At 41.8% G+C, this 121,896-nt stretch overlaps 5 protein-coding genes across 14 annotated transcripts; 4 read left to right on the forward strand and 1 right to left on the reverse strand.

The window, feature by feature from the left end:
• The first annotated feature begins 30,145 nt into the window (after window positions 1–30,145).
• On the forward strand, window positions 30,146–80,681 carry LOC309693510 (disabled homolog 1-like). 5 transcript variants are annotated; one of them, XM_082512790.1, is made up of 15 exons: window positions 30,147–30,567; window positions 51,513–52,135; window positions 61,280–61,419; window positions 65,101–65,199; window positions 66,977–67,108; window positions 68,562–68,681; window positions 69,200–69,238; window positions 71,845–71,910; window positions 73,082–73,141; window positions 75,107–75,154; window positions 75,366–75,474; window positions 76,418–77,056; window positions 78,012–78,139; window positions 78,563–78,647; window positions 78,998–80,681. In XM_082512790.1, exons 2-14 carry the CDS (start codon window positions 52,066–52,068, stop codon window positions 78,632–78,634), a joined length of 1,722 nt encoding a protein of 573 aa, XP_082368916.1. In that variant the 5' UTR covers window positions 30,147–30,567; window positions 51,513–52,065; the 3' UTR covers window positions 78,635–78,647; window positions 78,998–80,681. The 5 variants fall into 5 exon arrangements, with proteins under 5 accessions (XP_082368920.1, XP_082368916.1, XP_082368917.1 ...); XM_082512791.1 differs by lacking the exon at window positions 30,147–30,567 and adding an exon at window positions 31,201–31,475; XM_082512792.1 differs by lacking the exon at window positions 30,147–30,567 and adding an exon at window positions 31,201–31,424.
• Window positions 80,682–82,343: 1,662 nt separating this feature from the next.
• Window positions 82,344–89,655, forward strand: c8b (complement component 8, beta polypeptide). The gene is made up of 12 exons (XM_082514806.1): window positions 82,344–82,427; window positions 82,707–82,854; window positions 83,935–84,082; window positions 85,111–85,252; window positions 85,614–85,746; window positions 86,833–87,030; window positions 87,193–87,433; window positions 87,623–87,751; window positions 87,837–88,000; window positions 88,676–88,829; window positions 89,147–89,218; window positions 89,348–89,655. Exons 1-12 carry the CDS (start codon window positions 82,345–82,347, stop codon window positions 89,500–89,502), a joined length of 1,767 nt encoding a protein of 588 aa, XP_082370932.1. The 5' UTR covers window position 82,344; the 3' UTR covers window positions 89,503–89,655.
• A 1,127-nt stretch (window positions 89,656–90,782) lies between these two features.
• c8a (complement component 8, alpha polypeptide) lies at window positions 90,783–99,588 on the reverse strand. Its single transcript, XM_082513792.1, has 13 exons — window positions 99,571–99,588; window positions 98,773–98,789; window positions 98,355–98,562; window positions 98,138–98,231; window positions 97,657–97,804; window positions 97,362–97,509; window positions 95,206–95,395; window positions 94,951–95,133; window positions 93,227–93,467; window positions 92,998–93,129; window positions 92,718–92,875; window positions 92,319–92,544; window positions 90,783–91,062 (listed from the first exon to the last, which is right to left on the reverse strand). Exons 3-13 carry the CDS (start codon window positions 98,462–98,464, stop codon window positions 90,911–90,913), a joined length of 1,782 nt encoding a protein of 593 aa, XP_082369918.1. The 5' UTR covers window positions 98,465–98,562; window positions 98,773–98,789; window positions 99,571–99,588; the 3' UTR covers window positions 90,783–90,910.
• LOC309694064 (uncharacterized protein) lies at window positions 98,964–108,489 on the forward strand. 4 transcript variants are annotated; one of them, XM_082513788.1, is made up of 19 exons: window positions 98,964–99,149; window positions 100,271–101,180; window positions 101,304–101,495; window positions 102,108–102,591; window positions 102,671–102,786; window positions 102,880–102,905; window positions 102,986–103,047; window positions 103,167–103,211; window positions 103,297–103,426; window positions 104,408–104,567; window positions 104,719–104,842; window positions 104,934–104,965; window positions 105,149–105,212; window positions 105,312–105,349; window positions 105,606–105,669; window positions 106,839–106,961; window positions 107,078–107,091; window positions 107,872–107,905; window positions 108,068–108,489. In XM_082513788.1, exons 1-19 carry the CDS (start codon window positions 99,141–99,143, stop codon window positions 108,132–108,134), a joined length of 2,694 nt encoding a protein of 897 aa, XP_082369914.1. In that variant the 5' UTR covers window positions 98,964–99,140; the 3' UTR covers window positions 108,135–108,489. The 4 variants fall into 4 exon arrangements, with proteins under 4 accessions (XP_082369914.1, XP_082369915.1, XP_082369916.1 ...); XM_082513789.1 differs by having other exon boundaries at window positions 105,315–105,349; XM_082513790.1 differs by having other exon boundaries at window positions 98,965–99,149; window positions 103,016–103,047.
• An 847-nt stretch (window positions 108,490–109,336) lies between these two features.
• Window positions 109,337–121,684, forward strand: LOC309694151 (phospholipid phosphatase 3-like). 3 transcript variants are annotated; one of them, XM_082513964.1, is made up of 6 exons: window positions 109,337–109,820; window positions 114,512–114,666; window positions 118,418–118,698; window positions 118,809–118,866; window positions 118,959–119,135; window positions 119,971–121,684. In XM_082513964.1, exons 1-6 carry the CDS (start codon window positions 109,682–109,684, stop codon window positions 120,097–120,099), a joined length of 939 nt encoding a protein of 312 aa, XP_082370090.1. In that variant the 5' UTR covers window positions 109,337–109,681; the 3' UTR covers window positions 120,100–121,684. The 3 variants fall into 3 exon arrangements, with proteins under 3 accessions (XP_082370090.1, XP_082370091.1, XP_082370089.1); XM_082513963.1 differs by lacking the exon at window positions 114,512–114,666 and adding an exon at window positions 115,502–115,659 and having other exon boundaries at window positions 109,349–109,820; XM_082513965.1 differs by lacking the exons at window positions 114,512–114,666; window positions 118,959–119,135 and adding an exon at window positions 115,502–115,659.
• The last annotated feature ends 212 nt before the right edge of the window (window positions 121,685–121,896 follow it).

Here is a 121,896-nt window from a genome sequence, read left to right on the forward strand (position 1 = left end):
CACCCTGTCTTTGCTTTCCCTGCTGTCTGAGTTAAGTGTCAGTTCTTAGTTTTGCCTCTGTGCTTTCTGTTGTTTGCCACGTTAATCAGCCCAAACAAAGGCTCGCTTTCGTTTCAAGTTCAGTACTGTCTCCTCGTCTATGTCTGCACCTGGAACCTCACACTCCCACTCACGGTCCGCCCACCACAGACCGTGACAACCATGGCAAACCTGGAAGAAATGATTGTCCTGCAAATTGGAACTAAAAAGGTAAGACCACAAGGTATTTGTGCAGCTTGGCTTTAATATTAAAATGAACACCTGAAATGTTACATCAGTAGCACATTGCATTTTAATTCACAAACACATTGAATGCTATTCTTTCTATTTGATAATTGAGTAGTCTGTGTCTGGTGTTGAGTTTAAAAGTTTTTTTTCCCATTAAAAATAAAATGGCACTAAATTTTGTTTCATCAATGCTAATATACTTTTTTGAGAAGGTTTTTAAGCTCAGAGCTTCTAATTTGTCCGAGGGGTGTTTTGTTGCTTTACACCAAAAACAAACAACGAAAAGGAAAAAAAAAAATTAAAAACCACCAGCCTAATACTGTTCAGGTTCTTATAGTAACTCAGCACCAAACACTGATCCTTTCAGTTCTGTGGTTTGCAAGGTGGGGCATTGTAGGTAGGGTATTTGCAAAAAGTACATAGTAATTATAAGAAACACTTTTGGTTCAGATGACTGTCATGGTGTAAACATGTTTGTTTACACCATGAAAAAATGGTGAAGCAAACATCGCCATTATCAGTGTTGGGTGTTGTTAAAACAAATAATGTAATCAGTAGTTGTTTTGTTTACTTTTGCAAATCTGCATGACCACAGTTTGTAGTAAATATGAACCCTACCCCTCATTAAATCCAGGTTTTAAAACATCCATGAAGAAACGCTAATGTCATTCATACTTAATCTGTCCGATGATTCTTTCTGAATGTATTTACCTCCACCAAGGCGGTAATGTTTTTGGTAGTATTTGGGTCCGTGAATTTCATTCTGTCTGTCAGTAAATACAACAGCTCAAAAAGTTGTGAATGAATTTTGATAAGACTCTGTAGGGGTGTAGAGTTGGGTCATGCTAACAATCCATTAAAATCTGATTTACATCCACCAAGGTTTTCAAGGTCAACTCAATGATTTATTGGTAGAAAATTGACAGAAAGCCTTATAACTTAGAAACTATGATTCTTACAAATGTGGTGTGTATTGAAAGATTTAATCTATCGTGTTGCATTTGACATAGAAAGTAGTAAAAATTAATTATTCTTAAAATGATATCAAGTATACTGAAATGTGTTTTAAAAGTCCGAATAAAAAGTAACTACTTGTTTTTAGAAACTTCTTAAAAACTTCTTAGTTACAGTTAAAAAGAACAAAAGGAACAAAATGAAAATATATAAAACACAGAACTCTTTCCTTAAAAGTGGGGGGAAAAAAGCGAGTTAGCTGCCTTGGCTGCGCTCTCAGTGCTTCTTGTTATGAATGTAACTGATTCTGTGTTAATATTCTTGAAGTAGTCAGGCAGTTCATCAGCTGACAGGCCAGTATGTCACTTCCTTCAGGCCAGCCAGCAGATGTAAAAAAACAAACAAACAAAAAAGCAAAAACCCAAAACGACAACAAAAAACCCCAAAAAAACAGGGCTCATCGTGTCGTGGCACAATTTTATAATCCCTAAATGAATTCAAGTATTTCAGCTCTAAACTGAACCATATTATTCCAGTAACTCTCATCGTATTAACTTGGCAGAGAAAACATGCCAAATGGCACGGGCCACTCAGTCTCCTGTTTGACCTTCTACACCCACACTCCCTGCATATGCTGCTTCACTCTCTCTCTCTCTCCCCTCCATCCCCAAGCCCTTGCCTCTATCTCGCCATCTCCCCTCTCTCTCCCCCGTTGCTACAGTAGTGTTAGAGGGAAATGGGGCTTAACAAAAATATTGTCAAACTGCCTGGAAAGCCGAGGGGAGGAAGCTGGGCGAGCATATCCAAATAGCCTTCATTTGAATTGCTAATTTGAGCTCCAAAACATTAAAAAAAAGTGTTGACAGAGAGAGCAGAGCAGAGGAGAGTAGGTCCTTAATCAAGCAACAGTTTTAACTCTTGGGTGAGCAGCTTCAGAGTGATCAAAGCATTTTAAAACAGGGCAGACTTAAGCTTCTTCAAGGGACCTTTCTCACACATAGGCACCTCTCTCTCAGTTTCCCACTAATTCTGTCCCTTAACAATCCCCTTTTTTCACAGCTTGGGCTTTTGGATGAGAACTGCTTCTTCCTCAAAGAGCATGCAAATGTGCAAATGTATGTGCAACAGAGACAGAGAGTGCTGCAGAGAGGAGAGGGAGGAAGAAGGTGAGCTTTGTTAGAAATGTATAAATTTGGTTGCCTTTGTGCAAATCCACTGATCTCTTTCAAATGAAAAGCAAAGAGCACTTTTGTCCCACTAATAGGCTGTCCACATACCATGAAAACGCTTGCGCTGTGTCTGCACGCACACGTGTGTGTGTGTGTGTGTGTGTGTGTGTGTGTGTGTGTGTGTGTGTGTGTGTCAGTGACGAGGACTGTACACGTGGGTTTACATGTGCAGCCCAGTCTGCGGTCTGCAGATGCATGCAGGTCAGACAGGAGGGAGCTGCACATCAAATCACATAGTTACTCATGTGTAAGAGGATTCAGTCACTAGAGGAGACACACAAACGCAACCGATTTTAAAAACACACCTTTAACACACGTCTTTAACTTGAGGTTTCTTGCTCAAAGAAATTGATGTTAAGTGAGCAGTTGTGGATTCTGTTTCATGTTAAACATGTTTCATGTTTTCTTCGGTTACTCTGGTTTCCTCCCACAGCCCAAAAAATGCATGTTGGGTTAATTGGTGATTGTAAACTGGCCATGGTTGTGAATGTGAACATGACATCAATCGGTACGTGTTTCTCTGTTAGCTCTGTTCTGAGCTGACAACCTGTCCAGGCTGTGCCCTTCCTCTCCCAGTGCCACTTGAGATTAGGTAGGTATAGCTAAATGGATGGATAGCTGGAGGGTCCATTCTTCACCAGAAAAGTGGGGATAGTGTAAGAGTATGCTTACACCATGCCAATGTAAGCACGGATAAAAAAATAAGCAGTGTTGAGTGTCTCATGTCACTGTAATCACGTTCCATTTTTCAGTAACGCAGTTCAGTAATTACTGTACCTTATTGTTACATTTATGTTGTGACTCACGCTACAATGGCTCTTCAGTCATCTGCACGCTTGGTAGATGAGTGATGAGTGCAGATATGGACATAAGTAATTTTCATATCAACAGTAAAGTGCAAACTGCATCCAGAATAGGAAGATCACATTATACTGCTAACTTTGTGAGCATCTGCACAGACAGCATGGTAACACAAAGCTAGCCAAGAACCCAGTGTGATGATAAAGTTGAGTGCATGCTGACCCGAGCACAGCAGCCAGAGTCTGAAGTTGGTGATGAGCCATCAGGTATGCAGCCTCTGTTTCTATCTATTCATGTTTCTGTCGTGTCTTTTTGGGCTGGTTTTCAACTTTGCAGTGTGCTGTTGGCTTTGTGCTCATATGTAAACACTAACAGAAAGATTGTACATCATTGGGATGGGGGTCTGTGTCAGGGTGTGGGACTCTAGCCTCAGGATTATATTCTTAAATGGTCATTATGTGACAATGTGGTTCAGATCATTTTATGGAATAACAAGAAAAATGGGAATAAAGAGCAGTGTAACAAATGACTTTCTCTGGCAAGTAATTACATAGCGTACTACATTACTTTTCTTAAAAGTAATGTAGTAATTTAATGCATTACCTTTTTAAAAATACAAGCCCTCAAACATACTTTATTGGTTGGTTATCTTAATGACCTTGTAGTACCATATCACCCTATTAGAGCACTTCACTCTCGCTCTGCAGGCCTACTTGTTGTTCCTAGAGTATTTAAAAGTAGAATGGGAGGCAGAGCCTTCAGTTTTCAGGCCCCTCTTCTGTGGAACCAGCTTCCAGTTTGGATTCGGGAGACAGACACTATCCCTACTTTCAAGATTAGGCTTAAAACTTTCCTTTTTGCTAAAGCATATAGTTAGGGCTGGACCAGGTGACCCTGAATCCTCCCTTAGTTATGCTGCAATAGACGTAGGCTGCCGGGGGATTCCCATGATTCATTTAGTTTTTCCTTTCCAATCACCTTTCTCACTCACTATGTGTTAATAGACCTCTCCGCGTTGACTCATATCTGTTATTAACCTCTGTCTCTCTTCCACAGCATGTCTTTTATCCTGTTTTCCTTCTCTCACCCCAACTGGTCGCAGCAGGTGGCCCCGCCCCTCCCTGAGCCTGGTTCTGCTGGAGGTTTCTTCCTGTTAAAAGGGAGTTTTTCCTTCCCACTGTCGCCAAAGTGCTTGCTCATAGGGGGTCATATGATTGTTGGGTTTTTCTCTGTATCTACTGTACAATATAAAGCGCCTTGAGGCGACTGCTGTTGTGATTTGGCGCTATATAAATAAAATTGAATTGAATATTTTTCATATTAATTTCAAGTCAGTTTGAGTAATTGGAAACTGCTGTATAATAAACCTTGCACACTTATTTAGGACAACTACGATTAAGATGGACAACCAACTAAAACTAGCAACAGTGGATGTGATGTCAGTTTCACATAAGCTTTATCATACAGGGAGTGCAGAATTATTAGGCAAGTTGTATTTTTGAGGAATAATTTTATTATTGAACAACAACCATGTTCTCAATGAACCCAAAAAACTCATTAATATCAAAGCTGAATGTTTTTGGAAGTAGTTTTTAGTTTGTTTTTAGTTTTAGCTATTTTAGGGGGATATCTGTGTGTGCAGGTGACTATTACTGTGCATAATTATTAGGCAACTTAACAAAAAACAAATATATACCCATTTCAATTATTTATTTTTACCAGTGAAACCAATATAACATCTCCACATTCACAAATATACATTTCTGACATTCAAAAACAAAACAAAAGCAAATCAGCGACCAATATAGCCACCTTTCTTTGCAAGGACACTCAAAAGCCTGCCATCCATGGATTCTGTCAGTGTTTTGATCTGTTCACCATCAACATTGCGTGCAGCAGCAACCACAGCCTCCCAGACACTGTTCAGAGAGGTGTACTGTTTTCCCTCCTTGTAAATCTCACATTTGATGATGGACCACAGGTTCTCAATGGGGTTCAGATCAGGTGAACAAGGTGGCCATGTCATTAGTTTTTCTTCTTTTATACCCTTTCTTGCCAGCCACGCTGTGGAGTACTTGGACGCGTGTGATGGAGCATTGTCCTGCATGAAAATCATGTTTTTCTTGAAGGATGCAGACTTCTTCCTGTACCACTGCTTGAAGAAGGTGTCTTCCAGAAACTGGCAGTAGGACTGGGAGTTGAGCTTGACTCCATCCTCAACCCGAAAAGGCCCCACAAGCTCATCTTTGATGATACCAGCCCAAACCAGTACTCCACCTCCACCTTGCTGGCGTCTGAGTCGGACTGGAGCTCTCTGCCCTTTACCAATCCAGCCACGGGCCCATCCATCTGGCCCATCAAGACTCACTCTCATTTCATCAGTCCATAAAACCTTAGAAAAATCAGTCTTGAGATATTTCTTGGCCCAGTCTTGACGTTTCAGCTTGTGTGTCTTGTTCAGTGGTGGTCGTCTTTCAGCCTTTCTTACCTTGGCCATGTCTCTGAGTATTGCACACCTTGTGCTTTTAGGCACTCCAGTGATGTTGCAGCTCTGAAATATGGCCAAACTGGTGGCAAGTGGCATCTTGGCAGCTGCACGCTTGACTTTTCTCAGTTCATGGGCAGTTATTTTGCGCCTTGGTTTTTCCACACGCTTCTTGCGACCCTGTTGACTATTTTGAATGAAACGCTTGATTGTTCGATGATCACGCTTCAGAAGCTTTGCAATTTTGAGACTGCTGCATCCCTCTGCAAGATATCTCACTATTTTTGACTTTTCTGAGCCTGTCAAGTCCTTCTTTTAACCCATTTTGCCAAAGGAAAGGACGTTGCCTAATAATTATGCACACCTGGTATAGGGTGTTGATGTCATTAGACCACACCCCTTCTCATTACATAGATGCACATCACCTAATATGCTTAATTGGTAGTAGGCTTTCGAGCCTATACAGCTTGGAGTAAGACAACATGCATGAAGAGGATGATGTGGACAAAATACTCATTTGCCTAATAATTCTGCACTCCCTGTACATTTAGCGAGTTGCTGGACGGCGTGTATAATGGGGTCCTCACCTTCTCTCTATCTCTATTGGCTTACCTCCTCATTCCACTTTTTCCAGTGCATCCTACAATTTAGTCTTTTGTACTAACTGTGACACCAGCCTTAGATATTTTAGGTAGGAGCAGATGCCAGTTTTATTTAGATCTGTCATGTATGGAGGCCCTACAAGAGCAGAATGAGATATCTGAAGGTTAACTTTGTGTTATCTCTCAAAAACATCGACAAAACTTCACAATACTTCTGCTACTAAATCTGTTAAAGGTGTCAATGTCTCTACTATTGAAATTACAAAAGGAATGACACACACACATGCACACACACCCCTCTCTCTTCTGGAGGCATCAAACTGAATGAACACTGTATTTCATTTTCAACAATGTCATAAAAGTTTGTGCAGTTGACTATATAAAATGTGTAAATAAAGGTGTTAATTTAAAGGAATAGGAATATATGTCTGCAATATCTCCTTGTTTCACACATCTCGACCGACATGAGCCAAATATTCCACACATGATCCATCCATCCGTCTTTTTCCACTTATCCAATTCAGGGTCACTGGGAATAATTCAACCGTGCATATTTCTTTCTGTTGTAACAAACTGAAACCCGCAACCATTTCTTCACTCTGTCTTCCCCCTTTCAGAGCCACATGTTACAACCAAAAGGAACTGCTGTCGGATCAAAAAGAATACACTGTGTTTAACCACAACACGACTTGAGATTAGACCGATCTTTGCTCTATGAATAAGTAAGGCTGCTCACATTTCACTCTGCGGCTGTAGGAAACCCATGAGTTTGGATCGTGTCCATGGCAAGGATGAAAATATTTTATAGGGTTCAGTCAGAGAAAGAACAAAGAGGCCTGTGACGTTTTCTTTTTTGGAAATGTATTATTTTTATAAAGTGAATGAAAGTCCCCCACCTCTTCCACTTGAGTAGTAGTTTTGTGATCCCAAGCACAGCAGCAGAATGTCTGAAAAAGAAAAGAATCGAGGTGTTGCAATGACCCAGTCTGTGTTCACACCTCAACTGGACTGAAATGCTGTGACTGTGCATAAATGAATGGCTGCAAACCTCAATAGACTGAAGCAATGTTACAAAGAAGAATGGAATTAAGTTGCTCCACAATAAAATCATAAAGAAAATGCTTACTTCAAGTTATTGTTGGTAGATATATCTACAAGCTACAGAATTATGGGGTGTACCTTCTTTTCCACATGACTGTGTTCACTTTATCCACACCTTTTTCTGGCATTTATCTTGATCCGTGTTGTGGGTACAGCAGTCGTAGCGGACCTCTGCGACCTCTGTCTCTCCAGCCACCTGCCCCAGCTCCTACCGGGGGATAGAGTCATTCCCAAGCCAGCCAAGAGACATAATCTCTCCCTCATGTCCTAGGTGTGCTATGACATTTCCTCCCAGTTGGACATGCCCAAAGTCGAGTCCAAAACAAAATGGTCTCAAAAGACACAGGAGCACAGAGAATAGTCTAAAGCAAGACAGGTGTCAGGAGTCCAAAACATATGGCCAACGGCTCAATAGTCCATCACAGAGCACCGGAGCCCAGAGAACAGGCCAAAACAGAACAGGTGTCATGAGCGCAGCAAGTCCAAGAATCGGCCACACGGAAGGCAGCGGCGGTGTGGAAGCAGGTCCAGAGGCCGGCCACGCGGAAGGCAGCGACAGAGCAGATCAGGATCCGACCGCGATGTCAGCGGTGGCAACGGGGTTCAGAAAGCCGTCCACGACAACAGAGAAGTCCAGCCAAGGGCCTGTAAAGTGGCCGGCGAAAGCAAGGTGGTTCAGGCCGAGCTGGATCAGATGGTGGTGTACCAACAGCAGGCAGCAGAGCAGGTGGTGGCACTGCAGGCAACGGCGTGGAAGCCGCTAATGGTGGCTGAACAGACTCACCAGAACCCCCAGTTGACGTGGCGTGATGGTGGCTGGGTTCTCCTGAACCCCCAGCTGGAACAGATGCAAGGCCAGATGGTACAGAAACCCCTGGCTGAGGTGAAGCTAGCTTGAGCTGCGTGAGACAGACAGCCAGTTCGGGTTGACTTTCAGGCTGCACCAACACATAGTCCATGGTGGGCTGGATGAGCTTGCCTGAGCCCTCGGTGAAGGCTGCTGCAGACTGTGGGGACAGCTCGCACGAGCTCTCAGCAGAGACAGGAGGCTGAGACAACCCGGCAGAGCTCTCAGTGGAAGCTGCTGTGGACCACTGAGAAGGGTTGCACAGGCTCTCTGCAGAGACAGAACACTGAGATGGAAGAGCTCCCATGGGAAGCAGCTGAGAGAGTTCAAACCTCTCAGCTGATGAACACAGTGACAGAACAGGTGGTTGAGCAAAAGACGGAGACAAAACAGTAGCCTGAACTGAAGACTGAGCTAACAGCTGAGCTGATGTTTAAGTTAATAGCTGAACTATTAATTGCATCCTTCCCTGACCTTGGGGAGAAGGCTGCACTGCAACCTGAGCAGGTGACTGGCTGCTGGGCGGCTAACTGGGCTACAGGCCGGGTGGTTAAGAAATTAGAAAATTAGACCTAACGAGACAGAGGAAGTGAAACTAGAAACATTGACACAAGACATAAACCTTCAAAATAAAACAGGAAACAATTCACAAAGACGCAGACTTGACACTGAACTAAACACAAGAGCACAAGAACTAAACCTAAGAACTAAACCCTTAACCAGAATAAACTGAAATATAGATTTATAATCAGTGTTGGTCAAGTTACTTGAAAAAAGTAATCAGAAACTAATTACTGATTACTTCCCCCAAAAAGTAATCACATTACTTTACTGATTACTTATTTTCAAAAGTAATTAATTACTTAGTTACTTTTTAAAAACACGATTTACAACCTGAATAGGTGATAAAGCAATAAATCTTTCAGCCCAATTCTACTTTTTCTACATAATCCATCATACAAAATGTAATCAAATGAGAAAGTCTCTTTTTTTTAAACTTGTTTTATTAGTTTTAATCTTTTAACTTTATGCATCAAGCAAACATTAAATTATATGCAACATTCTCTGACTTGAAGAAATTAGTTTAACATTTAAACCTATTTTCTGCACATTCCAGCACATAAAATATATTTTTTTGTGTGTGTTTACACTCACTCTTTCAAATAGATGCAAGTAAAACACAGCAGAAAATAAATAAAATCAAAGACTAGCGGTCCTTTTGCTCTATTTTCACCTGTAAGGCAGGAGTGGGGTAGGCGGAGGTGTGCTCTGGTGCAGGTGTGCCGCAGTGGTCAGTGGAAGAATCCGCGAGTGAATTTCCCATTACGTCGTTGTGCACTCAGTGCTTGTTTAGGGTTTTTTTTCACTGTAAAAAGTTTTCTTCCCACGCACAACGGACACTAATGTTTTTGTCACTTTTTATGGAATCAAACTCAAAGTAAGGTCAGTACTTCCACGCTTTAAACGCTGCACGCTCATACTCTCTCCCGCACTCGATATATTATCCATTGTTGATCTGCACACAGCTGTTGTCACGAATGTCGCACTCGCTTACGTCACTGTCATGAGACATTCTCGCAAAAAAATCACGGTTTTAGTAACGGAGTGTTCCTACAGGAAAGTAACGGTAATCTAATTACCGTTTTTGCAATAGTAATCCCTTACTTTACTCGTTACTTGAAAAAGGTAATCAGATTACAGTAACACGTTACTGCCCATCTCTGTTTATAATAATGATCAACATAGCAGAACAAGGGAATCAGAATATAACCCATAAACCAAAACATAAGAACTCAAAATGCTGGGTCAAAATGACCCAGAACTGTGGCCGTATTTATGATAAAGTAAGAAGAATTAATGGGATTACATGAAATCTTATTAGAAGTATTTGTTACTGAAATTGTGATATACAAGTTCTTATTTCTGTACACAAATTTAAAAGATACAGGTGCATTAAATGTGCATTTAAACTACAAAAAGAAGAGAAAAGAAGCTCAGATTTGTATTTTTTTTCACTAGTGATAAGTGCATTACCAAAAGAAGTCAGCATACCTCATCCGTTATTTGGAGTACAAGAGTGCTGCAGCTTATTGATGTGCTTTTTAAAACTCTGTCTAGAGACTGCTGTGTACTGAAGTGCAGCTCATCCCGGCTATGTGGAGTATAATGTAGGTCAGATGTGTGAGCTGCAGTGCCAGTTCACAGCGATGACCCAGTAACGAGCCCTCTGTCCTGCTTGCTGTCAGCCCACCTTACCTGGCACAGAAGGTTAGGCTAGTCCGTCTGTGTCATGCAGGAACATCCAGCTGTCTGATCATCTGCTGGATCAGCAGATGAAGGCATCCAGGATGTCATCGTGTTGACAGCTGGTTTACCAGTATAAGGTCCAAAAGGAGGGGGAGAACAGCAGCCGTTGATGATTTTCATTAAATTAAATAATTATTCATTAAAGACTTTTTTAAGGGTTAAGGCTGTGTCTGTGGTGATATTTTACCCAACATAAGCAAGTCGGTGGAGCTTTTAATTATTCTGATAAAGTCATTTTGCACCAGTTAGCTCAACTTGTCTCTTTGCAATAGAGAACTTGACTTAACTGGTTGTCAGCTGGTTGTATTCTGGTTATATTAGTAAATAAAAGCAAGCTTGCAGAGCGCTCATGGAGTTAAATCACAACTATGCCAATATGTGTGGAGGAATTTCTGAATTTCTGTTACAGGTCTATGAAGTCTGTAGATGTAGATAGCAGCAGATTTGCAGTTCACCAGTTTATCATAAGATCCGCTCTTGCCTTTTTATCGCCGTCTTGACATGCTAAAATCGCTTTGAATACAGCAGTATTTCTGTCCCCGAGTTCGAAGCAAAGACTGTCACATGACTACAATAATTTTAGTCATGCTGCGGCCTCCAACCAAAGACAATAATTATTTAATTATTTTCCCAAAGCCAATCAGAGGCTTCCTTTAGCAATAGAAGTGTAGAAAGTTGTGGTTCAGTTCAGTTGAAAAAAAAATGAAACCCCTATCAAGAGAAAAATCCACTGACTGATTTCTCACAAAGGCTGAAAACAGCTTGGTCCTTTAATTAATTAAAGCTGCAGCTACAACAGTGTAATATAACCGCTCCAATCAAACTATTTGAGCCAGGGTTGCACTAATCAAACCTGTCCCAATTTTCAGAAGCAACATAAAAAAGAGAGGCTTCTTCTGTCGCACACATATCTGCTGCTTTGATTTCACAGGAGGACCTTAGTCGCTTTAATTAAGTGCAAGAATAAACAAATTCATACGTAGACCAGTTCATAAGGTTTACATATGAATTTGTGTATGATATAAGGTCTACAGTGTAACTTAAGCTGGTGACTCAGATGAATTTATCCTCAGCGGCACAGAAATCCAGGGCCGATATGCGCAAACCTAATGTCTCGAAAAAGGTCATCCTCTGAACATTGCAGTAAAAAGCGTAGATGTGGGGGTCTGTGTGTCCTTTTCGTCACACCTGTTTTTTCTCCTGTGATAAATTGAATTAGCAGGTGGTACATTAAGCATCTTATGTTTAGTTTATGATGATAACACTCCCCCCCAAACCTTTTACACCTCAGTTCCTCAGTCCCACTTTTTCTGGCGGATGTTTAGTCTCTTCCCTTTGCTCCACCTTACTCCTGTACCTGCCTGCAAGGCTCCACGGTGGCTCTGTGTGTCTGTCGACTTAACGCTGAAGCAAGGCTCTAATCTGCCATTAAAACGGGGGTGGTGGGGCGGGGGGGGGCTTACTGGTGTTTCTCTTACAAATCCACTTCCAGAAAACCCTGGCAGAAATGCTGCACCACATCCCAATAGATTAGCAGTGGGGCTACTGCGAGAGACAGAGGAGAGGGGACAGGATATAAGAGAGAGGGAGAGAGAGGAAGGAAGACAGAAGAGGTGTGGAAAGAAGAAGAAGAAGGAAAGAGAGGAGAGGAAATGGGTTGAGAGGAGGAACTTAGAGGACAGGAAAACGAGGGGATGGGAGAATAAAGGAGGAACAAAGGTCAAAATAAAATGATGTGATGGAGGAAAGGTGAAAATAAAAAGACAAGTGGACAGGTAGACAGCTGCAAGGACAGCCGAAAGACAGACGGAGGACCAGAAGAACCTGAGTGAGAAAATGAAAGTGTGGGGTTTTTTTGTTTTTTGTCCAAACACATCATTTGTGTGCGTGCTTACGTGGGAATGCTCAAGAGGGAGAAGTGAAAAGGAAAATGACACAGAAGGGGAAGGGTGTAAGAGCACAACAAGGAGGACAAAAGGTAGAACAGGGAGTGAGAGAGATGGTGGTGCTGCGTGGGTGTGCTGGTTGTACAATGACAGTTTTGAGCTGTAACGTTTAATATCTGCTATCCACACAGCGTTTACTTAATGTTGTGGGCAAATATCAGTTACCGACAGGTCCCTGCTCTGCGTCTTAACCCCTCTCAACCTGTTCAAATATAAAACACATTTACTCTTGCGTTACTCCTCCACTCTACCTTTTTTCTTCACTCTGCTTTTGGTTTAGCGACAATCAGGCTGCCCGGCCCTCCCGGTGTCACAGCCTAGGCATGGGTGACACCTTTCTGAAGGCTGTCCATCTGTGGTGGGAACACCGGAGAGCCAGAGCAGGGGGCTGAAATGAAGCGCTCCTGACAGGCAGATGGCTCAGCTCCTCTGTGCCAGGACTGTGCCCAGTTTCCTCCAACCTCACCCCACCCCACTCCCATAAGTCACCCTCTCTTGACTCAGCCCATCTGTGGATTGGAGTTGAGGGGGCAGGAAGGTGTCCTTCCCTGGACTGACCACCCAATATGCACGATGCTCATTTTGTTCTGGTTCTTTTTAATATGTTAGAGGTCGGTTGCAGCCTAAATCACACGCAAAACCACCCACGCACATCCAAGTAGCTGCCCTTCTAAAGGTAAGCGAAAGGTCTTTCTTTCTTTTTTTTTCTTTTTCTTTTCTGCCCAACACTCTTGGCTTTCCGTGGGCAGTTGCCATGGCTACGGCAAAGTAAGCGACCACCTGTGGGCTCGCTTCTGATGTAAAACGACGGGAAAAAAAGGCGAAAAGAGACAAATCACCAGACTGCAGACTGATTGACCGAGAGTACCCTGGAATGAATCCAACATTTCGTCTTCTCTGATGTTTCAGTACATTCAAGCAGGCAGGTTAAAAAAAAACCAAAAAACCCCCAAAACATCTTGATTCAGCAGACAGCAGAGTCCGCTGATCAATCAGATAGGAGCTCAGACACAGTGGGCACGGCCAGCAGATTTTTCAGCCCGGGTCAAAGCAGCCCAAACCCCCCAGAGCAACTCACTCCACAGATTCTTCTCCTGCTGGACATCAATCTTCAGAGCTGCTGTCTTGGCAAAGAGCAGATTTGATTTCTCCACTGAACAGTACTCAACCCTTGACCTCCCTCCCCCCAAAGGCATGGTACTTCCAAGTAGTTGCTATGGTTACTGTAAATCGGGTGGTGGTAACGGTTGCAGCCCTGCAGGATGCAGAGCCACTGTGAACATTACAGGAATGGATATAAATTTGTACAAACCCCTTGCGAAGTGTAATTGAATGTAGTCGGTGAACCCACCCCCTGCCAATAAATTACCTGTTTATTTCTGGCCTTGAACAAGGTGACTGCCTGCAATATGTGCCAGTGTTCTGTGCAGCACGATGCTCCCAGCCTGGTCAGGGGTTGGATCCTGTTTAAAAACTCAGTCATGTCTGAGTGCTCTGCAGTCCCGTGCAGACGCAGCGTGTTTTTCTGTGCACGCGTGTCCACGGGAGCGTGTGCTCTGTGTGTACGTACATGTGTCCAGGCGTGCGAGTATGTGTTGACTTGGTGCCAGTGGGTTCCTCGTGCCAGCACCGCAGTCTGGTGAGGCAGAGTGGCATGTCGGCTGCACAGCTGCGCGCGGCCAGCTCCCATTGGCTGAGGTTAACGAGGTAGAGAGCACATCTGCATCGGAGCAGGCCACGGATGGGTGAGAATGCAGCGAAGGCTGTTTTAGTCTCTCGCTCTAACTAGACTGTGTGTCTGTGGTAGACTGTGTGTTTTTCTCATGTGCGTGAGAACGTGCATGACTGTGGATTTATTTTTATACCAGGAAGGGTGGAAATGTGTGAATGGAGTGAAAATATAGTTTATTCCAGTACAGGATTCAAAACATTCACTGCATGTACAAACAGATATTCTGTAACAGCGTAAAGACCTTATAGCAGGAATAGATCAAAAGTTTCCATCATATAAAAACTTGAATTAGTTTGGCTGATACACGTTGAATGTGTGTACACTTTCCTTACAGGATGGGAACTTGCAGCGAGTTGGATCACTGCACCATTTAAAGACGTTTACGATCATTTTCTGTGATCTGTGGCGCTGCATCGTCTGGTTAGGTTATACACCAATAATGCATAACATTATGGTGGGTGTTCATGGATCGGACTTGATTGTCAAGCACATCTTGTTGCTGTGCTCCTCAAACCATTCCTGAACCACTTTTGCTTTGTGGCAGGGAGCGTTATCCTGCTGAAAGAGGCCAGCAACAATGCTTAAGCACATGGTACGTGTCAAAGTAACATCCACCAAATTGTAAAAGAAAAGGAGCTTCATCAGATCAGGCCACCTTTGCGTATTGCTCATCGGTCCAGATCTCATCCCGAAATTCTCATTGTTTATGCTTTGGTAGTGCACAGGGGTCAGCATAAGGACCCTGACTAGTTTGCAGCCATGCAGCCCTATTAGCAGCAAACTGTGATGCTCTGTGCATTCTGACATCCTATCAGATCCAACCACACAGGCCAGCCTTCCCTCCCCATGTGCATTAGAGGGCCTGGGTGCCATTGACTCTGTCCTTGGTTCACCACTGTTCCTTCCTTGGCCCATTTTTCATAGATACTGACTGCTGCAGATGGGGAACACCCCACAACTGCTGCAATTTTGGACATGCTCTGACCCAGTTGTCTAGCCATCACAGCGTGGCTCTTGTTAAACGTGCTCAAATCTTTATGCCCATTTTTCCTGCTTGAAAAAAGTCAACTTTGAAGACAAATGTTCACTTGCTCTCTAATGTTTCCCACCGACTAACAGGGGCAACAATGAAGAGATAACCAGTGTTACTCACTCATAATGTTATGCCTGATCAGTATATATCAGCAGTTTTTAAAAAGTCACTTGCAATATGAGTTGCAATCAAAAAGTTCAGGGGCTTACTAGTAAAAATCAAAAACCTTACCTTATTTAAATTTCCTTATACCTTCTCTTGTACCTCTTGTGTTTTTTTTTGGCCTGGTTTTGCTTATATTTCTTCATGAAAGTCCTCTTCTGATCAGTAGTGCATATCCAATTTCACCCAGGAACTCAAAGTTCAGCAGAGAACAAGCAACCTCTGTCTCAATGTGACCCAGGTTTCACCTGCAGGATCGTCAGCATAGTTCAGCTGCTGTTAGGTGTTCTTCTGCAACCCAGCAGGTGTCATTAGATTTCAGTTTGAGACTGAAAGTGGCCCAGCCCTTTTTTACCTGGAGTGGCACATCAGGTCAGAAACATTGTTCTTTTCCAACATGATGGTTGTCCATCCATCCATCCATTCACTTCCGCTTATCCTTTTCAGGGTCGCGGGGGGCGCTGGAGCCTATCCCAGCTGTCATAGGGCGAGAGGCGGGGTACACCCTGGACAGGTCGCCAGTCTGTCGCAGGGCCAACACACAGGGACAGACAACCATTCACACTCACATTCACTCGCACATTCACACCTAGTGGCAATTTGGATTATCCAATTAACCTATCCCCACAAGCTGCATGTCTTTGGACGGTGGGAGGAAGCCGGAGTACCCGGAGAGAACCCACGCAAACACGGGGAGAACATGCAAACTCCACACAGAAAGACCCCGGCCTGATGGTAGAATTGAACTCAGGACCTTCTTGCTATGCGGCAACAGTGCGAACCACCGTGCCACAGTGCTGCCTGGTTGTATACTGTGAATTTGTCACCCAAGGTCAGACTAAGTTCTAGTTTAATGCCCCCAAGGCATACAAGCGAGTACATTCATCAAAACAAGCTGAACTGTGGTATTATCATGTGTTGGTACACTATATAATTTTGAGGTCAAACCAACAAAATCATGAAAGGAGATCCAGCACACATCACAGAAGCACAACGATACAAATGAGGACTTTCACAGTCACTCCTGGAATTACATGTGCATCAGACAACTCAGCTTATCACAGCAAGAGGTGCAGTCATGCAAAGGGAATCATTTAAGTGAGCAATGACGAAGAACTCCTTGCATTGTTACATACATACAAGGTCTTAAATAATCAGGCCCCATCTTATCTTAATGACCTTGTAGTACCATATCACCCTATTAGAGCACTTCGCTCTCGCTCTGCAGGCCTACTTGTTGTTCCTAGAGTATTTAAAAGTAGAATGGGAGGCAGAGCCTTCAGTTTTCAGGCCCCTCTTCTGTGGAACCAGCTTCCAGTTTGGATTCGGGAGACAGACACTATCTCTACTTTCAAGATTAGGCTTAAAACTTTCCTTTTTGCTAAAGCATATAGTTAGGGCTGGACCAGGTGTCCCTGAATCCTCCCTTAGTTATGCTGCAATAGACGTAGGCTGCTGGGGGATTCCCATGATGCATTGAGTTTTTCCTTTCCAGTCACCTTTCTCACTCACTATGTATTAATAGACCTCTCTGCATTGAATCATGTCTTTTATCCTGTCTTCCTTCTCTCACCCCAACCGGTCGCAGCAGATGGCCGCCCCTCCCTGAGCCTGGTTCTGCCGGAGGTTTCTTCCTGTTAAAAGGGAGTTTTTCCTTCCCACTGTCGCCAAAGTGCTTGCTCATAGGGGGTCATATGATTGTTGGGTTTTTCTCTGTATCTATGAAGCGCCTTGAGGCGACTTTTGTTGTGATTTGGCGCTATATAAATAAAATTGAATTGAATTGAATTGTTACTGAACATTTTTGGGAAGCTTCAGCTTAAAGATGAAACTTTTGCAGAGCCATTGCCCCATATCCCGCAACTATTGACCCAAAAAACAGTGGGTTGAATGACTGTACTCTGGCGTCCCCCTCCTCATCTGTGAACTGATCTGCATGAGAGTTCACGCTAGTTTCTGCATGTGCTGTCCTGTGTACTCACTACTACGTCCAAGCATGATTGTGAGTGCACTCGGTCATGAATAAATATGCTTTTGTGCTTAATGGTGCTGCAGCACACAGTAGTATCTATCTAGGACAGTAGCATGTCGTGATTGTTGTTTACACAGCCTATTTACATTAGAAAGCCCCGTAACAATAAGCAGTCTCACCATGTAGAGCCGATAGCCGGGGGTTTTCACGTTGAAGCCCATCGTCCTTATTGTCTGCCTCACCCGGGGAGTGTAGAATTAACAGATTAGCCAACTGGAGGGGTGGGGTGGGGGGCCTGGTGGAGGAGAAGAAAATGCCTGCATCTACTGTTTGATTTCGAAAAGGAAAAGCAGCCGTGATTGTTTGAGCGAGCATGTATGAATTCATATGTCTATTTGAGGATAATGACTGAAATCGTATGCGCACGGCACCTGATGAATGTAAGCAGGCCTTGATAATGTGCTAAGCCAAGTGTCTTCCGATCTGTCTTGACTATTTGGGATTTATTTTTCAGTCTGCGTGTGCGTTTGTGAACTGACACACTATGAAGTGACGTGCGTGCGTGTGTGTGAGATAGGAAATCAGACGGAGAGAGCAAGCATTGAGATGTGAAGAGAGAGGGCAAACATATTCCTCTTTACCTTGGATCCACTGGCTGAGTCACTGCAGATGGAGGGCATTTTTCATGCTGCATTGCTACACAGTTCCCTTTACTGCGTTATTTTTTATGACACTCCTCCCCAAGGATGCTGGAGTCTTAAGGAGGCCTCTGACTGTGATTAATATAACAGCCTTCGATGCTGCCTGACATTTGAGATCTTCTCCTACATCAATGCACATCTGTCTCATTCTTCACCAGGCGGGTGATGGCGGCAGCCTCGCGTCATGCTAGGGGAGGCATGGTGGTTAGCAGAATATTCAAACCTCCATCTGGCTCTTTTTGTCTTTCTTTCATTTTACCCCCACTGTCTTCTTCTTTTGCCTCTCTTCCTGTCATTCACTGCTTCCCTCAGATTCGGTTTATCTCACTTCCTTTAAACACACAGGTAGTGTCTCTCCCGCTCCTGCTGATTTTTCACGTGCCTCTGATGCTTCTGTTCCCAGTGGGTTCTAGGTATCACTCTTGGTTGGCCGGCTTAAATAAAACTCAGCCATCAATTATCAAACAACACTTGTTTGTCCCGGGAAACTTGCTGGCGTAATTATACAGCAGGCGTTGGAATCCAAGGGGTATTTTACTGCAATGTATCACAGGAACACCCCCCACCCCCCCGTAGAAGAAATCAAAACTGGGTCAGAGCTTCAAAATATCAAAAGAGGAGCCTTATTATCATTTCTGTGTATTGTTAAGCTTCGTATTCTGCCAGAGAAGAACTCTCTAAACAATAGGATAGCACATCTAGGATGGAAATTAGGATACAGTGGGAGGAGAGGGATACCAAGACTCCAGATGTCAGGGAAGAAGGCTCTGTCGTGGTGTGTGTGCTTGTGTCCAAAGCAGCCTATCGCTTTTAACACATATTCAACGTTTCAGTGGCTCCTGCATGGCGTTTAAAGCCTTCAAATCTCGGTCCCTGCACCATTTACCTCCAGAATCTTCAGGGAATATCTTGGACCTGTGTACGTGCAACAGATCTAAGAGGGTAACACATATCTCTTTGTGTATATGTGTATCATGTAAAGTACACGTGGGTGGTTAAATATATATGTCAGTTAGACACAAGCAATGTGCAGCAGCTGCACCCATCTGACTGCTTGTGCTGAGGAGTGTGATGATGCAAAGATGTGTATAGTGCCTGTGAGTGCAGTGAAAGGGAGGTCTGAAGGCATTTGGATTGTCTTGTTGGAAAATCAAATGTTCCCCCGTTTCTCTCCTCCTTCACCTCTACTTTCTGCAGTTTTCTTAAAAGGCAGGAAAATTGACCAATCCCAGGGACTCGCTTATCTGGTATCGAGTCTTTGTAAGTTTGATGTTTAGTCAAAAACAATGTATATAAAATATGGACTACAGTGACTAACTTATTTATTAGACAGTAAAAAAACATGGATGTAGCTTCCAGGTTCCATAAATGAAGCCAATCCACAAGTTACTTACAGCTGCATTCTATTTGAAGGCCAGGAGGTGGCAACACCTGTGGTTGCAAAAAGACCTCTGGTCCTAAAGAGTCTATGGAAAAACAGCTTTCTGTCTTGACCTGTGTACACACTTTCCTTTTGAGTTTATAGGCTCAGTCACTCACTTTAGGACATACTGAACAAAAATTAAGCCTATTTTGAAAATTTCGGTCATGCTGCGTTTCAGAATGTATAATTGTCCTTGGTATGAAACCACAAGCTCACTGGCTAGTAATCACAAGTCAGTAGCCAATGAGTGTGTGGTTTCACAATCAGACTATATCTTTTTTGCAATCAAGATGGCAGAAATGCCCATCTCAAGTAGGGCTGAACGATTATGGAAAATAATCTAATTGCGATTTTTTGCCCCAATATTGCGATTGCGATGCGATATGCGATTATTTTTTAAGGTCTTTGTCTTCTGTATTATTAAACAAAGACAAGCAATACATCATATAGTATGGCCAATACTATATTACATTAATTTTAAACTGTTCTTTCCTGGAAGACAGACCTCTGTTATGATGACATGAGGTGATGCATGAATTGATGACTGACATTTTTATTTAACTTCTTCAATCACAACAGTATATTTGAACATACACAATAGTTTATTTTTAGCTTACAAACATCTGAGCATAAAGTGCTGACAAGGAACCCTGGTGTAAACATTAAAATGAAAGTCAGTACAATGTGCAGATTGCAGAAATATAAATAAAATAAATCAGTGGCTTTACCACACTCAGTTTTTCGACATCTGTGAACTACTAGACAGTCATTCAATTAAAAAATAATATTAAATAAATAAAACTAATAAATAAAAAATACACACATCTTACTGATCTCTGCAGTCAGTAACATTACACATAAAGTGCAAACATAATAGCAATTGTATAAACACACACACAAACACGCCTTTAAAGTTTAAAGGCGTGAAATTGGACGGTCTAGCCTTCTGATTAGCTAATCAGAAGGCTAGTTCTGATTAGCGTCACCGCTGTCTCGGTGGAGTTTAATAAACTCGGCCGTCTGCTTCTTGCTATCTAAAATATAACCAGACACTGGTGTAAATTCTCGACTGTCTCATACTTCTGTTTAATAAGTTTTCTGTTTGACGTTTAGTCAGCTGTGTGAAAACCAAGGAGGAACCCACCCGGGGGATTAATAAAGTTTTATTTTATCTAATCTAATAACTTTAATCTCAGCCAAACCGATTTACTCACGAACAAACAAAACACTGAAAAAAGCCCAACAATAACATTTTTAGGTTGTCTAAGTGACTTATATATTACGTTTAACCCGAGCAGTGAAACTCCGCGGTGATCTGAAAATGATGTGCCGGGAGTTGTGCCGTTCTCGGCCGCATCAGTAATCCTCGAGCTCCCGGCTAGCTGTCGAGCTGGTGGGTAGCAGACGCCTCTGAAAACGTCGAAGCACTTTTGCAAATATGGGATATCTTGATAAACCGAGCGGATATTTGATGTTTACACAACTACTTTCTCGCCTGAAAATATGTTAAAAGTTTATTTTGTGACCCAGAAAGATTAGTATGAGTAATTTTAAAACTTAGTAGCGGCCGTCATTGCTGGAAACTGGAGTTTGGCTGGGCCGCGCTATGAATTCTGGGATATGGTAGTAATTTGGACAGCTTTATAATCGCAGTATAATCGCAGCCTTTGCGGTTAGAAAATTGCACTTGATCATGTCGCGATATTATCGCAAATGCGATATATCGTTCAGCCCTAATCTCAAGGCTTCAAAACAGAACTTCAGAAACCAGTGGGTGATGTCGCCATAGCTACATCCATCTTTTACACTGTCTGTGATGCTGAGTCATTGGCTACACTAACAGGCTTGACTGGCAGAGTGCATCCCTAGACTGTATGGAGGAAAGGGAGAGACACAGATACCTGTAAATTGCTGATAAACTACACATGAGTATTAAATTACTACAATATGGAGATCACACTTCTCAGCACAGATGCTAACAGACCAATTATACAGGAAGACATGAGTGAGGTATAATTATTAATAATGCTCTAAAAAGTACCAAAACCACAAACAAGATTGAAGCTGTCAATCAATGCATCCATGCTGCTAATAGTGCATAAACTATGGCCTTACTAGAAGTCTACTGCACCACCAGGTTAGCACTGTTGCCCCACAGCAAGAAGGTTGGAATCCATTGGCCAGCTCGGACCTTCCTGTGTGGTGTTTGCATGTTTTCTCCAGAAACTCTGCCTTCCTCCCAAGAACCCGCATTTTAACCAGTGTTGGGGAGTAACAGAATACAAGTATCGGCATTACATATTTAACCTCCTAGGACCTGGCGTCCACATATGTGGACATCACAGTTTGGGTTGTCTAGACCAAAATACTACATTTTGCTCTACAAGGGCCTGATATCCACTTATGCGGACATTATATTGCCACTGTTCTATTGAAATTTTAAACAAATATCCTCATATGTGAATATCATTTTTCTCAGAAACAAAGATTAGGTCAAATAAAATCTGTTAGTTCTTTGTTTTTACATTCATCAGGTGCCAATCAGCCCAAATATCAAAGAGAAATTTAAAATGCATACCATGGAAGAGTTCAGGTCTTAAGGTTAAAATACAAAATATGAGTAACTGTTACTGTTACAGTTACTGTTTAAAACAGTGATAATTAGAATACAGTTACTTTCTTGGAATTATTGGATTATACTGCGGTCTTTCCGTTTCATATGTTAGGCTATCCCCTCTCTAATTTTGGTAATTCCACGCATTATCAGAAACCCAAACAAAACACAAAATAAGAGGCTTTAATGTAAGTGTCCTGTTAATGTTGGTGGCGTCAGTTACACAATGAACCCGGAAACGGCACAAAAGTTTCAGCAGTGCACGGGCAGGAATGCATTCCTTGGAAATTCCGACACCACTTCACATTGAAAGAAAGGGATGGGCAAAATCTGACCGTGCAATGCAAACTGTTTCCCAGCAACCAAGTTGCTCTCAGTGTCAAAAGACTCCACCTCCAACCTAAAGAAACATCTGGATCAGTAGTTTAAAACTACTGATCCAGATGTTTCTTTAGGTTAGTCAAGTCACAAGTCTTAGAACATTTTTTCAAGTCAAGTCTAAAGTCATAAAATTAATGACTCGAGTCTGACTCGAGTCCAAGTCATGTGACTCGAGTCCACACCTCTGGTACATTCATGTAGTTGTAAAAAGCATGACAATATAGTAAGTGATCCAAAGTATTTAGAATACGTTACAAATTAAATTTTGGGGCATGTATTCTGTAATCTGTATTGGAATACATTTTAAAAGGTTACTTTTAAAATGTCGACACTAGCTTAGTCTTAATTTTTCAGCCAAAATTTCATGTCATGAACCAAATCACATTTAAGACAAAAAAGGAACATCATACAGGGAATTGTATTGTGAGGTTAACTATTCAGATTTAATTCTGTTTGAACACCTATATCAGTATTGCAGTGAGAGTGTGGATGCAGATAAGTGGAAATGCCTGCCAAAAAAAGGTCAATCAAAGAAAACAAAAGCCAAACTACACACCAATCAAACACCTGCCTGCTGGGGAGGATGGAGTGAGTCATATTTTGTTAGCAATATTTCATCTTTTAAGTATCATTGTGATCACTGTGGAATCCATGTCCCGAACAAGGATTGTCTGAATCAAAAAAAAAAGGTCAAATCTCCAAACTACAGACACTTTTTTCCCTTCCCACTGGCTTCAAAGACCAAAGGTCTCATCAAGGTGGACATTTTTGCTGTGAAGTAATGGCACGCGCAGCAGGCAGTGTGGGAGGTTTATTTCCAAAAGGGGAAAGGCACAAGTTTATCTGCGGTTCCCTTTCGTCCTGTATTTGCTGTCTGCAGTTAGTCCTTCTCTGATGCATTGCTTTAAAAGGCATCAGGGAAACCCGTCTCTCTCTCTCTCTCTCTCTCTCTCTCTCTCTCTCTCTGTGGATTCAATTGACACTAGTTTGTGTGTCTTGGGATTTTCGGCATGTGCAATACACACACACCCACACACACACGACCTAAAAAAGCGTATCCGCGCACACTCTGAGCCACACGAGGTGAAACACACATACACAAACACACCCCCTCTATGCAGCACAGTAAACACAGTGATTTTGGCTCCATTTTCTCCAGGGTGGTGACAAGTCCCCCCCTCTCACATGGTTGAAATGAAATCCAATTATATCCGTAATGCCTCTTCAACTGTTCTTCTGCTTTGAAGGAGTCAGCTTCCTTGAGTCACCACTGCTGGACCCGAATGTGCTCGGCAAACCAGTGATGCGCAGTGGTGCAAATGTGCAGTGGAGACAGATGTATTGCGTGTGTGTGTGTGTGTGTGTGTGTGTGTGTGTGGGTGTGAAACAGCGGCAGAATTTTTCTGTCTAAGTCAACTAAGTGACTTAACTCCCCGTCAAACTTTGTTACTCTGGTAAGTGTGTCGCGTTGTTAGTGGGAATGGCTGTCTATTTGCATATTTTAATTAAATAGCAGAAATTTAGAATTAATCACTTTCTAAATTTATGGGCTAATTATATGGTTTTTGTCCTTGACATGTCAGCGTCACCCACCCGTGAATAAATTCATCACGGCCAAAGTTACGCTGACACCTGCAAACTTTGCTTCCTTCACTTACCCCTCAATTAGCCTCTTTTATGCTCTCTTCTGACACAATAAATCACATACTGTCACATTGTCTCTGTCATAGCGCCCCTGTGACAGCCCGATCGCGGAGATGAGTGGGCGGAAAATGCACGTACGGTGTGTGCGCACGTGCCCCTGCACGTGCACGTAAAGCGACTTCTGCACACCCAGTGCACTCGCTAAAACAAAAGTAAATAAATTAAATCAAATACAGGCCCTCTTTGATAAACTGGACATGGACGAGGTCTCGCGTGTTCCCATGCCCCCCTCCCCGAAGGAGATGCTGTGTGTTTGGGGTTGCCGATTGAGCAAAGAGCGCGTCGTGTTACCTTTTCACGAATAGCGCTTAAAATGACATGAAAGGGAGATCACCCTTTTTGTCAGTTTAGTTCAGTTTGAAGAGAAAAGTGATCAAACTTGTGCAGATGAGGCTATTAAACGTGCACAGCTTAGTTTGTATGTAAACACGTGACATCTGCAGTGTCTGCGCTTCATTTACACATCATTTGCACACGGCAAACAACCAAATTGGTGCTTGGTGTGCACGTCTCCCCGCGCTGTATAATGTCGTGAAACAACAAGAACTCGGCGGGGGATGCAGAAGCAAGAAAAAGGAATGCAAATGGCCCAGAGTGGAGCCAAATTTCTGCTACAGTCAAGATGTTCACCGCAAATAACTGACATAAGATGTTTCTGCACGCTAGCCTGTATCCGAGCAGTGTACAGAGGCAATGTATCCACATTGCGCTTTTAATTAAGAATGCGAGTTTGGCAGATGGGTGTGAATCCAAGTTCCTTTTCCAACCCAAAATGCAAACTGGCACTTGTCATTGTCCATCTGCTTTATTTCCTGTTCTTGGGATTTAATATCAGCGGCTAATAAACCCTCACACCTTGAGCTTGAGCTCCCACCATGTGTATCCTCCACGCTGAAGCTAGACTAACTGCTTCCATGCTGCCACTTGTTATTCTGCATACAGTATGCTCCAGTGTGGTTCAAGTGATGGCTGGATATAAATTCCAGCAGCATCACAAAAATCCTCAAATCCCCCCTACCACCCCACCCATCCACTTCATTGCTGATAGTTTAAAATTCAATATTCATGCACGGTGGGAAAAAAAATAAAAAATCCAAGGTTAGTTAGAAAACACAGACGCCTTGTTACACTGACACTAATATAAAGCTGCGGTATGTAGAGCTTCTTTCGACCTAGATAGAAATCGAAGACGGGGTTTCATCTACACAAATTAGTGCGTGCATCTGGATTTGCATGGTCTGATTATTTCAAGATTTATCAGCAAGATTTTCTCCAGACCTCTTTGACCTTGAAAAGACAGCTGCTCTGACTGCACGAGATTAACAAGCCGGTGTTGTGGTGTTCTTGGTTGAGAAACAAAAATGGCTTATAGCAAGACAACAAGGGTAAAGGTGTGGCACGATACTGAAACAAAGTTAAAACCCCCCTGAGCATCGGCACTGCATCTGTTCAGTTGCATGAATTCTAATGCTGATTCACTACCTTTTTGTGGTTTTTCATTTCTTGACTGCTGCTTCAAGGTCACAACACTTAATCCTTTGACACTGAAGGATCCAGTAATACTTAAGCAGTATTAACTGATTTTTTTCCCTGTTTGTTTTGAGCAATATAGGGCAGTGGAGCAAGCTGTTTTCAGCAATGACATAAAACGTGGATATGTCACAGATGTTAGCAAACAGCTGCCTTTTGAAAGCACACAAAATTTAATTTGGAGACATGCTGGCATGCAAATGTTTCCGCTCAAGCCAAAGAAGAAGTGCTTAAAGAGCGTTTCCTGCCTCCCATTTCCCGCTGTGGTCTCAGTATGATCGTGTTGAATAGGACCATACTCAGACCACACTGACTCCGTATGATCTCAGTCAATAAGTTATGATTTTTTTTTAAGTTTCTGGGTCTACATTGATGGACAGTTGTGGACTTTAACAAATAGTTGACTTGCATACATTTCCATACTATACTTCCCAACAGAAGCACTACTTCCAAAGACATGCTAACTACCACAAAACAGAAAAAACAAAACAAAACACTACTATAAAATGATATTGGAGGATGGATGAGTCCATTAACTGTTTAGGAAATACAGCCATTTGTATGCACACTTTCTCATGTCTTAATGCATTCAGTCTTGTATTTAATAACTCTATCGGGTTGAGATCCAGTGACTGACTTGGCCATTGAAGAATATCCCACGTCCCTCCTTTGAGAAACTCCTGGGTTGCTTTTTTCCATATGCTTTGGCTCATTATCCACTTTTGTGACATGCTGTCTGATCACTTTTGAATCTGAGCAGAGAGTGCAGCACTGTACACTTCACAATTCATCCCGCTACTTCTATCATCAATCACATCATTAGCAGCCATATATTCCCATGCCATATTACTGCCTCCACCATGTTTGACAGATGACGCGCTATACTTAAAATCACAAGTTGTTTCTCACCGTCTCCATGCTTTTGTCTTCCTATCATTTTGGTTATGCATAAATAAAAGTATGGTTTCATCTTTCCACAACTGTGTCAGCTCTTTGGATGTTTCTTTTAGATTTTGCTTTTCATTTCAAAAATGTACCAAATTCTTGATTTGACAGTCTGTGTATAAAAAAAGCTGTAATTTTTATAAACCCACTTCAATTAAAGTTCAAAGTCTCGCCTTCAATCCCACCATGGTTTTATGATTCAAAATCCACCATGAAAGCGTGCAGAGGCAAAACTAGAAAAAAAGGTGCCTTTGAGCAAAAAGCTATTGACCTAACTACAATAGCAGTGCAGTCCCAGCTCATATACACAATAAATGATAGTCACATTGAACAACTTGCTCATTTCCTTCAATAATAAATATGAGCACTACCACAGGTGTTCTGTCTCAGTCCCCTGAGAAGTGTGCCCCCTAGACCCACAGCCGATGGAGTACATCATGATTACCCGTGGTACCGGAAATGAAGTGGCCCGGGGTGAGAGCGATAAAAGGAGTGGAACTTCTCAGCAGTCGGAGTAGTCAGAGTCAGGGGTCACATGTCATTTATCGATGTCAGGCTTTGCCCCGCCGTGCCTCTCTGAATGCTAATCGCTCACGCTCTGCTGTGACAATACGATTAGACTTGATTAAAACAGTCTATTAGCATAGAACCCACAGGCTGGGCAAACATCCTTCTTTCCTGGAAATCATGCTCACTCTGAGTGTCGAAACTGCAACTGACTGGACGTGCACTTATTGTTCGTGTTTTTGGCAACCTTCATGCCCAGAATCAGAGGCAAATCAGCACTGTGTTGGTACAATAACCTTTTTCTTTGTCCTTGAAATACACATCGTGACCCCGAAGCTGCCGCTCTGACTCAAACAGGGAACTAATTATTGATCAGCTTTCATGCCGAGGTTTTGCAAGGTAGCCGCCAGTTACCCATCTCCCCTTAGGGAGCTGACTAATCATTTGCCAGGGTGCGGCGATGAGAATTTTGACTTAACTAATCTCTGGATTGAATGGAGATTAACTGCCACGTGGGGTGACGGCTCTCCTCTTTGTCTTTTTTGTCTGGACGGGGATCTGTTCTCCTTATCTTATCACCCTGCCTCATTTCTCCGGGGCAGTTCCCTGCCGTTATCAATTTGGCTCCATCTACATGGAAATCAAAGCCTTTCCAGAAGTGGAATACGATTAGGGAGGGGGGAAAAGTCTAATCTTTCCCTTTTTGGTTCATGCCACCAAAAAACCTACGATGAACCGAACAAATGAACAACAACAAACACTTCCTGTTATTCTTAATTTAGGGACTGTGTGCGTATTTGCCTAAAGAGAGCCTGTGGAGAGGGGTTTATTAATGCTGACTGGTTGACAGTGGTTGGGAACAGGGAACTGGGGAATTGACAATGGCTGCAGTGGACCCTTTAATCATTTGTAACTCTCAGTTTCACTTCGGCTCTTTATATAACTTCACTCTTCTCTGTGGATGACTGAAGGGTCATCAATAAGACAAACAATAGTTGCCCACAGACCAGTTGTACCACATATTTTTGACATTGCCCCCATCTGATAACATGTGCTCGCTGCAGGTGGACATTCAACCCACAGCTGCCAATGTACTGAACCATAATTTCCCCTTTACAGTGGAGGTGGATGAATGGGTGAACAAGGTGGCACAAAAGTGACGAGTTCCTGCATAACTCACGAAGCATTTCAACTGCGAGGCTTCTTTTTGTCTCTGGGCCTTGGAAATGAGGATTAACTCTCGCCTCACAGGACACAGCTGCCTGATTCCACTCCTGACACTGACCTCCTTTGTTTCTTTTTAATGACCAAAGAGTAGAGGACTGTGTGTGTGTGTTTGTGTGCTTGTTTGTGTGTGTGTCCAGTAGCAGGGGTGTCCGATAAAGAGCGGGAGGTTTACAGAGGGGATTAAAACCCAAACAGCAGCTTCCCTCCCTGGTAAACAAAAGTACATGGGGATGTGCAGTGTGTGTGTGTGTGTGTGTGTGTGTGTGTGTGTGTGTGTGTGTGTGTGTGTGTGTGTGTGTGCGCCACCGCTCGTGACACCAGACAAAAAGAGGAAGACTGAGTCCATCTGTGAAAGCAGCAGGATTAAGCTGTGCTCAAGCCAGGAGCTACACGTCAATCAACCGCTAAGTGTTTGTGCGTGTTCTTGTGCCAATGTGCATATGTGTGTGTGTGTGTGTGTGTGTGTGTGTGTGTGTGTGTGTGTGTGTGTGTGTGTGTGTGTGTCACATGCACAACTGTACACCCACATACATGTGCTCTTCTGATCCCACAGCGAGGACCCCAACTTTGCTGAATTCGTTCATAATCTGTGGGATGGAGCGAAGCCAGCGATACGTCCGTCACCCAACATAAAAAAAGAGAGAAACTTTATTTTTTGTGAAATGTGTGAAGTTGGCACCCGAGCATGAATCGTATGTGGCTGACATCTCCTTCATACTGTAATGTGGGATGAAGACGATGCTTTAAAGTGCTTCAAAAACAAGTTTGACAACAAGAGGGCCGACAAAGTACCGAAATAATAATAATAAAAAACATAAATTCATTCTGCAGGAATGTTCTACATCATTAGTGTACAGTCAGTCCCCCCAACACAGGTCACCCCCTCTCAATGGTTGCTGGTGCTCTGTCTCTCTTTGAGAAGCTTGTTGTCTCCTTGTCAGGACCCCCGACTGTTTGCCCATAATGCACCAGCACTCCTGCATGGCACCCTGTGAGGGGTGGTGGTGGAGGGCAAGTCAGAAGCCTTCAATGCGCGGGCCACAAAGACCAAAGGTAGGCGTGTGCTTGGAGAGGTGGGGGGCTTGACCTGGATGTTCCTCAATAAAAGGACCTTGAAGGCAGGGGATCATTACGCCTGCATGAGCCGGTGCGTGAACCTGGCTTTCTCCCCTTGACAATCTTAAGGGGTAAATTAAAATCAATACAGCCTATGATGAGGCGACTGCAGTGAGACAGGGGTGAGGGAAGGTAGGAGGTGGGGGAAAGAGGGAGAGAGAGTGAGCTTGGACTTGATGGATGGCTGGTTAAAGGGGGATGATCAATTACCCTGATGGATTGCTTTTTGGGGATCTCTGAAATGAGACAGATCTCTGCTCTTTAAAGGCAAATTCAGAAGGAATGGAGGCTCCACTCCAGTTTGCATGAGAGCCCTGCAAGGCAGGAATATTATTCACTTACATCTTTGTTGTTGTGAGAAGTGGCAACTGGTCCCTCCTCCTCTCCAGAATCCTTTATTTTTCGAAAATGTTTAATCCCCTTCGTCCCCTCCCCCCTCCACACATTCTCCCTCCAACGGATCCCCTCTCTACATTATTCTCTGTGCATTTTAATTTTTTTTTCCTTCTTCTGTCACCGGGGGCCCAGTTTTTCCCCGCCTACTCTCCTCATTTAAGCTTGAAACTAGAATACTGGAGCCAAGAAATAGTTAATCTCTCCGGCTGCTGCTATGATTGGCCGCTGTATTCAGCGCTTCAGCCTCCTTGAATGAGAAATAGGGGTAACCAAGCAACTTCAGTGCTGGGGAGAAGAAGATAAAAAAAGCAAAAAGATGATAGGGCTTTACGGGATTTTCACAATGATGGAAGAATTTTGAAGCTGTTAACAGAAGAAAGAAAAAAAGAGGAAGAGGCAATGTGATTTCACCTTGAGTGTCCGGCAAATGGAATTAACAAATGGATTTTCTTAAACGCGCTTCCTCCCTCTCTCTCCCTCTCTCGCTCGTTGAGGGGGGGGAATAGAGCGCTCAAATGAAGGAGACACAGATGTGGATTAAAACGCACAAATGGGACACTTCAGAAAAGCATCCACTGAGAAAAGGTGAGTAACATCTCAGCTTTTCTTTCTTTTTTTGAGGGGTGTGGGATGAAGAGGTGCTTCAGCATTAAACTGTGAAACTACAGAGCTGTTTAAGGATGCAAGGCAGCTCAGCGACATGTCAAGATTTATGGATGGGATGCGTTGAACGAAAATGGGTTGCGAACCAGTCCGCTGTGGATGACCGGGATACAAACACACACAGAGTGAAAAAAAAAGGAAAGAAAGAAAAAGGGAAAGAGAAACAAATGTGATCATGAAGCTGTGAACCTGATCGTCGGTGCTGCTTTGATGGATTTGAACGTGGAGTCCTCTGAAGCGCAAACGCCGGTCGCCTGTCAAATAACCCGCTGTCCCACGTCAAATTGCGCATAAATTACAAAGTGACGTTTGGGTTTTGATTGTTTTTAAACGATTTCAGCGGGTTAGCTGCTCATAGGGGCTTTTGGCTGTAGGATTTCGTGTAAAGGAACAAGTGTGAGAACAGGCGAAATCTTTTTTTCTCTGCCCACCACGTCTGTTGCTCTCGCCCCCCTCCACAATATTCAAATGAAGAGATGTTCTGCTGCAACAGCAGTAAGTCATCCTCAAACGAGTGCGTGTTAGCCCGCTCCGATGCTGAGCGAATGGATGAATGATGACGCATATGTTGATAAATGTATTGATTTCAGTGCGGAAGCGGTCAGGGAATGCTCCGCGGGCTGCAGTAGTAGGGGCTGAGTACCTGTGGATGAACGGTTGGATGGGAGCGCACAGCGCACAACGGCGCCGGTCTGTCCGGCAGCGGTGAGCAAAAATGTGCCAGAAACCAGTGCGTGGGCCTTCAGTGTGAGTCCTCCGGTCAGCAGCGACGTTCGTGGGTCAGTGTGGAGGTGGAAGCATTCCAGTTAGTCTTGGAAGACGTGGATGAGGTGGGTGGGTGGGGGGTAGCGTGAGACACGACTTCCATTTGCGTCATTTAAACATTTTTATTTTATTTTTTATGTTGATTTTTAATATATGTCTGGATTTGTAGGACTTACTTGCGTTGTATAAGAATGGCTAAACTTTGGTTATTTTATTTTTTAAAAGTCTGTTATCATTCTTGGTTCTATATTTAAAGATAACCCTAAACAGCAAGGTCCATCCCTAGTCCAGAGGCATTTCTTAATTAATTAAAAAGAGCCAAATATTGACAAAAATATAGTTTTTTCTGTTAAATCATTCAATAGAACAGGCTACTGTCCTGGCTGTTTATTATTTTGTTTTTCCCAATCATAACCTCTCAAACCCAACCCCCCTCCCCCTTTGGGTAAAATTGAATTGGAGCCAGTGTTACCAGTTCAAATGCAAAGTTCATTACTGGACCATATGTCAGTCATGATGCTCTGTGTTTTCTACATGGGTGCTTGTATGAGAGCAGCCGTAAATGATGGGAAATGAGCACTGTAGTGGAAATGTAGTAACACAGCAGCCATCAGCTACAGATCAGGGTGCTGCTGAAACACTGTGGCTCACCTGCATCTTGTTCATGCCGTGGTTTGGTGGGATAAAAGCGAAGGTCTGGGGCTAGGATTCTCATGCTGGTGCCAAAGTTCACTGGCGATTTCTGCAAGTCGCCCAAACTATCCTTCGTAATCTCCTTAGTGAGGATGCTCTGCAACAGAGCCTAAGCTGTGCTCAGTAGGTCGATCGTGGGATGGATGTGTTACCACTCTCACACACACATGCTATAATTTCCGGTTGTCACCCCCAGACATTTCTTTGCAGCCCAGTGTGAATTGTGGTGCTTAAGATAGAGCTCAACAAAACACTAGAGAGCATTAACTTCTCCAGTAAGGCCTTCTTTGTTGAGACTCCCAGTGGAATCAAGGCGCTTCATTTAGCTCCTGAAAGCGAAAGCAGCCGGTGCATATGGTGGATATAGCTTATCTAATTAAGACCATAATGAATTTTCCCCTTTTGCATTTGGAGGAAAGGTGGTTTGGGTATTTCTTCTCTGTGTTAACTCTTCACGATTGCATTGCAATAGTGTTGGAGCATTTTCAGCCTGTTGTTGTTTTGCACTTCTTAAATCTTTGGGCTTTTTCACCCCTTTGCCGTACCGTGCACACTCTGCTTCTCTTCTTTTGTTTCTGCTGGAAGCCTGGTGGATTATCGCATTTGTAGTTTCTCTTCATCTCGCAGCGGCATTCCCTCAACATGAACTACCAAGTGCTCTGAGGTAATACGTCTAACAAACAGGGCCTCGTACTGACACTAATGCAGTTTCAGACTCAGACACATGACTCCCGGAGTGGCCTGAATCTTTTATAAAAAAAGTAGCTTTAATGAGCAAGATTGTGCCTGAGTTCTGATTTTTGCTGGCGGCCTTATCACATTTAGTCTGTTCATTAATAAAGATGTGGCCCCCGGCAGAGGCAGGTCAGAGGTGACCTCGCTTGCAGGAGTTGAACAAAAGGGGGGAGATTGCTCCGATAACGGTGTATTGTAAAAAGCTGAATGATGCACACGTTCCCCCCCCCCAACCCGCCACCCTCCTGGGAGTGTAATCACCATGACAGGTGCAGGGAGAGTTGGGGCAACTTAATGTGTCAGAAGCAAGAACTCAGACTACTTGGTGTGAAATCAAAGAGCAAAAAAAAAAAAAACGGCCTTCCATTTTACAGAGTGCCATGTGCTGCACTAGGTTTTGGGATGAGTAACTTTGTTGAGTTTACATCAGCAAACTGGCACCATCTTGAAGTAATCCAACACAACCCCCCATTAAATTGTTTTGTTTTCTGCTATTTTGATGAACAAACAAAGTGTTAAATACTAAACTTTAAAGGTATTGGAAGGAATAGCAAGTATAAGCTGGTTGTCACATTACACCGTGGAATCTGTCAGTATCACACATTTGACCTGACAATATGTCCATTTTTGCTGTGGTCAGTTTGTGGAAAGCACACAAACTTTGAGGGGAGGACACATTTTGTGATTTTCTTGGGTCAGAGTTTTCATGTTGTTGTTTCTGTATTAAAAAATCATACAATATTAGGCATTTAAACTGGACTTTTATTTAAAAGTTGAAGGTAATAGCTTTGATTTGAATCAGTTCTTCACTACCCAACCAAAGCCATTTGGTAGCTAGGTCTCACTGTTACCCTGTGGTTGATTCTTTGTTGACAGAATGGTTTTTGTTGAGCCATAAACCAGAGGAAGTATGGCTTTGTTGTGTTGTCTGCTAAAACTGATCACACAAAGACTTTATCCCTGAAAAACAGAGGTGTATGTTTGTCATGACTGACTTGTGTGATGCTGAGGGATGTATAGGCTTGCTAAATCACAACAAGCAACCTTATGGAGACCCCAGAAACTTTCCTTACCTGGTTGATCGAGCATGCATAAGGACTTAAATGGAGAGCAGTCAGTTTGATATTGATGCAGTTCATTTTTCTTCTCACTTTTACACCACCTTGCTCACTATTCCTCTGGTTACCTGTTGGAAAATCTTGCAAAAGAAATCTGTTTGTCTTTTAAAATATATACAGAACTTCTGGCCTTTTTTAAAATTATATCAGTGATACATCAGTGGAATTGGTTCTCTGTTGTTTTTGTGGCTTTTATAAAAGTGACATTATTAAAGCACTGAGAATACCTTAATTTCACTGCTCATAATACACAATAATTATCACTTGTTTAAATTCACATTTTAATTACAAGGTGTAATAGATGGTGTTCATTTCTAAATTTACATTTAGAAACACCATTGATAACTATGGAGACAACCAACCCCAGTTGGTGTTCACAACGTGTCATTGATGGTTAATTACTTTGTGATACAATTGACTGCAAAAATGAAAAGGATACCCATGTTTAGCTAGCACCATAAGCTCTGATTTAACAAAGGAATAGTTATTGAAAGCTATTCAATGATCAGCAATTCATGCAAGAGCAAAAAGTGTAACAACAAACCCTGGTCTACCCTACTAGCTATTTGGCTAATGAGGAACTTGGATAGCACCACAAAGTAGTGCCTTCCTTTTTTGTTTTATAGTTGCAGAGTTGAGAGTTGCATATGGTCACTAATATACATTCATTCCATCCATCATTGTGACTAACAAAGAGCAAAGCACAAGTACTGAAGTCTTCATTCCCGCGCCGGATAAACTTCTGTGCTAACAAGCTAGTGTGCAGCCAGTGGAGCCAAGCTAAAGCTAGCTGTTGCTGTTTGGTTTGAGTCTTTATGCTAAGCTGAGCTCACAGGCTGCTGGCTCCAGCATCTCATGCAGTTTAAGGTCATGTTGCCCTTATTGATTTTTTCATCTAACTCTCAGCATGAAAGCTGTTTTTAACGTCCTCTAGGACAGCCGTCCTGCTAAGAACCAAAATATCAGGCTTGGACAGACTTCACATCAGCAATATCATGGTAACAGGACTCGCTTATTGAACAATCTCTCAGTAGCATCAGCAAGCAGTCATACAGAATATAAAATGCGAAACTGGAAAATGTTCAAATGAAAATACTCTTTTTGGACCTGTTTCAGTATAAAAATTGGAAATAGTCCACACTTTACATCTTCCACAGGACAGAGGCTGTACTGCCTTGCAAGTTTCTGTCTCTCGCTTCATAAAGAGTATCTGAATGGAAAAGCTAATTCTGTTTATGCCTTATTAATACATATGTTAAATTGTTTCCAATTTAGCTATTATATCCAAAATTAAAGAAAGGCTGAAGATATTAAGCAAATAAATCCACTCACATTTACAAACAATCAAACTTATAAACTTCTCCATCCAAAACTATCTCATTGTGATTTAGACAATTGTAGATAAATATGTACATTCTGCAAAAACAGCAATCGAGTACTGCTTTCCTAACCTCTTGTCACTTATCACACTGATCCTTTTGAGCTGATAATGAGGCAGTGACCCTAACAGTATAAACAGTTTCACTGGACTCAGATGGGGAAGTGAATTACCAGTCAGTCATACAGTTATTTCCATTGTGCAGAGGCGGGTGGCTAGTAATCCCTGTGCCTTGGCCTGTAACATCTGGTGAGTGAGTGAAGTGTTCAGTGTGAAGCCAGCAGTGTCAGCCTGCCTCCTCTGTTCAACCGGGGCAGCCATCACTGCCCGCTTCACTTCCAGAGGACTGGGCAACTTCAATGCATCAATGACACCAGCCATCACAAGGGACATGTAGCATGCCAAACCAATGATTCATTAGGACTCAATTAGCTGGGAGGCATGGGGCGCCCTGCCATATGCCTCGAGGTTCAACAGCAATCTGTACCCACTCTCCGTTACTATAATCTCAACTGTATTTTGGCACTGTAAAGTCTGTACATGTGTGCTGTATCAGTGGTGTACAGTAGCAGCACAAGGGCTGCAGTCTGCTCTTTTCCGCAGAGGCATCGTCTTTGTGCTATTAAAACAAGTCAGTAGCAGAGTTTTAGCAGCTCTGTTTCCAGCCGCCCAGCTTTTGAGCTGGAAATGAGTCACAATGACCTTCAGCTCAACTCATGTTGCGCCAGTTGGCACCGTATGAAATACTCATCCATCTACTGAAGTATGAGACTGTGGAGCTCCAGATACTGTAAATCTTAGGAGGTAAGAAAGGCCCTCGCTCAGTATCGACTTCTCTTCCCTTGCCAAGAGGCGGCATGCGCTGCAGACAAGATCTATCCGCCCTCAAATCTAGTTTGTCTTCTTATCTGTGCCAAGGTAAAGGACCCCCTCACCTCATTCCACATGCCCCTGCCACTTAATCAAAGTGTTCCATAAACAGAAATAAATGAAATCAGATAGGAGCAGGAGGCAACCCCTTCGGGGTAAAAAAAAAAATCCATTAATCATCAACACTTTTGAGATTTGAAAAGCAAATGCTCATAATTTTCTCTATTTTACATTGATTTGTAGAAATTTTAGGTCAGACGTCCTTGAAGGAACGGCTGAAGCAGGTATAGGGCTTTCTTTAGCGTATATATTTAAAGTGAAACCTCCCATGCACATAAGGAAATTAATGTCGGTCACACGCCTCCCTCCCTCCATATCTCCAGCATTTTCCGGCATATGATGGGACGGCTTAGCTGCTCATCCAAATCACATTTGATTGGATAAATTTATATGTAGGGCAGTGAAAGCAGGATGAGTCACTGAAAACACTTAACAAGAAAGGGATTTTGGTAAGGCAGTGTTCTCCATACAAACAGGTTTGCATCTCACGTGAACATCTTTAGCGGAAACCGGCCATCGTTCAGGAGGTTTTGTTGGTTTGGCTTTTGAATTTTCACATTTTAATTTGTGGAGCCTTTTTTTTTGGAGCAAGAAATAGAAAATGAATGCACGTTTTTGCGCATTAAAGGCCTAACGTTTCAATAATACCAGCAATGAGTGAGGATACAGGCAAAGTAAGTCAAGTCGGAGCCACTCTGCCCCAGTTGTAAGCACGTGCAGCCACCCAACTGCACTCCTCCAGCGTTTTCACCGCATTACCCAGAAACGCTGCGTTCGCGTGACCCAATTTATCAGTCTCTCCTCCCCATTCATCTGCTCTCACAGATGCACTACAGGAGGCTCCATAAGAGCATCCATCACCTCAGAGTAGTGAGATCCTTCAGTTTCATCCCGCTGGCCCGTTCTACAACCCTGTTCCCAACAGGCAGGACAGCGGGTCCATATGTGGCTGGCGATTATAACAGAGTGCCAGGCTGGCAGCAGCAGCCTCGTGTTTCAGTCTGTAAAATATGTAATCAAATATAAGCTTAGCCATGTTTTTCTTCCACTGACAGTCAATTTAAATATTGTCTCTGCCACATCTCCTTACTGCTGTACTTCTTCAGCCCCCTGGAGATAATTGGGCTGTTTAGTTCAGCCCGGAGGAGATATCAGATTAAGTTTTCATGTGATTTCATCTCCCTCAGATTCATGTCTTTTTTTTTGTTGTTTTCCCCAGTGCTGCCATTTCAATCATTTACAATTTTGGAGTATCTGAGAAGCTAATTTTTTTTTCAATTCACGAAAAGGAGAACTTTATGCCTCTTATGGGAGGCTGTAGTTTGTGTTTCCAATACTCGGGATGCCCTCATTGGTATAAAAAAGGGAATCCTCACACATCTAAAGAAGTTTCAGCAGCAAAGGCTACGCTACAGCATAACCTTCAGGATTCACCGGAAAGCTGGTGTATTAGACTGCATTAGTATCTTTTTGTAGCGGATAAACTGACTACTGAGTGTAGAATGTCTTTCATGTGGCCAAGCTGCTACACCGTAAAGATGTAGAAAAGCATAAACAGCATAAATAGATGCTGTAAAACTGCTGTAGCTCTTGCTGAGATCAAGAGAAATCTTCAAAAACCCAAAGTTCTCATTCTACCCTTAAAAAACAAAAAAAAAAGACAGAATTTATATTCATGCGATCGAAAGTGCGGGGAATGAGAGTACCACCTGAGTTATGCTTTTATTTTATCAGCGTACCGCGTCTTTTAATAACCAAGTCTGCTAAATTAAAAGATGCTGGTGCAGAACGTCTCGTAGCAGCGCCTGCAGGGAAGAGCCTCTGTATTTTTTATTTTTTTTGATGTGGAGTTGCACCGAGCAGCGAGCATCTGGCACAGCGGCGGCGGTCAGCATGACGCCTTCTGACGAGACCCTTTAGATCACTTCTCATCAGAGCGTCGCAGTTGGAGACCACCCTGATACTTTGCTCTAATCAGCCGTCAAGTGTCATATTCAGAAGGCTTCACTCAGGCTTGTATCCAGCCTCCACTTTTGGTTTATACAAAACAACACCGAAGGAGCAGCTCCTTGGAGAGAGAGACGACACTTGTGTTGCTTGTGTGTGCATGATGTTTTTTTTGGGGGGTGTTTTCGCGATCTGTGCGAGATCCTGACCTTGCGACGCCATTGTAATGAGAGGCAGTGGAATATTTCACTTATCACTAGCAGCATGATTAGCTGCCAATGGGCTGTGCCTGACGTGGTTTAATCCTCCCAGTCTCCAGAGTGCGATAACATATGAGATGACAACAGTTTCACACCCAGTTTCACACCTCCCGTGGTTCCATACGTCGCAGCAGCCTAATCACTCATGTGAGATTAATGAGAGACGTTGAGGTGTGGTGGGAGATTCACTAATTACACCCGCGCATGCTGTAATGTAGTCGGGGGACTGGAGAGTTTGTGTGTCCGAGTGTATGTGTGTGGGTTTCTTAAGCTCTTTTTAATGTACAGTTTTATGAGATACCTGTTACTCCTTAGTGGGCGAGGATGAGCTACAACAAAGGTGACCTCGAGAGGAAAGAAGAAATGGCTGTGTGGGGAAATGGAGTAACAAAGTCAAATCACTGCAAAATATCTTTAAACCTGGAACGTTAACAAGTTGTAGTGTAGAATTATTAAAGGTGCAGTTAGTCATTTTTTTGAGGGGGGGTTATTTCGATGAAAAAAGATTGTTGCACTGATGAATATGTGTGTAATTACGCCTTCAACAATCTGATGCATTCACATAGAAAATGCACAGGAGCGAGTGCAGGTTCCTAGCATATTTGAAGTGGCTAGGAAGGACATCTACCTTCTAATCACATTTCACATATGTGGTTGTTAGAAACATATGTGGTACGCAAAGGAGAAGAAGTGTTGTATCACTTGTAGGGACATAAAATTCATGTCTGCGTGAAGGTTCATAGCTACATTTTATTGTTAGGGACGGAGTTCCCTTTAGCAAAGAAGCAAAAAATGCAAAGAAAATGAAAAGAAAAAGAGACAACACCAATAGCATCACACACTCAAGTGTGCATAAACATGTTTGTTTATTCCCATGCTGTCGCACTTACTTATTGTGAGCAGATTAGATTAGATTAGACACATGACTGTTCAGGCTCTGGACTAGATTATAAATAATAAACTGAATATAAGTTAACATTATGCCGGCTAATTTTATGCTCAAATGTCCTAAAATCACACTTTCCCTCTGATAAATTTAGAGTTTATTTACTAACCATCAGATTCCAATCTTAGATCTACTTCAAAGGCAGTTTTGCTAATGCTGGCTAACAGCAGCAAAAACAGCAATGCTTACCAACAGAAAAGTTCAACATATCCTCATCAACTCACCTCAGTATTGCTGTTATTGGTCAGAACTGAGCTTCACTGACTAATCAACTCATGTATGAATCTTTTACAAAGGTTCATAACCTCTTTCAGTGTAAATAAAGGTGGCTGTTTCCCACCCAGCATTGATAGTGGACTGACAGCCTACATAACAGGAAAAACCTCAAAGGCAAATCTGGTCGGTCTCTTTGCTATCTCAGTACACACATTACAGACAAATGGCAGCCAGAGGTTTTGATTTAACTGATTTCATTTAAGTGTTGATATTATTCAAATAAACTCATTACAAAAAGTAAGGACATTTGTGTGTTGTTACAGCAATTATTATGTTGCTGTAATGATTGTTCAGCAGAGTTGAATATGTGGGCTGAATAACTGACCTGGAAAACTTCTCCGTTATCCAGGTCATGATTGTTTAAGGAGCTTGGAAAGACAGAGTATGGACTACTTTAAGTTTCTTGAAGATGTTTTTTTACCTCTCATCCAAGAGGCTATGTCAGTTCTAAAACCAAATGGTGGATCTTCCGAGATCTTTAAATCCTGGGACTGTCTACCATTTGGTTTCAGAACTGAGGAAGCCCCTCGAGTGAGAGGTGAAACATCTTCAGGAAACTTAAAGAGGTCTAGACGCTTTCTTTCCAAGCTCCTCAATCTGCTGCTGAACCCACAGATGCATTACAAATGTGGCACAATTTAAGTGGAAATAAACAGGCATTCCAACACAGTAAGATTTATCGCCAACAAACATTGTTACAACAAAGAAATAATCCACCAAACTCAATTTCCTTATTTTTTGTGCTAAGTTAAAGTAAAAATATAGTGTGTACAAAATGTATTTTTATACCAACAGAAAGAAACACACCAGCTGGTTGCAGTCATCATGGAGAAGTCGTAATTTAACGTTTTTGATCTCTCTTGTCTGACTAAACCATACTATAGATAGGAATATGCATTTGAATTAGGAGGGGTAAGAAAATAAAACTTAGTTGACTGCAATCTGCAATCTACTGACATATATTGGTGAAACTTTACACACTGTAATCACAGGAATCTTTTGGGCAGTATTTTTGGAGGAGCAATCAAATTAATTGCGGCACTTTTAAAGCAGAACAAGGAATGTTTCAGAATCAGAATTCAGTTCCACCAGCTTGATGTGCCATAAAAGTGACGCGTTCGTGTGGAAGTGATTCGTAGTATTTGTGTTGGTAAGAAATACCAGACCTTCAAACTCAATACCAATACACAAGAAAACACCCAACACTGCTTTTCAGACTACAAAGTGGAAAATGACACAACGAATGACATCAATGATAAAATCTAATCTAATTATTAAAAAATCAAATCAATCCCAGACTTAAGGAGAAATCACTTTTTAGACACAAATAATTGTATTATCCTGTTAAGTCACACTTTCTGTTAATGTTATAGACAGGCAGGACTGATACAATTTACTGCCCAGCTCCCATTTTATCATTGCTCTTTTATTATTAACCAAAGCTGCTAGCATCTATCTGAATGATAACCTAACTGGCAGCTAATAAGGCTATGCTAATAGCACTGGTCTTTTGTTTGCTACTGGGAATTTCAGACCTGCTCAGTTTTTGTTTTCTACATTGATTTCTGCTATGAAATTCAATTTAAGCTTGCGTGTCATGTTTTTGAGATACATATCAATGACATTTTGACACTTTTGAATATTAACATATATGGAAGTTTAGCAATTTCCCTCCAAAATTGTTGAAATGTGTTTAATCTAAAAGCAGAGCAGAAGATGACACTAGAGATCCGTTAAAACATATTTCTGTCAATTTGACTGAAAATAAAATTAGGTCAGCGTGCTAAAAAATGTTTGAGGCACTTGCTTTTGTCCTTGTACTGCACATCCTTCTCTCGTTGCAAGCACCAGCGGTAGCCACCTCATCATACTCGGATCAAATGTTCACTGATATCGTTTTTTTCGTCGTGCTTATATCTGAATGAAATCTTTCCCCGCGTTCATTGCTGACATCGCCCAGGTTTGGTGAAAAAACGTTGAGATGAGAATGTAAGAAGTGGCATTCTGGGACTCATTAGCTGGTACACGTTCAGCATGCTATCACAAGCTCAGCGTATCTCTCTGCTCTGTGATTACCAAGAAAATTCTGGGTAACCTGCACAAATGTTTCCCATGTTTCTTTTCTTTTGAACTCATCATGAAGAATCAGTTCACACATTTCAGTAAAAACAAACACTTTCCTTAATTTTGATGTCACTTTTCTCGAGATCAAAGTTTTTTTCTTAAATGCTGAAACACATCGCCGTTTCTGTCCAGTCATCCGAGCTGTCTAACACTTGGATTATCATAACTAAACAACTGAACTTTGCAGGAAGAGAAGACGGCACTGTTGGTCAGATGATTAACATCTGATTACCTAATCAGATGTTAATTTTTAGAATCAGCTGGAATCTGAGTAGCATTTTTTTACCACCCTGGTTTGCATATAAAAATTGTATTTCACTTGCTTCGCTTTCAGCAGCTTAGATAAGCCAAATCAGCATTTAGATTGAGATTTCATCTTGCATCCAGCAAATGAAAGTCCAACAAATACCCTTTTCTAGCTCTATTTCTGTTCTCCACCACTCGAAATGGCAAGTTGCTACCTGTTTCTTTCTTTGTGGTCTGCTTGATGCTGAGACATTAGAGTATAGTGGGATTTTCCAAGCGCACCTCTGTGCTGTAACTAAAAATTGCACTATGGCTGTTTTCACACATGAACTTCGGAGGTCAAGATATTGTTTGGAGTAGTCCTTTCTCAAATCTAAGATACCTTCTCACTCCTGAACATACCTCCTTTTGTTGTGGCTCCTGGTTGACTATTCAGACATGTTCTCACATAAAACTCCTTCTGGTAATATAAAATTTGGGGCTATGGCGCATGTGTGAAAATGGCTTGTGAGAACGGTGAGAGTGGAGCAAAAAGATAAACCATTTAAATCTCAGTAAAGCTGACAGAGCAGCAGGTTTAGCCGATAATTCTCTGCAGGCAGAGCTCTATGAGAAACCCACCTTCACAATATTATTTAATGGTATTTTTGAAATGTAGACAATACTACTTCGTGACTAATATTATTAATCTACACATGTTAGAGATCTGAAGAAACTTTCAACAAATCTTTCACACATCTGTTGATCATTTATTTAGATCTATACAAGGACGTACAAATAATATTCCACATTACTACAAATCACTTCCACACGAATGCGTCACTTTTATGGCCGAACATGAAGATGGTGAAAAGGAATTCTGGTTAAACATTTCTTTCTTCTTTAAAAGAAAGTGCCACAATTTATTTTGGTGCCCCTCCAAATTTCCTGCCCAAAAGATTCCTGTGATTGAAGTGTGTAAAGGTTTCACCGCTATTGCAGTCAACTAATTTCCGTTTTCTTACCCCTCCTAATTCAAATGCATAATCCTAGCTATGGTGTCTTCTATAGGACACCCATTTTAAAATGTATTCCACTACAGATTACAGATTACATGCCCCAAAATGTATTTTGTAATGTATTCCGTTATGTTACTCAATGAGAGTAACATATTCTGAATACTTTGGATTACTTAACATATTATCATGCTTTTTACAACTACATGAATGTACTATTGCTGTGTGATTTATTACTATTACTGAAGGCTATTCGCCATACAAATACTAGATTTTTAAATCTTAATATAAAATGAGTAACAGTAGTGTGGACACAGCGATCTCGTATACAAAACTATTCTGTACGTATATAAAACAGGTCCGCAGCTCTGAACCGTAGTAAAGGGACCTCTGGCTAATACCTCGGGTTCGTGTCGGGCTCGTAGCTGAAAAATAACTTTACTTTGTTGTCTGGGTCAACTTTGCTAGCAAGAGACAGGGAGAGGCGTTGAAAGGCTGCTCCAACGGAGCTTATTGTTTCAGAGGAAAACTCAAACACAGCGTACAGTCGAGTCTTAATAGCTTACTTACAACTGGGCTACACTGCCCATGAGGCTACATTATTTAGGGCTATGCCTGTAACACTCTGCCTATTGCCTTCATATTAAATAATTTTTTGAACAATAATTTAAAAAAATATTTCTTCACATCATTATGCGGGCTGCAAGTAGAGATGACATGGGCCGCGAGATTGAGATCCAGGCATTAGAGCCTCTTAATGCGTGTTTTGTTTGGGTTTTCATCCGGCGTGGAATTACCAAAAATAGAAAGGGGACAGCCTAACATATGAAACAGGAAAAGACCGCCGTGTAATCCCTTTATTTCAACAAAGTAACTGTATTCTGAATACCACCTTTTTAAACGGTAACTGTAATGGAATACAGTTACTCATATTTTGTATTTTAAATATGTAACGGCGGTACATGTATTCCGCTACTCCCCAACACTGAGGACAAGCAAGTTTAAGTTAGCCAAGGGAGCTTAAAAACATTAAATTAATGCTACTCCATAATGACTGAGGTCAGCCGGTGTGTTCCTATCACTGCTGGTGTAAAAAATACATTTGATTCATGTTTTTTTGCCATTTCAATTTCCCCCGCAAAAGTCTCAAAAATGGTGTTGAATATTTTCTTGGGTATTCGTATTGACTTTGAAGTTCTGTTACTGTGCCAAACCTAATGGAGCCAGAACTATTGTGTTCTTTAAAATCCTAACCATAAGTGCAATATTGTGCCCATCTCAACTTAGGCTTTAGCAAAATGTTGTGACAGCAAGTAGAAACACTAAAAACTTTCATCTCAAGATGGATGTTTTGGGTTTCCCCTCAAGTTCATTAATGTTTTCTTGCAGACCACAGGTAAGGCTTTTGTGCTTGATCATGAGCACTTTAATCTCTGCTACACAGGACTGTTGTTGGGAGTACTCCTCATATACCTGTCAATGATTCTGCATTAAACGTGCGTCTTTTAAGATGCGAATAGTAAGAACAACAAACCGTGAAACTAATTCACTGTCAAGTTTCATGAAGAGGCTGCTTGTGTATCTTAATTATACCCATGACCCATGTGTAATTAAAGAGGACACCTTTTGGCTATTTATTTAGTTCAAAGAGAACACAGAGGGAAGAGGGGGGAAAGCCCTAATTGTCTCATTAATTACTCTCCACATGAAATAATGACCAAACCAAGGTATCCACAGCTCTTTTGTAACTGACAAAAGAGAGCAGAGGAGGGGTGGCAGCAAAATAAAACATGCTTTAACCTCTTTTCACAAACAGGCATTGTGTTGGAAGAGAGGGAGACAAAGAAAAAGAGGGCAAATGAGATCAGGGGCAGGAGGGAGGAGAAAAAAAGAGGTAAATACGCAATTGAAAGAATAAAAAAGGCTGAGATTGAAAATTATAAATACAGAGCAAATCAAAGAGAGGGAAGCGAGACAGAAGGAGAAAATATTGGCTGTGAGGTATCGTGGTGTTTGTCCAGGCTTTCTGGACTCTGCCCAGTTCTCTCTCCCACCAACATGGTAAATAGGCTGTTTTAACACACTGTTCAGGCACTGAGACACAAACAAACCAAATCAACACTAAATTAAAGACTCCTCGGGGAGACCACAGACTAACATCAGAGGGGGTGCTTTGGAAAGCCAGATTCAGCAATTAAGTGTTCCAAGAGAGGTCCTGGAGTCTCGCGCCAGTTTCCAGACCTGCTATATTGCCATGGCTGTAATTACATGAATAAAAGAGGAAATGTAGTGTAGCTTGTTTTCTTGCTTTTGTTTACTGCTACCATTGGGAGCAAGTGACACTTTATTAGCCTGAATATGTCTTTTATTGAGGCAGTAGAGGCCTAAGAAATGAAAACTTCCCAAATAAACCCCATTAATATTTGCATCTTGAGACCTATGCTGTGAGTGTATTTCTTTATTTATCTCGTGAGATACACACACAGACACACACACTCACCCCCTCCTCATACTTGTTTGATCTAAAATGGGCCCAATATCCTCCAGCTAAGCTGGTCAAAAGGATAATGCAGGGGCACTTTGAAGGGCAGCTTCTCACTGCCCTTTGCTTGCCAGCCACGAACATGCTGGAGCCACGCCTTACTGAGTGCACAGCTCAGAGCCCTTTACGGGCAAACTTTAAATCTGCACAGCCAAGCAGCTGCGTAACAACGCTTATTTATACCCTCAACTGAATTTTTTGTATGTATTTTCTTCCCCCTACTTCACAGCTCACACACTTCACTATTCTATCATCAGAGGCCCTCAGTCTTGTCAGAGAGAGGTGAACTAATGGGCCGCGGCGGAGCAGCCTGAGCTCAGAGGCTATCAGTTCCCCCTGGAAGGCCAGGAAGGCAGAGAAAAGGAGAAAGGGGAGGTCCTTCTGTTCTTTAGCCTCTATATTTCTTCTTCTTCTCCTTGGGATCACCAACTGCCCTCAGTCTGTTGGTTATCCCTTCCACCACACTGGGCCTTGCTGTCTTTAGAGCAGGGAGAGTGGGACCGTTTGGGGAGGTTAGCACCAATAAGCTTATAAAGACATAAAATTAACATTGATCAGAATTGTAACTATGGTTAAGGAAGTGATTCCTCCACACGTATCTTGTACTGCTATGTCCCAACACAATGCAAAGCAGCTTTCTCAACTCTACTCCCACAGAGGTCCATTATCTTGAGACTAGTGTTATATCCTCATAATACTGTGGCTTATCTGAAGAAGAAGCCAAGCAATAACAGTTGCTTAAGCAGCTGATAACGTGAAAGTTAGAGGAAATGGTCTTGCACTCATTTAGAAGGTCTTATTTTGGCCTCTATTAAAGAAGCCCTGTGTAAAGCTGGAACATCTTTCTATTTGTCACCGACTGAGAAAAACGGTAGCTGTTCAGCACTGTAAATAGAGCTCAGTTGAACCAAGTATTCCTTTAACCTTAACTAGAAATGGCTTTGTGAACTTCTGCACAGGTAAAACTTTAACCATTAGAGATAAAATATTAAAAGCCGTCCCACAGATGTGCCTTTAGGTACAGCAACCCTAATAACTACTGATTCTACTTGGATTCTTTCGCTCTGATCAGTCTGCATTATTTTCAATAATGTCTTCCTTTAAATCATTGATATCCATTTTAGACCCCATTCCTAAAAGACTGGTCAGGTTTCACCATTAATAATAATAATAATAATAATAATAATAATAACAGACTACATAGCAGGCTTTTAAGGTGGCAGTAATGATACAAATACTTAAAAAGGCATCACTTGATTAAGCTGCCTTACCTAATTATAGACAGATTTCTAACCCTTCATTTATTTAAAAAAAATGTTGAACAAGTAGGTGTAAAACAGTTAACTGATCATTTATAGAGGATTTGATTATTCAGTCAGGATTTCGAGTCTTTTTTACACACAAAGGTTTATTATGGAGTTCCACAGGGTTCTGTGCTAGGACCAATTCATTTTACATTATGCATGCTTTCTTAGGCAATATTTTTAGAAAACACTGTATACATTTTGAATGCTGAACAGATAACACCCAGCTTTATTAATCCATGAAGCCAGATGAGACAAATTAACTAGTTAAACTACAGGCATGTCCTAAAGACATCAAGGCCTGGATGACCTCTGATTTCTAAATTCAGATGTAATACTCAGTCCTAGCTGGGACTAGAAAATGAGAGCACATTTCTCCCCTATTAGCTCATCTTTAATGACTCACTGTTAAATTCAGAAATGAATTTAAAACCCTTCTCTTTATATGGAAAATATTGAATAATCAATCATATCTTAAAGACCTCATTTGACCTTATTACCCTAACAGTTCAATATCCTAACAGAGAACTTCACTCACAGACTGCATGCTTACTTGTGGTTCCTAAACTATCAGGACAGACGTAGGCTTAAAACTTGCCTTTTTTGTTAAAGCTTATAGCTAGAGCTGGATCAGGTGACCCTGAACCATCCCTTAGTTATGGGCTAGGCTGCTGGAGGGCTTCCCATAATGCACTGAGCATTGTTTTCACTCACTTCTTCTCGTTGTCTATGTGTTTATACAGCACTCTGCATTTAATGATTAGTAATTATTAAACTCTGGCTTTCTGTCCTGTAGTTTGCCTTTTTTCCTCTCTCTATAAAGTCCTTAAAGTACAGCCTTGCAGAACCATTTCTATGGTGGACCATTACTCTGAAATGCTAACTTTGAAATCTTTAAACATTTTCCCAGTGGCCTTACAGCTATAACTAAGTTTAATGTGATTAACCCTCAGAAAGCCCTGAAACACATGGTCAGAAATGTTAATAGATGCCATGCTACCATGAAGACCCATGTACCAATGAACCACTCGCTAATCAGGAATCTAATTTGTCCAACAAAATCAAATTAACGTTATCATAGATTAAAGGGCCATCAGACTAGGATGACCTTGTTGTTGATTGTGAACCTGTGATAAGGCCTCTTTCAGAATAGAATAAAATGTCCAAATAAAAATTTTCCAGCAGAAACAGTCGGTCGGTCTGTACAACCGTAGATAACACAAGTTAGCACAGCGAGGCTATTCTGAGAGGAGCTTTCCTAGGCCAGGTTGTGACAGTTGTGTCCCACTCCATAAGCTGGAGGCCATTTAGTAACAAAGATGACCAGCGCGAGGTGCCAGAGCCGGTCTGTCGAACAAATGTTCCACGAGCCCCGGGCCACACTAGGCTCAGCTAAGAACAGACAGAGATGGTCCTGGGGACGGGGCCTCCCCGCTCCTCAGCTTCAACGTGCAAGCTGGAGTGCAGGCTGCACCTTCCGTCGGGACCACTGTGAATAGAGGTGTAATTGGCCATATCCAGTCATAGATGGGTGTTCAACCTTTGTTGCTCATCAGTGGCAGGATACACAGAGGCTTGTCTCACAATATGAGGTTGATTGTGCAGTCTATTAAACACCAGTCTCAGGAGGAAGTGTTTCTCCTTGGAATGCTGGAGCTTAGAAGAATCTCCAGAAAGATCTGATTCAAAAATCGGCTCGTGCTCAGTGATTGCCTATTATATCCCAGAGACAGTAAACATGATTTAAAAATTGATCACGCTTAATTAATTGCTTTCCTCAGCAGAGACGACTAAAGAACTAGACTCAGTAAATTGTTAGAAAAGCACAACCTTTTGTTTCTCAGAAGCATAAATCAAAGCTGTAAATTATAGTTTTTATTTCATTCCAAACCAGTTATCATGTTATGCAAATTTCTGGTTGTATGATACATGCAATAATTATGTAATTATGGAAAGCATTTCATCCTAATACAAAGAGTCTGCATGACAAGATACAGACACCTGCATGTCGCCCAGAGGGTCTTTTTGAAGAGAAGGTAAATGTTCCTGTTGAAACTAGAAGGGCTGAATGCATTGTGAGCGTCGTGTTAAAGAAGAGTCAACCACACAGTAGGTTTGTGATGTTGATTTCTATAAACCATTTCTATAAACCAACAGGGTGAAAATTGAGACACAAACAGGTGATGCACATTTCAAGAACAGAGTTTTGAAATTCAGGCAGATAGAAAAAAATGCCAGCAGGGGATTAGTGGAGGAAAATAAAGACATGCATGAAGAAATGAAATTGACTTTGCTCAAGGAAGTTTCCCTTTACACGTGAGAGCAGCAGAACAAAAATGAACAAATTAATAAATAAGTGGTGGCTTTTGTTGAGGGCTTTTAACATCCCCTAGCAGTTGAGAGAAGCAGGAAAAATGAGCGATGCTCGTTAACTCTGACCCAAATCCTAAGAGACAGTGGGAGCTGTTAAAACACGGAGCAGATTGGGGAGTCTGCGTGACCTAGATAGCATTGGTTTTGAAAAGCAGCCGTACTTCACATTAAATCGCTCCTACGTCTAATATAATGAGGCATATCTCCCTGGTCGGTAATGAAAATTACATTCTGATAAGGTTCTTTGTGACATAGAAAATACCTCTCCCACCACTGACACTCCGAGGCTCTGTCTGAGACGCAGTTGGTAAAGTGCGCCTTCGTCTGGACTTGGGTGGCATTATCTGGCTCGTAAGCGCACATGAATTGTGACACATGGGCTAGACATCCAGAAGAGAAGCGGTAGTGATGAGACAGCCAGTGGCCAACTGTTGTTCAAAGACATTATATGTGTCTACAACTGACTTTGGAGACTAGTGGATTAATGTTACACTCACACTGGGAAAAACAGTGATTGGAAGCCATGGTATGACCAAAAGTATTACAGCTGTGTGCAGTGAACTTGTGTGAAGTTGCATATCAAGGGAGTATATGTGACCAGTCGCAGTCACCTACCATCTTCAATGCATCTTTGGCGTGATGGTAGTAACACAGGAATAAGACAGAGTCAGTCTGCTCTCAGTTTGTGGTCAAATCAGGTCAAGTTAGTGATTATATGCAATCTATTTGTGATAATATGGTAACTGACTGTAAGAAAGTCCATCCAAATAGTGATAGATAGTGATGTGGTTGCTGCAGGGCAGCAGTTTAACTACAAAATGACATAGGTTTTTACTTTTACATAGGAATATAATCATAGTACAACCTCTTAGCAACCAATAGAGCCGAGTCCCATGCTGCAAAGAGATGTGTTGAAAATGAGTTGTGCTTGTCAACGTAGACTGACTCAATTCATTTCAGTTCAATTTTATGTATGTAGCCCCAAATCACAACCACAGCCACCTCAATCAGACAACCCCCAAAGAGAAAGCACTTGGCGACAGTGGGGAGGAGAAACTCCCCTTTAACAGGAAAAAACCTCTGGCAGAATCAGGCAGCCATCTGCCATGACCAGCTGGGGGTGAGGGGAGGAAGACTTATACTGATTTGCAATGTGTGGGCAATCTGTCTGTGTTAATGAATAAGAAGGTAATTATTTGTAAACCTTAGCCAGTCTGTCTGAAAGCGTTTGCATTTGAACTGTTGCAGTACTAGAGCTTTCATAGATAAAGCTGTTTTATTGAGCTTGTGGGCAGACAGGAAACACCTCTAGGCTCAGACAGCACTTATATAAAACAAATGAAAAAATTTATTTTCTAGACTGGGCATAAAAGATGGACACTGTGACTGTGCCACTCATGTGGCAGTATTGCATATATTAGTAGGCAAAATTTGTCCACTGGATACATTGTCTATCCAGATATGATGATTAATAAATAGTATGAAATGTTTTGAAATTAATCATAAAATGACTAACTGATCACACTCCTACTACACAGACAATGTCACACAATGTCACGCAGGACAATGTGTGGCCGGTGCTCGATGGGCTCCATCTCTTTTCAGGACAGCATAGGCTCAAGGCCTCTTTCTCCAACAATGGCACGTCACCATGCCAACAGAAGCTGTGCCAGCCACAGCGTCAGCTTGGCTCAGCCACCGTGTTAGCAGTGGATGATTCAAGGGCATTAAAGCACAGTGTGTGTGTGTGTGTGTGTGTGGGGGGGGGGGTGTAATGTATTGGTGGCAGTGCCAGGATTCCCACCACAGTTTGCTCTGAAACAGCCTGTCATTCATTGCTTTCCACTACTTCCCCTCCTCTCATGCTGTTGGCCCGAGCTGGGAGCATTACCAATCCATCTTCTGAAAATTTGTTTTCCATGCACAGAAGCACTGGTCATGCTCTAATGTACTATATTTACTCAGAAGCAGAACATAAAAAACAAGAACATCAAATATTTCCCCACATGTCTTCTTCAAGGGTGGGCGCCGAACAGCAAGCATTTGCTGCACTCTCATTACGGACTGATGATCCAGAAGAGATAATAACATCTTTGTTGATTTGTTAAATTAGTTCCTGCCATTTCGTGTCTTAAATTAATGTTGTAATGAGTGATCAAGGGGCATGTGTCTTTTTAAGTTCTTACCACCTCCACCTTAAAATTAACCATCACCCCCTGTCTCCTTGTCTTGCAGTGCTCAGTGCAAGTGACTGTGATGGGCTGTCAAACCACATCTAAAGTACTCTACCAAAGAATAATATCCGCTCCTGACCTACTCTGAAGAAAAATATTTCATTCGATCAATGTCGCAGTCTCCCCCGCAGGGGAATTACTCTTGAACAATAGGTGAACCCTAAGAAAAGAGCAACACTGGACCATGTGATACTTGACCTTCAAAGAAAGAACTCAGGTGCACTCCAGAAGATGTCAAATCGGATCTGAAGCAGCTCTCAAGAGGATCGCCCAGCTCATAATTCAAGCACTTTTTCATGTTTTGTTTTATCATTACTCAAACACCATGGGCCAAAAGTGACAGAACGTAGTTATTTTGGCTGGATCTTCATCTAATGAGGAGTACCAGACATCTCACCATGGATTTGAAGGAGATTTTCTTCACCAAAGAGCAACAGTGAGAAACATCAGAGTGGGGGGGGGATTGGACACTGGAGGCTTGGAGGATTAGCTTGGAGTGCTGCTAACCCATGGTGGATCTGCTGTGAGTGGGGAAAGGGACTCAGCGGTGGAGGATGTCAGCAGAGGCCGAACTCCAGCCGGGTGTCAAAACCAGCCAGCGAAAGGAGTCCAGGAGGATCAAAGGTATGTTCTTACCTTTGCAACACCAGAGCGTCTGTAACATAGATGCTTGTAATATATCAGGCTTTATTATGTTTGTTTGTCAAATGAGATAAAGGTCTGAGATATAACGTTAAGGGAAAAGTACTCAAAAGACACGAAACGTGACATGACGAAATGGGAACCTGAAAGCTTTCTTATCTTCATCAGGTGGTGAACGTAACTTTTCACCTTTTGGTGAAACATCTTGGATAGAGTTAAATAATGCTGGGCTGCACGGAAAAAGGCTTCACTCAGTCAGGTTTGCCGAGAGGCTCCCTGTCTCATTCCGGGGATCCAGATGTAGTAACAGCTATTCCATGTAGCCCCAGGCTTCGGTAGCGACGTGATTTAGGTGTCATGGACAGGGTAATTCGCACTCTGTCGCTTTGATGAACAGCATAAGTGAAGTAATAGGACGAGGCATTCTCAGAATGCTCACTGGGAGATTGAAATGGGATTGAAAAGGCTGAGAGGGGGGAGGAATGAGGAGATAGAGGGGCAGAGAGAGTGGGATTCACAGGGAGGGAGAGGAAAGTGAGAAAGAAAAGGATGCTTTCTCTTTCTTCTTCCCCATCTTCATTTTGGCTTTTTTGTTCTCATTTCTCTGTCCACAAATAAAGCCACTCCCAACTAGTCCTGTAAATCTGGCTTCTGCGGGCTCGCTGTAACGAGGCCATGGGGCCAGGTCCTTTGCGGCTGTTTCACTGGCTCTGTCGACTTGCTCAGATAAATGGCCCGCTGGAGGAGGGCCCATCGATTTCAGTTAAGTGGAGGGGGGGGAGTAGAGCGAGGGGGCAGTTGCACACATGGCCATGTGGCTTATTGGTGGGGACTATCAGCACAGGCTATCAGCCCCTGACTTTACCATGCTAATCACATGTGCTGCAGGGACTATTATCACAATCAGCAAACATGCTATTTAGATCCATATAAATGGAAATCAGGCAACATGAATACAAACAGACTGTCACGCAGCATGGTGACTTTGAGCCAGCTGGGGCGAGGTGAAGGGCACTATCAAGAATCAGGCTGATGACATACAGAGGAGGGGAGAATTATTGGCCACCATGTACATGTCATTTTTTAATAAGTATTTCCGAAGTGCTGTTAAACAGAGCAAGAAATTTTTAACACAGCTTGTCCAAACATCATGGTTTTATTTTGGATGCTTGCATTATTTAGTTTACACACAAACAGAATAATGTCACAAAAACCCCAAACTACAGGTCAACAGGTCAGAATAATTAGCCCTCTTCATGCTAAGTCAGTTATGTGGCCTTCTCGCTGGATAACAACCTTAACAACCAACAAGCTTTGTGTTTTGGGTTGTTGTCACGTTGGAAGACAAAGTGATGACCCAGACCTAGTTTTGGTGCTGACTGCTGGAGGTTTTCTTTCAAAATCCTTACCTGTCCTTTATTTTTTCAGTGCCTTTTTAGTGTGTGGGCTGGCAGCCACATGCCAAATGGTTAGAACGCAGCATTCCCTGTTTGAGTCTCCCCCGTGGCCCTTTGCTGCATGTCTTGCCCTCTCTTTCTCCCTCATTTCCTATCTATCTCAATTTACTATCCAATAAAAAAGGCCAAAATTAAAACTATTTATCCTTCTTTCTTTATGATTCCTTCCACCTTGACAAGTTTCCCAGTTCCTAACGCACTGAAGCCTACCCACAGCATTATACTCCCACCATCGTGTTTCAGTGTGAGGATAATGTTCTTTAGGTTTAACTGATCTCCCATCTTTCTCAGAGAGTCTCTGTGGCCAAAGATCTCTAGTTTCATCCCATCTGACCAAATAACGTGCTCCCAGTATGCATAATCTCTCTCCAGGTTGTCCTTCCTGTAGTTGTTCTGGGTCTTTAGAAACATCTCTCTCAAGTTTTCTTTCCTGAGTCGTTGAAATCTTTTGTTTCCTAGCTCTGTATATACTCTATATCTGGAAAATAACACAGGGGGATAATAATATTGACCCTGGTTATTTTGGTTTTTTATCTGAAACGGTTCACTGAGAAGGGACTGAAAAAGAGATGATATCTAGTGAGCAGCAGTTCTCTGTGTGAAAATGCTTTGATAATGTCGGAGGTCAGAAGAGAATGGCCAGGCTGTTTCCAATAGGAAGGAGAAGCTAACTCAAATACTTACTTGTTACTACCAAGCTATGCAGAAGAGCATCTCTGAACAGAAGACCTCATCACATGTCATGGGTTACAGTTTGTTCGGACTCAACAAAATTGGATAACAGAAGAAAATGTTGCCTGCTCTGATGAGTCTCAGTTTTGGCTGCAACATTCAAATAGGCTCAGAATTGTGGGTAAAACATCATGAAAGCATGGATCCATCCTGCCTTGTATCAACGATTCTGGCTGGTGGTGGTGCAATAATGGTGTAGGGGAAATTTTCCCGTGACACTATGGGGCCCTTTGTGCCAGCTGAGCATTGTTTAAGCACCACGGCTTATCTGAGTGTTGTTGCTGACCATCTCTTTTTGACCACAGTGTACCCATCTTCTGATTGTTGCTTCCAGCAGGATAACCCGCTATGTCACAAAGCTTAGATCAAATTGGTTTCTCGAACATGACAATGAGTTCAATGTACTCAAATGACCTCCAGATCTTGATCCAATACAGCACCTTTGGGGTGTGGTGGAAGGTGTGATTCACATCATGGATGTGCAGCAAACCTATCTGCAGCAACTGTGTGATTCTATCATGTCAATATGGACCGAAATCTCTGAGGAATGTTTCCAGTAACTTGTTGAATCTATGCCACGAATAGCAAATAGTAATAGTTGTACCTAAAAAAAGTTTGTGGTGAGTGTCTGTTTATGTTGATATTGGATAAAATATCTAATCCAGCTTCATTCTGGACCTGGAACCACAAGAGGGCATGACAGTGACAGCCTCATTTGTATTTACTGCTCCCCTTCTGCTTTCCCATTCCCATCAAGTTAAGCTTATTTGCAGACTGTTGGACAGATAGACAATGTCTTGCTTTCTTTTCAAGATTGTAAGTAGAACTTTAGAAGTGAATTTAATGAAAGGAAATGACAGAAAAGTAAAGTTTTGGTCAGTCAGAGCAAGAACTGCAAGCCATGGGCAGATAGACAGACAAAATATTGTGTTTTTAGTTAATGACCTTGATGATGTTGTTGTTTTTTAGCAGCTTTGAATTAATTTTATTATTTTTCATCATCTAGCACCTATGTTCCAAGTGCTATTTCCCTGAATTGTGCAAGGACAGGTTTAATAGGCTGTTAGCTTTAACACTAGGTTTAAAAAAAAAGGAAAGAAAGAAATATTTTACTATGAAACAAGAGAATAAATGTTCCTATTTAGCCTTTCAGAGACATGATTCATTCCAAAAAAGTCTCATGGCAGTTTATGACATCTCATCTGCAGAATTACGTTCCTACTGCCCGAACATTCGGTGGTGACCTGGCAGACTACTAGGGGTGCAACGATACACAAAATTGACGGTTTGGTTCGGTTCAATACTTTGGTGTCACGGTTCGATATTTTTTCGATACAAAAAATGTTCATGCCTTTTTAATTTGTCATTTATTAATATTCTGAATATATATTTTTACTCAAAAGTGCAGTTTTTAAATTTAATGTTGCTGAAACAACAAAATAATTAAAAAAATAAATCTATCTGATCGAAAAATCACTCATCTTTGGAAAAAAGAGTTTATTACAGAGAAATGGCTCTTTCCAAAATAAAAGCTATACTATACGCTTCTTCTGGGCTATATTCTCAGCAGCATATTAAACATATCAGGTCCCCATAAGGAGAATCATGTGCTAACGGCTGTCTAAATGACTCGGGTAAAGTTTGTAGCATGCGTGCTTGTTGTTTTTGTCTGCTTCCACTTGTCTTTGCACTAGGATGATGTCGGCGTAAATGTGCTGTCATATTCGTTGTGTTCCCACTAGTGCTGTCAGCGTTAATCTCGTTAAAATGACATTAATGCCATAACGCGGCAAATCTCTGTTAACGAGCTACCGCGGATCGCCCCGTGCGTGGGGCTGGACGGCATCAACACGTTAACAAGCTAACTGTGCTAACACACTAGTTCCCACCAATTGAGCATTGCATGGCACATCCGACATACTGTTTTACTTTTGTCCATGACGCGCTTACCTTCAGGTTCATACTTCACATGAAAACCAAAATAGTTCCAAACACCAGATCTGAATGAGGGTGGGGGAGGTTCAATTTGCCATGTTGCAACGAGCTTAGCGTCTGTCTTGCTAGCTTGCGCTGCGCTCAGTGGATCTGCGCAGTGTTGCCAACTCCTCAGTAAGGAAAATCGCTATTGGCTGTCCTTAAAGTCGCTAGAAATCGTTAAATGACGTCATCGCCTAATTTGCATTGGTCATGCTAACATAATTGTAACCTACGTTGTTGGAGAGAGAAATAACATCATGGAAGAGACATAAAGTGAGTAAAGAACATTCTAAATGACTACAAATTAAATTTATTTTAGCAATTATTGTTTTTTTTAATGTCACAATTCCAACCCTGCTCCTTTATCCGGGCTTGGACCGGCAAAAGTGACCCGAAATAGGCACTCTGGTGGAGTTACTGTGTGTGTGTGTGTGTGTGTGTGTGTGTGTATAAGTAGTTTTAAACCTCGTGATCCACAAAACAGCATAACAGTAAAAGAAGAACTGACTGCGTTACAGTCAGTGTGAGAGCAGCGGCTTCGCTCATGCGCGATTCATTTGCAGTTCGGACGCATAGGTGTGAACATCTTCTGCCCTGATAGCAGCTGGGGAGGACTATTCTCCACCGTGAGCACTTTGGAACGGGCGAGGTGCCCACGGCAGCACCGCTGCTTGTTGAGAGTAAAAGCGATACCCGCTTTCACGTCAAAAAGTCGTCATAAATAAGTCCAATTACACCAGAAAAAGTCGCCAGATTTGTTGCTAGTTGCTTTTTAGAAAAAAAGTCGCTAAGGGGGTCTGAAAACTCGCTAAATATAGCGACAAAGTCGCTAAGTTGGCAACACTGGATCTGCGCTCGACGGTGCAGCCTAGGCGGAGTAGTCGAACGCAGATCCACTGAGCGCTCAACACAGACAGCATCGTCAGAAGAAAAGTTGATAAAATAAAATAAAAAATTTGTATTGTTCGATACATATGCGCTGTATCGAACGGTTCAATATCGTTCAATATCGATACGAGTATTGTTTCACCCCTACAAACTACATCAAGTTGTATATTATGGATGCAAAAAATAGGGAAAATCTTTGAATCCTTTCAAAATGCCACAATATTGCCACTCACAGAATAGAAATAAATTGGAGATAAGTTGCCCATTACAACATAAAAAGATTTGCCCCCTTAGTCATGTCCTGGTTCATCCACTAATGCATCATAGGCCACTTATTATTTAATTGCTTCTGTATCATTTTCATAAAATTCTGATGCATTTGTGATGAATGCGAAACAATTTAGGGTGAACTTGGTTTTTTGCGTGTCCGTTTTGGTTTTGGCACGCACTTATATCACTCTTCATTCTTCTCAAAACGGTGAGGAAAAATTCAATCCTGACTGCAAAGTCTGCCGTCATAAAATCCAAAGCTCCCCTCTACCCATCGTCAGAATTGCTTTACATGCGTGACTTTACTCTATCTCCATAGCAACTGTTGCTCTACCAGTGTAATCTGTGCACCGAAAAAGAGAAAGAAAGCAAAAAAGATTCATTTCAAAAAGAAAAGCATGGAGTTGAGGACATGGAAGACACTGAGAGCAGGGGAGAAAAGGGCAGAGAGCAGCTAGCAGACAAGCAGCAGAGTAAATCACTGGTTGCCTCCCATACTCTAAGAGGCAATACAAATACTACCCATTCAAATCTATTCAAACACTATTTGCCAAGTCATTTGCAGGGATGCATTTTCCTAACTGTGTCTTGATGTTGCGTCCCCATCAGCTTGGTAATAGCATCATGGAGCCCCCCCTTCCTAAAGTATCATCCCCACAAAATGCCAGCCTGCACACACCGTCTCCTGTGTGTGACTCCACAGCGAGTCACTGATCTATCTAGTGAACTGACAATTTGCACAAAAGCCTTCATTAATCCTGAAACTGCTTTATTGATCAGCCGTTTAGCCAAACCCTCAATGCTGCGTTTAGTGCCAAAGTTTGGTCGAAGAATTTTCAATGTATTTGTTTATTTTTACATCAGTGAGGGCTGGACGGGGAGAGCACGCACCGCTGTTGAGATTTGTAAATGTGCTTCTGTGTGTTTGCTGAGGCTTGTGAAATTTCTATTGCGCACATGGGGGGAGGCAGATGGCGCGGACAGATTTTGCTTTTCTCAGACGAGCATTCTCTTCGCTGCTACTTCAGCCTCCTGCGCTGACAGGAAATACCTGTCTTTTTATTTCAGAGAAAATATCGGCTGCTATTGCATATTTCATTATAGCTCGGAGGATGGTGTGTGTGCGTGTGGATGTGTGTGTGGCTACTGGCAAACAGCGACTTTAAAGGAAAAGGACAGGAAGGCACAGATACACACCCAGAGAGGTTCAAAGGTTAAGCTGCCTCTATGCCCAGATCCCCAACAAAAAGTTTCTTGTTGCCAAGTCCTTATATCTGGAGGGGCACTTCTGACTCTCCATCTGCCGCCATCTGTCCCTTTGCTGTCCCCATTCTAGTGTGGCAAGAAGACGGATGCAACACTGTGATCAGACACGAGCCCTGAAACAGTATGGAGCAGGGCGAACAGTAATTGTTCTCTCCATGGTCCTGGTGCAGAGCCTGCGTGTCACGTGGGAGGATTGTAGCGTTTGATTTAAAGCCTCTGACATCCTGGATTTTAATGCCCGACTCAGTTTTTTTTTAAAATAAAATCTTTGTAAGACTACTGAGAAGCAAGGGATTTTGGAAATATTGGGAAGCAGGAGACGAGGTCTAAATTTTAACCCTGGACACATGCACTTCAGACCACCAGGCACCAGGACACATAGAGACAAACAGCACACAATACTTCAGGCAATCCACTGTCAGAAAAATTATGAGCATCAGCCTTACGGGCCAGAATCATTGTGAGGACCATTCAACCTTGGGTAATTGTAAATCCAGAAAGCCAGAGGAATATGTGTCACCTCCCGTCACGAACCCATACACACACACACACACACACCTTCTCGCTTCTCCTCTCTTACAGTGTGTAACAACATGAAACAACATGCCCCTCAGCTCTTTAGTTTTCAAATACAGCACACTCGCTCATCTGGATCTGAACCCAGAGCACGTAGTGAACAAGTTACGCCACTGACTCAAGACTCTCATTTGGTATGCAAGGCCTATTTTTTTTTTTTTCTTTTGAGGATCTGTGCATAAATCTCTAAATCCTTCCTGAAGTGTGAGGAGGGCCGTATGCGGTATGTAAAGAAACAAATGGCACAAAACATTTGGTTACAGCTCATCTGAGAGAGTTGCACTGAATTGGACCGATTGTATTTAAAATGCATCTGGAGCAGCATGTATTTTACATTACATTACAGAGTATATGACTCGGTAAAATCAGGGTGGAATGCATAATACTGCGCAAACAAACTGCGGTTGCTTTGTGAGCAATGATAATTACCTTCCGGGGTTTAGCAAATAGGACACGTGTGGCTACAGTTCGTATTTTTAGGGAGTTCGTCACTAAATCTGAGCGTCCGTTTCTTCACACGCTGCGGCTGATGTTCAGATGTGCCCATTAGGTGTATAACTCCTCTGGCAGTGAAATAAGTCTAAATTAGACCCAGATTTGACAGTCGCTTGCTTAGAGACTTTAATGACTTTAGCATCCTCAAGCCCTTCCCCCTTTTAGAGAATTGTGCCCTCATGAATTAGTGAAGAAGTGTGCACAGCCAAGACAAGCACTTACATTTCACTAAGATGGGGTGGTGGGTGGGTGGGTGGGGAGAGAGACGCTTCTTAATCTGCCCTTTTCCGTTGTTTCCAATTTTTGTTTTTGACTTGGAAATTGCAGAAACGGAAGACGGGAATTTGGTTAGATGTGGCAGGCAATGGCATTTCTGGGTGGAATAAGCTGATTTTGGCGTAAATGTGACTTTGGAGCACAGCCTGACAGCCTCTGTTAAGGATGTTACACCTTGTCTCGTTGTCGCCCACAGCTTAGCCAGCCCCTTTAATGTGCTGCTAACTGATGTACTGCATGGTCTCCTGACCTAGATTTGAATGAGGAAGAGACTTGAAACTGTTAAATTCTCCAAGGTGCCGGTGACCTTGATTCGAAATCCCTACTATCTCTTTGTGCGACTGCTGCAGGGAGCCGGTGTTTTGCGAGTGACAAAGCCCGCACAGGTTATACAATGTAGACCTACGAGATAACGCTTGAGGCTTGAACCCACATAATCAAAACAGCGAGCGATGAGACAAAATGAGAAAGGTGTCGGTATCAAGGAGATGTCAGGGTGGCTGGAGAGACAGAATAATCAGGAAGAAGGAGGGGAGGGGATGACAGTATAAAGCCTGAGGCCATCCAGACACACACGTGAACACCCCCCACTGCCCCCAGCGGCTCACACCATCAGCCCGCCACCTTCTTGCCACCACCCTACATCCATCACACAGAGAGGGCTTGGGTGGATTGTGGGTGAGCGCTGGACCGAGAAGATTCCTCTCAATAGGAGCCATTCAGGCTGGTTTGTCGCTACCAATAGCACCCATGGGAACTCCAGCCATGGGTAGCAACACTGGAGTAAGCACCCCCTCCCTTCAGTCCTGCCTTTGTGTGTGAATGCCCTACAATGCTCTGCGACAGGTGATTGTGGCGCTGACTGTTTTTGATGTTCCAGTTGTTTTCTCATTTAGTGCGCCGGCTTTATCCAACTTCATTTTCAATTTCAAGTTCAATTTTCTTTCCATCTTTGCGCGCCGCTGCTAATTTTCTATTCTTTCTGCGTTTCCTATTCCATAAATATTAACACCGGAGCAAAGAGACACACGCGCAAATACGCATGCACCTACGCACAGACACCGCACGCAGAAGCCCACGTACCAAATGTGTTCAATTCAGTTGAGCTCACACGTCCTCATTTCCTGTAATCACTCTCTCGTTCTTATTTCTCCAACTCTTGTCTGTTTCTCTTTCTCTTCCTCTGCAGGTCAGGACCGCAGTGAGGCGGGGCTTATTAAGCGTTTCCGCGGAGATGGCGTGCGCTACAAGGCCAAGCTGATTGGGATTGATGAGGTGACAGCCGCACGCGGGGACAAGCTGTGCCAGGACTCCATGATGAAGCTGAAGGTGCAGACTTCTTTGTGTGTGTGTCTGAGTCTGTGTGGACATCACTGAGCATCTTCAATCATCTCAGTCAGATTTGGAATAAGCATGCTCAGACATGGCTGTGTTGTCTGTTGTTGAATGAATCACAGGAGCTTGTCTTATCCTGTGTATGACTCACTGAAGGTTTGAACTGACCAGATGGAACAAATGAAAGTCCAGCCTTATTATTCCACAGTGTCCTATAGAAAGCTACTGTAAGGTTGGCTTGTGCAAAATGGAAGCGGCTTTCTACTTTATTTTAATAGGCTGCTTTATTTTTAGTGTTGCTCAAAGCACTTCGCATATATTCATATGTCTTTGTTTTTTCTTTACCTCCGGGGCAAACTGGCTCCCTATTCTGAGAAATACTTAAATCAGTATATCAGTTAAATAAGAGAATTTTCACTTTTCCGCATGTGCGAGGAGAGTAACCATCCCATCCCCCCACCCCGATCTGTCTCCTGTATGTTTTCTCGTGTCACTCACACTCTATTTTTACAACCAATTTCATGATGTTACACTTGTGGCACATATGCAAACTGCGATAACATGACCCAGATAATACTTCAGCTAGTTTTCCTTGCAAAATATTGAAAGTAAACTAGATCAAATTCAGCCAGAGAGACAGAGAGAGTCAGAAAATGCCTGCATAAAAAGTGGTGGATGAACGAGTTGGGTATTCTTGAACTTACTACATAATCTGCGAGTTATTTCTATTATTTTTAAATGGGGAAAAAGTGTCAGAGAAGTAAGGTAAATGGTGGGGCTGTGGAGAAGGCTTTATTGGGGATCAGGGGCAGCTTCAGGGCTGAAATCCCCCCCACCTACAAGCAAGAGGAGAGCGCAGCAGGAGTGAGGCAAATGAAGGGGAGGGTGTGGGACACAAGAAGCAACAACAAACAGGTATGAAGGGCAGCGAGGATTATGATAGGAAGGAGACAGTTTGATGTATGAACTTCTACTTAAAAGGAATTACCTCTATTAAGTCACCTTTCATGAGCTTCTCTCCTCTAAGTGACTGAGCCTGCACATGTTGGATAGACAGATTGGTGAAAATGTTGCTTCTGTTTAGGTTTGTCAATTTAATTTCATGTAAAAGACATAGTAATAAAGACAGAGTACAGAGTAAATCATGTCTATCATTATAATCAGATGCTTAAATCAGGTCTATTTTATTTTTCAGCTTTGTTTTGAATTTTTAGACCGTGGACAGCTTTAGCTTTTGTGGCTCCTGTTGTTGTTGTTTTTTGTTTATTTATTTGTTTGCAGCCAGAAAAAGTGATTATTATCACATGAGTTGTAGTGGCTATTAGCTGATGCTAGCTTGCTTATCTATGTGCATCACACAGACTTGGGTATCTGCTGATGATAATAAGGTTCAATAAAAAAATTATAATTTTACTCAGTAAAAGTGTAAGAAAGACTCTTCGGATGGGCTCTTAGTACTCTTAACATTTCAGCGAGCCATCTTTTTTGGTCAGATAATTAGAAATGCAGAAATGCAGTTAAGAGGTCCAGTTCAGTGTATATTAGCTGAGCTGAAGCCTGGCAGACAGCTTGCAGCAGCAGCTGTCTGTTCACCTGCCATTCAAAATGGCCACAAATTAGAAGAGTTATTTACAATTCTTCCCATGCACAATAACTATACCGGGTGAAATAAGGTAATAAGATATTTGAAAGAGACAAAAGAAAATCTTATAGAAGACTGGAAATGCAGTATTATTTTGCTTCAAAGTGTGGCATTTTTGGACAATATTAATGTCTTTGGGGACTGATTCACTATCGAGCCATGAGTTCTGTTTGAAGAAGTTTAGTTTTTGGTATCATTTCATTGGCTTCTTGTCTGTTTTTAGCGCTGAAAGTTGCTGTTTCTTTGAATTTGGCAATTACAGTGATCTGTTTTGGGGGAAACTGCAGCAACTAAACATTTTGAACTGCCTGATGATTTTAAGATTCACACCTCTGATGTGATTCTTATCTTTGGTAATGGTCTTATACAAAATTGATGAATAAAAACCTGGCTTCTCAGAGACAAAGACGATGTACTCTATTGAGGTGTACTGCAAATAGACCGTTTTAATGTAAACCTGTATCATAAAGGCTCTGGTTTTACATTAAAGGAATAAGACAAATGAATGGCAAGTGATATTTATCAGTTGAGCAAAGAAGCAACACGCAAGCATCACTGCAGTAATTGGCTACAGGATAAGCAGATGAACTGTAAATGCATATTCTCAATGACTTTCCTAGAGCTTAAATGTGTGGGAAGCCCCACTGGAAAAGCAGTATAGCCAGAAGGCAAAACCTCTCATTGCCCATACCCTTTTCAAATGATACAGTACTTCTAATAAAGCAACTTTTTCACTGCTTTGATCAGACATTTCTGCAGTGCCCTCCATATGACTCCGGTAGTCACCAGCTCCCAGCCAGTTACAGTCAATGGAGCAGTCGATACAGAACTGCTATTATCTGGACAGGGGATAGAGAGGGGGTACAGGTCTCTATTGAGCTGCCGTTCACTGCTGTGCGGACTAATCCGCCAAATGGGGATGCCGATGACTGATTGACAACATCCATTGACTCTCCTGCCCACCCGCCTCTTTCTCATTTGCTTTATCTCTTTCCTGCTCCTGTTGCTTGTTCTGCTCTTTATCCTTCGCCCTCTTCCTTTATGTACTGTTATTCCTTCAGCTTTTTACTGTATAGTTATTTAAAGCTAGCTCGAAGGTGATCACTGCGATTCAGGCTTTGTGGTTGTGTTATCAGCTAGGCTTTCAAAGAACTTCTCCTCCCCCTCACATGCCCCACCAGTCGTAGCAGATGGCTCCCCTGCCCCGAGCCTGGTTCTGCTGAAGTTTTTCTTTCCGTCAAAAGGGAGTTTTTCCTTCCCACTGTTGCCAAGTGCTTACTCATAGGGGCCCATCTGATTGTTGGGGTTTTCTCTGTGTTATTGTAGAGTCTTTACCTTGCGATTGCCATTGTGATTTGGTGCTATATAAATGAAACTGAACTGAATTGAATTGAATAGCATTGATGCAGTTTTTCCAGACATACTGAGCGCAGAAGGCAAGCTTTTTCTACCCTTATCTCATCTTTCCTCTTCTCCTCTCTTCTATTTTCTCCCAGGCGTTGTTCTGTGAAAGACATGTCAAGCACACAGGTCGCATCAAAGGGAACACGGTGGAAATTTTAATTGTTTTGAGGAAAAAGAAGCTGGTGAGATCCATGGGAAAAACATACTTCAAAGGCTGGATTGGGTGTTCAGTCAGCACTATGTGAAGTTCCCGAAGCGAGCTGACGTCGGTCAGCGGCGCGATCCATCTCACCTTATTGTTGTTAGCTAGCACTTGTGTATTGCCACGTTGAGGTGTAGCACACTTACTTCAAAAAAAGGGAGAGAAAAATGGTTCTAAAGGGGGAAATGGCAATAATAATATAACTCGCTGCACAAGGCGATGTGTGAATTCCTCTGAGAGTGAAGCTTCAAGAAAAAAAGAGCACATGAAAGAACATCCTGTCCTATCACACTTTATGTAACTCCTGTCACCCTGCCCCCAATCTCTACCCCACATCTCCCACTGCCACACTCACCTGAGTCGGAATAGAGGAAGGCTTCATCATCTTCTTTTATCTCCTCATGTCGTTCCCTTTAATCTCCTGCAGGGAATGGCTTCCTCGGCACGTTCCAAAGGGGAGCACAAGCAGAGAGTCTTCTTGACGGTCTCTTTCGGCGGGATCAAGATTTACTGTGAAAGATCAGGGGTGAGTATCACATTAGCGAATAGGCCCGGTTTGGCAGGGCTGCACTGCCAACCTCTGTGCCAGCTGCTGTACCGTGAACCTACAATGCAGGACATCCAGAGGGCAGACGCTCGTACGGCTCAGTTCACAACGGCTGCTCGGGCCGCCATCTTATAAGCCTGACTCCCACAGTTGACATATTCTTGCAGCTGCATTACCTGTAACACATCTTTCAATGCGTTGACCATATTTCAATCTCTTCTCCAAATGTCAACAGAAATCACGAAATAGCATGATTCATACAGGACAGTTTGCCCTTTAGCCCCTAAAAGTTAAACTTGACAGCACTGGATTGTGGGCCTTGCATTTGCTATACAACCCAAAGCCAAGTGGTTTACTCCAGTGCGATTAGGAGAGTGCTGCAGGACCTACTTAAGATCACTCAGGCCCTGTCTGTGTGCTAATGATAGTGCAGTGAGCAGTCTTATGGCGATGATATGAAATGGACTGTTTCCGCCTGCATCCTGGCTTCCACCCCCACCCGGCAGACTCAGAGGCCTGCTGTTCCATTACAGGATGATCAAGGGGCTCGCTTCTCCCCCGTCCCGCGGCGTAGTGTTGGCTAGATAGGCCCACTCTGCTCATCAGCGCTAACCGATAATTAGCACTCAGTTCCACCCCTTAATGATCATTGCCGCTAATGCTAATTACACCGCCGGCTCCACCTCAGCTGTCATTAGAGCTAAACTGATAATTATGCAACAGCGCTTGTCCCGTGGCTGCCATCTCCCGCCCGACCACCAACAGCCTACTCCTCACCCCACCAAACAAAAAAGCCCCTCATCTTTTTGATAATATCTCTTTTCAATGTGACTGGTGGTGATAGTAGTACGTCTTTCGCCTCTAATGAAAAAGAGCATTAAGCCTCCTGCCACGACCCGCGCAGCTCACCAGCTTTTTGACATGCTCATTTGTTGCTCGGAAATCATGCCCCCTAATGCTCCTCTTTTTATTTACTGATTACTGGCAGTAAATAACACTCCACACTTAATACCCCTCTTGACTTATTTAGGTGGAAATGGGGATCGCTAGAGCACAGGCTGCGTCAGCGAGCATTTAGATGGAAATGCTTCATGTAAAGCTGATGTGATTTGCCACTGAATTGAGTGCCCGAGTCGTATTAGTTTTGTATTTTACATTAATCTGAGGCATTACCGGCGCCGACACACATGGCGCCGAATATCGGCTAATATTCAAACAAACGCTCCTTCCTGGTGTCTAAGCACATATCTTCTAAGAGAGGAGGAAGCAGATGGGTGTGAAGAGCTGAGTTACTTCTATATACTTACAACCCAAAGTATAGTTTTGCAACTGCTAATATCTCTTGCTTGCTAATTTGGTGTTTTTTCGTCGAACGGCAACTCGAGTCTTGCTGATATCACAAAACAGCACAAAGCTAAAATCATGCCACTGGTTTATATCTTTAATGAATGCTAGTTCTGTAGCTACATTATCCATAAAGTTATATGCAGAGATGAGAGCACTCTTTGAAGCACACTCTGTGTTGTGTTGCATTTGGCTCAACAATATGCAAAGATGTTTTAAGTAGCTTTGACCTACTTTGTCTCCCAGCACAGTTTACAGTACTGTGGTCTTTTTTTTTAAGGGAGGATTTTAAATCATACATCAGGTTTTCATTTCTGCATCTTAAAGTAGAAGAAGACAAATAGGACACGTGAAACAGAAGACCTTTTTTTGTTTAGTTTTAGCTAACACTTTCATATTTTTTGCCATCAAGGTGCTCCTTCATCACCACTCAGTCCATGAGATCAGCTACATTGCCAAGGACACCCGGGACCATCGCGCCTTTGGCTATGTCTGTGGGAAGGAGGGCCACCACAGGTTTGTGGCCATCAAGACCGCGCAGTCTGTGAGTACTTTTCCCCACGAATATTTTAATTCTCAGTCATATTCTTTACATTTGGCAGAAAAGAGAATAAGTTTGACTTTGACTCTGACTCTGACATGTTAGTTGATTAACTTGCCTACAACTCTGTTTAAGTTCTCATATTATGAACAGTGTATTTCATATTTTAAGTAAAACTATTCTTCTAGTTATCAGAATCAGAATCAGAAAGGGTTTTATTGCCAAATGTTGAGCAGGTTTACAACATTAGGAAATTGCTGCGGTACTTAGTGCAAACATACTGTCAGATAACGCTTAAATAAACATAAAAATTAGAAATTAAAAGTGCTAAGTAGATAGATATATACATGAGTAGGGTCATGTGTTAGTGGTGGGAACAGTCATATGGTTATTGTTCATGAGTCCAACAGCAGAGGGGAAGAAACTGTTCTTATGGCGAGAGGTTCTGGTGCGAATGGACCGGAGCCTCCTGCCTGAGGGGAGCAGGTCAAATAGACTGTGTCCAGGGTGAGAAGGGTCAGCTGTGATCCGAGCTGCACGCCCCAGTGTCCTGGAGGTGTACAGGTGCTGCAGAGATGGGAGTCTGCAGCCAATCACCTTCTCAGCAGGGCGTACAGTTTCTGTTTGTCCCTGATAGTGGCTCCAATGTACCACACGGTGATGGAGGAGGTGAGGATGGACTCGATGATTGCAGTGTAGAATTGCATCATCGTCCATGTTGGCAGGTTGAATTTCTTCAGCTGCCTCAGGAAGTACATCCTCTGCTGGGCTTTCTTTATGACAGAGGTGATGGTGGGCTCCCACTTCAGGTCCTGGGTGATGGTGGTACCCAGGAAGCGGAATGAGTCCACAGAGGTGATGAGGGTGTCAGTCAGGATGATGGGGGGGAGTGGAGCTGTGTGCTTCCTGAAGTCCACAACAATCTCCACTGTCTTCTGGGCATTCAGCACCAGGTTGTTGCGGCTGCACCAGGACACCAGACGTTCAACCTCCCTGCTGTAGGCAGACTCGTCCCCGTCCGAGATGAGCCCAATGACGGTGGTGTCGTCTGCGAACTTGATTAGCTTGACAGACTGGTGGGTGGAGGTGCAGTAGTTAGTGTACAGGGAGAAGAGCAGAGGAGAAAGAACACAGCCCTGAGGGGAGCCGGTGCTGATGGTCCGGGAGTCCGAGACATTCTTTCCCAGCCTCACATGCTGCTTCCTGTCCGTCAGTTATGGATGATGGAGTACTATTAGTACTATAGTATACATATATGTATGTATGTATGTATGTATGTATATATATATATATATATATATAGATAGATAGATAGATAGATAGATAGATAGATAGATAGATAGATAGATAGATAGATAGATAGAGAGAGAAAGGTGATACTTTGATTATATACCATCTATTGCTAACCTTTTCTTAATTCAGTCCTTCACCATCATATTCCAATTCTCTCATCCAGGCGGAGCCTCTCATCATTGACCTGCGTGACCTCTTCACACTCATCTACGATATAAAACAGCGGGAGGAGATGGAGAAGAAGGCCCAGAAGGACAAACAGTGTGAGCAGGCAGTGTACCAGGTAGGATTTCCTGCGTGAAGTCTTTGCATTTTCTTTTTTTGTTGTTTTCCACTCAGTTTCATTTCTAATTCGGAGGTGAGATCACACGTTATAACTCCGCCTGCAATTCATTCACACAACAAATATCTTAACACGTTGTAGCTTCCTTTAAAGTGCGATGCTGTTTTGTGTGTTTGTCTGGACCATTGATTTCTGTTCTGAACATCTAACTACAATGGAAAAGCAACAGGTTTTGCTGGTTTGATTTTATCATTATTATTATTATTATTACTGTCACTTCTAGGAAATATGTGTTGTTTTGTCTGTGATGTGCCAAATTACTGTTTGATTAAAAAGCAACGTGCTGTCAGTCTATAATTGTGCCTGCTTGCAGGAAATGTCACGCTGCGATGAGTGTATTTTTTTGTTGTTGTTGCTGGTGGTGATGGGGGTTCTTTTTTTATCATCTTCTCTCAATTTATTCTCTAATGAGACTGAAAAACAAAATGTGTCATCTGCCTTCTGTTCCACACACACAGACTATCCTGGAAGATGAAGTGGATGATCCAGTTTACCAGGTAGGTCCGTAGGCACTCAGAGCGGGAGCTAAACACTGCTGACTTTGATGCTTTCTAGCTGTTTTCACTTTTTAAGCTTGGAATAAATATATAAACAAATAATCCTTAATTTATATCAGCCACTGACATGCTTGAATTAATGATTCATAAATATTGCACCATTCCAGTAATACACAGTAGACCATCTAGTGGACAGTTTTGTTCAACCATTCAACACCCATTTGCCAGTGCAGTGTTGTAAAACCATATTTTTTCAGTTGATCTGTGTCAATGTTCTGATTTCTTCCAAAGACATGCCCCCTTCCCCTTGACTGGTTGTTATTCCCGTCCCTTTTGCCCTGTGCATTTATTTGGCTCAACATTTTTTTCTCTGTGTTTGCTCACACTGAATACAGACAACACTAACTCTTACTCTGAATGCTATGTTCAGTGATACGTCCAACCACCTCCCAGTTCACCTCTGTTCTTTGCTCTTCAAGTATGTTTTCACGTATGATCATTCCATTTGCAGCTTTCAATTTATGTTGATGTTGGTTGACAAAACTCCAGCCTGCTCCCAGAAGGAACTGTTTGACATCTGGGGAAACATGCTTAATTGATTTCTTGCGAAGAGTTAGATAAGTGGACCAGTGCAACTCTCATGTCTGTATCACAGACAGTGTAAAAGCTAGACTTAGCAAACATGACTTCATTCATTGGTTCCTAAAGTCTTAGGATCAGTTTTACGAATGCGTTGTGCCAGCACAAATTGGGTTTAGGCGTAAAAACAAAAGGTACTGTTGGCATTTACAAAGACATCACAGTGACAAGATTGCGTGCAAGAGGTGGGAACTATACTTGTTGCACATGTAGTTCTCAAGATGCAAAATATAGGGACACAAATATTTAAATCAAGTGCACAAAATGATGTATTAATGTTTGTGACATGCAAATTATTGCTAAGTGCCAAAAAAAGCACATCTTATTTTTGTGCTTGATATTGAAATCAACTAACTGGGTTTAGAGAGCAGCGCAACTTTTGTAAATCACCCGAACAACTAAGCACACCTATAAATGCTATTTCGGCATTGCGCTCATGAGCTACTTTAACCCATTTAGTTAATCTGGCCCTTAGTTTTGAAGCCTCGAGGTTGGTGCTCTCACCGTCACGATATTGGTTTAAAAAAAACCCACTAACAACCATATGACCAGAGAGGCAGGTCTCATTGTGAACCTGCTCGCTCACTGGCTAAAAAAACTTGTAAGCCATTGGCCAATAAAAACAATACTGATAGTCCTCCATTCTGAAACATAGTATAACCAATATGACCTGAAATGAGCGACTCAGCCCATAATGTCATCAGGAAAGACTTTGCCGGCGCATAACAGCTAATGACTTAACTTGTTGGCCATTTTGGTCACACTGTAGGGTTACTGTTTACAAGAGGAAAACCTGGTAGCTGGGGTTTGATGTTCCTTTTGTTGAAGTTGCTTTTTCTCTCACGACCAATGGTTTCATGTCCTGTAGGTTCAACATCACTTTTGAGCATTTTGTGGGCTTGAAATCACACATGAAGCCAATATAGGCTCTGTAGTCTTTTTGCAACCACAGCCATCTGGTGGCCTTCTGATAGAATGTGGCTTTGAGCACTTCCACTGGCTTCTCAGCTTCAGAGGATCTGAATCTGTGTTATCCTGCCTATGGTCTGAAAACAGTACCCAAACATGGAACTACATGCCAGTTAGCTTAGCATAAAGAAGTAATAGCTAGCCTAACAACCTGGCTGGGTCTAAAGAAAAGAAATTAAGCTTACTAGCACCTCTTAAGCTCCCTTTTAAAAAGTAAATTTTGTGTTTTTATTCCTTGGAAAAATCAAAGGGTAAAAATGACATTTTTGCTAATTTTTCCTCTTCGCTAACTGTGCTAACTTTCTTCAGGTGCTGTCAACCAAAAAAACATCCTAGATTTTTTTCTTATAATTCAGTAATTGATATAATACATACTATATAACTTATATCATTAATTAATGTGCTTGTTGCCTGGCTAGCTCTTTTCTGGTCTATATGATAAGCTAATTAGCTGGCTTCAGCTAAGTATTTACAATTGCCAGTGTTATAAAGTTGCAGTTCTCTCATCTTACTCTACACGCAAGATGACTAAGCACATGTCCCAAGATGTGAAACACTTCTTAAACGTTAAAGGAATTAATGACAGATTTTAAGACTTCATTAAAGACATTCAGACCAGTAGGTCTGTTTTCTCTGGAAGAGGTGGAGCATTTCTGAGGTTGAAGTAAGACCTCAAGCTAAAACCTCTACACTGCCTTGAACTATTGCCTGACCTGTTATACTTGTGCTCTTTCCTCACACCTCACTCTTTTTTTCTCCCTCCTTTCATCTTCCCCATTCCTTTTTCCCATGCCCTATTTTTATACACTTCATATTCCTATCTCATTTCATTTCCCACTTGACGCCATCCTCACTCCTGTGTGCTTTCATGTATTCTTGTCATGTTTCACTACCTCTGTCTTTCTGTTTTATATACCAATCTGTCTCTCTCTGCTCTCTCTCTTCCATCTCATTATTATCTGCACCTATACGCCTTGCCCACTACTTCTGTTCTTTAGTACATAGTGTTTGAGGCTGGACACGAACCCCTCCGTGGCCCCCAGTCAGAGGAGAGCGTTTATCAGGTACAAAGACAAACATTGCCCCCCATTCTGCTTCCCTCTTCATACCCTGTGATAGATAATACAAACAGTACTAATATTATAACTTCGTAGCACATCTTAAAGAATTTAAAAAATGCCAAACTTTCATAAGTACATCAAGCTAATGTTCCTGACGAGGAAATTCTGTTGTAAAATTCCATGCAAACAAAAAAAAACGTTCATGCTGAATATCATTACACGATGAGCACCAGCAGATCATATTAAAGATGATTACCTTGCAAACAATGATATCTACTAAATGGTAAAGGCTAATGCTGAAAAGTGTCATAAAGATGATGAATAATGTTGAAAATCTCGAGGGCTGTAACTTTAAAGATGCTGGCATTGAAAAGGCATCAACTTTACGTTAAAAAAAATGATGTCAGAGTCAAGGTCAGTTGTTTAGTCTGAATAGTTCACCCACAGCCTGTATAACATTCTGCTTTTATATATCCAATACGATGACCTTTTGGTTTTAGACCATTTGAAGCTCCAACTAGGACTCCAGGGAGCTGGCGTATGGTTTAATCCAATTCCCCAGCCCCCCTTCTCTTTCGCCCTCTCTTCTCTTCCTCCTCCTCTTTTTGCCTCTCTGTATCTTGCCTTCTTCTGAAGATGAAAGATGCAGAGAGAGTGAGAGATTAATCACTTGCCATGCCATTTGATCTCAGAGTGAAACAAGATCAATAGACTCGGGGAAAAAACGTAACCAAAGTTAACCAGTCGAAGGAGCGTGGAGGAGTGGGGGGTGTGACAGATGAGTTTAAGAGCAACAGATAGTTTGGATAATTGTGAACGAAATAAACAGAACAGGCCAGAGCTCAGGAGGTTTTTTTCTTTATATATAGCCAGATAAACTAGTTGAGATGTGCTGTTGCTGATTAACAAATACTCACGAGTCCAGCACACACCTTTCTCAGGCACTGTTTGCAATCGATATTGATTTAAGTAGAATTGATTTGGTGCCGCAACTTTAAAATCTGCATAATCCTATTGCGCTAAACGATGAAAACGCATCTAAATAAATGGCCCAGATAGAAATTGATTCAGACATGTTTCAGCTCTTGTAAGTTCTTGTTCTTAAATACTCAGCCAAGAAAAAAAAAGGTGTTGAATGTGACTTACGTTTGACTCGACCTCCAATCCAATGCAGGTCCCAACCAGTCAGCAGAAGGAAGGGATCTATGATGTCCCAAAACGCCATTTCATGACTGTAGGTGTTTTGTTTTTTTCGAATTATTATTTACTTTTCCTATTTTTCTACTTGCAAACCTCTCTTTAAGATGCTCTTGTAGGAAGTGCCTTAAGCCACCATCCATTTCTAGTAATTTAATCTGCTGTTATCTAATGGTTTCAGTTATGAATTACAGCCGACAGGCTTTTAAAAACAAACTTCTCGAGACAAGGACGAGTCACACAGGGGTGTATGTGTGTGTCTGCGTCTGTTTTTTTTCTGTGACAACAAAGCTACTGATCATGATAAGCATGCTTAAAGAATCGAAACTAATTGATTTGTCAACCAAAAGCATGCATGTCAGCAATTTCACACAACGTTAGAGGACGGGTCTCTTAGCCAAAATCTGAATCTTTGCACAATCTGATTCATGTCAAGACAAAGAATCTGTTTGCTGGTCCCAACTGACTGGTGCAGGGGGCTGATTAGATAAACAAAGGAGTGGCTGCTTCATCTTCCTCAGAGGTCGAGGACGAGAGGTTTGTAGGTGGGGGTGGGTGTCGGGTTGAGCTGCATGAGGTGTAGTTGCAGTTACATACTATCCAAGGCCGCCAAACACTCATAAAAGCTTTACTTTAACAAATAGCATCTGACCAGAGAACAGCATAAAAAGAAATGCACTTTTGACCCCATCCCCCTGCCATGTCATCTAACTGAAAATATATTTCATCTCATCTTGCTAGGCTTTATGAGTTCTTCACCGCCATGCAGTGACTACGCTGTTACATCTCTCACGTCGCTTGTAAAGGATAAAAAACATTTATTCAAACCAATTTTGTCAAGCATTAACCCAGTAAGAACCTCCATGTAACCTCTGAAAACAGCTGCGTCAAAGTGCTCTTCTTCTCCTCCTTCTCCTCGCTGTTTCTGTGCTTGTTGCTCAGCCTATCAGACAGATAAACTGTCCCAGCCCCTGTTGCTATCTCACCTGAACAGCCCATGCCAGTATATTAAGTAGCAGCGCTTCCATATCTCTAAGTGTTACTGCTTGTCTGTTCATTCAGTTGGAGCTTTCTGAGAGCCTCGAGCTCCCCTGATGTGTGTCGGTGCCGGCGGGCAGAGATCTCTGTGTACAGTGTTTATCTCGCTCCAAATTCTGACTCATTCTATCCCCCTCGATGGTTTCGAAATGCAGTTACAATCGGTTATGTCCCAGCTTATCGGAGGAGGACATAAACGCCCTGTCGGCAGCAACGTGGATTGCTGTGATTCCTCCCCCTTTTCCTTTCTTTAGTTTGACCACGTTGTGTTTGTGTGTTTGTCTGTTTCTTTTACAGCATGTAAATCCTGTGTGTTTTTGTGAATCATTGTCTGCTTGTGCATGGCCCCCCCTCCCCTCAGAGACATTTCACGCAACCTAGCCATCTCATAGTCTCTCCCATAGCTAGGTCTCCTCTCCTTTAAGTAGTGTGAGTGGAGGACAGAGGGGACTAGAGCAGGGGTCACATCTGCCTATAGGGTGAGGTGGCCTCATTGCCTCGGTCGGGTGGTTCCAGGAGCTTCTTCCTTCATTCATTTGATGATATAAACACAGTCCCCCCGTGTATGTGCTCACAGAGGGAAATCAGCATGATAAAGCACCCCGAGCTCTCATGGGAGGGGTGGGAGTGGGGGGGCTCTTGATTGGCGCACATAAGAATATCTAATCAGAGTCTGCTTTACAGGGCTGAATAGCCTTTTACCCACTCAATTATAGCGAGCTACGAAAGATTCATTTTAGATCCATTTTCTGATAATGAATCGAGGGGACAGTTGTTTCTTGCCATCCGCGGCACAAACTGCCTTTGTGAGTAACATTCACTTCCCCGCACCTACCCACCCATGCAACCACCGTACCCTATCCGGAGATGAATTTAAGGCTTCATGGTTGTGCAAGTCTCATTTGCGTGATGTATCACTGGCCTTTGTCTTTCTCTCTCCCTCATTCCTCGGTTCGACTGACAGAATATCAACCACTTTGATCTTTTCGGCGACATGTCAACTCCTCCTTCGGTGAGTACTATAACACAAACCCTCTTTCTTTTTTTTTAGCTCCAACATGTAATGTCATTTAATTTCATTAGGTTATTTACTGAGATCTAAATGACCTGAATATGTGGCAGACACTGCAGCCAAAGATATTGTGACTTTTAGGTGACTTTGATAGCACGGTGACATCTGTGTGTGTGTGTGTGTGTGTGTGTGTGTATGCATTTCCTCCCAGATGCCCCCATCACCTGCCAACACACTGGACCCTAGCAGGAGCAGCCGCCAGCAGCAACACACTCCTGCTGAGCTGTACGCCCCCTTCAGCCCCACCTCTGTGCCATCAGGTATCCATACCCAGGCTGAAACGCTTCATCGTTTTCCACAATGCGAGAAAAAATAAAGAACGCCGGTGGCGACGTGGCTCTTTGATGTTCATGAAAAATCTTGCCAAGATTTAGCAGTGAGCGACTTTAAGGACCGCACACAGAGATGCAGTTTAATTAGGCTGTAAACCTGTGGTGAGATACAGCAAAGTGGTGTTACTTGAAGGACCACTGCAGTGATTTTGCATACTTTACTGAAACAACTGACATTGTATAAAACTGAAGAAAAAAAAGATGTATCATTTAACCAGCAGCTCGCTGAAGAGCAACATCCTTTTAGATGCAAGAAACAACAACCTTCACAATCATTCTTTTCACAGTGTGTCTGTCTAAGATAACAGCGCTTATAATATGAAGTCAGCAGGCCTCATGCAGGAACATTGTTGTAGTTCTTATTTATACTACATGTGCAGCACTGGTTTCCAACTGGATTGTACATTGATTGTACCTCTGTATGTTCTCTAATATACATTTATAGCCAGCCATCTGTCCGATTTTGACTTGGTTTCATTCACAGTAAGATTTAAAGAGTAAGAAGGAAAAATTTAATTTAAGTCATTCTGATGACTTGGAGCACTACAGCAGCAAACCATTTTCAAACAAGTTTGTGACTGTACTATCACAAATAATAGCATAAATGTGACAAAAATATGATTTGGAAAGATTATAGTGCCAAAATGAGGTCGACAAGAAAAGTCCCTGTGAATCTAAGACTGTAAAAAGAATGATCTCCTCAAGTGCATCTCTTTTGCTCTTATGTTCAGAGTTAAATAGCTCATTTTTAAAGATTGGAAGTATTTATAGATTAGTATCTGTCATTTTAATAATGTGCACTAAATTGGTAACCACGGAGACCTTTAATCGTTTCCTTTTCTTTTCTCTGTCACTCTTGTTCCTGTTTCAGGTTATATGACCATGGGCCCTGTGCAGGCAGCACAGTGGGCTCAGCAGCCATTTCCTGCCCAGGCTCAGACTCTGGCCTTCCCTGTGCAGGCACCTCTGCAGGTGGCTCAGGTCCTCCCCAGTGGTCAGCCGGTCATCTGGAGCCAGGCCAACATTTTCCCTGCTACACAGCAGCAGTGGGCAGCTATGGCAGCCTACATGCCGGCCCAGACAGTGGGCGTGGGGGGCCACGCCATCCCGGCCGCCATGCTCCAGGGCTTAGTACCCATAACCACAATGTGCCCCCAGGCCTGCGACCTATCAGCCCCATCCTCAGCCATCACCAGCCCCCAGCATACGGCCGACCCCACCCTGCTCCAAAAGCAGCTCAGCCTGGGTAAAGATGGCCTCGACTCAGATGCAGGTGAGGGTCCTTCTACATCGGGAGCAGCTGTATCAGTAGAACCTGGTGCTGTATCAGCAGGGGTGAGCAGGTGCGGCACCCCAGGCCTCATGAGTGTACCGGACACACTGGTCTGCAGTCAGCTCCTGCCACCTCCAGCTGCTACGACCCAGGAAGAAGAAGGGAGCTGTAGCGACCTTGATCTCTCTAGGATGACTCTGAGCCCAGGTACATCGACTTCACCGTCTACTGAGTCTCGTAAGTGTTTTATATTATTTACCTTCTACATAATTACTCAAACCGGCAGCTGTGCCACTTTATATGACTAGCTCAATGCATTTTTTTCATCTTCTCGATCCCCTTTTGAAAAAGGTCAACACTTTGGACAACAGTGGGCTTACAAATGTTTGATTTAGTTCTGTGCAGATATTCCTCCATAGAGAATAGAAGTATTTTCTAAATTACTTATATTATTGTAACAATTATATGTACTACCTTAAAATAAGTTACATGCATATATGTTATATGCATATAGTTTTAATACATGTAATTTTTAAAAAAAACTGGCTGCAACGACTTGGCTAACATTAGCTAAGAATGCTAAGTCATTAATCAATGAAAATACCACATATAATTGTACATTTTGTAACATAGTATGACCAAAATTTACAAAATACTTGTACATGTTTTATATTCACTGTGGTACAAAGCAACACCCAAGTTAATTAGCAATTAGCTACTTAATTAGCTAATTAATAAGCAATTAGCAACTGGGCTACTGAACAAATGTTAGCACACTAACATTGCTGTACACCTGCTAAAAATCAAAAAGCTAATATGTTAGCATGCAGACATTAGCATTCACCTCAGTTTTATATAGCCTACATAATGTCACAAAACTACTAGCATGTCTGTACATTTTGCCTTGTGTCTTTACAGCTTTAACCGAAAAACTCTGTTAACCTTAAGAAAATGAAGAGGGTTGTCCTAAGTTTTATAAAATGTCAAGTACATTAGATAAAAAGGATAGGTGATGACAAGCAATAAAGGTCATAGTTTTAAACTTACTGCTTCCCTATAAGCACATCCATGCTACCAGCCACGATGCCAGAATACTGACAGAGCAGATTAGCACAAAATCCATCTATAAGTCCTTTTACTGTGTTCTGTGAATATTTTTCTTTCATCTTCATGATTATGTTCTTTTCCTTAGCATCCACTCCAGCCCCACAGCAGAGCTCATCTTCAGACTGCCCCCCTTCCCAAGGCAGTGACCCACCCACAGATCACTCCCCTGTTGACCCTGAGGGCAACTCCAGCAACGCTAAGGAGGAACAATCGGTGAGGACGGCCCCTCTGGGGGTCATGTCAGTCATTTAGATTCATAGATTTTTCATAGAACAGCTGACTAGCATGATGCTACAATCCATTACTGCCACATGGGTGACCTATTCTCAATTATGTAACATGTAATTACGCAGATTAGAATGTCGTGATTATTATGGCCAAATTCGATGAGAGTTTAACCTTTTTTCTAGAAAAATGCCAAGTCAATTAAACACGAAAGGTCAAAAATGATTTAAGTGCTTTGATTAGATCATGTATAATAAGGCAAAATTTCAAGGTAATTAAACTCGATGTCACTTTCCTAAATGTTTTCCTGTTTTTCGGGGAAATGCAGGAGGTTTAACAAGCTGAGGATCGCCTGATCTTGACAAACACGTCACGTCTAAAGGAGAAATTTTATTGTGTTTTCTCTCTCAGGGCTCTGCCGTTGTGCCCAGCGAAGCTGCTGATCCTCCACAGGATCAGACATGTCCACAGGAAGACAGCTAGAGAACATCAGACAGTGAGTTGGTATTTCATGGTTTCCTTCTTTCTCTGATTTTCTCAGTTAAATATCAGCTGTCTTCACATTGTTGCATTTGGGTCCTCTCTCCCCAGCTCCTCTCATCCTGCTCTTCCCTCTCTCTGTCTCTTTTTATTATCCCTGTATTTTCACCTGTCAGTATATCTCCTTTTTCCATGTGAATGAGTGGCCAGTTGAGAAAGGGCCTTGGTTTAAATTCTGTTTCTGTCCTCCAGCTCTCTGCTTCGTCACAGAAATAAGGAAGGCACAATGTTGCCACCTTGTGACGAAAGTTGTAACAGCACTAGTGCCGCTAAGTGATTTTGAAATTATTGCTGTTTGTCTTTTAGGGTGATGGAAGCTCTAAAGGCCGAAACATGAGCTCACGAGAAAAAGAAGAAAAGAGAGATGAGCGACTGTGAGCAGCAGCATCTCACAGCCTGAAACACAAACTGCTGTTTTTTTTTCAACCTTTAAAGGATATTTTGGCAGTTATTTAATAGCTGGCTATCCTAGGATCTGCTTTCCTCCAGAGGCCGCTTACTGTACTGTACTGTACTCCAGACTTTGGCTTCATCGTCCAATCAATTGACCTTTCAACCAGGAAGTGACCTTTTATCTTTGACCGAAACTGACAACAGGAGGTGATTGCGTCCTCCTGTTCTGGATTAATGAGTTTATATCTGCAATGATGTAAAAGACAAAAGAAAAAAACAACATGGTTACACTGATGATGCAAATTATTTTTTGGAAAAGAGAGAGGAGCAGTGTCCTACTGGATGCGGTTGACCTTCAAGTTCGTCAGCTGCCACCAGCAAACACTGTGCACAGCAGGAAGATTTGCCAAATGTTCTCATAGCGTCGCTCCACCGACTCAGCCATTTGCATGAACAGACCTAACATGGGTTCAGCGGACTCGGCTGTGAGCAGAGCTGATCTCCGCAGCTTCCTTCTAGGCCTGCAACAAATTTTTAAAAAAAGAAAGGTTATTTCATTTTTGTTTTTATTTTATAAGCTGTGAATTCTCGGTTGATGACGCTGAGTCACTGCAGATATCCACATGACTCTGAGGCATCAGCATGGAAATCAAGATTTGCCAAACATCTATTTTGTAAATAAGAATCTTCCCAGTCCCCCACACCCGAGCCTCTGTGCCATAAGATAGCTCTCTGCCTCTTGGATGCCAACTACCTGTGTTTCTCTCAAACAATGCCCTACCAGCACCTCCTTCTTCTTTGTTTTCTTTTTTTTTTTTTTTGACATCTGGACATTTGTTTCACCTTTTTCTTTTCTTTTTTTAAATTTCAAAAACTGTCTTCTGTTCAGTTAGTGAGAAATGAACTGTGAATCTGTGTTACATTGTCATTAAAAAGAAAATTTAAAAAAACTACTAGACCCAGTTTTTGCTCATTTTGAACTTGAAATATGACACGAGCGACGGGGCCGGAACCACAACCGCTTTTTCTTTTTTGTTGTAGTGATAGGACGCTTTGCTTTTTAGATATTTGACATTTCCAACTGAGGTCACGTTGTTTACACTTTGCCTGTCATCTAACCGTATCTCTGGTTTAATAGGCGAGCAGAATCAACTCATCCTGCACTGACGTGGCTCGATCACGCCAAGCTCGGAGACGGTCGATAGCGTTTCAATGCCTTATCGCGTTTCTTTTTATCGTCTTTTATCGTTTTCTTTTTCATTTGTCGGTGTATACAGTAAGCAGGTCATTGTTGTGACAAAGCACTTAGGCATACTGTAGGTCTGCTCCACTGAAGTAAGACGGTTGAAAAGACAGGCAACTTTATATAATATGAACAATAGAGATATCACTATTAACTGCTAGACTTACAAAAACAAATGGTAACTGTACCCCTGCTTGTGTAAGAAAAATGAGAAATAGTCCCAAAATATTTTGTAAATTTTATTTATGGAATTAAGAATTGTCATGAAAAAGGAAAAAAAAAGGACTTTTGTACGTCTATGACTTCCCCCATACACTGTACCCATGCCACTGTTCAGTCACAAATAAAATACCATGTGATTCCCACCATTGCCTTTGCTTTTTTTTTTTAGTGTGTGTGTATGTGTATGAAAAATTACATCTCCATTTTTACAGATTCATCCAAGTATTTTAGAGGGGGAAACATTTTGCTGAATCTGCAAAAAACTCATTATCTGGTTTTCGAAAAGTGGTGACTGTTTTAGTGACAAATCAAAAAATTGCTATTGTGCAGTTTGGTGTATCCGAGTTTTTTCTCCTTGTTTCCCTTCGTTAATAACGGCTTCCTGATAGCCACCCTCCCACTGAGGCCATTTCTAATTAAAATTCAATGAACAGTGAATAGATCAGCTGAAGATTCAGATGCGTCTTTCAGGACATGTGTCGGGTCTTTCTGGGATTTTTCCCCCAGCGTGACTTTCAGATACTGTTCGTCACTTTCTTCTGTCTTCTATTTGTCCAGTTTCCTCAGATGTTTGAATAACACACTGCACACCATGCTAAGCTAAGATGTGCCATTTTTTGCTGCTCCTTATTGGTGCAAAAGTATGTCTGTAAAACTGTACTTTGGCATTTTTCATAGATGCAACTAAAGAAATTGGAACAAAATATCATTTAAATGCATTGAAATATCCATAGGTCAGTATTAAGTGGTTTAACAACAACGACAACAAAGCCACTCATGTGAAAATGATCAGGTACATAGACAGGACTGGAAATAAGTGGAAAAGTAACCAATGTAAGAAAATGTCTAAAGACACAATTTAATTTGCTAGGTTTTGTTATTCTAGCCCAGTTTGAATGAGTAATAGGTCAGTGTTAGTGGCTCAACAAACAAACAGAAAACATTCCTGGAAAAATGGCCAGAAACATGGACTGGACTGAAAATGAGGAGAAAGAAGAACTTTGAAAGACCTTTGGAAAGCCTGGAGAACTATCGCTCAAGACCACTTTAAAACATTACAACAAAGTCTGGCTCCTTCAAAACAAAATAGAAAGAAATTAGGGGTGGCTCAAGACTTTTGCACAGGAGTGTATATACTTTACTACTGTACCTAAATGTCTGCATGTGACTTAGCTTCTACCACTACTATCTTTACAAAGCAGAAGCCTAAATTTTGAATGTATAACATGACAAAGCAGCCGTTGCACACTCAGTGTGAGTAATGGCAGTTTCTTTACTTTCATTGCTTTTCACTAAGTACAGCTGACTCCTGTGGTTGTGTCATTCTGTGAAATCCCGCAAACCAGTCAAGATAAATAAAGCTTAAAGGTCACACGTAGGGAAACATGATTCAAATGACTTTGCTGGAATTTTCTTCATTACAAACTCTTGATATTTCACCACTGGCATATTTTAATGGAAATACTTTATAGGCATCCAGATTCATTGATTCCTACAGATTATACAGACTAAGGTTTATGAAAACTAAAAATACATCCATATAATTTGGGCTGACCAAACCTGCAAGCTCTGCAAATTCTATAATGTTTAAGTAAACTTGAGGTATGTGTCCCAGCCACACAGACAACACCATAACATTGGCTTTGTGGCCCTGAATGCCTGCAGTATTCTGACTCCAGCTCCACATCTGACTTTAATGGCAGCAGTTCATATACAGTCCATTATTGATCAGGCTTTGTTTACATAGAGAGCAGAGTGTCTTCTCCTCATTCACAGTCAGTCACAACACACAAACATGCTTTCTGTGGTGATACAGAGCAGTGCAATCAATTTGCACAGTTGTCTACTCCACGTTACTTTGAGTTTGGTGCTGCTAAGGTAGGAGATTTATTTTTTTTAACTGCAATGAATTGATAAGCTTATTTTTCATTTGCTGAGTAGGTTCCACAGGAATTAATTGTTGTAACTATTTATCTGTCAAAGACCAGCTGACAAACTAGGAAGTTTAGAAGCACCTCATTTGACACTTAAATCTGTGTTCCTTTCACAAGCTATTATATTTTGATCAGATGCTTTTGAAAAAAACACATGACCTTTGCTCCCAGTGCCGCATTGCTCTATTTGTTTTGATGTGAGTTTTTAATCTGCATGTAACAGTAACTTTGCAGTGGCCACAGGAAGCAATGAAGACCCTAGCAGTCGTCAAGCCCGGTCAGTGGGTGACCCAGTGGTAATTCACCCAGTGGACTGCATTTTGTCAGAGTGGAGCGCATGGAAACGTTGTGACGTCTGTCAAAAGAAGAAAGTAAGTATAATGGCTATGAGATGTTAGTTAAATCAACAAGAACATACAGTGAAATCTGCAGAAATATGACTGGATCTCATCAGACAATCTGATTCATGCAGCTATGCATAAGCTAAGCGTGTGCTGCCTCACAGAGCAGCTGACCAGTGGACAAATACAAGCAGAACTTTAGTCTGAATGCAATGCTTTAATAAAAAATTAGAAAAAAATACAGTCATTGTTAGTCCAAGAATGTGGAACAGCCTGTGATTCAGCCTCATGTGAATTTACCCCCAACAGTGGTTGGTCATTGGTTATACTGTAGACTGCTTTAGAGATAGGGCAAACAAAAAGAGGTATTAAAGACTATTTAAAAGAATTTGTTTGAAAGTAGATGAGCAGAGCGTACTATTATCAAGTCTGAACCATGAAGCTTCAGGCAGCAGTCGGCTAATAGTAGATCATCTACAGTGGAAACGGCTTGCCTGGTTTAGTCCAAATGTAGAATTTGCCTAGAAGACCTATATATTTTAAAAATAAATCTGCTAAATTATGCTAAATATAAAAATGCTAAATTAGCAACTAACTTAGCATTGTTTCAATGGGAATTTTTGGCAAAAGGCAAATAAAATATGTTTCCTAAAATATCAAAAGTTGAAACAAAATCTTTCATCTCAAACTCAGAAATCAAGCAATACTATTTTTAGTTTAACTAACCCACAGAATTACTAGCCAGATAAACTTCTTAAATCAAATGTTACATTTCCACAGATTAGCTTAATTTATCTTAGTTTAGACTGGATGAATCATTCCTATGGGGCTAGGATTGAGAGCTAAATCTGGAGCATTCTACATTTTGACACTTGTGACCTGTTTTTGTGAAAGCTGAGAGCTCAGTGTCTGGTGAAGGACTCAGCTGATATACTTCAGTGCTCTATTTTATCCACTTTACAAGTAAAGGGATTAATAACCTTGACATGACAAAGTGGAAAGAGCCTGCTAATGTGATTTCAGCTGATAGCTCCCCGGGAGCAGTTTTCAGGCCACCGTTATTGGATACTGGCAAAATCTCTTGTGTTTCTGTGACCCGCAACATCACAGTATCGCTATGCCAAAGTGGAGCAGCCTTCTCAGTTTGGAGGGGAACAGTGCAATTCCCATGCCAGGGAGGAGGAGGCCTGTAATGTTCCAGCCCGCTACACTTGTGACAGTGTTCCTCTCTGTGAGGGCTTCCTCTGCACCCAAACAGGTAACTCCAACAGTCGGAATAGAAATCACACAGCAGTAGTTTTTCAGTGTTTAAGAATTCACATTGCATGGACGTTACTGTTATGTGTCTGATATAATCAAGTCTTCTTTCCAGTCAGAAAATTTCAAATTATCTAGCAATTTAATTTTTACTGGGTTCAGCCACTATATAATCGTAAATTATCTATTTTTAAACAAAGTTTTTGACTGTCCAACCTAGATACAACTTAAATTTTACGGATTGACCTATTTTCTGAGTGACTAGAAAAATGAGATTGTGGGCGGAGACTTGTGGGGATAGGTTAATTGATTAATCCAAATTGTCACTAGGTGTGAATGTGAGTGTGAATGGTTCTCTGTCCCTATGTGTTAGCCCTGCGACAGACTGGCGACCTGTCCAGGGTGTACCCCGCCTTTCGCCCTATGACAGCTGGGATAGGCTCCAGCGCCCCCCGCGACGCTGAAAAGGATAAGCGGAAGCGAATGGATGGATGGATAGAAAAACGAGATTGCAGCACAAATGAACATCCTCCAAAGGGTGACAGGGGGTCAGCAGGGGTCTTGAAATAGAGCGGCTAGTCCTCCAGGATGCAAGGAGCCAGTTGAGGTGGTTGAGACATCTGACCAGGATGCCTCCTTAGTGCCTCCTAGGTGATGTGTTCAGGGAAGAGGCCACAGGGAAGACCCAGGATTCACTGGAGAGATTACATTTTGGGATAAGTTGTGACTTTCCGGAGTCAATATTCTTTATTTGGAGCAGAGTCCAACTTGCTTTATTCCCTAAGCTTAGCAAACTGATGACCACCACTTGACAAAGAGACATGTTGAGAATCAAATCAACTCTTCATCTAATTCTTATCTAACTCTTCACTTGAAAGTAAAGATCCACTTTTGAAACACATTTTTTTTGATTTTATGTTACAGATAATTTTGCAAAATGGATCCAATTCTGCAAACATACTTATTCTGCACACTGCCTGTCTGGAAAGAAGTCATGGTTTAACACCATATATTCCTCTACTCTGTCAGGTCGCTGTATTCCTAGAACTCTGCAGTGTAATGGGGAGGATGACTGTGGGGACATGTCAGATGAAAATGGCTGCAGGAAGGTTCCCAAGCCCTGCAGGCAGGAGGCTGAGGAGTACTGGGGAATCGAAAACCTTGCCAAAGGGTGAGCTATGTTTCCACTAGTCTGTCTCTTGTGCAAGTCCAAATTATTGTTATTACTTGTGTTTTATGTACTTTGTACTTCTATCCAAGCATGTTAGGGATAGCTCAGTAGGTAGAGTGGTGGCCCCATGATCGGAAGGTCGGGGGTTCGACTCCACTGAACGGCTACCCTGAGGTACCCCTGAGCAAGGTACCATCCCTACACACTGCTCCCCGGGCGCTGCACTGGTGGCTGCCCACTGCTTCACTGGGTGAATGGGTTAAATGCAGAGGAACTATTTCCCTATGGGGACTAACACGCACACTTTACATGTTACTCTTCTAAATCCAATCCATGCACAGAATTATTGCTGTTCTTTCAGAATAAACATCTTGAACAGTAACCTGGAAGGAGTGGTGCTTGATAACAGATACTATGCAGGCAGCTGCCTGCCCCACTACATCCAGGACGTCAGATTCAGGAAGCCCTACAACTTACAACAGTATACCTTTCAGGTGAAAGAGCAGACAAACACACTTCTGTCCAGTATTGTGGTCTAGTATTCATAAACGAATTCATTTACTAATGGTTTGTTGAAGTTTTAAAACAAAATTGTTGCCATGTTGCCATGTTGCTATGCCATTGTTATATCATTGCAGTATCATCTGTGTTCAAAGTACTCTTAATATGACTATTTGTTTTAAGTTTTTATTATTTTTTGAACATTTAAAGAAACAGTAGGGGTCCGAGGCACTTTCCAAAGTGTTAAAATAAGACGAACACAGGTCACAAGCCCAGTGTTTAACACTGAAGCCTGCTTTTTCTAGCTCTGGCACCTCGCCTCTGTCCCCCAATAGGCACAGTCTTGGTGATCTAGGAAACTTAAATTTCACCCAGCCCTCAATATATTTTAAAACATTTTCCCATATTGGGGAGACCAGTGGATATTCCCACATAGCTTTTTATGCACTTCCAACACAAGTCATGTTTACTAATTTTATAAAGTCTCATCTGTGTGTAATAGTACCTGTTAAGAATTTTATATTGGATAAATTTACCTCTAGCTTCCCTTATGTAAAACCCATTTTCAGAGATGATTGAATCCCATGTTCCCTTATCAAAGGATCAATCCAGATCTTTTTGTAAGTAAGGGTGTAAGTAAAATGAAATTCTCTAGAAGATTTGTCTCCTGAGACAGCTTTATTTTATCTTTCAAACAATCTCTAATGGCCGGGTCCTTCCAAATTAAACTTTACTGTCAGATCATTAAAAGACATGAGCGTGTTCTCTTCTTTTAAATCACTTTTTTGTGCCATTGTGGCCAGTAAATTGTTTGTTTACCTTTTTTAATTTTGGGGTTGTGCCACAGGGGTGCACATTTTTAAAAGTATGGGGACAGATTAAAGCTCTTGTGAACCTCTTGCCACACCATTTTTGAAAACTTTAAAATAGGGTTTTCTATTCTATACCCTTTGTTGTCTTGTTTTTGAGCTAACACCTCAATGGGGGTGAACAGAAAGGCCAGTTCACGCTTAATATGACTAATTAACCATTACCATTTAGTTTTCACACAAAACATTTAATTTTTTTTTTGTCCACAGACGAGAGGCTCCTATGATTTTAGCCTGCAGGCTTTTGAATCCTACTCTGACTACATGGACTACACCATGAAGGAGCGCACTAGCAAAACCGTTGTTTCCATCGGCTTTGGCATTCCAGGAATTTTCGAGTTTGGCATCAACTACAATGATAACAAATACAGCAAGTCAGTTAAGAAACTTCGCAGTGCCTCTGGGACGGTGAGGTGTCATGTTTTGGGTTGTTTTTAATGCGTGCAGATCTCTTTACGTTACCTTGAACTTCTCACTCTGTTTTCAAATATCCACATATCCAAAATGTATGTTGTATTCTTAACACAGTAGGCATTGTGATAACTTTGACCTGCATTCTCTGATGCCCAGACAAACAGCTTTGTGAGGGCCAAGGCAGAGCTGGAGTTGGCCCAGTACATGCTGAAGCCGGATGATTTAATGCTACACCCCGAGTTTCTACGGCGCCTACGCGCCCTGCCGCAGGCTTATGATTATGGGGAATACAGGCAGATTTACAGGGACTATGGCACCCACTATGTCACCGAGGCTGCCCTCGGAGGAGACTATGAGCACACCATTATTTTGGACAAAGAGAAGCTTGCAAAGACAGGTAGGAGTCCTCAACAAGCTTTAGTTAGGCGTTCTCAGTCAGTTGTTTCCATATTTAGATGACATGACAAGAAATCCTAGACCGTTACTGTTAGAAATAAGCTGTCAACACTTTAAGACTGTTTGAACTAGTCTTTGCTTTATTTCGTGAAAGAAATGGTCTCTGAGGTTTTTTTTCTCTTTATCCCAGAATATTCTTTAGAAGACTACAAGAACTGCGTAGAGGCAGGTTTAAAGGTTGGCGCAAATATAGACGGTATCTATTTATCATTGGGGTTTCACGGAGGATCCTGTGATGGCCTGCTGAACGAGATGGGAGGTGGGATCTCCTGTTTGATCATAGTTCTGTCAGTCTGTCTTACATTGAGCAAATAAGCTTAAGTAAGTAATTTGTCTCTTTCCAGAGGAGAAAAGGACTGGCAGTGTGGTGGAAGACTTTGTTGCTATCGTAAGAGGTGGAAGTAGCGAATCCGTCTCTGCTTTGTTGTCCAAGAAGCTTCCCACCCCTGAACTAATGAGGCTATGGGGTGAAGGTGTGCGGTTCAACCCTGACTTCATTCGCCAAACGGTGAGTTCAGTTCATTTCAGTTCAATTAAATTTTATTTATATAGCACCAAATCACAGTAACAGACGCCTCAATGTGCTTTCTATTGTAAGGGGAAGATACTAAAATAACAAAGAAAACAACAATAATCAGATGAACTTCTATTAGCAAGGAAGAGCCAGGCTCAGGAAGAGCAGCCAGCCTGGGAACCCCCCAGCAGCCTAGGCCTATTGCAGTTTTTCTGTCTATTGCTTCTTTTTTGGCTGTGCTACATGCTGGAGTCCCACACATAATACTCTACAATGGGTGTGTTTGTTTTTGTCTATATTTTTTTTTTTTTTACATGAATGCAGTAAATAGTTCATTTTGTTCATTTTTTTTTAAAAATATTTCTCAGCTTCAGCTCAAAAATGTGATGGAATTATCCACACGGCATCTGACCTCACTAATTGATGCATGACAAGCACTGGCACAATCACACAGTGGCAAAGTACAAACCGAGCTGATCAATGGCAAGAGCAAACACAAAATGATGCCAAAAAGCAAGTGTGCCAAAGACAAATAGGCTGCCTTGCTGCAGCACAGTCAGGTTTCAGCACTTGTGGAGCTTCCCAGTAAGCTCAGTACAAAAAAGGGAGAGAGTTTTATTTGGACAGTAAAAAGATCCTGGATTTAAAACAGTATTTATGTCTTATTAGACACGGCCACTCCATGAGCTGGTGACCTCCAGAGACTTTTCCCAGCATGCTGTCCTGAAAAGAAACCTGAAGAGAGCCCTGTCAGAGTACTTGGCAGAGGCTAGTCCATGCCGGTGTGCTCCCTGTCGCAACAATGGAGTGGCTGTTCTGAAAGGTAACCCAGTTGTTGTTGTTGAGCAACAACTATTAACATGGAATGATTCCTTTGTTCCATCTCCATCATTTATTCACAGAACACTCAATGCACTACTTTGTATCATAAGCTACTTATGATAGCTTTACTTTGATGTAATAAGGATGTGTCTTTCATCAAAGACTCAAGAAGTAATTGCAACATCTTAGTACAATCCCATTTTTCTACTGTTTTGTTTAAGTTTCAGCTGAAACAAAATCTAAATGCGATATCTGGTGATGATTATAGTGATGGCAAATAGTGACAGTGAAGGAAATATCTTTTTTTCTTCTTAACAGGTACAAAGTGTGACTGTGTTTGTCCTTTTGGCTATACTGGAAGAGCCTGTGAGATCACTAATAGGAAAAAAGGTTAAGACAACTTTAAAAAATAATAACAATAATAATAATAATCTGGTAACAGTGTTGTATTTGTTTTATTTATGTCCACTAATTGTGCTGAGACACTGACAGGAGGTATGGTTTGATCCGTTCTGACAGAAATAGCCATTGATGGCAACTGGAGCTGCTGGGGTGCGTGGTCATCCTGCAGCGGAGGGCAAAAGACAAGAAGTCGACAGTGCAACAACCCTCTACCCAGCAATGGAGGCAGGGCATGCACAGAACTGCAGCAAGAGTCTACTGCCTGCTTTTAAAATCCCCTGTCAAAGATGCCATAAAGATTTATAAAAGAGATGTTCAGTGTCTGGTACATTTGTCTTGTATTTGACTGTCCAGTGTGACATGATGATTCTCCTTGACAATGCTTCATCTCCCTATGCAAGTATTAAAAAAAATGTTAACCCCAATGGATTATGTCTTGATTCTAGGCCTCGTCTTTGTATTTTTTATCCCGACCTGTTTCAGATACTTAGCTTCTGTTAACAAGATTCGACCGTCAGATTTAAAGTAATTCACAAAAGTACAATACTGTGCAGCTGGAGGTGCTGGAGGTGCTGGAGGTGCTGGGGTGCGTGGTCACTCTGCAGTGGAGGCCAAAAGACAAGGAGAGAAGTGGTAAATGGACTGGTTCTTATAAAGTGCTTTTAAAAAATAAAAGTATATATATTTATTTATTTTTGCCATACTTGAGCGCTCAAAAAGCTTTTTACAACATGTCTCATTCATCCATTCATGAAAGCACTTTTCTCTACGGCTAACACTCACAAACATTAACACTCAAATGGAACCATTTGGAATAATTTGGGGTGCAGCATTTTGTCCAAGGATACTTTGGCATGCAGGCTGGAGCAGTCCAGGATCAAACTCCCAGCCTTCCATTTGGTAGATGATCTGCTTCTACCTCCTGAGCCAAAAAACACCCCACAGTGGAAAATACGTGCAGAGATTTATTGAAACGTATGAAAGGATCATAATAAATACAGTATGTAAGGCAAAAACAGAGTTTGGACAGTCTTAACAACCATTTCTCATTGGTGAGGATCAAATGTCTTTCAGATACTTTTCATTTGCTGTAGATGGTCTTTTAGGCAAGTTACTTTTTCATTTTTCCTCCACTTGTTTAGTTTCCTCAAATTTTTTATTGACACACTGCACACTGTGGCAAGCTATGGCAATTTTTCAGCTAAAGACTCTTTGGGAATCAGCTTGTTGGTGCAAAAATACCATTTTATGCCTCTCAACTTGTGTTGTCTTTGATATTCTTCATCAAATTGAAAAATAATTAAACAAAAGAAAAGAGAACAAATTAATGTTTTTGTGACAGGCTGCCAGTAACAGTAGGGTGCCTAATTTATCATTTAAAATTTGTTCTTTCATCCTAAATTTTAATACCGTTTCATCCCTTGAGTTAGGTGTCTTTTTTTGCTTACATGACTCAGGTCAGTGTTAAGTGGCTCAGCAAACAATAAAGCCTTCCTGTGAAAATGGCCAGGTACAAAGACTGGACACAAAATCTGCATGAACATACATTTATTCGGAAAAATACAGAAATTCCAATTTTCTCTTTTATTTTTGAGCACTTTAATGTTTCCAAAGGAATACAAAAAATGCTCACTAAGTAGTTAACACATCTTCACTCAGCAATCTGAAAGAAACTTGTGTTTAACAGGGCCAAGTCTGAGAAGCAGAGCCCAAGCAGGTGGCTCCGCCATTCTGAGGTGGAGGATTATTACACACTCGTGTCCTGGTCTTCCTCCTCGATGTACAGGGTGACCAGGCCCCCCAGCAGGACCACGATCCATCTGCCTTGGTTTCTGTTGATAAAAATTAAAGGTGTTGATTATGAACTGTAGGGTGTAGATCCATTAACAGCTAAATTTTTGAGTTTCACTAACAACAGATTAGATGACTATTTGAATATGAATCAGTGGAGAACTATCACCGCAGTCGGTTCATTCTAGCTCAGCTATTATGTTGCTTTGGGCTACAAAAGGCAACAGTCTGCAGTAAAGAGGAGCTGCTCCCTTTTTTCCAAGGGGCCACTACAGCAGATGGAGCCACACATTTTGATTTGGCAAAGATCGCGTGCCTTATGCTCTTCCTGACACAACCCTGCCATCTAACTGGGCTTGATGACTGGCACTAAGCGCACATTACCTTGTGATCCTTCTGAGGCTGGGTTTGTGTTTGCTTCCCTTCCGGAACCAGGGAGCTTTTGGATTTTACGGTGAATGTGTTAACCACTACACCATGGAGCCACACAACAGTCACAGTACTGGGTCGTGTGACCCAGTGTTTAAGTTTTATTGTATTTTGTTATTCATTTGTGTTCTAGTTTCAGTTTAGTTTCTCAAATTAATTTCTACGATGTCCAGGTTGCTGTTCTAGTCCTTTGTTTGTGTTTGTTTCTCCTGCTAAACAGGTGAACATAGATTCAGGAGCAACAGGACTTAGTGCTACTAATTCTTTGATTTTATTTATTTTTTGCTGTGTTTTACTTGCATCTATTTGAAAGAGTGAATGTAAACACAAAAAATTTATTTTATATGATGGAATATGCAGAAAATAGGTTTAAATGTTAAACAAATTCCTTCAAATCAAATAATGTTATATATAATTTAATTTTTGCTTGATGCAATGTGCATAAAGTTAAAAGATTAAAACTAATAAAACAAGGTTTTAAAAGAGACTTTTTCATTTGATTCAGTTTTATATGATGGATTATTCAGAAAATAGAATTGGGCTGAAAGGTCGGTTGCTTTATTCAGTTGTGTATCATGTTTTTAAAAAAGTAACTAGGCAATAAAGTAACTAATTACTTTTGAAAATAAGTAATCAGTAAAGTAACAGGATTACGTTCTCGACGAAGTAATCCGTAATTAGTAACTAATTACTATTTTCAAGTTACTTGACCAACACTGGTCATATACAAGTGAAGCTTGTCTGCTGAATGTTAAAAAATTACGACTACAATATTTGTCACAGTTGTATTTTTACTTGTTTCTAATGTCTTTTGAAATACTGTGTGTGATTTGAACATGTTCAGCTTGTTCCTGTTTCTTCTTCTCACCTCTTCGGTTGGTCTTTTCGCAGGCGTACCCCTGGTAGCCTGAACTACACATGCAATTACAAGACGTGCCTGAGAGGACAGGAATCCCATTGTTGCTGCAGGGGGCACAGCGGCACGGGTTAAACTGCTGCAGATACTCATCAATGGCTCGCTGCAAGTTGGCCAGTCTGTCACCTACGTGGTCAGCAGCTGTGCTGCTACGTACAAGCTCATGAATCGGCATGATCTAGTTTACAGGGCATGTGGGACAGAGACAGGACGAGAAGAAAGAGGAAAGTTCATTACAAGAAGATGTCAGCAGTGTGTTGAGAGAAATGACACTCAGATTTATAACATTTGTTGAAGAGCAAGATATATAATTCATCTTGATTCATACATAATTTAACTTTACTGAGTTACCTCATAATCAATGAGTGCTGGGTTATATTTAAGAGAGAACCCCCACTTCCGGTACATGTCAGGGTTCCTGATGGCGTTCAGACCAGCGCTGCTGTCTGTGATTCCTCCGCTTACTTTTGTGACAACGTCCTCAATAATAGCTGAACTACCTCTTCTATCTGTGCATACAAAAACAAATCAAAAGAAACTATAACCCTGTTTTTGTAAGAAATGAAAAAAAGTTACAAAGAAAGCAATTTAACTAGTTAATTTAGATAAAGACAGAATTTCCATTTTTCACCTTCATTGAAATGTCCGTCTTTGTTGCATAATTTCCCTGACAGCTTGGGCTCTATTGCTGCACTGCTGCCAACTGGAATACTCAAACCAAACGAGGCACCAAAGCATGAACCAGCTTCATCAGCGTTAATATCTGTAAACATTGGGGAAAACACAAAACAAGGGTTACTTTACATCGCATGTGATAATGTGGTAGAGTACTCTGATTACAAAATGGAAAACTCCAGTACTTAGGTTTCTCAGTGTTGTTTTGTTGACAATCATGACATGTTCCACGGTTCCACCCATAGTTCCCTCTGTGATATAGTGGGTGCCAAATGTGTTGAAGAAGCGAGAGTACATCCCAAAGTCGTATTCCTCTGGGAGCTCCATGAGTGAAACATAGAAATCTTCATGAAGCATCAGCTTATTAGTTCTCATCTTGAAGCGAGCGGTTTGCACTTCTGAATTAAGCCAAATGAAACCTAAATCCTGAGGGGGAAAAAACAATATAACAACTAGATTTTGCACTTTGAATGTGAAACAACAAATATACAAAGAAACAAAATGTGCCACCCTTCACTTCTTTATATTTTGTTTCTGTGGCAAAGGGGTCTGGGCCAGACTTGAACCCAAGGTGCTCCATTGAACCTTGTGGTTGAACATAAAATAGTGTTGTTGGTTTTTTTTTACTAATCAGGTGATTGCCAAAGTGCTTTTAGCTGATAACTTTTTCAGTTTGTCCTAAAAAAAAAAAAAACTAGAGGAAGAAGTCTACACAGATGAACGATGTCTGAAAGTTATCTTCCCAAGAAATAGAAAAATCCAGCAAAATAGGCGGAGCTGAAAGATGCATCTTCACTAGATCCATTTGGATCTTGTTGAAATTGATGGAACTATGAACACAGACGAGTACTTTCATATTTTGAGCTACCACACAATACCATCTGGGAAGCATCTGATAGGTAACAGGTTCATTGTTCAGCATGACAATGATCCCAAACACACAGTCTTAATATAACATAACATAATAACATATGTGAATTCTGACCAGTCACAAGAGACAGTTTCACATTGACCTAAGTAACAATTTCATGGTTCAAAGAGTGCACCACTCCGTCTCTTTTTTTCTTGCCTTGTCTCACCAATATGACAGAAACCATATGGATAAGATGACATTTCCTTAATTACACTTTGGATCTCACATTTAAATGAATGGAACGCTTACTTTGGTCTTCACAGATCACAGCCAAAAATAATAATGATAGCTTTTGAATTGTTTTCTTAATTTGTACATGCGTGTGCTTCTCTAATTATGAGGATCAGCCCAAACTACTTTGGTCCATTAAAAACCAGAATCCTGACAGCATGCCTGCCTCAACATTAACATCACTGAAGCAGTGTGGGATAATTTTGATCATTTTCCTTTGAACGTCCTTCCAGAAGCCTGGAACTATTCCTGAAAACTACTCAAAGACATCTTGCTTAGAGAGTTTAGACTATGTTAAAGAGCAAATGGTAGTCATACCAAATCTTGACTTTCAGACTGATTTGAATTGTATACATTTAATTGACATATTTACCATTTTAATCCCAAAATATAAAGAAGTGAAGAGGAGCTCAATAGTTCCACACAGTACTGTACAATCTTGCTGACACTATATTCTTGTTTGACCACTGAAGCTAATGCTAGGTAGAGTTCTTAGCTTAAGGTACCTGTTGAGCTAGCTAGCTCAAGCCAGTTGGATTGAATGTGACCTCTTATAAACAATCTAGTTAGCCATAGGTTAATTATTTGCTGGTAGCCTCAGTAGCTAGAAATACCGTAAGCTATTTAACTCTAAATTATTTAATGCTAAATTAAAAACGAATTAGCAGTGATTTCAAATAATGAACATTAATATATTTTAACAACAATATCAACAGTAATTGTTTTCATTTAAAACATTTTAATATTCGGGTGAAAAGAATATACCTGGCTTTCAAACTGTGTTATGTTATTGAGAAATGTATTTTCACTGCTGCCACCCAGTCCCACTTCCACACGGGAGATTCCAAATGTGAAGCCACTTTTGGACGATGACACTGTTTTCCTTGCTTTCAGCAGGCTCAGCATGTCATCAAAATATTCAGAAGAGCCCTTTGATGATGCTTGGGCCTGTAACAGGTTAGATACGTTAAAATATTTTTGTAGAATAAAATAAAACAAAAAATCAGAACATTACAGTACCATAAAATGGTAAGTATGGTAGTTGTATGGTTTTCTGTAGTTTTTTTCATCTTCATTGTAGTGCAGGTTCTCGCAGAATGCATCATACGTGAATTTTCTCCATTCGCCATTATAGACATATTCACACTCTCCTCCAAAATATCTTGGGTCAAGTACATGATCCATTAATTCTCCACTTAAAACATTATAGCTACAAGAAAGAAGAACAGTGCAAATTAAGAAATTACATTCAGATACAGATTTATCCTTTTTCAAGACAAAGAAATAGTGTGATATAAATGCATATCAAAGGTTCAATTGGACCGGCATTTTGGAGCTAAAACTGTTTCTGGAGCAAAGTATTTTGTTTTGGGGGGGTCACAGGGGTGCCTGTCAGTAAGAGGGTCCTGGGTTAAAATTCAGGCAGATGTTTCTGTGTGGAGTTTGCATGTCACCCATGCCAGCGTAGGTTCTCTCTGGGTGCTCCAGCTTCCTCTCACAGTCCAGAGTAAGGGATAGGTTTATTGTCCACAAGTGGGAATATGAAAGGCTGTCTATCTCTCTATGTTATGTATACCTTGCTTTTCATCCTATGACTGCTAGGAGAAGCTCTAGTGCCCCTGTGACCCTGGAAAAATAGATGGTGGAGTGAAATAGTCACAGTTTTACAGCAAAGTAAAAAAATATGTCTTTTAACAATTCTCAACTACAGAAGCAAACTTTAAGAAGAGGTACTTAATTAACGTATTACATAAATATTGATCACCAATTACCAAGTGATCACCAATGGGTGTGAATATTATCAGGGTTGTGATGCACATTTATCCCAGCTACCATAGAGGGAGAGGCAGGGTAAACCCTGGACCTTTTAGACAACACAGAGAGACCGGCAACCATTCGCGGTCACATTCACAGCTATGGGCAATTTAGAATCACCAATTAACCTAACCCCACTCCCTGCATGTCTTTGGACTGTGGGAGGAAGCTGGAGAACCTGGAGAGACACCCACGCAAATATAAGGAGAACATGCAAACTCCAATCAAACCCAGGACCTTCTAGCTGTGAGGCAAAAACGCCACCGTGCTGACATTGTTTGACAACTCCTTCATAAAAAAAAAAGCAAAAAATGCTTTTATTGTGGCAGGGTCATTTTAATGCAGTTATTTTATTTATAAGGTCTTGAAACAGCTTTGCATTTTATTGTTCACACAAAATATATTATGACTTGAGGTGGCAAAACTGAGTTCTTTTTTAAAATACACACGCAAATAATCTGCTAACAATCTTTTTACTTGCTGTTATATTTTAGGTCCTATTTTATAGCAACTTCAAAAGGTGCAACTTTTACTTTGAAGGCAAAATGTCAGTTTCTGATATGCATCGCATGTGTTTTTTCTTTTTTCTTTAATTAGTTTACAGATAATTGAATAAGCTAATGGTTCAGTGAATGGTAATCCACATCTTTATCCAAAACAAAAAGGAAGGACAACTTTAGAGTGACCATTTTCCTCAAGCTACTGGTTGTGATTAAAAAATAAATAAATAAATAAATCTTAGTATAATACAGAAAATCTCTGTTTGCATGTTTGTTTCTTTGGCCACCAACTCGTCCTACACAATCAGGAGTTGAGCCACCAAACTTGGCGCACAGGTAAAAATTAGGCCCCTGAGGTTTTAATCAATAGCAGAAATTATGCTTCATCGTGTTGCCTAGCAACTACCCAGCAGCATGGGTAAAATGTTGCTGGGTAGTTTTTCACATTTATGCACCTAGAATATTTTGTAAAAACATGACATTATTTTTATTTTACCGCAATTTACCACATTTATATCCATAAAGGGTGAATTATAAATTGTACAGTGTCATGTTGCCTGGCAACCACCTAGCAATGAGCTAAAATTACCTATTTTTTTTACATTTATGCACCAAAAAAACCTTATAAATGCATTTTAATCATTTAAATCTTAGGCCACAAGCAGGCCAAACAATACTGAAAGGTGGCTTTCACCAGGGTCACAGCAGTATGCCCGTTTCAAGGCATAACAATAGACAATATAAAAGATGGCTGTAGCCACTGAGATGCCACTGACTGCTAATGAAGTCACATATTGTACAACTTTCCATAGGTGATGTAAACTACATGTGCATGTGCATTCATCACAGCACATTATTCACCCTTGCGTGCCACGCTCCGCACCAGGGATCGGTATGAGGGTGGAACACTTGTCGTTTCTCTGGTTAACATTTTCACATCCATCCTCATCAGAAAAATCATCACAGTCTGGCTCTCCATTACATTGAAGCGAATGGCTGATGCAACGCCCTAGAAACAAAGTAAGTAAGGACGCACATTTATCAGAATTGACTTCCTGACACACAAATGCTTGCAGCATGCCATGCATGCTAGTGAAAAGACATAGAGAAATCACCTTCAGCATTTGTTGCCTGAATGGTCGTAGATGGTCCTTACCTGTTTCTTTGCAGGTGAAGCTCTCTTCGCAGTAATCTGGGACCAGACACGGCGTGGCTGATCTGGGACACATCTCCCTCCTCCAGAGTACATCAGTACACTCAGTCCCACCAAACTGTGAAGGTTTCTCTAAGTATCGGAAACTGAACTAAAACCAAGTTCAAAATGAGTTAAATTCTCTGAATTCATCCATTCATGCTCATAGTAGAAGAATCGTAAAATTAAAATTGTACAACATTTGATATTTATTGATGAGTTATAAAGTTATAAGAGAGCTTCCAGGAACATCGGGGACAGAGTACAGCCACGGCCCACTTTATTGACTCTCCTGATGTGATCTGAGTTACTTTGCAAAACAAACTGTGAAATGTCAGTGTTTGGAAGAAAGTTGCAGTAGCAAAGTATTGCACAAGCCAGCCATACCAAGCACTGTGAACAACATTAATCATATTTAAATGTTTAGTGAAAAAAGCATAATCACCTTTCTGTCTGTGCAGGAGTCACATGGTGTCCAAGATGACCAGCTCCCCAGTCTACAGTCGATAGGTGTCGGTTTGTTCACAGCTCTGGCCCTCCTGACCCACATAATTATTATTATTATCTTAGTTCCATTTGTAAATCCCATTGTGCATGAGATATGATAAATAAAAGCTATTAAGGTGTAAATGCAAGAAGTGGTGAGGTGAAAAATACTGTACCTGTTTTTAGCTGTTGTCCATGGCGTCCTGGATGCGTCAACAATTGTGTCAGAACTGACAAACAGATGCAGTGTGCATAAACCAAGGAGTAAACGAAGGAATGTCCCCATAGTGAAAATAAACAGCGATTCCTAAAGACTCAGAGCCACATCGCAAATCAGATATTGTGATCCTGAAGGGGTCCTGAGGGGACTCTTGACACTGTTGCCTTGATCAGCCACAGTAAATGATTGATCAAGAGTAAACACATGCGATTACAACAGTTAGGAAAGTTTTTCTCTGTCTTTTTTAAAAATCATCTATTGCAACCTTTTTCTATGACATACTTTACAAATGTGAAACTGAACCTTCACTGTGTGCAAAGTTGATATCCATTTATTTAAATTATGATATGTAATGAAATTTTCCGATACCTCACCGAATTTCATGAATCTTCTTGGAGAGGTGAGAGGTTGATATGGACAAAAGAAGATGCGTTAAAATTAAAAACTGTAAGTGGAAAATTAGTTATCGTTATCAAAATAAATCCCTATCCACGCACGTTGCGCCTTCGACGCTCCTGATTCGTTGATCGAGGAAACGTGAACGCGCACGTAGGTCGAGTGCAGCACGCAGGTGCGTCATTCAGCGGCTCTTTCAAATTGTTTGTTTTAGCCTTCACCGTGATTAACCAGAGCTGTTAGGTCGCTGTTTAAAAAAAAAAAAAGTAAACAGCGTCTCGGTATTAAAATTGAAACCGTCTTTCAAATGCTCGGTCCTTAACAGCGATGACAGACAGAAGCTACAATGGAAGAGGTAAAGTTACAAGGCTTTTATAGCAGGTTTAATTAGCTAAAGGGCAGTTAAATAGAAAGCTAATTTACTTGTATTGCTTTTCTTTCTGCTAATGTGCTTCTGCTGCTGCTTTACTCTTTCTAACACACGAGTATGGCTTACTTAACTGATAGAACGGGGAAAAAAAATACTTTTGAAATAAAATCGTCATTTTTACGACCAACCCAGTTAAATATATGAAAGTCGTTTCGGTGCTCACAGTGATAGCAGTTTTTCCTTTTGATCGCTTTTGAGAAACATGGATGTCTTAAATTTTCTACATCTATTATTGATTAAAACAATATATGAAGGCTTAATCTGTTCAGTAGCATCTTAATTAACCAACAAACACTTGGGTTTTAAATGACCAGCGACTTGTGGGAAAAAAAAGCCTCGCAATTACCAAAAGGGTGTAGTTTTGTTTTTTCGGGGAAAAGAAAGAAAGCTTAAAGCAGAGACATTAAATTTAGGTGAGCGGATTACTACTTTAAACTCTGCAGTTAGAAAAATAGTTCTAAAGTACCAAAAAAAGGTACCTTCACGTGTCATTTGTATGATTGGTAGGTAAGGTAGGATTGGAAACTTAGAAAGTTTATTTTCATTCCTGTTTCTCAGCATATGCAAACATTACCTGTTGAATTATAGCAATTTTGTTGGACAGATGGAACGCAAAATTATTTCTGTATCACTTTCAGGGGAGTAAATGAGGAAAAGACGTCTTTTGTAATTTTTGCAGGCTTATCTCTTTACCCCTTGAATGCCGAGCAGCAGCAACCCTTGAAGCTTTTTTTTTTTTCTAAACTGAGCAGTTTCTGTCATATTTCGGGCCTGCTTATAGAAACAATGACTGGGTTTGTACCAGAGGTTAGTGAGGGTGGTCTCTGCCCATGTAGCTTTCCTTGGAAAACGACAAACTCTTCTAATGGTTGTCACACCACGTCTTTATAGATATATACTGAGGTGTCAGCGCTCGTCATTAAGGGTTCAGAGGAGGGCATCAAACCTTGTCTTTATGAGGGAAAAGAGTTAAAATGACCATATAACATCCCTTATACTTCTGTGCTTTCTTTTACTTACGTTTTTTTTTTTTTTTTTTTATTTAGGAGGGACCAATCAACTTCAAAGCACTGAGGGCCAAATTTCAGGAAGAGGCTCTCCTGGCTCAATCCAAAACCAGCCGTCCAGCTGTTGCTGAAAAACCCAAACAGATTCTTCCACCTGGAGGTCACTGCACTGTGGTTAGCAGTATTAATACTGCTGCAGAAAACAAGACACCAGCGCTTCCTCGTGTCATTTTCAGAGATGCACTGCGACTGTCTGGAGGCAAGAGGCCGATTTCCTTTCCGCTGCAACCTCAGCGGACCTCCCTGTCATCTCAGCTTACTAATGGAGACGGCACAGCAAGGCATTCTCGATACATGCCGCTGGTGCTTCCTGTCCTGCCCGCAAAAGATCAGAAGACAGAAACACCATTCAGGAGAGAGTACAAACCCGAACCAGAGTTGGGGAAGGAAGCCTTGCCACAAACTAAAGTCAAGAAGAAGGCTTTGCTGCTTCCATTCAAATCAGTCAAAGCATCAAAGGTCAGTGCGGAAAGCGGAGATGAGCCCACATATGGTGATTTGACCACCAGACCGTGTAGCACTCCTGGTGAGTTGCCATCAGTGGAAAAACAAACCACAGAGGATGGGGCTTCACTCCAAAGTGACCAATCAAACAGTGAATACCCCCTCTCCAGTCCAGATGTCCCAGTCACCCCTCCTTCAGCAGAGACCACAGTCGATTCTGACAATAAAATTATGAGCACTTTGGAGAGGGCCAAGAAGAAATTCTCACGCCGAAACATGTTGATCTCTTCCAAACCCAAGAGCTTGCATTCCCCTGACAACACAGGCAAGGAGTTTACTCCACCACCGAGGACCGCTGATCTGCCCACCCCCCCACCAGTGTGTCTTTCACATCTGGCTTGTATCTCAGCCCGGCCTTTCTTCAAAACCAACAACGCTTTATGCAGTAAGCTATATGCAGAGTGACAAATGTCAAAATCTGCAGTTTCATCATGTGTGTTAATGTTATAACATAAATTTTTATATACATTGCTAATACTATTCATATTTAATGCTTTTCCCCCTCAAGAATCGGCACTGGATAAGCAGCTTGGCAGAGAGAAATCTGAAAATATGCCAGTGAAGACTGTTGAACTTCATCCACCATGTGTCCCACTAAAGAAGCCTCTGCCTGATCTGAGAACACTGGGGCCAGTGCCGGCAAAGCCCCTCAGACCTCCATTAGTAGATCTCAGCTATTACCATGCGCCTCTGTTTACTGGTATGAGAGTCTCACGAAGTCTACAGACATGGCCACTGGGAGCAATAGCAGAGAATAGATTTGCGTTAAAAACCTATTAGAAAATGTCAGCGAAGGTTAGCTGATGCGTTTTAGCAAATTCTGTCCTCTCTTGCTGTCACATAGACAGTTTACCTGCATCTCAAACTGCGCATTAGGTGTCAGAATAATCTGACAAATTACTTGGGCTGCGATCAGTCATATTAGAAAACATAGTTGACAACAAAAGGTTTCTTGATCTTAAGAAAAACCTGATTAATGTTGGAAAAATAGGAAAATGTAGGTTTTATTTTAGGTTTTAACATCAGCTGCTGTCTATATAGCGTCAGTTAGAATGATTATTTATTAGCAGTACTCCTAATAACATCTCAGGTTAAACAGATGCATGTTGGAAAAGGCTATCAGTCTGTTTATAGAGATTAATGTTTCATTTCTTCTTCTTTTTCCTCTTTTTGCATCTTCAGTTCTGTGGCCACAGTTCATGTGCTTAGTCATCAGTGACTTAGCATTATCCTCTCTGCAGTTCACATTATTCCTCTTTTTGTGGTGAGGCCTAACATCTGTTCAAATACTGCTTTTACTTTCTTATTATAGTGGTGTCACCAAACGTTAGCCAAGCAGAGTCTGAGCACCCACCCGTCTCCAACCCTCTGCTGGATGCCCCAGAGTTTCCAGACTTTGAAAATACAGAGATGGAAACAGCAGAAAGTGGAGGTGTTGATGTTGCTGCACTAGAACTGGAGGCCTTAGACTTAGTCGGCGCTAACCCTCACACAGCTGTCGACGCTGAGCATCCACAAGCTGACTTGTCAGCGCACAATCCTGTGGGGCCTCGTGTGAGCTCCATCATCCAAGATCTGAACCTTGGAAGTGAAAACATAATACCCCTTGATCCAGCCAGCTTCTCTGAACCAATAAACTTGTTGGAGTTCCCAGAGTCTGCTATACCACAGCAGAGGTCCCAGAGCAAAGAGGTGCTTGTCGATTCTTTTCCTAAATCTCCGTCTGATGAAACTGATGTGGGAGTTGCTGAGTGTCAGTCTTTCCCAGAGGAAAGAGAGCTCAGTAGCCACTCATGGTAAGTTTTATAGTAACTGGAATCAGTTTTTTTTTCCTTCTTCATATAACAGTGTGCTGTTTATACTTTCCCCTTACAGTGGACATCAACAGGACAGTTACTATGAAACGTATACTAACATATATGAAGATGTTGAGAATATGAACAAATTCACTTTGAGCCAAAACTCCACCAAAAGAAAAGGCGGACTGAAGAGTAAGTACTTCACACACATTTTATTCTTAAAATAAAACCATTTGCAGATATTTATTCTCATTTATAATCACTGTTTGCTTTTGCTTTTTACAGATCCATACGTGGACCACCAGCCAAAGGTAACTCATTTTTAAATCGGAGTATATAATCATCTTAGCAACTTTAAAAAGTGTATTTTACTGTGTATTTTTGTATCTAGTGTTGTCTTTTTTGGGTTTTTTCTCAAAAGGAGTCATGTGTTAAAAGGCAAAAGAATCCATGGTATGCTTTTTCTTTTTTCCCGTCTTTCATTCCCTCCTTCCCTTCTCGTAAACATAATACCTTTGTTCTGTTATTGACACTGTGACATCCATTCCCTTCCTATGGTTATCAAACTGCAGGGTTTGTGTATCGGGTGAACATTTGGCACATAATCATATGCACAGGTATGTCAGACATGTAAATCTTTTTACTTAACATGTGATTTAAAAAAACAAGCTACTCAAATCCCTTTTTTCACATTTTTCTTAGCATGATGAACACTCCCAACCCCGCCGACCATAAAGAACAGAAGAAGCGGGAGAAACAACGATTGGAAAAGGAAAAAAAGGAGCAAAAAGAGAGGGAGAAGAAGGAAAATGAAATGAAAAAGAAGTTCAAAGTAAGGGGGTGATTTGTTTTGAGATGATGACTTTTGATTTTAGTTTCCTTTGGTTACTGTTTATTCAGCTTTTCTAAGTCACAGTTGGGAAATGTTACTTCCTGAATTTTTAGGGTTTTTTTTTTTTTAATAAAACTTCAAACATAGAATCAGTGCAGCATCTCTTCAGAGATGTAAAACATTTTTGTGCTTTACTTTTTTTGCTGCTTAGGTATTTGTAAGACAGTGCAGCTCATTGCTAAGATGTGACTCCTATAATGTATAACAGATGGATGTGGCTTTAGGGTCTGAAAAAGTACCATATACCTTTCTTTCTAATAGCCAGCAGAGGGTGACACCTGTGTTTTCTGGAAATAAAAATAAAAAATCCTTTCATGTATAACCTCAGTAAATGTGTTCCTGATGTGATCAATTTCACTAACTAGAAGTCTAATTTCAAGTCTTTATGAATACAACAAAACAAATATTTGTTTTCAGTTTGCCAGCCTGTGAGTGTGTGACATCCAAGGACAGCTTCTGAAAATGAAACCAATGCAGAAAGTGTTAAAAACTCCAGTACCTGTAGGAATCCCCATAGTCTCGTGTTAAAATGTCCAACTTTACAGCATTAAAAAGCTTGTTTACAACCTGGTAGAAAAAACAGTTTTCACTGCTGTGGATAGTTCACTTGCTCATAACAACTCTGAGTGGCTAAGTCGATTTTACAGGTGTTCAGACACCGACAGCTGAGGCCGATGAGTAAGTGCTTTGTAATCTTAGCAATAGTGTGTGTGTGTGTGTGTGTGTGTGTGTGTGTGTTGCAGCCGCAGGGTTTATGAATGCAGCTTGCTCTCCAAGCTTGCAAACATTAGCAGATTAATTGGCACTCCAGCCTCCGTCCACCCAAAAAGAAAAAAGACAGGGCAGTGGTCAAAATGTTAATATTGAACCTTAAAACTCTAACGTCATTGTTTACATACAGTCTTTTACGTGACCTCGTAGGTGACGGGGGACGAAGAGCCGATGTACCATGCCAAGGTGATGGTGGCCAGTAAAGTCCGCAAGAATGATCTGCCTGTGAAGAGCGGGGACACGGTCAGCATTATCCGCACCACCAACTGCCCCAAAGGCAAATGGTTGGCCCGAGACGCCAACAACAAGTGTGAGTTCACTTTTGTGTTATTTGTAAGTGTGAAATAAGAATGGCTTAATAGCATCTGGACTTTAAAAACATAGCATGGATACAACAGATGTTGATACAACAGGAGTGTTTCCACATTTGGTGTCATTACTTTGCTGCTCTCTCCTTGCAGATGGTTATATTTCAGTGATGAATGTGGAGCTAAATATCAAGGAGATGCTGGAACTCGGCAAGAAGGCTCAAGCAGCAGGGCGAGGAGGCAACGTGGAGGGAGATAACATAAGTATTGGAAGCAGGTACTGGGTAGCACACTGATCAAATTTTTAGTTTCTCAATTAAAAACAAAACAAAACAGTGCCATGATTCACTTTTTTCTTTGTTTTTCAGATCCTCAAACCAGCCTTTTCTAACAAGCAGTTGTAAGTTTCAGGAGGCTCTGTATGACTGAAACTTAGGCTGGATCCCAGCCTGCATCACTTAACTGCTGTCATCTGCTTTACGGCCGGATGTTATTTTATGATACTGATGGAATTCATGGGCTTTCATTAGCATGCTTGTCAGGCTTCATTGTTTGTTTTATTCCTTTTTCCTTCTTCACACAGTCACAGATGACAGCGAGGAGTGGGCCTATGAAGATGAGACCCTCTCACCATTCAGTGAGAGCCAGTAAGATGTTTGGCATTTATTCAAAGCAGCTTTTTGATCAGTGTCACTTCTAAAAATGACAAATGAACATTAAATATTCTTTCTCTTCAATGTGGGTAGCAGCTTTTCTCAGCAGACGGCTTCAGTGCCCGAGACGTGTGAGTACATTTTTATGTCCCGTCTTTTTGAAGTTGAAATGGGCCAACAGAAGATGCCTACCCACACCCCCACCCTCTCCTGTTTAAAGGGAACTCTGGTTGTTTTATGCAATGGCAGACTGCAGCAGGGCTTTGATGTGCACTTTTACCATATGTTTTTCTTACTTCCTTCCTCTTCAGTCTGCATTTTAACTAACCCCGTTCCTGTCTCGCCCTTCCGCTTACACCTCTGCCCTTCATTTGTTCACTTTGTCAGCATGTGTTCATGCTGGTGCCCAGAACACACCGAATGACGCCAACTTGGATGACCTGCACTCGCAGTAAGTCTCAAACACGGATGTCAGAGCAGACGCATTATTTCCCTTTCAAACCCTTCATAAACATTACTGCACTGCTTCTTAGCAAGGGTATATATACTGTGTTGTGGACTAATTTATGATCACTTACTGTGTTAATGAGCAGGTAAATATTAAAGGTGGAAGAGGAGCAAAAACAATATTGGGACACATTTTACAAGGTCCTTGAAGCTGTAGCGATACAGGGAGTGTTTCTAGAGACCTCCACTGATTACAGGAGCGACTAAAGACTATCATTGCCACACTGGATGATAAACTTAAAAATCTTAGCTGATTAACAGTCTGCCCGAGAAAGGCGAATCACCAAACCGAGAAACCGGCTAACTGCTGGGTTCTCTTTTTGTTAACCTGTTACTTGTTTATGATTTTTCTTGATTGGCATCATTTTCTTTTACAAAATGATTAAAAAACTCCAATTATAATCATCTGTGAGGTATTCCAGTTTATTCTTTTGTGCGAGCAACTGTATAAATCTAAAAGCTATTCAATTTGTAATCACATCCGACAAAGGGAGGGCGCCAGCTGGTAAAATATTGGCCAATTTACTTGAAATTTAAGCGAAACAATTAATCAGAAGAGAGAAAAGCTGCTGATTGTCTAAGTGAGCAAAGCTTGAAGTCCAAAATATTGGGATATTTTAAATCCTAAGTGGCAGAAATGGTTAAATAACCAACGCTTGCTGTTTTATTTAACCTACTTATCAACATCTTACTAATACACAAAGGATCGCCACTATTAATTTTTGTTTGTTTTTTGTTTTTTTTAAACTGTGGATTTGTAACATAAGTTTTCTTCTTTTTTATGGAACACTGAGTTTAGGTTAAGCCTAAAACTAAATTACAAAAATTGACTTTGATAGCATTGCCTTGAAGGCTTTTACCTTAGCTGAAGGAAGCTTTTTGAGCCTTTTATAACCAGGCTTTTACTTTGAAACCTCAGGCCAATACAAATTTGATAAAACGTTTTGTCTTCTGTTCCAGGAAGTACAAAAAGTAGCCTTTAATAAAAAGCTCTGCTTCAGGGAGGTGTTGTGTTGGGTTCTACTCACCCTGCACAGTCTTGTTTCCGTGGAAGAATTTGGAAGCTGGACAAAATAAAACAACTAATTTTGCAACATTACTTCTGCTCTTCAGAATTAAGCATGAAGCCCTGCAGAAGTTGGCAGTCTTCTTTCACCAGACCAAAGATGAACTTGGTGATGTCCATGATGATGATGATGATGATGATGATGATGATGATGGAGCAAAGTTTACAAGGTTTTATTTTTGTAACCTTTAACCTCAGACACTATTTATGCAAACTTGTCATGTTTCTAGCTGCTTGTCTTTATATTCAACAGCACTGTTCTTTCCTCTTCTTGTGTCCTGTTTAGCCATGAACCTCAGAGTAAGTGGTGTGTTGTTTTTGTTTTTCCCCTCCCATTCTCTGCCATGGCTCCACTGTTGTCACCACATGTCGCCCTCACTGATAATATGCATATGCATCTGGTACACTAGCTGCACAGGGGCTCAGAGGAAAGCACTCCAAGGGATCATTAACACCGCCCAAAAGATCACTGGCTGCCCTCTCCCCACACTGGAAGTTCTACACAACGCCCACTGTTTTAAAAAGGCCCAAAACATCATAAAAGACACCTCACATCCTGGCCACTCCCTGTTCGAACTGTTGCCCTCAGGCAGACGGTACAGGGCAATCAGAGCAAGGACTAATAGACTCAAACACAGCTGTTATCCAACTGCAATAACACATCTGAATACTACAAAAAAATGTCCATCACGCCACTCTTGTGTTAATCTATGCACGGTCTGAAGCATGTGTGTGGGAATGTATGTGAATGTTTTACTGTTATATCTTATTAGTATTTTAAGTATTCTATCTATTTTATTTATTGAATTTTATTGTTTTATTTATATTTTGATATTGCTAGGGATGATGCAATGATCGGGGACCATTCTTAATTTCGTTGTTCTCATGACAATGACAATAAAGTTTCTGATTCTGATTCTAATGGTGAAGCTAAACACGGGAGACTTTTTCCCTAATGGAAAATAACTTGAGAAACCTTTATCTGCTTTAAATGACCTGGAGTCATGCTGCTGTTAGTTATTTTGCGTTGCTGGTTGTTCAAAGCTGATGTGACACTTGTATCTGTTCGTCTTTATCTAGACTTCTTGAGTGCGGTTGAGGAGCCTCCATATCCGTAAGTGTCTCCTGTTTCCTTCTGATCAGAAAGCCTAACTTTGTTATTATGACAAACATTAAACTGAGTACCCATAGAAGCATGTACTGTAATACTTAGAAAAAACATCTTACCTAACCCTTTCTCATAAACTGTTGTAATGCCCTGTGTTCTTCTTGACAGTGAACAAGAAGTTGACTTCACAGAGCTGGAACTTCTTCCTCCCCCACCGCTATATGCTGACACCTAATTATCACTTTATGGAGATTGATGTTATGACTTTGACCCTCTGCTGTGAAGAAAAAAACCCTCATGAATACTAATTGAACTGTGATATCACCTACTTTTTGCGAATAGTAGTCGTTTGTTTTTGTTTTTTTTGTTTGTTTTCATTACTCTGGAAGTCACTGAAATGAGTAATGGTGCACATATTAAACGGTTACACTTTGTCTAAATACCAGTAACAGTTAAGTGTTCACTTGTGGTTGCTTAGTTATGACTGTTTCCAGAAATGTTGTTTACATTTCTTTCTTTCTTTTTTTTTTTTTGCTGTTGTTTCAGTGTAACATCTAATAAATAGTTGACATCGAGTTATGCCTTTATGACACCGTTTGGTTTTCCTATCCTGTTTGTGTACAGTCTTTTCTTATGACTGAGTTTGAGGCAGTGGTGGGGGAACTCCAGGCCTCAATGGCCGGTGTCCTGCAGCTTTTAGATGTGTCCTTGATCCAACACAGCTGATTCAAATTGCTAAATTACCTCAACATGTTTTGAAGTTCTCCAGAGGCCTGGTAAAAAACACATCATTTGATTCAGGTGTGTTGACCCAGGGTGCAATCTAAAATCTAAAATATGCAGGACACTGTCACATGAGACCTGGAGTCCCCCCCCCCTCTGTTAAAGCATCCCAGTACTGAGGCTGTGCTTATCAGGGTTACAAATGATATCTTAAGAACAAATGATATGGGCAGGTGTTCTATCCTTGTATTACTTCACAAATGTGTTCTTTACCTCACGCTGGCGTCCTCAGTCCAAAGACATGCACGCTGGAGTGAATTGTTGTGTTCATTGATATAATTGAATAATCTGGGCTGGATTTAGGTGGTGGCTGTGGCTCAGTAAGTTAATTTTGTCAACTGTAATTAACTTGCATCTATTGCAGTGTATTTAAGAGCATGTCAGGCGTAGGTTAAAAGTACTTTTTAATGAATGTTTGTGTAATAGGTGAATGAGGATGGTACCAAGAAAGCACTTTGAGTGCTCAAATTGCTTCAGTCCAACTGCAACCCTGAATTGGATGAGCAGAAGAAAATGGATGAGCTCAAAGTTTGCAAAATCAAGGAAATTTTCCTACTGGTTTTTCCCTCCATCTATGAGTTATTTAAAGTGGAAAATGAGAACTTGCTCCAGAATTTGAAGGAGGAAAAAAGTTTATTTTTCTTTGCTTTGTTGCTGCTGTTGACTGGGGCGCCCCTCAGCCCTGAGAGGTGAGTGGGGTGGTGGGAGTCCCCACCGGGCACATGAAAGAGGAGGAGCCGGAGGAGGGGTTTTCTTGAAAGGCTGTGACAGGACCTATCCCTGCAGAAACGAGTAAAGGATGGTTAGAAGGTGAGCCATTAGTGAGGAGCGAGTAGTTTCCACAGTGTTTTCCAGCTGACCAAAGAGACTCGCGTGACTGCTCCTACTTAGGATTCCTGTAGAGACACGTGTTGTAGACCGAGAAATAAACTCCAACAGCAACCAATTTATTTTTATTCTGCTTCCTCCTTTTTTTAACCAAACACGCAAACGCTTTAAATGCAACGCTGTCTGATCTATGAGAAAGCCATGGCAGCCAACACGAAGAACGGCGGGAGTTCGCTCAACAACAACAACTGCAAAGACCACAGCGGGAGGAAGCTGCTGGTCGGAGTGGATCTGTTCTGCCTGTTTCTAGGTAAGAGTCGCGTCACGTTACTGTGGGCACCTTTGGCGGGAAGTTTGCGGCTTCTTGCTCGTTTCATTGTTACTCCTGGCGTGTTTCAAACGGACAGTTTCTCGCTCGTGTGCGGCTGCCCCGGCTTATACTCGATACCAGGGATGCCGAGCTCGTTTGATGTCGTGACACTTTCTTTAAGAGAAAACTAGTTTTTTACTGCACATTTCATTCCCGAGGCTTCTCAATATAAGAAAAAGAAGTGCAGTTTCACGTAGAAATGCTGCAGCATGTCAGTGGAAGAAAGTGGACTCTGCAAGACTCTTTGGGCGGAAATTGTAAGAAACAAATGTGTGAAAGTCCGCCCAGGCTGTCCTGTATTAATAAAGCTGAAATTTTTGGTAATTCATTCATTGTATTTATTTATTTTCTGTGGAGGCGTAAAAAGAACAGGCATGTAGATTGTGGGGAAAACTGAACTTTACTGTCATTTAATGATTTATCGGTAGCTTCATTGCTGTAGTATGTATGGCTGTGGGGGAAAGTCTTAATCAGTAGAAAAAGCTGTAGAAAAATTCTGAATATTCAGTTTAAAGGTCAAAATGTATTCCTTATTTTCCAAAGACATTCACATTAAAGTCCTTCCCAGGCCGATTCTAGTCCTCAGACCATATGTTTCACACCACTGAGTAATAATATAAATGTCTTTTTCCTGTAGTTCATTTGTGATATTAAAACACTGCATTTGTATCTCTTTTCTTTATGTCTGCTGTAAAAATGTGTATTAAATAAGACAAAAAGTGATAATATCACATGTGATTCTGCCACACCAGCTTTCACAAACTTTGTAACTGAAGCAAAGCAGTGGCTACTCTGGCCTGTTTATTTAGCTATTAAAGTACATGTGGATTTCCAAAAGTTACATTAGCTTAATCCCTAAAAAATGCAGTCCAAGTGGAAAGAAATTAATAAAGTGCTCCGGGAGGGATATACATTTCTTTGGTCTCCACCCACACCTGTGTGGACTTCTGCTTTGACTGTTCATTTTATTTTCCAGAATGGCCCACATTCCAAAGCAGCAGGAATTCTTCAGATCTGAACATCTGGCATAATATTTCTGTGTGTGTGGTGTAATTAAGGGAAGTGGTGAAAAGGTCAGAGCTGAGTGTGTGTGTGTGTGTGGATCCATTCTGGTCCTGTGATGTTCAGCAGCTGCACACACTGGGTGAAACATTCAGAACATGAAAGTCCCAGTTTTAAAAGTGGGGAGGGTGCTGTGTGGTTCAGACCTTTGACTTCATTTTCTGCTGTGATACAACCACATGTTTGCATTGTGTTGTTCACTGGAATATTGGTGTAAAGTCATGATTGCAAACACCGCAGCAGTGGTAAGATAAAGCCGCAACTATACTGGATAGCAGTTAAGCTATTGTTAACAGTGGTTTAGACTACAAACAATCTTTCTTTGACAAGCTATATTTAGTTTAAGTGTAATTTTATTTTTTGTATCTCTGTGGAGGGTAAATCCCCGTCGTTTCTTCTCTATATACATAACTTCCCACAGAGAAGCTTGTCAACAAACCAAGAGTGTTTTTTCTGGCTAAAGATGTGGCTTGAACAGAGCAACCACAAGGAGGAAACGTCTGGCCAGCGCTGGTTAATCACCACTTCTCCTTCATTCTCACACACTGATTTGTACTTCTGGGGAAAACTGCATCCCAGGATATTGCTCCCCAGCTCTGTCATGCACTGAGTGAATGTGCTCCCCATGGACCCGTCAGTGCATGTAAAGATAACAACAGGGGAAGTCGGCTGGATGAGAAAGTCATGCTGATTCAGTGTTGACTAGAACTGAATTGGGAGAAGGAAAAAGAAAGATGCCCCTCAATCAGCCCCGGGGCGAGGGGGTGATTGGGTTCACGTTTACTCTAAGCTGTAGCAACTGACTCTCCAGTTAATCGCGTGATCACGTTTACACGTGCCTTCGCCCAGCTTCACAACTAAGCTGGTGATTGGCGGTTAATGGGTAACGATCTGAACACCTTTTTTTTTTTTTTTTTTTTTTTTTTTTAAATCCCTTAAGGCCTGCTCACCAGAATGAGAAAAACAGAGAACCTCACTTTCATAATGCGTTTCATTACTAATTGTAATTGGATGCGTTGGAGGCCAACACAAGCCTCTACAAGCAAAACTGAAACTAAAAGTGTCTTTGTATTTAGAATTTGGTTAAACGGAGCCTTTGGGAATAGTAAACATGAGCTTTCTTTCTGAAACGAGTTATTTCCAGTTAATCCAGTTCTTTCCAGGAACCCGTAGGCTCCTAGATTCCTTCTTGTGACACAATTTCCAAAAAAAAGCTTGACCCACAGACCTTTTGGAAAAGAGAAAAGCACTGAGGTGTTCCAGTTTAATAAATGTTTGTGTTAAATGAAATTGTTAGTCCAGTGTGGCAGTCAAGATGTGAGATTCACATTTGATTTCACTGGGATTTTCATTAAAACCCAAGCAGGCAGACCTGCGCCAACCCCCCACCCCCATGCTGAAATTGTGAAGTAGCTCAATTGCTGTGTGTGTGTGTGTGTGGTGAAAACAACTTCATCTGTGTATATGTCACAGCTGCCTCAGACGTGTATGTATACTTTTTTAGGCCAGCAGACAGCGAGGGATCCCTGCAAGTGGAAAATGTGCGTCTGTTTGTTTTTAATAGCCGTGTTGGCGAATGCCTCCTGGAGTATAGTGAGGATTGAATTCGGAGTGTGCGTTTACCGCATATTTATTCTAGTTTCCACAAGGTGTGGCTGCATGGAGCTGTCAGATCTTGATGATGTGTCTTCTGCCGTGTTTCGACGTTACGCCGCGCTCATTCGTGAGCTGAAAAAGTCATCATCGGTCTTCATTTACGGGGTTGCTTATTTTCACATTTTGTCTCCACAGTTGTTTTGGAGAAGAGGTGCGAGAAGGAGATCATGAACTGCAGGAAAAAAAAATCTTCCAGCATTCTGCTTGTTTTTTATTGTCTTTGGGCCGATGCTGCTAGTGCGAAAGGCAGACTCACGGCTGCTGACTGGTGTTGTTGTTGGCAGTGATGAGGACACCCTCCTCGCCCTCCCCCCCTGACTTTTAGATGAGGGGAAAAGGAGGGGAGGGAAAATCCCAAGATGCCATACTCACTGCTGATGCTGCAGCTCTGTTTCGGATGCAGGGGGTCAAAGGACTGTGGAAGAAAAACCTGAGGCAAGCAGGGGTCACATTTCTTCTTTTCTTTTTTTTAATATATTCCAATCACCGCTTTGGAACCGTTGACCTCACGCTGGTTCCTCAAAAGCTGTGACCTCTTAAGTTCATCAGGCCGTTTGCCATCCATTGGTTTCTTTCCATCAGTCTCTGGCCTTGTGGTTTGTGGGTTTGCAAATGTGTTTAGATGCAGTCGCAGGGGTCGGGGCTCTCAGGTCAATGTGCTTCGCATGTAGCATTTTGAGCTTCTGTGCCCTTTTTTTTTTATTTTTATTATTATTATTTTCCCTCCCTAAATCCTTTGTATCAGCAGTTTGAACAGACTAAGTCCCTGCTTTGGAAAGGCTCGTGTTGCTCTTTTCATAGCCAGACTAACCAAACTGAAGGGATCAGACATGAAGGATTTAGCAGACTTTAAACTGCAGTGTATTTTTACAGTTCCAGAGCTGTTAATGTCCCACCCTGCGCTTTTTCTTTTTTCTTCTTCACTGGACCTGCTTCACAGCCGCTCCATCCAGGTGTTTGGTTGAAGAACAACAGTGAAAGCGAGAGAATTAATAATGTGAATCCTGCTGAATGTGGCAGGACTTACCCCGGCATTCAGGGTGCCAGAGTTCTGTCTGTAACCTGAGCCCAGCCCACAGCTGAACCTTCAAAGGCACCCCCGAGTCAGCTGTATGTTTGTGTGTGTGGATGTAAAGGGGCTCAGCAGTGACTGGAGCATGTGTTGACATTTATTTTGAGAAATTGTGCCCGCTCCCCCCCCAAAACGACCACCAGTCTGCTTGTTTTTCTTTGTGTCTGCAGATCGCGGACGTCTTCAGAGAGTGGCTCGAAAGCTAAACGTTGCTTTGAAGTCGTTTGAAAGTGTGTTTTCCAAATTCTGTCCGAGATTTGAGGCCTCCCCCTGGGTACCCTCGAATATCAAAGTCCTCGCTGAAGTCTGTTAGGAAATTGACGGGGAAAATAAGCTGTTTTGGGGGGGGGGGGGGGGGGGGGTTGGCTTGCATCTTAACTACGCCCACTCTGTTTGTTGTCGGAAGACAAATAAGATCTTTTTGGCACTTTTGCCAAAAAACACGCAGTCTATCGGACACAAACACCTCCCTCGAGGCGTCTTTTAAAAGGGCCTTTTTAAGAGTAAGAGCACTTCGGCAGGAAAGGAAGGAGGACTGATAGCGTGTGTTTTTTCTTGTCAGTTAACTGCAGCATTGCCTCCTAAGAACAGGGCCCATCTTACCCTCTTAATGGGAACTTGAAATCATTTGATGCTATTCTCGGCTCAAGCGGTTCACTTAAGTCAAGTGCAAAATGGTGATGATTTGATTTAATGGTTATCATTTTTTCTTCTTTTTACGATAACGGGCAAACGGGATGCGATAAGCTCGTAAACTTACTGTAAATGTTTTAAATGTGTTTTGTTTTTTCTCTCTGTTGATCCAACGTGTCTGTGGTCCTGTGTCTGTCCAACCATGCAGTGATGCTCGTTGCCGTGCTGTTGCACAAATTTCCCTTCCCGCCTTACCAGAGAGGATTCTCCTGCAGTGACAGCAGCATCAATCTGCCTTATAAGAACAGCACAGTGTCCACTGCGCTGCTCACGGCAGTGGGCTTCACTGTGCCTGTGGTCTCAGTAAGTTCCTGCGCGGTGAAGTAAGAAAACGAGAGAACACGTCGGGACGCTCTCAGTTCATTACCAGCTGCACTGTGACACCTTAGGGGGGGTCTGATTGGTTCAGCAGCCTCTCACTCACTCGCAGTGGTTTTGTCTCATTGACTGTAAATCACGTACATTACCGCCAACCATTTTCCACTGCGCGGTATCGTTAACTTTTAGATTTAATTGCTACCCTTCAGGCTGCCTCGGTTTCCATTTATTTCACTGCTTCAATAAAATTAAATATTTTACACGTTTAGAAATGGGACTATATAATAATGCAATTACCAGCAACTCTCTAAGATGATCAAAGAGTCATCTAGTCTATGAAATCTTAAATGATCCTAAAAACACACACAGTTTCCCACACTCTTGCTTATGTACGTTTTTAAAAAGAGATTTTCAATTCACTAAATTTTCTGTCGTCTGCTGGGATTTGGATATATGCGTTATCCCAAAAATAGATATCTGAGCTCGTTTTTCTATCAGAGAATAAGTCAGTTTTCAGCTGGCTTGGAGAGTTACAGATAAGTCTGAAAGCAGTGATTGTCCAAAATCCGTCTTAAAACGTGTTGTATTTTAACAAAACTGGAATAATTTCTCCATCGGTTGTGGATAGCAGCCACAGAATGAACTGAGCCGGTCCCACGTGTTCGCTCGTTACCTCTTGCTTGTATCCGCGTCCTCCTGTAATTTGCGTGGCATTAACCCAGCACCTCCGTCTCTCTTTCTCCCTCTCCTTTTCTTCTCCATCACCCATCCCCACCAACCCTCCTTCCTCTCTGTGCCGCTCGCTGCTTCTTCACACTAGCCGGCCTGCCTTTCTTGGTCATTGAAACCAGCGCAGTTCAGCCTTACCATAGAGGGTTTTACTGCGACGATGAGTCCATCAAGTATCCGGCCAAAAACGGAGACACCATTAGCGACGGTGTGCTTAGCGCTGCTGGCATTCTAATCTCCATCCTCTCTGTAAGTCCTCTCACCCTGACCACTAATGTCATCACCTCCTCTCATGTTTTTGCACCTTGCCCATATACTAGCAGCACCGTTGAACTGCAGTTGATGTTAACCACATCCTTTGTCATCATCCATCAGTCTTTATTCATTGTTACAGCCAAGTGTCCAGCACAGACGATTTGTAGTAACGCTGATACACTTTTCCAGCTGTTAGATTAGAACAGTTGTGTTTTTCACCAAGTAAACCTGCAATCTTCTCTGTGCGCTTTACTGTATGTGCTGAGAAATGCGGGGTTTATCGCTGGGCTTTATCTTACAGTTGATGCGTTCTGGCCATAAACTGAGATTGTCCCGGGAGATGGCTGGAACGACGACTCCTCGTACCTGCACCATCACACCTTATTATTCGTTTCACCCCGTTCTAGATAACAGTCAGTCAACATTTTCTCAGGGCTTTGCCTTGGGGGATGAGGGGTGGGATTTAAGATGATTCAGGTGATTTGAGTAGGTTTTTGGAAATTCCTGTGAGAAAGCGATGATGACGAACCTGTGCACATTTCCTGGATATCAAATTTTTATTTGCCACGATGATGAAGCCCAATGGCCCTTTCTGCTCCAGATAATGTTGCTGCTTCAGGTTTCAGATGGCCATCAGCGGGCCCTGCAGAGAGAAGCCTAACATTTCACAAACACCTCAGAGTGCACAGCTGCACTGAGGCTCAAAATAATCCAATAGAAACGCTTATAACTGCATATTTTAATAGTGCAAACACTAAATATATCTTAAGCTGTCATCCTTATGAAAATCAGGAGAAAATATTTTAGGTATCCTTTCTGAAAAAATCCATGAATAGTTTGGAATTAGGGTCCACAGAAAAATCCCCAAATAGGCGGAAGGTCGACTGTGAAGATTAATTCTATTGTTCTAGTGCATTTCCAGTTCACTAGTTACGTAAACGGCTATTAAACATTACATCTCAGCAAACTACAAACCTTCAGCAGGCATTAAAGGCCTCACACTGGTGATCACAGTAAAGGAACTGTGGTACGATACCGTAGATTCTTTGATCGTGGTTTTAGAATTGCGACAGGATAAATGCACACACAGTATTTTAAACAAATACCACTGACATGCAAGAAAGTGAGCACAAACATCCAAATCACACACAATAACGAATAAATAAGACTAAAATAAATGGACAAGCAGCCTGGACAGGAACATGGAGCATACACACATTAATGATAAAAAGAATAATGATGATGATGATGATAATTCTGCTCAGCGCTGCTGCAGCACATGCTGTCACCTGACAGAGCGACATGTCGCCGGCTGTCATCATCTCGCCCTGCAGTCACCAGAGCAGACTCTGGGCCCTCAGGGGCTTTTAATGGTGAGGAGACCTGGCTGTGCAATTATGGTTGATGCAATGGTTGTTTGGTTAAATACTGTAATTGCTGGGGTGGAATTGTGGCGAAAGCCCCAAACAAGAAGGCTCTGCCAAATATCGCATTTTCCCCTGGCGCAACATGACTTTAAAATCCACGTTTTCTTTTTTTTTCTTTTTCCCCCCCTGGAGCGTTCTGGCCAACCTCTGTTTTCTGAACCAGAAGGCGCAAACATTAAGCCATTTAGTGCTTCATTTCCCACTATAGAACTAGAATCCAATGTGTCGTAAATGATTTATGCCCAACTTTATTAGAAGGGAAGAAAACACTGTGTCACTTTGGAAATGCGAAACTTTCGACATAAGCCACAAATTAGTGTCCTGCCCCACGATTATCTTTGAGGTTTCAGTGCAACAGGCATAGATTCTCGAATGCCAGCTCGTTCGCAAAGTATAAAACAAAACAAATCTCTCAAAGAAGGGGAACCAGATGTTTTGTCCCCCTTCCCCTCTTTCCCATGAAAGCCGCTGAGCTGTGTCGAGCCGGCTCTAAAGGCCTGAATGGTGGGAAAATGACGCGCTCGCACTATCAGCTTGTTAAATCTTCTTAAGGGGCTATCCCTCCCCAGAGAGACTTTCCCAGAATCCGACTTATTTCTGTGCCGTTCGAAAGAATTTCTTATGAAGCTGAGACACTAACATGAAAACAACTCACACGTCCCTTGTGAAATCTGAGCTGTTTCGGTAAGGCGGTCAGCGGAGGGGAAAAACAAACGTGCCCCCGACGTGCGCCTGTGGAGTCTGGCCTCCAGAATCAGACACAGCACCCAGCTCAGCGATTCTCCTGATTAGAACCACCGGGGCCCGGCCCCTCCTCCCTCCTCCGATGCTGACTTCCATCCTTCCACTCTCGAGCTGAGACAACAGCGGATGAGGAGGAAGGGGAGGAGGGAGGCTGAGGGGGGACTGCGAGGCGTTTTTTGAGCTCCAGCAGCTGTTTTGAGTTACCTCCTCCTAAACACGCCTCACTCCATCAGTCGCTGGTTTAGACTGCGGTCTATTTACACACTTCTAGAAAACTATACAAGGTGGACTCGGTCTGACACCCCCCTCCTGTCGTCTCACTGTTGTTATAGTTGTAGAATGGCACAGGTAAACACTTCAAACTCTAAACAAGCTCTTCTCGAGCCCCTTCTCAAAGAAATCACTGCATTCTCGTAGCTGTAATAACAACATCTACGGTCTTAATAGTTAATAGTGTGTTCATTATTTATTTGTTCTGATATTTAAAATATAAATGAATAGAAGCTCCCTCAGGAATAGGTCTTTGTTGTCTTTGTTACCAGTCGTGTCACTGACATTGCTTTCCCGTCTCTCCCCCTCAGATTATAATTGGTGAGAGCTACAGGATCTACTTTTTGAATGAAGGCTCCAAGTCTTTTGTGGGGAACCCGTACATTTCCGCTCTGTACAAGCAGGTCGGGGTGTTCATCTTTGGCTGTGCAGTCAGCCACTCCTTCACCAATATCGCCAAAGTGTCAGTGGGCCGTCTGCGTCCTCACTTTCTTGACGTGTGCGATCCTGACTTCTCCACGGTCAACTGCTCTCTGGGCTACATCACTGACTACCAGTGTCGGGGCCTGGAGAGCAAAGTTCAAGAGGCCAGGTATAACGGGCAAAGCTCAAAATGTTCTAAATATCCCAAATAAAATGCTTGATTGGCCGCTGTGTTTTTTAAGCCGTTTCAACATGCTGACTGCCATCTGCTCTCCTCAGGAAGTCTTTCTTCTCTGGACATGCATCCTTCTCCATGTACACGATGCTTTATTTGGTGGTAAGTTTCTGACCTTTTTATTCTCGTACCATCTTACTCATCCTGTTATTCTCTGCATGAATACTCAGTATGTCAACGTCTCTCTCTTGCAGTTTTACCTCCAGTCTCGCTTTACTTGGCATGGAGCCCGTCTGCTTCGCCCTTTAACCCAGTTCACCCTCATCATGATGTCTTTCTACACCGGCTTGTCCCGCGTGTCTGATCACAAGCACCACCCCACTGACGTGCTGGCTGGTTTCGTACAAGGAGCCCTGGTGGCTTACTGCATAGTGAGTGGCTGTGTTGCAAACTAGTGCACTAGATTTGTTCAGAAATCGAAGAGCGCTCAGGCTAAATCTTTCTAATAGAATGATGCCGTTCTAGTGGACAATCACCTCGCTTTTATTTTGAAAGTTCAGTCGTTGCTAACCAAAAAGCCCACCTTGCGTTTCTCTAGTGGCTTCTTTGCCCACCAGGTTGGTGTTGTGGATGTCCTCACTCTCATTAAGCTACTTAACAAGAGGGGATCTTGTCCAATCGTTAGATTTTCTCCAACTACTATCCTACTCCTGCATCACCACAAATGTTTATCTGTAGAAAATGATGCTTTTTTTGTGTGTGGATGCTGTTGGGGTCTATATGTTAAGTCTTAGGATGACAGTGAGCATTATCTATGGAGCGTAAACTAAAGGTTTCCATATCAGTATGTAAGAAAATAACAATGGTAATGATGTTCTATATTGGGTGAGACTGTGCCTTGTAAATGATGCAAAGATTTTTTTTCCTTTCATCATTTAGACGCACAGTCGGTTTATAATTTATGTTGCAAAAAGCATGTTTACAAGTGGAAAAAGCAAAGGGACCACATACAGAACCCTGAGGAACACCAAACTGTATTTCTAAAGGACAGAAAGTACGAGTGAAAGTAGGAGGAGTAAGACTTTAAATGGGAGGGACAAAATACATTTGTCTAGTACTGACATACTCATAAAAATCCCTCCATGTAAACAATGCATTGTCTATTTTCTATCTTACATTCTTAATGTTATTTGATAACATTTTTAACATTTTGCCCCTTTGCGATGCTCAAACGTTAAAGGAGTGTTCTCTCTATGCTCTCCACAGGTCTTCTTTGTGTCAGACTTGTTCAAGCCCAAAGGAAGACGCTCTACTTTGTCTTCAACCCCTCTGAAGAAAGAACTTGTTCCCACCGTAGACATCAGAGAGCGGAGCAACCACCTCATCATAGCATAGAGAAGGCTGCAGAGTGACTGTATATAACCCTGACCTGTGCCTTTTTTATTTTTTTAAATTAAATCACAACTACAGCCACTAGTCAATACTGAATAATGGAAACTTCAAAGATCTGGAACATGCAGACAAATCCAGAGTCTTGAACATCTCACTGGATGAGAAGACGCTGCGGAAAAGCAGTTAAGCGACTTTAGCTCTCTGAATGGAAATTTGTCTTTATTTCCCCTCCGATTTACCAGACGATCTCAGAGTGGAAAAGAGAGCTGACCTCCTTTTGATTAAGAGATCCTTGTCCCTGTTTTGTGTTATGAAGATTTCTGGAGATGTCAACTGTCAGCTTAGAAATGGCAGCTGTAAACAAAGCTGTGCGGCTTTCTTGCCTCAGCTGCATCTATGAGTCCCGGGGTGCTACTCTGCTCCTGCCACTCGCTCACTGTGTGACCTGTCCTAACAAACCATGGCAACCAAACAAATTCCTTAATTTCAGGAAGGATGTTGTTTTTGTTTGGTTTGATTGCAACACAAGCAGTCTGTGTGATTTATAGCACTAAACTCGGTATTCTTTGTCACCACTTGAATGACATAAAGTGAAGCTTTTGGAAAGCTTTGTAAGCCGTCAAGTTTAAAAAAAAAAAAAAAAAAAAAAATGTGCACGATGTAATGTTGCTTAGAAGCTGCACATAAGTAACAGTAGTTGGGAAGTACAGTGAAGGCGTATGTTTTGGATGTGGGCCTGTTTCTGCTGGGCAGGACAAGCCCACACTGAGCCATTTAATGAAATGCCTGTTGTATGTACCAAGCGGGTACTCACACGTGTGTGTGTGTGTGTGCGCGCGTGTGTGTGTGCGCGCGTGTGTGTGTGCGCGCGTGTGTGTGTGCGCGCGTGTGTGTGTGCGCGCGTGTGTGTGTGTGTGTGTTCAGTACATCTGTATATGCACACATACACCTAAAAACAACAAGATGCGCACTCATAGAGCAGCAGCTACCCGTTTCAGGACCAAAGCACAATTTAGTCATTATTTTCAGCACATTGTAAATAACTCAAAGTCATGTAAAGTAACACAAAAGGGCTAGCAACAAGCTAGGGCTAGCTCTGCATTATATAATAGACGACCATTTTATAATGATGCCAGTATATTTGTATGTTTTTAATGTAATTACCTAGCACAATGATAACTGTTACCACTGGGTGAAATATCAAAATGTCATCCTAACTCGACGGAGTTGAAACTTTAGTCTGACATGTTTATAAATGTACTTTATATAGAATCTGAGCATTCTTGTATATATTTTTAATTTTTTCCCCCACGTGTTGTGTTGTTCGTGCTGTGCGTGTGTACAGCAGGCATTTTGGTGAAATGTCCACTATGACTCTGACACCTGTGTAAATGGAATACGAGCTTCTTGAAGAGGCAGAGCATGAATATTAAGTTTTATAAAAAACAAAGCTCTCTAAGCAGACAGCTTCAGTACTTCTTTTTTTTTATAGAGTTTGAGTATTTTTCTAACTTTGTGAAATTTTGTACGATGAAACTGTGTGACTATATCAAAATAAAAATGTCTTTAATAAAACGCCTAAAACCAAGAGCGAGAGTGTGTTTGGTTTGTTATTTTACTTGAAGACAAAAAAGAAATTCTCCGAAATTCTCTTTCTTTATATCTCGGTATAGTCGCTGGCAAGCCAGTGCGTGTGATGGAGCGATTTTTGGGTGTGGGGCAATACTAGACTTCCATGCGCAGCTTCCTGTGGGGGAAATGGTGAACATTCCAGGCTTTAACCCCTCTCCCCAATGGCTC

This window comes from Aulonocara stuartgranti (genome assembly GCF_965226115.1).
Source record: "Aulonocara stuartgranti genome assembly, chromosome: 18".
Lineage (NCBI taxonomy): Eukaryota > Metazoa > Chordata > Actinopteri > Cichliformes > Cichlidae > Aulonocara > Aulonocara stuartgranti.

What these genes read in the sequence shown, in the direction of transcription:
- LOC309694151 (XM_082513963.1), top strand. Translation starts at nt 109,682, where the DNA reads ATGCAACGCTGTCTGATCTATGAGAAAGCCATGGCAGCCAACACGAAG. An exon ending in TCTGTTCTGCCTGTTTCTAG is followed by an intron (nt 109,821 to 115,501) that starts GTAAGAGTCGCG and finishes TCTTCACACTAG; the next exon opens with CCGGCCTGCCTTTCTTGGTC. An exon ending in TTCTAATCTCCATCCTCTCT is followed by an intron (nt 115,660 to 118,417) that starts GTAAGTCCTCTC and finishes TCTCCCCCTCAG; the next exon opens with ATTATAATTGGTGAGAGCTA.
- LOC309694064 (XM_082513788.1), top strand. An exon ending in AAGAAAAGGCGGACTGAAGA is followed by an intron (nt 102,787 to 102,879) that starts GTAAGTACTTCA and finishes TGCTTTTTACAG; the next exon opens with ATCCATACGTGGACCACCAG. An exon ending in GTTGAGGAGCCTCCATATCC is followed by an intron (nt 107,906 to 108,067) that starts GTAAGTGTCTCC and finishes TCTTCTTGACAG; the next exon opens with TGAACAAGAAGTTGACTTCA.
- c8b (XM_082514806.1), top strand. Translation starts at nt 82,345, where the DNA reads ATGCTTTCTGTGGTGATACAGAGCAGTGCAATCAATTTGCACAGTTGT. An exon ending in ATCGAAAACCTTGCCAAAGG is followed by an intron (nt 85,253 to 85,613) that starts GTGAGCTATGTT and finishes CTGTTCTTTCAG; the next exon opens with AATAAACATCTTGAACAGTA. An exon ending in TGGAGTGGCTGTTCTGAAAG is followed by an intron (nt 88,830 to 89,146) that starts GTAACCCAGTTG and finishes TCTTCTTAACAG; the next exon opens with GTACAAAGTGTGACTGTGTT.
- LOC309693510 (XM_082512790.1), top strand. Translation starts at nt 52,066, where the DNA reads ATGTCAGCAGAGGCCGAACTCCAGCCGGGTGTCAAAACCAGCCAGCGA. An exon ending in ACTCCATGATGAAGCTGAAG is followed by an intron (nt 61,420 to 65,100) that starts GTGCAGACTTCT and finishes AATCTCCTGCAG; the next exon opens with GGAATGGCTTCCTCGGCACG. An exon ending in GTGAGCAGGCAGTGTACCAG is followed by an intron (nt 68,682 to 69,199) that starts GTAGGATTTCCT and finishes CCACACACACAG; the next exon opens with ACTATCCTGGAAGATGAAGT.
- c8a (XM_082513792.1), bottom strand. Translation starts at nt 98,464, where the DNA reads ATGGGGACATTCCTTCGTTTACTCCTTGGTTTATGCACACTGCATCTG. An exon ending in ACTCCTGCACAGACAGAAAG is followed by an intron (nt 97,805 to 98,137) that starts GTGATTATGCTT and finishes ACTTGGTTTTAG; the next exon opens with TTCAGTTTCCGATACTTAGA. An exon ending in AACAACACTGAGAAACCTAA is followed by an intron (nt 93,130 to 93,226) that starts GTACTGGAGTTT and finishes CAATGTTTACAG; the next exon opens with ATATTAACGCTGATGAAGCT.